Below are 144179 nucleotides of genomic sequence, written 5' to 3'. Positions count from 1 at the left end.
CATCTGCAGGTTAGAGACTAGAAGTCAATAACCACTACCCTGTGGAGACCTCACCTCAGTTTTTCCTTTGCTACATCCTGTTTCAAAATTAGGTGCCCCTGGGTGGACCCACCTACTTGTTAATACTGTAAATAAAATAAAAAGGTCCTAACTGGCTTCCTAACGTCTTCCTGTCTTCCTCTAATGTAATGGTCCTTAAACTTTAGCATACATCAGAATCACCTGGTGTGCTTCTTAAACCACAGATTGCTGGAGCCTCACCCTGACAGCTTCTTATTCATCAAGTCTTAAGGTGGAGCCCCAAAATGTATATTTCTAGCAAGTTCTCTAGTGTTGCTGATGCCACCTGCCTGAGGGCCACACTCTGGGAACTACTGCTCTAACCAGATACTTCAAGGCTGTCCTAAAAGACAAAGGCCTAACATGTAAGTCTTTAATCCATCTTGAATTAATTTTTGTGTCAGGTGTAAGGAAGGGATCCAGTTTCAGCTTTCTACATATGGCTAGCCAGTTTTCCCAGCACCATTTATTAAATAGGGAATCCTTTCCCCATTGCTTGTTTTTGTCAGGTTTGTCAAAGATCAGATAGTTGTAGATATGTGGAATTATTTCTGAGGGCTCTGTTCTGTTCCATTGGTCCATATCTCTATTTTGGTACCAGTATCATGCTGTTTTGGTTACTGTAGCCTTGTAGTATAGTTTGAAGTCAGGTAGCATGATGCCTCCAGCTTTGTTCTTTTGGCTTAGGATTGACTTGGCAATGCGGGCTCTTTTTTGGTTCCATATGAACTTTAAAGTAGTTTTTTGATATTCTGTGAAGAAAGTCATTGGTAGCTTGATGGGGATGGCATTGAATCTATAAATTACCTGAAACCATAAAAACCCTAGAAGAAAACCTAGGCAATACCATCCAGGACATAGGCATAGGCAAGGACTTCATGTCTAAAACACCAAAAGCAATGGCAACAAGAGCCAAAATTGACAAATGGGATCAAATTAAACTAAAGAGCTTCTGCACAACAAAAGAAACCACCATCAGAGTGAACAGGCAACCTACAGAATGGGAGAAAATTTTTGCAACCTACTCATCTGACAAAGGGCTAATATCCAGAATCTACAATGAACTCAAACAAATTTACAAGAAAAAAACAAACAACCCCATCAAAAAGTGGGCAAAGGATATGAACAGACACTTCTCAGAAGAAGACATTTATGCAGCCAAAAAACACATGAAAAAATGCTCATCCTCACTGGCCATCAGAGAAACGCAAATCAAAACCACAATGAGATACCATCTCACACCAGTTAGAATGGCCATCATTAAAAAGTCAGGAAACAACAGGTGCTGGAGAGGATGTGGAGAAATAGGAACACTTTTACTCTGTTGGTGGGACTGTAAACTAGTTCAACCATTGTGGAAGACAGTGTGGCAATTCCTCAGGGATCTAGAACTAGAAATACCATTTGACCTAGCCATCCCATTACTGGATATATACCCAAAGGATTATAAATCATGCTGCTATAAAGACACATGCACACGTATGTTTATTGCGGCACTATTCACAATAGCAAAGACTTGGAACCAACCCAAATATCCAACAACGATAGACTGGATTAAGAAAATGTGGCACATATACACCATGGAATACTATGCAGCCATAAAAAATGATGAGTTCATGTCCTTTGTAGGGACATGGATGAAACTGGAAACCATCATTCTCAGCAAACTATCACAAGGACAAAAAACCAAACACTGCATGTTCTCACTCATAGGTGGGAATTGAACAATGAGAACACATGGACACAGGAACAGGAACATCACACACCGGGGCCTGTTGTGGGGTGGGGGGAGGTGGGAGGGATAGCATTAGGACATATACGTAATGCTAAATGATGGGTTAATGGGTGCAGCACACCAACATGGCACATGTATACATGTGTAACAAACTTGCATGTTGTGCACATGTACCCTAAAACTTAAAGTATAATAATAATAAAAAAAAAGACAAAGGCATGGGCGGTCTTTAAAGACTTTGTGAAAGAAACACCAAGGAACAAGTAGATGCTCTGTCTTCCCCTTTGAAATAAATAGAGGTCAAGGGAAAGCTACAATGACTCTAATTTAGTGGATCTCAAAGAATGGTTCCCCAGCCAGAAGTATCTGCATCACCTGGGAACTTGCAAGAAAGGCAAATTCTCAGGTCCCACCCAGACCAGCTGAATAAGCAATTCTGGAGGTAAAGCCCAGCGATCTGTGGTTAACAAGCCCTCCAAGCACTAACGTGTGAAAACCACTGCCTTCGATCCCATCTCTACATGACAGTCAGAGTGACCTTTTTTTATTGAAAATTTTAGGGTGATAATTGTAGATTCACATGCAGTGTAAAAAGTAACACAAGAAGATTCCCTGTACACTTTCCCCAGTTCCCCCAATGGGAAGATTTTGCAAAGCTATAGTCTAATAATGTTATCAACATTGACATGGCACACTTATTTTCATCAGATTTTCCAGCTTTACTTATAGTTATTTGCATGTGTGTATGTGTGAGTGTGTATACTTGTGAATGTATGTGTGAGTGTATTAAGTGCTATACAGGCTTATCACCTGTGGTTTCACACACCCACCACCAGTCAACTTTCAATACTGCAAGAATCCTTCGGTTCGTCCACTTACAAGTATACCTACTTCCCTCCTGCACAGCCCCCACCTTCTTCATCCCTAACTCCTGGCAACAACTAATCTGTTTTTCATTTCAAGAACTTTGTCATTTCAAAAATGTCATATAAATGGAATCATACAGTATGCAACCTTTTGGGATTGGCTTTTTCAGTCAGCATTATTCCCTAGAGATTGATCCAAGCTGTGTACATCAATAGTTTGTTCCTTTTTATTGTGGAGAAGTATTCTGTGGTATGTACCACAGTTTGTTCAACCATTCCTGTTGAAGGGCATCTAGATTTATTTTGATTTTTGGCTTATAAATAATGTTGCTGTGAACATTCCTGTACAGTTTTTTTTTGGTGTGTGAATGTATGTTTTCATTTCTCTGGGGGTAAATATCCAAGAATGCAATTACTAAGTGTTATGTAGTTGCATATTTAGCTTTATGAGAAACTACCAGGCTGTTTTTCAGAGTAGCTCTACCATTTACATTCCACAGTAAAGTATGGATGATCTAGTTTCTCCATGTCCTTACCAGCATTTGTTGGTGTTACTCTTTTAGCCATTCTGATAGGTATGTAGTGATATCTCCTTGTGGGCTTAATTTACATTTCCTTGATGGATAATGATATTGAACATCTTTCATGTGCATATTTGCCATCTGTAATCCTCCTCGGTGAAATAGCTGTTCACATCTTTTGTCCATTTTCTAATTGAATTTTTTTTGTTGTTTTTACTGTTAAGTTTTGAGAGTTTATTATATATTCCGCATACTGATCCTTTGTTGGGTATGAGGTTTGCAAATATTTTCTCCCACTCCGTAGCTTGTCTTTTCATCCCCTGCACATGAACTTTCACAGAGCAAAATGTTTCCATTTTGATGAGATCCTATTTGTCAAGTTTTTTCTTTTATTTTTATTTAAATTATTCATAGTGACTTTTTAATGTAAATATAATATAAATAACACCATGACCTTTTAGAACACCTTTATAGAGTGGTCTTTTAAAACACAAATCTAATTATGTTACTTTCCTATCTCAAACCTTTCAATGGCTTTCCACTGCCCTTAGGATAAAGCTTAGGTAGAAATCTGTAACGTGGATAAGCCTTCCACTACGGCCGCTGCTCCTCCTTGTGCTCTCTGCACTTCAGCCAGATAAGAACATCTCTCTTCAATCCTGGGACCATTTTCTTCTATCCATTTCTCCCTGTACAGATTCTTTCAGATTTAGCTACTTTGCTATGGTTCTCCTGTGTGTTCCATAGCACTAACGTCTACACTCTGGAAGCATTTGCTGTATGGAATTGCAAGTGCACATTTTTCTGCCTCCCCCATTCTCTAAGCTTCTTGAAGTCAATAACTATTCATTTCCGTCATTCTGTTGCCGTCAAAATGCCCACCACACAGGAAGCCCAAACCTAAGTGACTAACTCTGGAGATGTGCAGCCCTCCTCACAGCACCACAAGAAAAGAAAACAAAATCTAAAGAGAATGTTAGCTCCCAAATTGACATCATCCACACCCTCTCTGATCAGCCTTCAAAACATTCTGTAACTATAAAGCAGCCTTTATTATTGAGCCCTTGTGTGGCATCGTATTTTGGCAAAGTTTTTTACAATTAGCTCGTGAATTGTTTCTCAAAACCCTTAGTGAGAAATGTTTACCCTCTCTTAGAGATGAGGGAATTGAGCCCAGATAGACCAGAAAACCATATCTAAAGTCCTATGGCAAATCATTAGCCCTCACCACACAGTGGCTTTGTCTCCTTGGCTTTGACTGGGATGTGCAATTGCTCACAGCATTGTAGAAATCCACAAAGCCTGGGGAACACACAGAGGGGGTTATTCAATTCAACATTCTCTTTTGGACCATTAACAAAAGTCAAATGTTGATCATTTTAAATGTCTGTTGAATGTATGAATTGAACAAATATATTTTTATTTTTCTTTCTGTGAAACTAATCATTCCTGTTTAAAAAGGTATGCTCTTTATGAGTCCTGCTTATCTCTAGCTTACTGGATAGTTTCTGGTTTATGGAATAGACTCTAAAAAATTAGTAGAATCATTTATACAGCTTCTATAATATTGTAAGCAGAAAAATATCTTCACAAATGTCACTAGTTATTTCCTTTAATTTTTGCACAAGTTGATCTGTATATCTTCATTAGCCGAGAGGTATTAAACACGACCATTGCAATCCACTCACATTGTCAGATCAACTTGAGCTCTCTGTACCAGGCCCTTACAAAAGGAAGAGGGGCCTACTCAAAGGGAACAGTGAACAATAAAGAAAACTTAGAAGACTAAACAGCTACCATCTCCCCCGCATAGCCTCCTTTTTAACTCTAAGGTAGTATATTCTCAGAATCCACAGTCGCCCTTGACATGGCTGTGGCTGGGACAACTGTAGGATTAGAGCATCTTCTTGCAACAAGGCTTGACTGATGCTGAATCTCCACTCCTGCCCTTTTGTCCAGAGAGGTGAACAGGGAATAAGGCAGCCTCAAAGCATAATCTGAAACAGTGAGCTAGATCCAACGGCAACCCCAACCTGTCCAGGGCTCAGGTCTCACTGCACATGCATTCATCAGAGTAGGACCTCCTCATTAGTGGTGTATCTGCCCCAGGACTATTGCATTAGGAACAGAAGTTTACTTCCCATAGGATTATTTTCTCTTAAACCCACCTAGAAATAGATTATAGACTCAATGGTTTTATCTTGCTTATGAAGATAACATTTAACTGATTAATACTGGGACTTAAAACATTTTTGTGGTCTGGTTTTACTCAAACAAGCACCACCTAAACAAGTAGAATATTCAGATGGTTTTTAAGAGTTTGCAGAGAAAAAAAGATGTATGGGGTAAGGAAATACAGGGAGCAAGGGGCTTGGCCTCACTGATAAAGCAACTTCTGAGCAGAGGCATAGAAGGAGGTAAAGAGAAAAGCCATGAGGATATTTGTAAGTGCAAAGACCTGAGGCATTGAATGGCTTGCAAGTTTGAGGAGAAGCAGAGACGAATGTGGCTGGAGATGAGTAAGGAGTGAGGGGAAATAAAATCAGACAGGTATTGTGTGTGTGTGTGTGTGTGTGTGTGTGAGGGAGAGAGAGAGAGAGAGCACACGACATCCTATGTAAGACTTTATAGACCTTCCTGACGGTTTTGTCTCTTACTCTGAATGAGATGGGAAGTCCGTGGACAGTTTTGAACAGACAAGTGACAGAAACAGGCATTAATATTCTTTAAAGACCATTGCAGTTGCTGCGGTGAAAATAGATTAGAGGAGGGCTGTGGTAGGCAGAATTCCCTCCCCCCAATATTTCTGTCCCTTGATTATTCAGTCAAACACGAATGTAGGTCCTCCTGGAATTAAAATTATCAATTAGCTGACTTTAAAATAGGGAACTATCCTGAATTATCTGGATGGGACCAATCTAATCACTTGGGCCCTTGAACATGGAGAAACTTCTCTGTCCGGAAAGAGAAAAAGAGAGGCGAAACAAGAGAAAGGCCGGGGAGAGATGAGGCAAAGGGAAGGTGAGAGAGATTTGAGAGATAAGAGGGCCAATGAGCTGAGGAGTACAGATGATCTTTAGAAGTTGAGAACAACCCCCAGCAAACAGTCAACAAGGAACTGGGGACTACAATCTTATATTCAGGTGGAGCTGAATTCTGCCAACAACTTGAATGAGCTTGGAAATAGATTCATCCCCCAAACCTCCAGAAAGAAACACAATCCTGTCTTGACACTTTTAACTTTGTGAGATCCAGAGCAGAAAGCCAGCCAAGCCTATTGGACTGGTATGGAATTGTGAGATAATAATTAGTGCTATTTTAAGTTGCTGAGTTTGTGATAATTTGTTACAGTGGCAACAGAAAACAAATACAGGAATAAGGGCATTAATTAATAAATTATTGCAAAATTCTAACAAAGATGGTGGCATGGACAAGATAATGGTATGGAAATAATAAGTGGTCATATTTCATATATATTTTGAAGGTAGAGCCTGAAAAATTTGCTAATGTGGTGTATGATTGGGAGGAAAGGGTGACTCCAAGACTTTTGGTCTTGGAGTTTTTCATTTATTGAGATAAAGTGAACTGGGGAAGAAATAGTTTGCAAAAATGAATTTAGAGAGGGAGGTAGGGATCAAATTATAGAGTATTTTGAGTCGTTAAAAATTTTGAACTTTATATTAAAATTAAAGGAAAATTACTGAATACTTTTAAGTAGTCAAAGGTTAGAATCAGATGGCCATTTTAAAAAGACCACTCAGGAGCCCTTACAGGGTGAAAATGATGTAGTGAAATATCTCCACCCAATGTAACAACATAACTGGAAATTTTTTTCCACGTTTAGGAAGACCAGGAAAGCCAAGATTCTCCAAAGTGGAACCAAGTAGAGTTTCCTAGCTCATAAGAACAGAATTTCTCATTTTCTTAATCCAGTCTATCGTTGTTGGACATTTGGGTTGGTTCCAACTCTTTGCTATTGTGAATAGTGCTGCAGTAAACATACGTGTGCATGTGTCTTTATAGCAGCATGATTTATAATCCTTTGGGTATATACCCAGTAATGGGATGGCTGGGTCAAATGGTATTTCTAGTTCTAGATCCCTGAGGAATCGCCACACTGACTTCCACAATGGTTGAACTAGTTTACAGTCCCACCAACAGTGTAAAAGTGTTCCTATTTCTCCATATCCTCTCCAGCACCTGTTGTTTCCTGACTTTTTAATGATGGCCATTGTAACTGGTGTGAGATGGTATCTCACTGTGGTTTTGATTTGCATTTCTCTGATGGCCAGTGATGATGAGCATTTTTTCATGTGTTTTTTGGCTGCATAAATGTCTTCTTTTGAGAAGTGTCTGTTCACATATACACCATGGAATACTATGCAGCCATAAAAAACGATGAGTTCATGTCCTTTGTAGGGACATGGATGAAACTGGAAAACATCATTCTCAGTAAACTATCACAAGGACAAAAACCAAACACCACATGTTCTCACTCATAGGCGGGAATTGAACAATGAGAACTCATGGACACAGGAAGGGCAACATCACACTCTGGGGACTGTTGTGGGGTGGGGGGAGGGGGGAGGGACAGCATTAGGAGATATACCTAATGCTAAATGACGAGTTAATGGGTGCAGCAAAACAACATGGCACATGGATACATATGTAACAAACCTGCACATTGTGCACATGTACCCTAAAACCTAAAGTATAATTAAAAAAAAGAACAGAATTTCTCAAATATAAGTAATAAAATAACAGACGATCTCAAAGGAAAACATCCCCATAGGTTTTCAGGATTTATTTAAACTATTTTAATTATAGTTACTTAAATGTGTAACAACACTAGGCATAAACAAAGTATAATTATTGTTCTTATACCACTATAAAACCAAATAAACTTACAAAGTAAGCACTAGGAAAAATATAACTAAAATTTAGAACATAAATAAACTATTATGGAAGATGTTTGTGAAAACTAAATTGTCAAAGCTTGATTTAGTAGTTAAAAGATGCAGTCTGTACAAATGCCTGTTCACAAATGATTTGTATAAAACGATGTTACTAACATCAAAGCTTTGCTTGCTAACTCAAGGTAATCAGATATGTTAGTCAAAATTTTGCCAATGGGCGATCTTTAAAGGGTATTTTTAATGAGGCACAATTTGATAATTCTGTAAAGTTTACTTACTGGTATCAAGATGATATAGCATTGCAACATCATGGATATCTTCATTAACATGGTATTTAATAGTTCTTTTGGACATTCTTCATCATATATTTACTTATCCACTTATTACCAATGAATTATCGCAAATTGACACATATAAAGGTGGAATTTGTTTAATACATCTACTTACAACACAGCCCACTTTATTTGATAATTAGCATGCCTATATGCAAAAAAGACAAAGAAGATAAAATTAAAAGGATTAGAAAGGAAGAAACAAAATTGAAATTACTTGCAAATATTATTTTTGCATAAAAACTAAAAAAGATTCTTTAGATAAATTAGAAGAATTAGCAAGAGAGTTGAAAACAAAATTAAATAAATATCAGTATGCATCTCACATGCCAGCAGTAGTTGAAAAATAAAAGAGATTATTTAAAGTAGCATTAAAACAAGTACCTAATAATAAACATAATAGGAGATATGCAATACCTTTCTGGAGAAACATAAAACTTTTCTGAACGGCAGTCTAATGACATGGAAAGCCAGACCAGGTTAGAAAATGCAATATTTTAAAAAGGTCAATTTCCCCTAAGTTGATTCAATAAAATAGTAATTGTACCCCCAACAGGTATTTTTCTTTGAAAATTGATGCTCTTTTTTATTTTATATATTCAAAGAACCAAAAATAACCAAGACATTTTTGAAGAAAAAATAGGTGAGAGTGACACCCCAATTGTAGATGCTTTATATAAGGCGTTATCAAGCTAAATTGATTAAGACTACAAGGTGTTGGTGCAGCCATCGAAAAATAGACCAATAGAACAAATTAGACTCCCAAAACACACTCATCAATATATGGGCTGTTGAAACAAGATGGGGTGGGGTCATACTGCAGGTCCATGGGGAAATAAAGATTTTTTTAAAAAAAATCATTCTCGGAAATTGGTTATCCTTTTAGACAAATGTAAAGTTGTATGTCTTTCTCATGCCATATAAAAATAATCATAGCTGGATTTAAAATCTAAATGAGAAAGCCAAAATTATTAAACTTTAAAAAGTTAATAAAAGAGTATATCTTTATGACCTCAGGGTAGGAAAGAATTTTGTAAATATGGTACAAAGAACATAAGCCATAAAAGATAGATTAATTGAATTACATCAAAGTTAAGAACTTCTGCTCATCAAAAGATACCACAAAGAGAGTAAAATGACAGTCTACAAACTGAGAGAGAATATTGATAACGCATCAATAAGTTGGGAGAAACTAGAGCTTCTTCTTAATGTGGGAAGGACCTAGATAAAAGGGAAGGTAAAGACAAGGGCCAGGGACAGGACATTGTGACAATTAGTAGACTGAGGTCTTTTGGGGAGAAGGAAAAGACATCTCAGCATTCAAGTAGGTACTTGCCTTTGATAACTATGGAAACATTTGTCCATTAGCAGGAAGGATGAAAAAGACGGGTACAGATACAAGAGTAGTTGTAGACTTGCTGGTGCTAAGATGGAGGAGCTCATGAGTAATAGTTTCTATTTTTTTTTAATTTTACTTTAAGTTCTGGGATACATGCACAGAATGTGCAGATTTGTTACATAGGTTTACATGTGCAATGGTGGCTTGTTGCACCTATTGACCCATCCTTTAAGTTCCCTCCCCTCGTCCCGCACTCCCCAACAGGCCCTGGTAGGTGTTGTTCCCCTCCGTGTGTCCGTGTGTTCTCACTGTTCAACTCCCACTTATGAGTGAGAACATGCGATGTTTGGTTTTCTGTTCCTGTGTTAGTTTGCTGAGGATGATGGCTTCCAGCTTCATCTATGTCCCTGCAAAGGACATGATCACATTCCTTTTTATGGCTTCAAAGTATTCCATGGTATATATGTACCACATTTTCTTTATCCAGTCTATCAGTGATGGGATTTGGCTTGGATCCATGACTTTGCTACTGTAAATAGTGCTGCAAAAACATATGTGTGCATGTTTCTCTATAGTAGAATGATTTATATTCCTTTGGGTATAGACCCAGTAATAGAATTGCTGAGTCAAATGGTATTTCTGGTTCTAGATCCTTGAGGAATTGCCATACTGTCTTCCATAATGGTTGAACCAATTTACATTCCCACAAACAGTGTAAAAGTGTTCCTATTTCTCCACAACCTCACCAGCATCTATTGTTTCTTGACTTTTTAATAATTGCCAGTCTGAGTGGTGTGAGATGGTATCTCATTGTGGTTTTGATTTGCATTTCTCTAATGATCAGTGATGTTGAGCTTTTTTTTTCATATGTTTGTTGGCCACACAAATGTCTTCTTTTGAGAAGTATCTGTTCATATCCTTTATCCACTTTTTGATAGGGTTGTTTGCTTTTTTCTTTTAAATTTGTTAAATTCCTGTAAATTCTGGATATTAGATCTTTGTCAGATGGGTAGATTGCAAAAATATTCTCCCATTCTGTAGGTTGCCTGTTCACTCTGATTATAGTTTCTTTCACTGTATAGAAGCTCCTTAGTTTAATGAGATCTCATTTGTCAATTTTGGCTTTTGTTGCAGTTGCTTTTGGCATTTTCGTTATGAAGTCTTTGCCCTTGCCTATGTCCTGAATGGTATTGCCTAGGTTTTCTTCTAGGGTTTTTATGGTTTTGGGTTTTACATTTAAGTCTTTAATCCATCTTGAGTTAGTTTTTGTATAAGATGTAAGGAAGGGGTCCAGTTTCAGTTTTCTGCATATGGCTAGCCAGATTTCCCAGCACCATTTATTGAATAGGAGATCCTTTCCCCTTTGCCTGCTTTTGTCAGGTTTGTCAAAGACCAGATGGTTGTAAATATGTGGTGTTATTTCTGAGGTCTCTGTTCTGTTTCTTTGGTCTATATGTCTGTTTTGGTACCAGTACCATGCTGTTTTGGTTACTGTAGCCTTCTAGTATAGTTTGAAGTCAGGTAGCCTGATGGCTCCAGCTTTGTTCTTTTTGCTTGATTGTCCTGGCTATATGGGGCCTTCTTTGATTCCATATGAAATTTAAAGTTTGTTTAAATTATGTGAAGAATGACAATGGTAGCTTGATGGGAATAGCATTGGATTTATAAATTTCTTTGGGCAGTATGGCCATTTTCACGATACTGATTCTTCCTATCAATGAGGATGGAATGTTTTTCCATTTATTTTGTGTCCTACCTTATTTCCTTGAGCAGTGGTTTGTAGTTCTCCTTGAAGAAGTCCTTCACATCCCTTGTTAGCTGTATTCCTAGGTATTTTATTCTCTTTGTAGCAATTGTGAATGGGATTTCATTCATGATTTGGCTCTCTGCTTGTCTATTGTTGATGTAAAGGAATGCTTGTGATTTTTGCACATTGATTTTGTATCCAGAGACTTTGCTGAAGTTGCTTATCAGTTTAAGGTGTTTTTGGGCTAAGATGATATGGTTTTCTAAATATAAAATCATGTCGTCTACAAGCAGAGACAATTTGACTATCTCTCTTGCTATTCGAATACCCTTTATTTCTTTCTCTTGCCTGATTGCCCTGGCCAGATCTTCCAATACTGTGTTGAATAGGAGTGGTGAGAGAGGGCATCCTTGTAACCAAAGGCTACAGTAACCAAAACAGCATGGTACTGGTACCAAAACAGACATATAGACCAAAGAAATATCCTTGTACCAGTTTTCAAAGGGAATGCTTCCTGCTTTTGCTCATCCAGTATGATATTGGCTGTGGGTTTGTCATAAATAGCTCTTATTATCTTGACATATGTTCCATCAATATCTAGTTTATTGACAGTTTTCGTCATGAAGGGATTTTGAATTTTATCAAAGGTCTTACTGCATCTATTGAGATAATCATTTGTTTTTTGTCATTGGTTCTGTTTATGTGATGGATTAAGTTTATTGATTTGCATATGTTGAACCAGCCTTGCATCCCAGGGATGAAGCTGACTTGATTGTGGTGGATATGTTTTTTGATATGCTGCTGGATTCAGTTTGCCAGTATTTCATTGAGGATTTTTGCATCAATGTTCATCAGGGATATTGGCCTGAAGTTTTCTTTTTTGTTCTGTCTCTGCCCGGTTTTGGTATCAGGATGATGCTGGCTTCATAAAATGAGTTACAGAGGAGTCCCTCCTTTTCAATTGTTTGGAATAGATTCAGAAGTAATGGTACTACTTTCTCTATGTACCTCTGATAGAATTTGGCTGTGAATCCCTCTGGTCCTGGGCTTTTTTTTTTTGGCTGGTAGGCTATTAATTACTGCCTCAATTTCAGAACTTGTTATTGGTCCATCCAGAGATTTGACTTCTTCCTGGTTTAGTCTTAGGAGGGTTTATGTGTCCAGGAATTTATCAATTTCTTCTAGATTCTCTAGTTTATTTGCATAGAGGTGTTTGTTTATAGTATTCCCTGATGGTAGTTTTTATTTCTGCAGGTTCAGTGATGATATCTGCTTTATCATTTTTTATTGTGTCTATTTGATTTTTCTGTTTTCTTTTTTATTATTCTAGCTCGCTGTCTATCTATTTTGTTAATTTTTTCAAAAAACCAGCTCGTGGATTCATTGATTTTTTTGGAGGGTTTTTCATGTCTCTATCTCCTTCAATTCTGCTCTGTTCTTAGAAATTTCTTGTCTTCTGCTAGCTTTTGGATTAGTTTGCCCTTGCCTCTCTAGCTCTTTTAATTGTGGTGTTAGAGTGTTGATTTGAAATCTCTCTACCTTTCTGATGTGGGCATTCATTCCTATAAATTTCCCTTTTAGTGCTGCTTTAGCTGTGTCCCAGAGACTCTGGTACATTGTCTCTTTGTTATCATTGGTTTCAAAGAACTTCATTATTTCTGCCTTAATTTCATTATTTACCCAGTAGTCATTCAGGAGCAGGTTATTCAGTTTCCATGTAATTGTGTGGTTTTGAGTGAGTTTCTTAATTCTGAGTTCTAATTTGATTGCCCTATGTTTTGAGAGATTGTTATGATTTCAGCTCTTTTGCATTTGCTGAGGACTGTTTTACTTCCAATTATGTGGTTGATTTTAGAATAAGTGCCATGTGGCACTGCAAAGAATGCATATTCTGTTGATTTTGGGTGGTGAAATTTGTAGCTGTGTCTTTGAAATAAGCCCAGTGATTACAGTGGGATCCTGGTGTGCCTTCACTAGTAGTGGCAGCTACAGTGGCCATGATGGTATTGGAGAAAATGCACAGTAAGCATGAGGATTGTAGTCTCTCAGTGGACAGGAGAGTAGCGTCCCAGGTGGTCCCGTTTAACTCTTCCCATGAATCATTTTTTTTACATGTACTTTAAATAGTTCCCCATAAACTAGCTGATAACTATTGTCCTTTCCTCCTTCCCCAAGGCAAAAGATACTTAACTTTTATTTTATTTTTAAAATTTCCTTAAAATACAAAAATCTTTTATAGATTTAGAGGGTAGAAGTGCAGATTTCTTACATAAATATATTGTGCTGTGGTGAAGTCTGGGGTTTTAGTGTAGCCATCACACAAATAGTGAAGAAACTTAACTTTTAAACTATCTCATTTAAATACTCGAAGTTGTGTCATTTAAAATTGCATATAAATGTTTAAAAGTATAAGTAAATGTATTATTTACCCTGACTGAATATTGGAACTTTGCTAGTTGTGTTATGTTTTGGGGCATCCACTGGGTGCCGTGATAATTCCAGATAATAAGGCAGTATCCATATAAAAGAATTATATGTTAAAAGGCACATAGCATAATGGAAAGGTTTATGGATATGGCTGGGCAGGGGTGGTAGCCTTATTATGTGTGTCAGCAAGGTTGTTAGTTGTAAGCAGTAAGGCAAATGTTAGCTGATTTTGGCAGAAAATATATTCAAGAAAAGAAGCATGGGCAGCTGAGGGGCCCACAAGAAGGACAGAGGCAGAGCCACCATGTGCTGACAGAGCCCTGCATCTGCCAGGGGCACCTTTTCCTTTTTCACATGAAGGCCCTTGACAGACAAGCTGTAGCTCTGAGTGGAGAATCCAGTATAGAATTTCAGAATGTAGAAACTGCCTCATCACACCAGAGGGCTTTTTTGGGGAAGCCATGCAGTGCTCACATCACTGGCATTCCCACTACTACTGCCAGAGAGTGCATCTTCCACTGTTGCCAGAGAGTGCATCCTCCATATCTCTGTGGCTGCAGGGTGGGGTGTGTTGGGCTTAACTGCAAAGAAGGTAGGGAAAGCAAGTTCCTGACATATTCAACTTTAATAATGAGCAGAGCCTGAGTCTCCCACTGAGACTCATAAGGTGAGGAATTCCCCAAACACTGAAAGGGGAGTCAGACGCTGAACAGCTAAGAATTGCCACACCATTTATTTGTTGTAGTTCTTTCCTGTCCTTTTTGTTATTGTTGTTGTTTTACCTTTATTTCACCTTTACGCTGGCATTCTGAAACATAGACAAATGAATTCGTGCCTAAATGCAATGGAAGACTACAGGAAATCAGCAGAAAGCTAAAAAAGAACCAACCCATGTATAAGTGAGGACCTTAACTGAAAAAGCAAATTATTTTTGCAATAATTGTATTGTCCTTCAGCCTACTGATGTTTGTTCCATTCACATGGATGACTGTGTGACATGAAGAGATGTGATTGTTGAAGGGTTAGTTTTCAATAAAAGCAGTATATATGATTAAGCTTAACTCGATTTTTTATTTATTAAAATTTGACCATACTACATTATTACTATTGTTATTATCTATATCTACAATGTATAATGAATAGATGTAGCACTCTTCATCCTTGAAAATGTTGTCGTTTGATTTCTCACTTTTTCTTGCCTTTTGTTTTCTTCTTTTCCATCATTTCTTCCTGCTACCATAGCAACATGTATCTCAACCGTAAGCCACCTGAACTTGATCCTGGTTAAATTTAATTTAATTCAATAAGTATTTATTATTTGCCTAATATGTACAACACATCACAGATGTTCTAAAAAATTCAGCAAAAAGTTCTCTCTTTATCTCACTTCTCACAGCTTATAACATATCAAACTGCACCAGGTAGATAGTTGATTGAAATGATGAGATGAATGGACGGATGTAGGCAAGATACACATAAAACAAATGAGTCAAAGTCATCCATCAAATCTCAGTACAACAATCCTCTTTGTCACAACTTCTTTGTTATTGTTGCTGTTACTCTTTTATGTCTAAAACAACCTTATTTTAGTATACAATTCAATATCAAACTTTAAATCCCTTTAGAAATTCACTATATAGAAGATAAAACCAATGATTTATAAATAAAAGAAAGCATATTTCATACAAGAAAAAATGTTAGAAATGCCTTTTATTTTTAATTATTTTTTCTAATATTCAGCAAATATGTTCTCATAAAATAGTGAATGATTTTAAGAAACATGCATTTGAGATTAAGAAAGTTCTGAAACACTTATAATTTATCAGAATTTAATTAAGATGTAATTGTTTAAATATGTTGTTTACAATTAGAGTCAACTTATTGGTAATATCATCTTTTCAATGCTTAACCAGGGCTGCAGTACCTCTGTCCTAGGAGGGCAATCATTCAGTGCTTGCCAAAGCCCAGCAGAATAGGGCTAAATGGCCCCTGTGAGGAGCATGTTAAAATCTGATTAAGACTCTAATAAGAATGCAATTATAGCTTTTAATCTAAATATTAACTTGTCACTTAACAGTTCTATAGGCATGAATTAGCTATTACTAGTAAATTTATGATGAGTTGAAGATACTTCTGCAAATGACAATTGGTGGTGGTGGTGTGATAAAGACAGAGCTAACCAACACATGCTGGAAGAAAAAGACTCTACTCTTTAAAAACAAATAGGTGACACATAGAATCAACCTAAAATATCAAGTTCTGGGATTTGAACTTGGAGACATTCAAGCAAAGTATGCACAGCTGTGCTTTGGTTACATATTCTTAGTCTGACTGGTGCCCCCTTTCCTATAGCTGCTTTTCCTAGCCTCATCATTTCTTTCAAGTCCCCTACTCAATTCCATTGCTTTTATGAAGAATGAACTTGCCTCCTATCTTTCAGTGAAAACAGAAGCTTTCAGGGTGGAACTCTTGCGAAGTCCCAACATTTGTACTGAGGTAAAAAGATGTGTATTATTTGCTTAATGTCTTTTCGTGTCTCCTGCTCCAGGAGATCAGGAATGGAACCTGGTCACCAGAGTCCCCAGGACCCAGTAAAAGGTCTACTAGGGGTTCACTAGGTATCTATTATCTAAATGAATGAACATCCTTCCTTCCTTTGTTTATGTTTTTTTGTTTTAAAAACAAGAGCTTTATTTTGAATATAATATATGATCATGGTAAAAAGCCAGAATAGTACCAGCTTATATGAAAGGAAATGTTAGTTCCCCTCCCTGGTAAATTCCACAGGCTCCCTTCCTTACTTCCTTATTTTCCAGCTTCAGAAGCTACCCTTCCCCTGCACCCCAGATTTCATCCTTTTGTTGTGATCTCGTCTAGGAAACACTTTTTCTTTGTGTGGACAGCCAGGGAGCAGGGCTTGGCAGGGCAGTTACACAGAGTGGCCAAAAGAGTTGCAACAGCTGAGGGTGAAGGCAGCAGTATGGCCAAGCAGAGCAGTGGCCGGGTGCCAAAGATGCTAAATCAATCATCAAGTCCTAAGGATGAAGAAAATAAGAGGCAAAGCAAAGGTCAGAGGAATGCAGGAGGAGGGCAAGAATGTAAATGCAAGGCACGACTAAGTGAGAAGGTCCAGGACCACATGGGTGAATGGGAAAAGGATACTAAAAAGGCATTTAAATTTTTTATTTTGGGGGATATCACTATGGGGGATATGCACCAGTGGGTTAATGAAGGCTGGGTTGACACTGACCCCTCCTCAGCTTCAAGCCTATTAATTATTCTCTCTCTCTCTCTCCAATATATTGAACACCTCCCTTTTCTCTAGTTGTCTTTCTCAGACCACAAATATGTTGTCTTTTAACCTAAAAACAAAAGAAGAAAAGAAACCAAAAACTTCTCTGTCAACCTGGTCTTCCCCTCCAACTACCTCACCCAATCTCTGTTCTGCCAATTCTAGACATATTTCAAAGAATAATGTAAACTCATGGCTGGGGCACAGTGGCTTATGCCTGTAATCACAGCACTTTGGGAGGCTGAGGTGGGAGGATAGCTTGAGGCCAGAGCTCGACACCAGCCTGGGCAACAGAGCAAGACTTCATCTCTACAAATAAAAAATAAAAGTAGCTGGGCGTTTTGTGTGCCTGTAGTCTCTGCTACTTGGGAGGCTGAGGTGGGAGGATCATTTGAGCCCAGGAGTTTAAGGTTGCTGTGAGCTATGATGATGCCAGTGTACTCCAGCCTGGGCAACAGAGTAAGACACTGTCAAAAAAAAAGAAAGAAAGAAAGAAGGAAAGAAAAAGAAAGAGAAGAAAGAAAAAGAAGGAAGGAAAGAAAGAAAGAGGAAAGAAAGAAAGAACAAAGAAAGAAAAGAAAGAAAGAAAGAAAGAGACGAAAGAAAGAAAGAAAAGAAAGAAAAAGAAAGAAAGAAAGAAAGAAAGAAAGAAAGAAAGAAAGAAAGAAAGAAAGAAAGAAAGGAGGGATGGAGGGAAAGAAGGAAGGAAAAGAAAAGAGAGAGAAGGAAGGACGGAAGGAAAGAAGGAAGAAAGGAAGGAAGGAAGGAAGGAAGGGAGGAAGAAATATAAGCTCACTGTCTGTATTTCTCATTTCCCCTTCACCATCCAGCTTAATTAACCTGCCTTCTATCCCACTTTACTGAAAACTGTTTTTGCCAAAGTTGCCAATGACCTTCTTATTTCTGTCATTAGATTTGGATGACATGCTTCATTTTTATCTGAACTGACTCTGTGAAGGTCTGATGCTGTTGCCTGCTTCCTCCTTGTTTTGCCTTTCTGACATGCCCCTCTGCTGGTTCTGCTCCTCTCTCTGGCTTACTCTTTCATTTTCTTTGTGAGGCTGTATTTCTTCACTTATTTATATATATATATATATATATATTTTTTTTTTTTTTTTTTTTTCTACGGATATCCAGGTAACATGGTATGGTGGGGAACTGGTTGTATGTGTCTTCCCATTTGTAAGCATTTGAGTAGTCAAACTGCCAAGGCTCCTGACCCTGAAACACCTTCTGTGGATGACTGCCTAGGATTTCTGCCCATCCCCACCCCAACACATACACTTTCAATTATTTCACTGCTTTCTTTTTCTTACAAGAAAGCATCTTTGTTAGCCATTTCATAATATTATTACTATGATTACAATTTATTGAGCACTTGCTATTTACCAAGGATTCCACTGGGTGCTTCACTTTCCTTCATCTATTTGTTTATTCAGTTATTTCTTTAGTCTGTAAATATTTACTGACATTTATGGCAGAGGCACTGTGGATATATAATCTCTAGTTGTTAGAAGTAACTTAGAAGTAGCATATTGTTATTTTACAGATGATGAAACCAAGGCTGGGGGTTGTCCAACTTGCCTTCAGCTCTAAGAACACTCAAGAGGAAGGCCCAGGATTTTAATTCATAGCTCTTTCCCTTTCATTAATATACCTCAAAAATATTCTATCTTTCATAAAGCACCTTATGCCAGGTGCGTTCCTACCCTTTATCTCATTATACCAGTGAGAACATTAGCCTATGGCCTGATGCCACCTTTGAAAACAGGAGGGGAGGATTTATAGCAATGAAAACTCAAAATTCCATAACTTTGTTAGTAATACCATCACACATTTCCACAAGATCCAGACAAGGCTGCTTATAAATTATGTAGCTTGAGAATCACTTATTTATTCATGTCTTCATGGTGTTTACAAGATAGTGGTAGGGGCTGGGGTATATTTTTACATCTGAGAAAAGGCCCAGGGAAGAAAAGAGTACAATTAAATCAAAGCTATTAACAAAGAACCGTGGCCAAGATTGATGGGGTGGGGGGGTGGTGGTGGTGAGCAGGGTTAGGGAAGCTTCCCTAAAGAAGTGATATGTGAGTTGAAATATGAGCGATGAATAGAAGTTACCTTATAAATGGCAGAAGAAGGACACTTCAAGATGAGGGAACAGCATGTGCGAGGGATCTGGAGGAAGAAGGCATGATGTTTTCAAAACCTACAAAGCTAGAGCACAGAGTGAGACATAATAAAAGAAGCCAAGAGACAAAGGGTGGGCCAGATCATGCACACTATGCATCATTCTGTTTATCTTAAGAATGATGATCCAGCAGGATGGAGGTCATATAATCAGATTGGTGTTTTGAAAAGTTCACTCTGGCTATGATGCAGAGAATCTGCTGGAGGGGCCCAGGAAAAATGCATGCAGAATAGTTAGGAAGCTATTGCTGAAGGTGGAATAAGAAATGATGATGGTTGGGACTAGTCGAGTGGTCACAGAGGAAGAGATAAGTAAATGAATTTGATACATACTGAGGAGGTACAATCAGGAGGACTTGCTGACAGATTAAATAAGAAGTTGATGGAGAAGAAGTTATCAAGGTTAAATCCCAGAAGTCTGAGATGCCTAATTTGATAGATGATGGTGACATTTGCTGAGAGAGAGAAAAGCAAAGGTTAGGAAAATCATGGTTTTGGTGGGTCATGTGGGTTAAATTGAAGACTTTGTGGCATGATAAGATAACTGCTGGATGTATAGGTCTGTAACTCCAAGCAGAGATCTGAGTTGAAGATAGGAGCTCGGGAGCTGTCATCAGTGGAGTAGTAATTAAGCCATGGACATGGATGAGATCAAGCAGGGAAGTAATATAGAGTGAGAAGAGAAGAGAAGAAGAGAAGAGAAGAGAAGAGAAGAGAAGAGAAGAGAAGAGAAGAGAAGAGAAGAGAAGAGGGCCTAGGATTCATCCATCCGGAATGCCTCATGTAAAGGATTCATTTCCTAGCCATTTAAAAGGAAAACACTTTCTGAAGAAATTTATGTGCTTCTTAATACTTCTCTTAACCAAGTATTAAAATCTTAATATCAACAAAAAAGTTAAAAAAATCTACACTTGTCTGGCTTCAAATGAATCAAATGTAAGATTTCACTTATAAAAAAATTCCAAAGCATGCATTTATTTAAGTTTAAGAGTGAACACATGGTGTTTGTTACAGGTCTCTGTACTTTTGTATGAATGAAATATTTCATAATTAAACAACAGCAATAACAAACATTTCCAGGGAATAAAGCCTAAGCCAATAAAAACTCGGCCCAGAAATTTAAATACCAAAAGCAATTTAGGGAAGAATAAAGGATTAGAGGCATTGCCAAGGAGCCCCTTGTCCCCAATAGAAAACAGCTTAGGTACAACCTAGAAAGATGTACCCTGAAAGATTCTGCTGATAACTTTTTAAGGTAGAAATGTCTAACATTATAGGGACCACAGTAAGTTAAAGTTTGGCTTTGTATATATTTCAGGACAATTAGAAGTAAGAAGCTGGCCAATATTATTTTCTTTAGTTGTGCAGAAAGGTGGTTGGTTTGGTTTAATGAATGAGTGTTACTCTTCTGAGCCTATATGCACAAGAATATTATTTAAAATGTGGAAGAAAACTATGTCTGAAACAAGAGTGGTGATCTCTAATGAGAAGTGGCTTTGATAGTATAACCAAATAATGAAACTACGCTTCTACTCCCCAATACTATCTACTACTACCATCACTAGCATCCCTTCCTCTCCACTACCCACAAGAGATGATTTTAGAAGGGATCTTTTCTCTAAGAGCTTACTCAGGCTCTTGCATCAAAGTATATATGGCTTAGTATTGGAGGTTTCTGTACCTAACAAAATGCAATCTATTGTTCTGAGAAACTATCCCTGAGAAATGTAAGACAATTAGAAAAAAGAAAGGTGCATAGCTATAACTCTCAATGGTGAGGTTATTTCAAAAGAAAATGAGCATGGAGGGCTATACATAGCCTAGATTATTCTGCCAGACTGGGGTTTCTCAAGCCCACCTTGGACCATCCTGTTGGAGTTACTTCCATGGTGTTACTCTAGTAGTAAATAACTCAGACCTAGGAAAATAGTTAATAATGATTGGGTCCCATGGACTAGCTGGTGGGGAAAGGGAAAGGTCCTTGGGGTGAAGCCAACCCCTGCAGTACTGAAGGGACAGCTACGCTGTCAAGGCTTGAAGAAGAAAGCCTCCCACAGGGCTCATGGACTTAAGGTAGAGTCTAAATTATTCATGAGATGATGGCTATGAATGGTTTAATTTCTTAAAGACTCTTATTTGGCACAGGAAAAGTATGTTTAGCATATAGCTGTTTCTTCCTTATGTGCTCTAGTTTCTTTTCATTTCTGCCAAACTTTCAGCAAAATGTGATTAAGCCATATAATTTTATGTAGTGATATATAGAGAAAAACAAGGAGGTGACAAAAATGGAAGTATTCATCCACCCTCTGAAGTGGGTTGAATAGTGTCCTCCAATAATCCACTTAATGATGTAATCTTATTTGGATGAAATGTCTTTGCAGATGTTAAGGTAACGATCTCTAGATGAGCTCATGCTGGACTAGGGTGAGCCCTAAATCCAATGACTAGTGTCCTTATAAGAGACAGAGGGGAAGACACAAAGAGGAAGAGGCCACATGAAGACAGAGGTAGAGATTGGACAGGTCCACAAGCTAAGGAACACCCCCTAGCAAAACATACACCTCTACAAAGGCCCTTGCAAAGGTGGCAGCATTTATTTGAGAGTGACAGGAATTCTTGTTTTAAGCTGTAAAGAGAAGCAAAGTAGGCAATGGTCTCTGGCCAAGAGCAGTGAAGCAGAGTTGAACATGCAATTTGAAGGATCAGTAGTCAAGCGGACCACTTAGAAGCAGACATAAGTCAACTCCTTTTCTCTTTTCTTAAGAATGCTAGAAGGAGGGGATCCAAAGGGAGAGAAAAACTGATGCTTGGGTTCTGTCGGAATCTCCCTTCAGATTTCAGGATAGTGTTCCTCATATTCTCTTTCCCTTCTGTTTTTCTTCTCATCACCTTCAGACTTCTCTGCTTGGCAGAGCCTTATGTCTCTCCTATGCCCACATTCATCTTGTTCTGAGGCTTATAAGCAATTTTGAATAAAATTAGCTTAAATTTTGGTTAATGTCATGTAGAATTTCTTGGGCAATTTCAAAGAATGAAGTGTCAGGTTAACAATTTTTTTTTTACTGTATAAAAAACAGCTTTACTGAGATATAATTCACATACCATATAATTTACATAATTTAAAGTACACAATTCAATGGTTTTTAATATATTCACAGAGTTTTGCCACAATTACCATAATCAATTTTAGGACATTTTCATCACTCCAAAAGGAAATCCTGTGCCCATTAACAGTCACTCACTATTTCTCCCCATATCATTTACTTTATCCCTCATCTACAGGTCTAGGAAACCACCAATCTGCTTTCTATTTATAAATTTGCCTACTCTGGACATTTGATACAAATGGAATCATAGAGTATGCATTTTTTCTGGCTGGCTTCTTTCACTTACCGTAATGTTTTAAATGTTCATTTATGTTGTAGCATGTATCAATTCATCATTTCTTTTATTGACAAATAATATTTCATAGTATAGACATACCTTATTTATTTATTCATCAGTTGATGAACATTAGGGTTGTTCCCACTTTTTAGCTATTATAAATAATGCTGCTATAAGTATTAGTGTACAAGTTTTGTGTAGATATATGTTTTTATAGGAATGGAATTGTTAGATGACACGATACTTCTAAGTTTAACTTTTTAAGGAGTTTCCAGACTGTTTTCCAAAGCAGCCACACCATTTTATATTTCCTCCAAATGTGTATGAATGTTCCAAATTCTCTACGTTCTTTCCAACACTTACTGATTATGGTCATCCTATGGAGTGAAGTGGTTTTCATTTTGTAACCCAAATAGCAGTGTCATGCAATATATCCATGTAATAAACCTGTACATGTACCCCTTGATTCTGAAATAAAAGCTGAAATTATAAAAATAAATTAATAAATAAGCAAAAAACAGGGCTATTTGCCTTTTATGATTGAATAGCAGGAGTTTTAAAATTATTCTAGTCACTTATCAGAATATGATTTGCAAGTTTTTTTTTCTATTTTATGGGTTATGGTTTCATTTTCTTGATGGTATTCTTTAATGCAAAAAAGTTTAAAATTTTGATGAAATATAATTTATCTAATTTTTTTTGTCACTTGTACTTCAGTTATCATAAAAAATAATCCCCTAATCCAAAGTATTAAAGTTTTACCTCTAAGTTTTTGAATAAGAGTTTTATAATTTTGCCCTACTCTTAGGTATTTTATTCATTTTGAATTAGGTGTTGTTTATCATGGGAATAGGGGACAAACTACATCCTTGTACATGTGGATGTTTATTTGTTTCAACATCATTTGTTGAAAAGAGCACTCTTTCCCAATGAAATCGTCTTGTCATCCTTGTTGAAAATCAGTTGCTCATATATTAATATTAATATGTATAAGTTTATTTACAGACTATCAACTATTCCATTGTTCATACTATCCAAAGCGATCTATGGATTCAATGCAATCACTATCAAAATTCAGACAACATTTTTTCATAGAAATAGGAAAAAATAACCTAAAACTTGTATGGAATCACAAAAGACCTCAAAGAGCCAAAGCAATCAATCACAGGCAAAAAGAATAAGTTGAGGTATCATACTTATTGATTTCAAAATGAATTATAAAGCTATGGTAATCAAAACATTATGGTACTGGTATGAAAACAGACATATAGACTAATGGAAGAGAATAGAAAGCCCAGAAATAAATTCATGAATTTACAGTCACTTGATTTGTGAAAGGAAAATATCCTGGACCCCCAAAATCACTAAGCTAAAGGGAAAAGACAAGCTGGGAACTGCTTAGGGCAAACCTGCCTCCCCATTCTATTCAAAGTCACCCCTCTGCTCACTGAGATGAATGCATCTCTAATTGCCTCATTTGGAGAGGCTAATAAGAAACTCAAAAGAATGCAACCATTTGTCTCTTATCTACCTATGACCTCGAAGCCCCCTTCCCACTTCAAATTGTCCCACCCTTCCAGACCAAACCAATGTTCATCATATATATAGGCTACATCATACATATAGACTAGAGTGAGATCTATTATGGTGGAAAAGGCCAAATGGAAGGCATTAGAACTGTCTCTACCTAGAAAAATAGTAAATCAAAAACAATATTACATCACTCAAGGGATTGCAGAGATTAGTGCCACCATGAAGGACTTGAAAGACTCAGGGGTGATGATTCCCACCACATCCCCATTCAGTTCTCCACTTGGCTTGTGCAAAAGACAGATAGATCTTGGAGAATGACAGTGGATTATTGTAAGCTTAACCAAGTGGTGACTCCAATTGCAGCTGCTATATCAGATGTGGTTTTATTGCTTGAGCAAATTAACATATCTCCTGGTATCTGGTATGCAGACATTTACTTGGCAAATACATTTTCTCTATTCCTGTCTATAAGGCCCAGCAGAAGCAATTTGCCTTCAGCTGGCAAGGTATTACTGTCCTACCTCAGGGCTATATCAACTCTCCAGCTTTGTGTCATAATCTAATTTGGAGAGATCTTGATTACTTTTTGCTTCCTCAAGATATCACACTGGTCCTTTGCATTGATGACATTATACTGATTGGATCCAGTGAGCAAAAAATAGCAAACATACTGGACTTATTGGTGAGCTATTTGCATGCCAGAGGATGGAAAATAAATCTAGCCAAAATTCAGGGACCTTCTACCTCAGTAAAATTTCTAGGGGTCCTGTGGTGTGGGGCCTGTCAAGATATTCCTTCTAAGATGAAGGATAAGTTGCTGCATTTAGCCCCTCCTACAACCAAGAAAGAGGCACAACACCTAGTGGGCCTATTTGGATTTTGGAGGCAACACATTCCTCATTTATGTATGTTACTTCATCCCATTTATCAAGTGACCTGAAAGACTGCCTGTTTTGAGTGGGGTCCAGAACAGAAGAAGGCTCTGCAACAGGTCCAGGCTGCTGTGCAAGCTGCTTTGCCACTTGAACCATATGACCCAGCAGATCCAATGGTGCTTGATGTGTCAATGACAGATAGAGACGCTGTTTGGAGCCTTTGGCAGGCTCCCATAGGTGAATCACAATAGAGGCCTCCAGGATTTTGGAGCAAGGCCCTGCCATCTTCTGCAGATAACTACTCTCCTTTTGAGAGACAGCTCTTGGCCTGTTACTGGGCTTAGGGGAAATTGAACATTTGACTATGGATTATCAAGTCGCCATGTGACCTGAACTGCCTATCATGAACTGAGTGCTTTCTGACCCATCTAGCCATAAAGTGAGTCATGCACAGCAGCATTCCGTCATCAGACACAAGTGATATATACATGATCAGGCTCGAGCAGGTCCTGAAGGCACAAGTAAGTTACATGAGAAGGTGGCTCAAATGCTCATGGTCTCCACTCCTGCCACCCTGCCTTCTCTCCCCCAGCCTGCACTAATATCCTCATGAGGAGGTCCCTATTCTCATTTGACAGAGGAAGAGAAGACTAGGGCCTGGTCACAGATGGTTCTGCACGATACACAGGCACTACCTGAAAGTGGACAGCTGCAGCACTACAGCCCCTTTCTAGGACATCACTGAAGGGCAGCAATGAAGGGAAATCTTCCCAGTGGGCACAACTTTGAGCAGTGCACCTGGTTGTGCACTTTGCATGAAAGGAGAAATGGCCAGATGTGGGTGCATATACTGATTCATCGGTTGTAGCCAATGGTTTGGCTGGATGGTAAGGGACTTGGAATAAGCATGATTGGAAAATTGGTGGTAGAGAAATTCAGGGAATAAGTATGTGGATGGACCTCTCTGAGTGGTCAAGAACCACGATAATATTTGTATCCCATGTGAGTGCTCACTGAAGGGTGACCTCAGCAGAGGAGGATTTTAATAATCAACTGGATAGGATGACCTGTTCTGTGGACACTACTCAGCCTCTTTCCCCAACCACCCCTGTCATTGCTCAATGGGCCCATGAACAAAGTGGCCATGGTGGCAGGGATGGAGCTTACACATGGGCTCAGCAACATAGACTTCCACTCACCAAGGCTGACCTGGCTATGGCCAGTGTTGAGTGCCCAATTTGTCAGCAGTAGAGACCAACACTGAGCCCTCGATATGGCACCATTCCTTGGGGTGATCAGCCAGCTACCTAGTAGCAGGTTGACTATATTAGACCTCTTCCATCATGGAAAGGGTAGAGGTTTGTCCTCACTGGAATAGACACTTACTCCTGATATGGGTTTTCTTATCCTGCAAGCAATGCTTCTGCCAAGACTACCATCTGTGGACTCATGGAATGCCTTATCCATCGTCATAGCATGCTGCACATCATTGCCTCCAACCAAGGCACTCACTTTACAACTAAAGAAGTGCAGCAGTGGGCTCATGCTCATGGAATTCACTGGTCTTACCATGTTCCCCATCATCCTGAAGCAGCTGGATTAATTGAATAGTGTAATGGCCTTTTGAAGTCACAATTACAATACCAACTAGGTGATAATACTTTGCAGGGCTGGGACAAAGTTCTCCAGAAGGCCATGTATGCTCTGAAGCAGTGTCAAATATATGGTACTATTTCTCCCATAGTCAGGATTTATGGGTCCAGGAATCAAGGGATAGACAAGGAATCACCCATAGTTATCCACTAGCAAAATTTTTGCTTCTTGTTTTCATGACATTAAGTTCTGGTGGCCTAGAGGTCTTAGTTCCAGAGGGAGGGATGCTGCCACCAAGAGACACAACAATGATTCCATTAAACTGGAAGTTAAAATTGCCACCTGGACATTTTGGGCTCCTCCTACCTTTAAGTCAACAGGCTAAGAAGGGAGTTACAGTGTTGGCTGGAGTGACTGACTGACCCGGACTATCAAGATGAAATCAGTTTACAACTCTACAGTGGAAGTAAGGAAGAGTATGCATGGAATATAGGAGATCCATTAGGGCATCTCTTAGTATTACCATGCCCTGTGATTAAGGTCAATGGGAAACTACAGCAGCCCAATTCAAGCAGGACTACAAACGACCCAGGCCCTTCAGGAATGAAAGTTTGGGTTACTCCCCCAGGAAAAAAACCATGACCTGCTGAGGTGCTTGCTGAAGGCAAAGGTAATACAGAATGGGTAGTAAAAGAAGGTAGTTATCAATACCAGCCACGACCACGTGACCAGTTGTATCAATGAGGACTATAATTCTCATGAGTGTTTCCTCCTTCTTTTGTTAAAAATATGTTTGTGCATGTATACACTTGTACTAAGAAAATATCTTCATTTTATTTCCTTTCTCTTTTATCATGTGCCATAAGATTTATTGACTTCACATCAGCATTTAAGTATTTTTAACGTTAAGTAATAGTATTTGGGTTGGGGATTGGTGTTTCTGGTTGTGTGAAGGATAGTTGTGTCATGTTAGGCATAATTATGACCTTCTTAATGTCTTTATTTGAAGATTATGTATGATCTCAGGAAATGTATATGGGTTGAAGTTGACAGTGGGTGGACTTGTGGTTAATACTGAGTGTCAACTTGATTGGATTGAAGGATGCAAAGTACTGATCCTGGGTGTGTCTGTGAGGGTGTTGCCAAAGGAGATTAACATTTGAGTCAGTGGGCTGGAAAAGGCAGACACACCCTTAATCTGAGTGGGCACAATCTAATCAGCGGCCAGTGAGGCTAGAATATAAGCAAGCAGAAAAATATAAAAAGAGAGTCTGGTCTAGCCTCCCAGCCTATATCTTTCTCCCATGCTGGATCCTTCCTGCCCTGGAACATTGGACTCCAAGTTCTTCAGTTTTGGAACTCAGACTGGCTCTTCTTGCTCTTCAGCCTGCAGACAGCCTATTGTTGGACCTTCTGATTGTGTGAGTTAATACTTAATAAACTCATATATATATAGTATATATATATGTGTATATATATGTGTATATATGTATATATGTATATATATGTGTATATATATATGTATATATATATAATTAGTTCTGTCCCTCTAGAGAACTCTAATACACTCCCTAAAATGTATAAAACCAAACTGTGCTCTGATCACCTTAGGCAAGTGTCATCAGGACCTCCCGAGGCTGTGTCAGGGGTGCGCAACCTCAACCTTGGCAAAATAAACTTTCTAAACTAACTGAAACCTTTCTCAGATATTTGGAGTTCACATTTTGGTAACCCAGTGGGATTCTGAATGTAGGTGCCCCTGACCTTTGACAAATCCTCTATTGGTGCTTGGTACCAGCTTGTACCATCTTTATGGCTCAAACCAATAGGATAATTTGTGGAGGCCTGGAAGTACCCCTTCCAAAGAATCCTTGACCTCCCAAAATTCGGTTGAGATCTAAAGTTTACTTTGCTATACAACTTTTTTTTGGAGTTTTACTTGCTTCCAATACAAGGAAGGCAAGTTTTCTGTGACAATGGAAGTCAGGTAACTCCTTTATGGAGTTTGAGCTTGCTTTCAACAGGTAAGATGAGGGGTTTTTTCCTGCTTCTAGGATGGTAAAAAGCCATCTTCAGCTGGAGACCCATCCCTAAGTAAGTAACTGAATTGGGGTTTGCCTTTTCTAAAGTTAAGATTGACAACCAGCTGGTCTTAATTTCTCCTTACCATTAGAGACCTCGGTAATCATATAGGTTGGGCAATCATTCGTTTTACTTAACTTTTTTTTGGTTGTTATTTCTATTTTTGTTTTTGTTTTGGTCTTTTTCCCATTGGGTTTGATCAACTCTACCTTACTTGATTAAATCCAAACTATCTGAATTGATCAAATCCAAAGAAGTTCCAAATTATCAGAAACAAGGCCTCTGAAGTTGCTAAATTCCTACACACATACACACACATGCGCACACACACACACACACACGAAGGTAGTGTGGTAGGGGGAGAATAAAGGCCAGCAAAAGGAAAAAAAAGATTTTTTATTTTGCCTACTAAGGGGCTTTATTTACATAACAAGGCTATGTTTTTGCTAGCCAGGCCAAACTGAAATAGCAATGGCTGTGCTTCTGAAATAGCAGCAATTTGTCCTAGCTGAAATATGGTAATGAGGTTTAAAAAAATATTTTAAAAGAACATCAATGGTTAAAAGTCAACTTAAATAAAAGCTAACATCCAAGATGTGTGTGTATATGTGCATATCTGATTGCCTCCTTTGGAAAGGCTAATCAGAAACTCAAAAGAATGCAACAATTTGTCTCTCACCTACCTGTGCCCTTAAGCCCCCTCCCTGTTTTGAGTTGTCAAGCTTTTGCTTCAAGTTGTCCCATCTTTCTGGAGAAAACCAATGTTCATTTTACATATGTTGATTGATGTTTCATGTCTCCCTGAAATGTATAAAACGAAGCTGTGCTCTTATCACCTTGGGCACATGTTGGCAGAACCTCCTGATGCTGTGTTACAGGCATGGGTCCTCAACCTTGGCAAAACAAACTTTCTAAATTAACTGCAACCTGTCTCAGATTTTCAGAGTTCACAAATATAAGGTGTCAAAATTTGGCACAGGGGTTACAAAACTATAAACCCAGCTGAAGACAGAATGATCTTTGCTTGTGTAATCTTTAATAAATAAGACATTAATATTGATTTGATAAAAATAGCTCCATCCTGAATTTAGTAAGATTACTATAACTTCTAATCTTGTGGCTTTAGGCAGTTTAGTCCACAGGCAGTGAGGTTTGTTTTGGGAAAGGACTGTTATCATCTTTGTTTCAAAGCTAAAATATGAACTATGTTCCTCCCACAGTTAGTTGGGCCCATTCCCAGGAATGAACAAGAACAGCTTGGAGGTTAGAAGGAAGATAGACTCAGGTCAAATCTTTTTCACTGTCTCAGTTATAATTTTGCAATGGCAGTTCCATAACTTTAAATAATGACAATCACAGTTTTTATAAATAATCCAGATAAATGATTAAAATAAAATAATTAGGTAAATGTAATAGGATAAATACTTGTAGAGAAACTCATAATTTAGAAACTAAATTTATATTAAATAAAATAGTAAATAATTTATTATTTGGATATTTTCCAATAAAAATATATTTTTAGGAAAACATTCTTTCCAAAGAAAAAGTGTGTCCTTTTAAAAAAGGTGAACATTTTTGTCTAATTAAAAGCTTATTTAAAGGTCATGATTAAACAAGGTAACAGGAACCAGGAAATAAAAAAGATGTGAAGAAAGTTATGAAAATAGAGGTTTTTTTTTTTTTTTTTTGGTAAGAAAGCTTAGAGAGAAATAATTTCATATGAGAAAGAATCTTGTATGGTAAATTTAGTTCTAGAGTGAAATGAATGGTTGCTTAAGTTCAGGACCAACCGGAAAGTCCAAGCATGCCACGAATGGTCTGTGTATGTCACAATAATAGGATTTATTTTAAAAAACCACAAAAACTTTTGTATGATCAAGTTATCCATGATTAAAGAGAAATTATAACGGTCTTTCTAGAGATTGGGTTTGATTAAAAAACACTTATACACTAAAGAATTGGTTAGAACAATAAAATTTTCATAAGGGGTTGGTTTACTCTTAATAAATTATAAAAGATTTTAATTTATTTTAACCCAAAGTTCAATTTTTATTCCATTTTGCTGGTTTTGGTTTTCTCTCCTCTTTCAAAACGTGTGAAATAGTAACATTCCCCTTCAAGTCATTTTCAGTTCATGTAAGTTTTTTTTTTTTTCTGCTTGGGTTCTGTTTTTTTGTGGCATGATACTAACAATGTTTTCTTAAAGGACTAAAGGAAACGTTTTCTTCCAACATAATATTCTGCGCACTTCAAAAGGTCTTTTCTTTTGCCTTGTGGTAACTGACCTTGAGGTGGGAAATTAGAGAAATAAAGAAAAATAAAATTAAAAATAGAAAGAAATAAGCTTTCCTGTATTAGGCTGACTTGTCCCAGAGGCAGCAATGGGCACAGCTCAGACCCAGGGAAAGTCTTGATAATACTTTCTGAGAAGCTAGGACACAAAGGAATGTGCTCTGGAGACTCTCCCAGCACTCCCTCAACATAGGGAGAAGAAAACAAATTTTCCTGTTTTATGATATGAGTTTATAAATTCTTGTTCTCTGTAACTAGTAACTTAAAGTATTCTGTTTTATCTAAGAAGTACAGTGAAGGTCATGAGAAGCCTGAGCGAGCCTGAACTACAGCTGTCTGGGCACCATAGTGAAGGTTGTGAGATAAACCAGTGAAAGTCTCTTTAGAGCAAAACATAGATAACAGGCATCTGGGGTGCTTGGCAATGGTCATGTGTAATCCTGAGTTATGAACCTGTTACAGTTTGATTAACTGTCTTTGTCCTGCATCTGTATCCCTGCTTTTGCACCACTGTAAGCCTGCTTCAAGCTAGTCCACCCCCTTTTTGAAGAGTGTATAAAAGTCAAGTGCTGTCTTTGTTCTGGGCCCAGTCTTTGGATGTTAAGTTCGCTGGGCCTAAGTGCACTCAATAAAAATAACCTCCTGTATACACCTGAAGGTCTCTCTCTGGTCCTCCTGATCCCACAAAAACCTAACAGATTTTATATTTCATCAAAATAATTCCTATGCCATTATTATTAAGTTTGGTTTGCTTGGGAAAAACTGAGATTAAATTTTTTTTAAATTAGGATTATTACATCCTTGTAACTTCCTATATGTGCTTTTAAAGTCCTTGTGACATTGAGTTACCGGGCTTTGACTCCTGGGTCTAAAACGAACACCAAGTCCTGCTAAATCTTAAACACTGACAGCAACTAAACCCTCATCTTCAGGCCTGGTAGATGTCAATCAAAGTAAACTGCCTTCTTGAAACACAGGGCCAGAAATTAAAGCTATTCAATTCATCAAGGTGCAGCAACTATTGCAGAAGACATAGGTGTGTGAGATTGTAAGGGCTGATTTTGAGTGATAAAATAAGTTCAGTTTCTCTATAAATTAATCATTAATGTCAAAGGCATACTGATGCAAGACCAGCATATGGGCCCTGATGTCAGATTAACAAGGTTTTCTTGAAGCATTAATGGACTCCTTAATAAAGGTTATAAAGGTCATAAAGGCTTATGGAAGTTATATCCTGTGATCAAGATGAAAATTTTATAGACTATTTATAAAATTTTGGAAACCAAATTTCATTGACTTCATGCTTTTTTTTAGGGCTTATTGTTTGGGAAATTAAGTCTCCTCTCTCAAAGAATAAAGGCTTTCACCATTTTTTGAAATCCTTGAGTTATCACTTTGGTTAAATGAATGACTAATTTTACCACGGCCTATGATCCTATTTTGTAACATCAACTGTTTTAAACAATTGATGTTTGACAAATTTTCCAAAATCAAATTATAAATTATGTCTTTTTCTGACTGAATTAATCCTTTAAGATATTATTGGCTGTGGGTTTGTCGTAGATAGCTCTTATTATTTTGAGATACGTCCCATCAATACCTAATTTATTGAGAGTTTTTAGCATGAAGGGTTGTTGAATTTTGTCAAAGGCCTTTTCTGCATCTATTGAGATAATCATGTGGTTTTTGTCTTTGGTTCTGTTTATATGTTGGATTACATTTATTGATTTGCGTATGTTGAACCAGCCTTGCATCCCAGGGATGAAGCCCACTTGATCATGGTGGATAAGCTTTTTGATGTGCTGCTGGATTCGGTTTGCCAGTATTTTATTGAGGATTTTTGCATCAATGTTCATCAAGGATATTGGTCTGAAATTCTCTTTTTTGGTTATGTCTCTGCCAGGTTTTGGTATCAGGACGATGCTGGCTTCATAAAATGTGTTAGGGAGGATTCCCTCTTTTTCTATCGATTGGAATAGTTTCAGAAGGAATGGTACCAGTTCCTCCTTGTACCTCTGGTAGAATTCGGCTGTGAATCCATCAGGTCCTGGACTCTTTTTGGTTGGTAAGCTATTGATTATTGCCACAATTTCAGAGCCTGTTATTGGTCTATTCAGAGATTCAACTTCTTCCTGGTTTAGTCTTGGGAGGGTGTATTTGTTGAGGAATTTATCCATTTCTTCTAGATTTTCTCGTTTATTTGCATAGAGGTGTTTGTAGTATTCTCTGATGGTAGATTGTATTTCTGTGGGATCGGTGGTGATATCCCCTTTTTCGTTTTTTATTGCATCTATTTGATTCTTCTCTCTTTTCTTCTTTATTAGTCTTGCTAGCGGTCCATCAATTTTGTTGATCTTTTCAAAAAACCAGCTCCTGGATTCATTAATTTTTTGAAGGGTTTTTTGTGTCTCTATTTCCTTCAGTTCTGCTCTGATTTTAGTTATTTCTAGCCTTCTGCTAGCTTTTGAATGTGTTTGCTCTTGCTTTTCTAGTTCTTTTAATTGTGATGTTAGGGAGTCAATTTTGGATCTTTCCTGCTTTCTCTTGTGGGCATTTAGTGCTATAAATTTCCCTCTACACACTGCTTTGAATGTGTCCCAGAGATTCTGGTATGTTGTGTCTTTGTTTTCGTTGGTTTCAAAGAACATCTTTATTTCTGCCTTCATTTCATTATGTACCCAATAGTCATTCAGGAGCAGGTTGTTCAGTTTCCATGTAGTAGAGCGGTTTTGAGTGAGTTTCTTAATCCTGAGTTCTAGTTTGATTGCACTGTGGTCTGAGAGACAGTTTGTTATAATTTCTGTTCTTTTACATTTGCTGAGGAGAGCTTTACTTCCAACTATGTGGTCAATTTTGGAATAGGTGTGGTGAGGTGCTGAAAAAAATGTATATTCTATTGACTTGGGGTGGAGAGTTCTGTAGATGTCTATTAGGTCCACTTTATGTAGAGCTGAGTTCAATTCCTGGATATCCTTGTTAACTTTCTGTCTCGTTGATCTGTCTAATGCTGACAGTGGGGTGTTAAAATCTCCCATTATTATTGTGTGGGAGTTTAAGTCCCTTTGTAGGTCACTCAGGACTTGCTTTATGAATCTGGGTGCTCCTGTGTTGGGTGCATATATATTTAGGATAGTTAGCTCTTCTTGATGAATTGATCCCTTTACAAGACAGGGATGCCCTCTCTCACCGCTCCTGTTCAACATAGTGCTGGAAGTTCTGGCCAGAGCAATCAGGCAGGAGAAGGAAATAAAAGGTATTCAATTAGGAAAAGAGGAAGTCAAATTGTCCCTGTTTGCAGATGACATGATTGTATATCTAGAAAACCCCATTGTCTCAGCCCAAAATCTCCTTAAGCTGATTAGCAACTTCAGCGAAGTCTCAGGATACAAAATTAATGTACAAAAATCACAAGCATTCTTGTACACCAATAACAGACAAACAGAGAGCCAAATCATGAGTGAACTCCCATTCACAATTGCTTCAAAGAGAATAAAATACCTAGGAATCCAACTTACAAGGGATGTGAAGGACCTCTTCAAGGAGAACTACAAACCACTGCTCAATGAAATAAAAGAGGATACAAACAAATGGAAGAACATTCCATGCTCATGGGTTGGAAGAATCAATATCGTGAAAATGGCCATACTGCCCAAGGTAATTTATAGATTCAATGCCATCCCCATCAAGCTACCAATGACTTTCTTCACAGAATTGGAAAAAACTACTTTAAAGTTCATATGGAACCAAAAAAGAGCCCGCATCGCCAAGTCAATCCTAAGCCAAAAGAACAAAGCTGGAGGCATCACGCTACCTGACTTTAAACTATACTACAAGGCTACAGTAACCAAAACAGCATGGTACTGGTACCACAACAGAGACATAGATCAATGGAACAGAACAGAGCCCTCAGAAATGATGCCGCATAGCTACAACTATCTGATCTTTGACAAACCTGACAAAAATAAGAAATGGGGAAAGGATTCCCTATTTAATAAATGGTGCTGGGAAAACTGGCTAGCCATATGTAGAAAGCTGCAACTGGATCCCTTCCTTACACCTTATACAAAAATTAATTCAAGATGGATTAAAGACTTATATGTTAGACCTAAAACCATTAAAATCCTACAAGAAAACCTAGGCAATACCATTCAGGACATAGGCGTGGGCAAGGACTTCATGTCTAAAACACCAAAAGCAATGGCAACAAAAGCCAAAATCGACAAATGGGATCTCATTAAACTAAAGAGCTTCTGCACAGCAAAAGAAACTATCATCAGAATGAACAGGCAACCTACAGAATGGGAGAAAATTTTTGCAACCTACTCATCTGACAAAGGGCTAATATCCAGAATCTATAACGAACTCAAACAAATTTTCAAGAAAAAAACAAACAACCCCATCAAAAAGTGGGCAGAGGACATGAACAGACACTTCTCAAAAGAAGACATTTATGCAGCCAGAAAACACATGAAGAAATGCTCATCATCACTGGCCATCAGAGAAATGCAAATCAAAACCACAGTGAGATACCATCTCACACCAGTTAGAATGGCCATCATTAAAAAATCAGGAAACAACAGGTGCTGGAGAGGATGTGGAGAAATAGGAACACTTTTACACTGTTGGTGGGATTGTAAACTAGTTCAACCATTGTGGAAGTCAGTGTGGCGATTCCTCAGGGATCTCGAACTAGAAATACCATTTGACCCAGCCATCCCATTACTGGGTATATACCCAAAGGACTATAAATCATGCTGCTATAAAGACACATGCACACGTATGTTTATTGCGGCACTATTCACAATAGCAAAGAGTTGGAACCAACCCAAATGTCCAACAACGATAGACTTGATTAAGAAAATGTGGCACATATACACCATGGAATACTATGCAGCCATAAAAAATGATGAGTTCGTGTCCTTTGTAGGGACATGGATGAAACTGGAAAACATCATTCTCAGTAAACTATCGCAAGGACAAAAAACCAAACACCGCATGTTCTCACTCATAGGTGGAATTGAACAATGAGAACTCATGGACACAGGAAGGGAACATCACACTCCGGGGACTGTTGTGGGTGGGGGAGGGGGAGGGACAGCATTAGGAGATACACCTAATGCTAAATGACGAGTTAATGGGTGCAGGAAATCAACATGGCACATGGATACATATGTAACAAACCTGCACATTGTGCACATGTACCCTAAAACCTAAATAATAAAAAAAAAAAAAAAAAAAAAAAAAAAAAAAAAAAAAAAAAAAAAGATATTATTAATAGGCTCCCTAAAGTCCAAAAATGACATATTTGGCTTATTTGGTATAAAAATTTTACAGGAAGCATTGTAAAACATAAAACGGTGGTTGGTTTTCTTTGTGCTGTATTTGTATAAATATGGTATTGGTATGTTTTCCAAAATTATGGGAAACTCCTATAATTCTGATAGGACTTAGTGTACACGATCAGTAATAATTGTAATTGTTATGTTAAATTATTGTGTGTCACAGAGGTAACAAACTTCCCTGTCAATTGTGTCTTTGGCTATGACTGCCCTAAAACTTCCTGTCATACATGAACAGTTGTCTTGTTTTGGCCCTCTTTAGAAGGTGGTTTTATAATCATCTATAAAACTGATTGAGGTTTCTAATAACTTTGGAGATTGTGACATCAGAATAGAGGAAAAACTTTTAGGACTCATGGAGAGCTGAAATGTTCATGAATATCACGTAGAACAGGAAATAACTGCATGGACTAAACTAATAGAAGTCTGAAGTAATTTTTTAACTTTTTGCTTAAAAAGTTGCTGATCCTTTGTTTTGTTTTTCAGAGTCAAGAAAACTTCTTTTTAAGCTATTTACAGCTTTTAACAATTGAGTAAATTATACTCCTATGAACAAAATTTGGAGCATATTTGTTTCTCTCTACCTGATTTCTACAGAATTTGGAAACTATTTGTGAGTATTCTTAACTTATAACAATACAGTTATTTACATAAGTGCGGTAAGAATCTGTTTTCATTTGTAACCGGGCACAACTGAAGAAACTGGTTATTTCACCAAGGCTTTGACGGGAATGGTGTGCTTTCCTTTAAGGAATTAAATTTGACTTATGAAGCCAATAAAAGCCACTTGGAAAAACTGGCTTCATACTCTGTTGACACAGTGCCTGTACAGGGTTGTGACATGTGATAAGTAAAGAATGTCACTTTCTGACAGGCCCAGGATCCCCAAGTTTATCTTGGAACCTCAAAAGGAGAGGAATTTACCCAACTTCTAGATATTTAATGGTGCAAATCCATGGCTGGGCTCAGCTTTAAAAAAGTCTTATCTGAGATTCCTTCTATGGAACAAAGTTCCCTCAAAGCCAATTTAAAAGCTTATGTAAAAAATAATTATTCTTGCTGCACTGTATAAAAATAATTAGGCCAAATATAATAAAGCACACCAGTCCTACCATGATTTGTCTTTAGTAAAAATGGGCAACTGGAGAGAGAAAAAATATGCTTCAAAAACTATAGTACACCTGTTTTTAGATTCTAGTCTTACCCAATGTTATTCAATTTTTATTATTTTCTACACTTTGGATCAAATGCTAATTTCTCTTGGCTACAAGTCTTCAAAATAATGTTTTCAATTTTTTTCCTTCTTTTTCCCCCCATTTTTCCTAATTTGGAGTCACTGAAAACTAAGCTGTGCTTTTGTAAAGCCCTGTGAATTGAAGCTAGACAACTTAAACTTCAGAAGAAAATAACAGCAACCTATTTACACACATAAGCTACTTTCTTTCATTTTTTATTTTTTCAAATGGAGTCTCCTTCTATTTCCCAGGCTGGAGTGCAGTGGTGCAATCTCAGCTCACTGCAACCTCCACCTCCTGGGTTCAAGTAATTCTGCTTGAGCCTCCCAAGTAGCTGGGACTACAGGTGCATGCCACCATGCCCAGCTAGTATTTTTTGTATTTTTAGTAGAGACAGGGTTTTACCATATTGGCCAGGCTGGTCTCAAACTCTTGACCTTGTGATCCACCCGCCTTGGCCTCCCAAAATGTTGTGATTACAGGTGTGAGCCATCATGCCTGACCATACGCCACTTTCTTTCTTTTTTTTTTATTATTTCAAATCTTTTTTTTTTTTACTTTAAGTTTTAGGGTACATGTGCACAACGTGCAGGTTAGTTACATATGTATACAAGTGCCATGTTGGTGTGCTGCACCCATTAACTCATCATTTAACATTAGGTATATCTCCTAATGCTATCCTCCCCTCTCCCCACCCCACAACAGGCCCCAGTATGTGATGTTCCCCTTCCTATGTCCATGTGTTCTCATTGTTCGATTCCCACCTATGAGTGAGAACGTGAGGTGTGGTTTTTTGTCCTTGTGATAGCTTGTTGAGAATGATGGTTTCCACTTTCATCCATGTCCCTATAAAGGACATGAACTCATCATTTTTTATGGCTGCATAGTATTCCATGGTGTATATGTGCCACGTTTTCTTAATCCAGTCTATCATTGTTGGACATATGGGTTGGTTCCAAGTCTTTGCTATTGTGAATAGTGCCACAATAAACATACGTGTGCATGTGTCTTTATAGCAGCATGATTTATAATCCTTTGGGTATATAACCAGTAATGGGATGGCTGGCTCAAATAGATCCCTGAGGAATTGCCACATTGACTTCCACAATGGTTGAACTAGTTTACAGTCCCATGAACAGTATAAAAGTGTTCCTATTTCTCCACATCTTCTCCAACACCTGTTGTTTCCTGACTTTTTAATGATCACCATTCTAACTGGTATGAGATGGTATCTCATTGTGGTTTTGATTTGCATTTCTCTGATGGCCAGCGATGATGAGCATTTTTTCATGTGTCTGTTGGCTGCATAAATATCTTCTTTTGAAAAGTGTCTGTTCATATCCTTTGCCCACTTTTTGATGGAGTTGTTTGTTTTTTTCTTGTAAATTTGTTTGAGTTCATTGTAGATTCTTTATATTAGCCCTTTGTCAGATGAGTAGATTGCAAAAATTTTCTCCCATTCTGTAGGATGTCTGTTCACTCTGATGGTAGTTTCTTTTGCTGTGCAGAAGCTCCTTAGTTTAATTAGATCCCATTTGTCAATTTTGGCTTTTGTTGCCATTGCTTTTGGTGTTTTAGACATGAAGTCCTTGCCCATGCCTATGTCCTGAATGGTATTGCCTAGGTTTTCTTCTAGGGTTTCTATGGTTTTAGGTCTAAGATTTAAGTCTTTAATCCATCTTGAATTAATTTTTGTATAAGGTGTAAGGAAAGGATCCAGTTTCAGCTTTCTACATATGGCTAGCCAGTTTTCCCAGCACCATTTATTAAATAGGGAATCCTTTCCCCATTTCTTGTTTTTCCCAGGTTTGTCAAAGATCAGATGGTTGTAGATATGTGGAATTATTTCTGAGGGCTCTATTCTGTTCCATTGATCTATATCTCTGTTTTCGTACCAGTAGCATGCTGCTTTGGTTACTGTAGCCTTGTAGTATAGTTTGAAGTCAGGTAGCACGATGCCTCTAGCTTTGTTCTTTTGGCTTAGGGTTGACTTGGCAATGCAGGCTCGTTTTTGATTCCATATGAACTTTAAAGTAGTTTTTTCCAATTCTGTGAAGAAAGTCATTGGTAGCTTGATGGGGATGGCATTGAATCTATAAATTACCTTGGGCAGTATGGCCATTTTCATGATATTGATTCTTACCCATGAGCATGGAATGTTCTTCCATTTGTTTGTATCCTCTTTTATTTCATTGAGCAGTGGTTTGTAGTTCTCCTTGAAGAGGTCCTTCACATCCCTTGTAAGTTGGATTCCTAGGTATTTTATTCTCTTTGAAGAATTGTAAATAGGAGTTCACTCACTATTTGGCTCTCTGTTTGTCTGTTATGGGTGTATAAGAATGCTTGTGATTTTTGCACACTGATTTTCTATCCTGAGACTGCTGAAGTTGCCTATCAGCTTAAGGAGATTTTGGGCTGAGACAGTGGGGTTTTCTAGATATACAATCATGTCATCTGCAAACAGGGACAATTTCACTTTCTGTTTTCCTAATTGAATACCCTTTATTTCCTTCTCCTGCCTGATTGCCCTGGCCAGAACTTCCAACACTATGTTGAATAGTAGTGGTGAGAGAGGGTATCCCTGTCTTGTGCCAGTTTTGAAAGAGAATGCTTCCAGTTTTTGCCAATTCAGTATGATATTGGCTGTGGGTTTGTCATAGATAGCTCTTATTATTTTGAGATACATCCCATCAATACCTAATTTATTGAGAGTTTTTAGCATGAAGCGTTGTTGAATTTTGTCAAAGGCCTTTTCTGCATCTATTGAGATAATCATATGGTTTTTGTCTTTGGTTCTGTTTATATGCTGGATTACATTTATTGATTTGGGTATGTTGAACCAGCCTTGCATCCCAGGGATGAAGCCCACTTGATCATGGTGGATAAGCTTTTTGATGTGCTGCTGGATTTGTTTTGCCAGTATTTTATGTAGGACTTTTACATTGATGTTCATCAGGGATATTGGTCTAAAATTCTCTTTTTTTGTTGTGTCTCTGCCAGGCTTTGGTGTCAGGATGATACTGGCCTCATAAAATGAGTTAGGGAGGATTCTCTCTTTTTCTATTGATTGGAATAGTTTCAGAAGGAATGGTACCAGCTCTTCCTTGTACTTCTGGTAGAATTCAGCTGTGAACCCATCTGGTCCTGGACTTCTTTTGTTGCTAAGCTATTAATTATTGCCACAATTTCTGAGCCTGTTATTGACCTATTCAGAGATTCAACTTCTTCCCGGTTTAGTCTTGGGACGGTGTGTGTGTCGAGGAATTTGTCCATTTCTTCTAGATTTTCTAGTTTATTTGCAAAGAGGTGTTCACAGTATTCTCTGATGGTAGTTATTTCTGTGGGATCAGTGGTGATATCCCCTTTATCATTTTTTATTGCATCTATTTGATTCTTCTCTCTTTTCTTCTTTATTAATCTTGCTAGTGGTCTATCAATTTTGTTGATCTTTTCAAAAAAACCAGCTCCTGGATTCATTGATTTTTTGAAGAGTTTTTTGTGTCTCTATTTCCTTCAGTTCTGCTCTGATCTTAGTTATTTCTTGCCTTCTGCTAGCTTTTGAATGTGTTTGCTCTTGCTTCTCTAGTTATTTTAATTGTGATCTTAGGGTGTCAATTTTAGATCTTTCCTGCTTTCTCTTGTGGGCATTTAGTGCTATAAATTTCCCTCTACACACTGCTTTGAATGTGTCCCAGAGATTCTGGTATGTTGTGTCTTTTCTCGTTGGTTTCAAAGAACATCTTTATTTCTGCCTTCGTTATGTACCCAGTAGTCATTCAGGAGCAGGTTGTTCAGTTTCCATGTAGTTGAGCGGTTTTGAGTGAGTTTCTTAATCCTGAGTTCTGGTTTGATTGCCCTGTGGTCTGAGAGACAGTTTGTTATAATTTCTGTTCTTTTACATTTGCTGAGGAGTGCTTTACTTCCAACTATGTGGTCAATTTTGGAATAAGTGTGGTGTGGTGCTGAGAAGAATGTCTATTCTGTTGATTGGGGTGGAGAGTTCTGTAGATGTCTATTAGGTCCACTTGGTGCAGAGCTGAGTTCAATTCTTGGGTATCCTTGTTAACTTTCTGTCTCGTTGATCTGTCTATGTTGACAGTGGGGTGTTAAAGTCTCCCATTATTATTCTGTGAGAGTCTAAGTCTCTTTCTAGTTCTCTAATGAGTTGCTTTATGAATCTTGGTGCTGCTGTATTGGGTTCATATATATTTAGGATAGTTAGCTCTTCTTGTTGAATTGATCCCTTTACCATCATGTAATGGCCTTCTTTGTCTCTTTTGATCTTTGTTAGCTTAAAGTCTGTTTTTTCAGAGACTACTATTGCAACTCCTGCCTTTTTTTGTTTTCCATTTGCTTGGTAGATCTTCCTCCATCCCTTTATTTTGAGCCTATATGTGTCTCTGCAGGTGAGATAGGTTTCCTGAATACAGCACACTGATGGATCTTGACTCTTTATCCAATTTGCCAGTCTGTGTCTTTTAATTGGAGTATTTAGCCCATTTACACTTAAGGTTAATATTGTTATGTATGAATTTGATCCTGTCATTATGATGTTAGCTGGTTATTTTGCTCGTTAGTTGATGCAGTTTCTTCCTAGCCTTGTTGGTCTTTACAATTTGGCATGTTTTTGCAGTGGCTGGTACTGGTTGTTCCTTTCCATGTTTAGTGCTTCCTTCAGGAGCTCTTTTAGGGCAGGTCTGGTGGTGACAAAATCTCTCAGCATTTGCTTGTCTGTAAAGGATATTATTTCTCCTTCACTTATGAAGCTTAGTTTGGCTGGATATGAAATTCTGGATTGAAAATTCTTTTCTTTAAGCCTGTTGAATATTGGCCCCCACTCTCTTCTGGCTTGTAGAGTTTCTCCGGAGAGATCCACTATTAGTCTGATGGGCTTCCCTTTGTGGGTAACCCTTCATTTCCACTTTGGTGAATCTGACAATTATGTGTCTTGGAGTTGCTCTTCTTGAGGAGTATCTTTGTGGCAGTCTGTGCTTTTCCTGAATTTGAATGTTGTCCTGCCTTGCTAGGTTGGGAAAATTCTCCTGGATAATATCCTACAGAGTGTTTTCCAACTTGGGTCCATTCTCCCCGTCACTTGCAGGTATACCAATCAGACATAGATTTGGTCTTTTCACATTGTCCCATATTTCTTGGAGGCTTTGTTCATTTCTTTTTATTATTTTTTCTCTAAACTTCTCTTTTCACTTCATTTCATTTATTTGACCTTCCATCCCTGATACCCTTTCTTCCAGTTGATTGAATCAGCTACTGAGGCTTGTGCATTCATCATGTAGTTCTCGTGCCTTAATTTTCAGCTCCATCACATCCTTTAAGGATTTCTCTGCATTGATTATTCTAGTTAGCCATTCAACTAATTTTTTTCAAGGTTTTTAGCTTCTTTACCATGGGTTTGAACTTCCTCCTTTAGCTCGGAGTAGTTTGATTGTCTGAAGCCTTCTTCTCTCAACTTGTCAAAGTCATTCTCCATCCAGCTTTGTTCCATTGCTGGTGAGGAGTTGCATTCCTTTGGAGGAGGAGAGGCACTCTGATTTTTACAGTTTCCAGTTTTGCTGCTCTGTTTTTTCCCCATCTTTGTGGTTTTATCTACCTTTGGTCTTTGATGATGGTGACATACAGATGGGGTTTTTGTGTGGATGTCCTTTCTGTTTGTTAGTTTTCTTTCTAACAGTCAGGACCCTCAGCTGCAGTTCTGTTGGAGTTTGCTGGAGGTCCACTCCAGATGCTGTTTGCCTGGATATCAGCAGCAGAGGCTGCAGAACAGTGGATATTGGTGAGCAGCAAATGTTGCTGCCTGATCATTCCTCTGGAATTTTGTCTCAGAGGAGTACCCAGACGTGTGAGGTGTCAGTCTGCCCCTACTGGGGGATGCCTCCCAGTTAGACTACTCAGGGGTCAGGGACCCACTTGAGGAGGCAGTCTATCAGTTCTCAGATCTCCAGCTGCATGCTGGGAGAACGACTACTCTCTTCAAAGCTGTCAGACAGGGACATTTAAGTCTGCAGAGGATTCTGCTGCCTTTTGTTTGGCTATTCCCTACCCCCAGAGGTGGAGTCTACAGAGCAGGCAGGCCTCCTTGAGCTGTGGTGGGCTCCACCCAGTTCCAGCTTCCTGGCCACTTTGTTTACCTACTCAAGCCTGGGCAATGGTGGGTGCCCCTCCCCCAGCCTGGCTGCTGCCTTGCAGTTTGATCTCAGACTGCTGTGCTAGGAAAGAGTGAGGTTCCGTGGGCATAGGACCCTCTGAGCCAGGGCATATGCCACTTTCCTACCTACCTACTGATGTATGGACTTTAGAGTAGTGTGGCCTATATTAATTTTCCAGGATTGTTCTTTTGTTTGTTGTTTTTCTCCCTTCTTCCCCTTATTTCGTCTTCATAGGACAGGAAAATTCACAACCTTCTAAAAATGAACTTTCCTAATAACTTAGGACCTACATGCCTAGGAATAAACCATCCTAGCCATGATAGATCAGATGAAACCTAAGACCAGAGACTCATTTTCTTCCAAAATGCTTTCTCCAAAAGATTTTTAAAAAGACAAGGCAGTAAATGTGAAAGGAAAATATCTTGGGCACCCCAAATCGCTAAGTTAGAAGGAAAATTCAAGCTGGGAACTGCTTAGGGCAAACCTGCCTCCCATTCTATTCAATGTCACCCCTCTACTCACTGAGATAAATGCACATGTGATTGCCTCCTTTGGAAAGGCTAATCAGAAACTCAAAAGAATGCAACCCTTTGTCTCATATCAACCTATGACCTGGAAGCTCCCTCCCTCCTTGAGTTGTCCTGCCTTTCCAGACTGAACCAATTTTCATCTTACATATGTTGATTGATGTCTCATGTCTCTCTAATATGTATAAAATCAAACTGCGCTCTAACCACCTTGGTCACATGTCATCAGGACATCCTGAGGCTGTGTCATGGGTGTGCATCCTTGACTTTGGCAAAACAAACTTTCTAAATCAACTGAGACCTGTCTCAGATTTTCAGGGTTCACAGATCTTTGACAAAGTTGCTAAGAACATACAACAGGGAAATAAATATGTTTCAATAAATAGTGTTGGGAAAACTGGATATCCACATGCAGAAGAATGGAATTAGACTCTTTTCTTATACCATATAAAAATTAACTCAAAATAGATCAAAGGCTTAAATGTAAGTCCTGAGACTGTAAAACTACTAGATGCAACATAGAGAAAAAGCTTCTTGACATTGGTCAGGGCAATTATTCTTAGATATGACCCCAAAAGCATAAACAGCAAAAGCAAAAATAGAAAAATTAGATTGCATCAAACTAAAGCTGCTGCACAGCAATCGTAACAATCAACAGAATAAAGAGATAATCTATTACAGAACATAAAAAATATTTGCAAAGCATATATCTGATATGAAATTTAGTATCAAAAGTATATAAGAACTCAAATAACTCAATAGCAAGAAAACAAATAATCTGATTTAAAAGTGGCCAAAGGACTTAAATAAACATGTATCAAGAGAAGACATACAAAAGGCCAAGAAGTATATGAAAAAAATGCTCAATATCCCTAATCATAAGTGCAGTACAAATTAAAACCACAATGAGATAGTGCCTCATATCTGTTAGAATGGCTATTATCAAAAAGACAATTAGATAGCAAATGTTAAGGTGAGGATATGAAGAAAAAGAAACCTTTTTACACTGTTGATGGGAATGTAAATTCATATAGCCATTATGATAAACAGTATGAAATTTCTTCAAAAAATTATGAAATAGACTACTATTTGATCCAGCAATCCCACATCTGGGCATATAGCTGAAGGAAATGAAGTCAGTATGTTGAAAAGATATCTGCACTCCCATGTTCATTGCAGCAGTACTCACGATAGTCAAGATATGCAATAAACTTAAGTGTTCATCAACAGGTGAGTGGATAAAGAAAACATGGAATATATACACAATGGAATAGTATTCAGCCTTGAAAAAGAAGAAAATCCTGCCATCTGCAACAACATGGATGAACCTGGAGGACATTATGCTAACTGGCATAAGCCAGGCACAGAAAGACAAATATTGCATGATCTCACCAATATATGGAATCCAAAAAGTTGAATCCATAGAAGCATGGAGCAGAATGGTGGTTGCCAAAGGTTTGGAGGTAAGAAGATTAAAAAAAAATAGAAAAGTTAGATTCTTTTCCTTCTATAAAAGTAGATGTATGCTATCAATGGAATCTATGCCATCAATCTGTTCCATTGATGGCATATATTTTCATTTATAACTGTACCACCACATTGTCTTGACTAATTGAAGGTGTGAGCTCTATAAGTTTATTCTTCAAGACTATTGTGACCTCTTGAATTTCCATATGAATTTTACAGTCAGCTTGTCAGTTTCAGCAAAGAAGACAGTAGGAATTTTGATAGGAATTGCATGGAATCTGTATATCAATTTAGGGAGTATTGCTGCCATCTTAACAATGTTGGGTCTTCTATTCCAGTAACCTGAGGTGTTTTTCCATCATTTTAACTATTTATTTTTATTTCAATAGTTGTTGGAGTACAGTTGGTTTTTGGTTACACGGATAAGTTCTTTAGTGGTGATTTCTGAGATTTTGGTGCACCTATCGCTCATTGTGGGATAAAAGACTATAATGTCTTTCCATTTTAAAAATTTTTCTAAATTCCTTTCAAAATGTATTGCAGTTTTCAGACTATAACTTTACACTTCTTTTACTAAATGTAATCCTAAGTATTTTATCCTTTTTGATGCTGCTATAAATACAATCATTTTCTTAATTTTATTTTCAGATTGTTCATTACAATTGTATAGAAATAAAATTGATTTTACATATTGATCTTTTATCCTGAATCCTCAATGAACCAATTTATTAGTTCTAATAGTTTGCTGTGCATCCTTTTGGATTTTCTTTATACTAGATTACATCATCTGCAAATAGAGATAGTTTTACTTTCTTTTCAATCTGGATGTTTTTTACTTCATTTTCTTGCCTAATTGCCCAGGATAGAACCTTTAGCACAATATTGAATAAAAATGACAAGAGCAGACAACCTTGTTACTGATTTTAGGTAACAGTATATATTGAGGATAAGATGTATAAATCATTTAAACAATTAGAATTATTAATGGGATAAATAATATTAAAGGAATAATATCAATGGCATAGTAGCCATGTTCTGAAAGAGGAAGTAAAGAGCTTTCCTGGTGGAAATTTCTGCGTGAGCCTTCAATTATCTGTAAAATGGAACAGCAGAGTTCACATCTCATGAGCAGTATCAGAACAAGGGGAACAGCATGTACTTTTTTTTTTTTTTTTTTTTGAGATAGAGTCTCGCTTTGTTGCCCAGGCTGGAGTGCAGTGGCATGATCTTGGCTCACTGCAACCTCCACCTCCTGGATTCAAGCGATTCTTCTCCCTCAGCCTCCCAAGTAGCTGAGATTATAAGTACACACCACTACACGTGGCTAATTTTTTATATTTTTGGTAGAGACGGGATTTCACCATGTTGGCCAGGCTGGTCTTGAACTGCTGACCTCAAGTGATCCACCCCCCTCGATCTCCCAAATTGTTGGGATTATAGGCATGAGCCACCGCACCTGACCAGCCGCATGTAACGTTCTTCATCAACCATCATCTATCAGCAAGATCATGCTGTCTTGGTCCCTTCTTTCATAATTCTTTAAGCGTCAGGTTAAGTGTTACCTCCTCAGGAAGTTCCTTCCTCACTCTCTTTTTCCCCAGGTGGAGCAGAGTGTCCTCTCTCTGAACACACACTTTTTACTTAGCTGACCTCTGTCACTGTACTAACCACCTTGAAAACCCACTTGAGCCTGTCATCCTCAAAGATTATTAGCTACCTTCTCATGCATGTATCATGTCATCTGGCATAGAGAATTCAGATATTCAAGAAATGTTCATTGAATAAATAGAAAAATTTAACTTTTCACTTTGCAAACAGGGAATGGAGCTCTTCAGATTCTTCCTCTTTCCCAAGCATATATTGTATGTTATTAATGTCTCCATGAAAGAAGTTATATAGGGATTTGTGATTGCAGCTTGGAAATTCCATCTCTGCATCTTTGAGGCATCTTTCACCACAAGGGCCAGGCACTTAGGCATATATTTTCAAATTTCTTTTTAGTGCCTACATGAATTGGGTGGAAAGGTGGGGGAGAGGGGAAATACTGAGAATTGTGTGATTCTTACGCACTTTCTTTATCAGGAGCCCCTGAAGAGCTCCCTGTTTTTTAAATGTAAGAGAAATGTTGTATATACATCTCCCATTTTTAGGGGCCATGGGTCTTTGTCTTTTCTGTTAACTTCAGGGCACGGCTGTGCCTAATCTTCAGGGCAGAAGGGCGGGGCTCCTGGGAGTGGAGAAAAGTAAATGTTCCTAGACCATGAAGATTTGTTCCTAATCATGGCAGAGAACCAAGAACTGGGGTCTCAGATGACCTAAAGCCACTGCGACCCCAAAGCCACCCAGTGTGAGGCCAAGGGAGCAAAGCAAGCTCCTCCCATCTTACCTCCTCTGCCCTACCCCTCCCAGTATCACCTCCACTGCTCTGAAATCTAAATAGATCCTTTAGCCTTCTGGCCCAGAAAAAGAAAGGGGAGAACAAATTTCTCTCTGAGAGGCCAGGTCTGGGGGCCTCAGCTTCCTAAAGTGGAAGCCTGAGGTCTGCCAGTGTCTTTCCCTCCAGCCTCTCCTGATGCTAAACAGATCACAGTCCCCACAAGTGCACTAATTGTTTTGTCAGAGTTAAGTCACTAGCTACTGTACTTATTGGTGAGGTGTTAATACATAGTAATGGGAAGCCACATTCCCAGTATCTTTTAAAGAAAACTTAATAGCCAACTTTTGCATGTGTTTCCCAAAGCAATGCAAACAGATAATTTACCAGAAGAGAAAAATTCAGTTAATATCTTCTGATGTCATATTCCTTCATTAAATATTGGCATTCTAAATACTTACAAATTACCTGCCTCTCTTCCTATTCCACATAGAGTTAAAATAATATTTGCCTAAAAGCAATATTTGCCTCCCAAACCATAGGAGTGAGAGTCAATACTCCTTGGTAGCTGTCCTAAAGAAGCATACAGAAAAAGATTGCTATCCTCAGTACTAAATCATAGCCCAGGCATGAGTCCAGCAGTTGAGAAACTCACATTGGAGTCTTTGGGCTTGGATACTGCTAACGCAGGAACTGCCAGGCCCCAACTCCTTTCTGTCTTCTGCGCTCAACTAATTTCTTGCCATTAACATGTAGGAGAGGCTTTTATGGCAGGAGGAGGAAGGGGCAGAGCAAAAAGGAGGAAGAGGAGAATGCAGGGGCTGGCATGACCTCTGGTTCCTGCCCTGGGTCCTAAGGAACTCAGGATTCCTTTCTCCCCACCACTGCCAAGCCCATCCAGGTGGGGGCCTCCTTGGGACAGAAGCTTGGGAATTCTTGGCAACCACACTTTGGGGGTGGGCAAGGGTGTCACTCTCTGAACTTTTCTAAGTGGCTCCATCAACAGCTGGAGTGAAATAGGTGCCAGAACATAGGAAGAGAATCAGGGGACAACTGCTGATGACAAGCTGGTCTACGGGCATGTGAGAGGTTCCCTCACTGGATACACTTAGAAATAATTAGGGGTGTTTTGAAACAGAGGAACCAGGTCCTAGTGTTGCTTTGATAGGAGATTATATATATTGCATGTAAGTAACAAAATTATATTATGTTAGGTTATGTTATACAATATCATACCATATCACATCATGCATATTATATTATCCTCTATTACATTTAAGCTTATGTAGGAATAGAACTTTGTATCTTAGAATGGATAGGCACTGAATATTGATGAATGAATAGTTAATGTTTGACGACATTTGGTATAGTCCCTTGCATATAGAAAGAGACAATGGATGAGTTTATCCTTTCGCATCATTTCACATTTTTAAAAATTGCTATTTATTACAATTCACATAAAAAGTTGCTGATAAAATGCCAGTTTTTATAAAGCATCTCCAGCATGGAACTGTTTTAACTAAAGTTTGTGTACATCTCTTGGTTACGTACTATCCTTTACATTCTTTTATTTCACTTTCTTTTGTTACCAAAATAAGCAAAAGTTACACAAATTAATTTTGCTGGCTACATAAAACAGCTGGTTTTCATAAATAAAAATAGAATTGAGTGCTTTTTTGCAGCTAATCAGCATTCTCTTTTCTTTATAATTATTTCCTCATTAAGACTGGGGTACTATGAGAACATCTTACTATAGAATGATTACACCCAAGTTCAGGTGTATGAATTTCTTCCTCCAGCAGGGAGGATGCCATGGCCATCCTCCTTTTTCCCAGGGCAATGTAGTGTGGTCAAGTGCTGTCCTATCTAGCCTTTAGCCTCCCTTTACTCATAGCTGCCATATTATTTTCTACCTGCAGAATCAGTTTCACCTTAGGCCAGAGGAATCTTATATTCAGGGACTCTTCCTTGAGTCACTTGGGTAGCCAGAATTGACAATAGGTTTCTGCATTGTTTCATCTAATCTAAATTCTCCCTCTGTAACCTGCCTTGGACTCTAGTTTCCTTGGAGGGACTGGTATCCTGTCCCCAGTTCCCAGGACCATGATAATAGAAGTCCATGACCAAAGTGCCCCTGAGTTTCCTATCCCAGGTCTCTTCTCCGCTCCCTCCACACCACTGCCTAGAATTTCCTAATTCTGCCTAGAGGTCAAGACCTTGATTCACTCCCTTTGCTTGGCCCTCCTCCTCCTCCACACTATGGCTGGTTGTTACCAGATCTGTGCGTTCTGTGTTTGACCTGCTGGACCTGCCACCCTCTCAATGCATTCCTCAAATCTGTCTCCTCAGTGGGTGAGCTTGGTCTAGATAGTCCCAGTTTAGCGGGAGCAGGAACCACTTGGGGAAACTGTTAAAAATGTAGATCCCTGGGTTCATCCCAGAAAGTATAATTCAGTAAGTCTGTAGTGGGACTAGATAATGTTTTGTATTCTCATTCAAGGTGCCATCCTGGGAGCCTACTTTACAAAACATTGACCTGGTGCAGGCTTCAGGCCAGTTGGCACCAGCTGCTGAAATTCATGGACCTGGTCTTAGGAGCAAGCAGGAGCCATACAGCAGGTATTGATGCTGAAGCACAAAGAACACAAGGCTCTTTGGGCCGAAGTCATTCCCTGACATTAAGATAGGGTCCTAGGAAGTGGTGAGAACTTACCTCCCAAATAGGCGTCCTTTTGACCTGGTTTAATTTTATGCATTTCAAGAGATAGAACAGCGGTTTACAAATCTGGCTACCCATTATAATGACCTGTGGTAGGCCATGAAAATATAGATTCAAGGGCCACAGCCCAACATTATTACTGAACCATCTTCTCCAGAATGGAGTCTGGGAGTTTCTATTTTACCCCAAGCTGCAGATAAATGTGATGCAAACCTGTGATTGCTCTGTCAGCCATTAGAGACTAAAAGGATATTCATATTCCTTTCTGGTACCTGAGATTCATCCCTTTGGCCTGAAGGTTATTTTATTATTCTGTTAATATGCAAATATTCTTGGGAAAGAGGAACCCTTCAAATAGCAAAGAATGGTTGCTTTTGGGAGGGTATTTAGGTATGTTCCAACAATGTCAGTTGGAACCATGAGGCTACTTAGTTCTACATTCCTTTGTACAGTCTTCTTAGCACTGTTCCCTGCCATCCCCACAATTACTTTCATGTAGAATTCTTCTTTTTACGCCCCTCCACCAGACTACACTGTTAAGAATAGAGAGCGTCTAATTTGTCTCTGTATCTTAATATTATCCAGCATGTAAGTGTTCAGAAAATTGTGGCTTAATAAGCAGAAGATAGTAGCTTTATTCTCACATCTTAATCCAGTGGGCTTATCAGGCCTTTTTCTCTGAACAGGTTTTAATAAAGAATTAAAGAAGAATGAGAACATAAGAACCCTGGGATGCCATCTGTCAATGGGGAAAGAGAAAGCTGAAGACATATTAGACAGATGTCAAATGGTTATATGTTTTCTAGGTCAGCTCTGGAAAGGGTGAGCCTGTCTCATATCAGGACATCTCCTAGGCTGCCCATAATGTAGGTCTTTACAGGGCCTGCTCTGGAGGCACGCAGAAGAGGTAACTCCCTGTGGATTTTGGTTTTGGTAGTGCCTAAAGGCTTGCTTCCCCTAGATATTCAGTCTGCTGATATCTAAGTAAGAACAAGCTGCTGATAAAATGAAAGGACACTAAATTTTGATGGAGTATCTAGAGATTGAGACACCACACCCAGAGGAAGAGTAGAGAATTTGCTTTCATACTTTGTAGAATTAACGTTTTTGCCCTGCAAGAAATAGGAAATAGAGCAGTGGACAGGCATCAAGGGACAATAGGAAAAGGAAAGACACTTAAAGGAGAAGGTTGGACAGTGTACCAAAGTCACCCTCCATCCAACTTACTCTTCTGTTTATCGCCAACCTAAAGAAGATTGTGCTTAGGTAAAGGGTAGGGACTCTCCATGGTGGGATAATTTTAAACTGACATCAAGGGTAACAGAATAATGGGTTGATGAGCAGAAGACTTTATTTGATGAGGATGTTTGGAATTTATATTTGGATATCAAATGCCATGATCATCTAGACAAACTCATATACTAACTCATACCTTTAAAAAGGGATGGTTGAGTTTATCTGGTGAGATTTACCCTTGATGATACAAATTATACTGGTAGCATGAAAACTGGTTGCATTAAAAAACGCAAAATCAGAACCTAGCATTAAAGTGTGACTTTGTCCTTTACACATTAAATATTGCAGGATCTTGCAACACGTCTTTCCTAACATACTACATGCTGCAATATGTCAACACAAACTGAAGAACAAATGTAGGACTGCGTGTAAATCTCAGTTTCATATTGACTTTCCCACTTTTCTGTTTGTTCATGTGTCTAAGGGTTAAAGGAACCTCTCTTGATATCAAGTACCAAATCCTCCTTAAAGTGGAGGTATTCTGGCCTTGTATCAGAGGCTCATTCCTTTCTGACTCACTCAGAAGGTTTTTCCAGTTCACAGTCTGGTTTATTATAAGAGTCAGACTTTTTTTTTTCTGAACTCTTTGTGGCAAGTTGAATTAACAAATTCCTTTACGCCCCATCTTGCTCAGCAGTGGAGGATCCGATATCAAAAAGATTCCACCGAGCTAGATCATTTCTCCCAGATAGCAAAGGGAGCAACCACTGACAAGTAGTGTACTCTGATGTTTAGAGCCATGTGGCTGACCTAGGGCAGGGCAAAGACAAAAGCACTGTATTGGGGGGTGGATGAGATTTTCAGCTATTAAGAAAGGGCCAGGATAATAAAAGTAACCCTGGCTATCTCTAGAAAAGTAATGCATTGTCTTTGAGAGGTGTATAGATTCACAGGAAACCTAGTCACATAGACCAGCCTATGGTGGGGAGATAGAACTGGAATTTTAGTCCCACATTTATCTCATTTTGGAGACTAGAGCTTATCTGGCTCTGGAGAAAATGAGTAGAGAACAGCTGAGGAAGTCAGGTGTCCCTTTTGCTACCTAAGGCAACTGCTCCACTGAGATGAATCCCCCTCCTCCCACCATCTCAGGAGCACCAGCTCATAACCTGCTTCAACTGCAGGACTGGGCATCCTACAGCATATAAATATGCTGAGTTGCAATCGTCTTTAAGAAACAAACATTTTCTCATATTCATCTTTGAGTCATTTCCTCAGTGAAGTCTCTCCCCAGACCCAGTGTATCTTTTCATCCCTGCAGTTTTGTCATCCTGTATTTATTCCTCTCACTTTTTTATTAAAATATTTGCTTCTACCAAATTATAAACTCCACAAAGATGGGGATTGTGCCTGGTTTTGCTCACTATTCTGTTCCTAGCGTCTAGCCTTTAGGAGGTACCCAATAAATAACTGTTGTATCAGAGGATGAGTAAATGTGGACAGCCCCTGGTTTTCCAAGGAAGGAGATGGGGTCACCAGACTTGAATAGGGGGCTATCTATGGGCAGGCCGAGCCCAGAGGGAGAGACATCTCAAGGGAGGTCAGTGTCACAACTTCCTTGAGAAGGTGTTTGTGCCGAGGCCTTCCTTTGTGCAGCCAAATTAGCCAGAATTTCAAGTTTACTCTTCTATTCTGGAATACCCCTGACATGTGTTTCACTCTTCAGAACTTGGCATTATGTAGAGTCCTGCATTTGTGGGCTGATCAGGCAGGACGGCAATGAGAGACAAGGGCCAGGTCCAGACCTTCCATCTTTCTGAGAGTCTCATCAGAGAAGGGGCTGGAAAGGCACTGGTCCCCCAAGGGGAGTAGGAGGCAGATTGGCTCCTGGTCAGTGGCTGTTGCATGAAGAGGCACAGAAGATGACTCCAGTCAGATTCAAATCCTCCAATGTATCACATAGGTTAGGAAGGTTTCTCCCTTCCAGACCAAAGTAAGGTAAGGGTCCTCATCAAATTAGGTTGTAATTTTAGAACCCCTACATTCCAAAGTCTTTTTCATAGTAGGATTTCAATCAAAAAGGTTTGTTTGATACAATTATATTCTCATCTTTAATAAAATTATTTACTCAGCAAAACTTCTGAAAAGTAGAAAAGCTTGAATTGATTTATCCATCCATCCATTTGCTGATTTATTCCGCAAAAATATTCCGATAAAGCATCTACAGGACTTGCAGGATCAAGAGGAAACATGCAAACAACTGATTATATGATGAGACAGAATAGAAACAACACTGCAGCACTGAACCACCAAACACTGGAGGGGAATGAAAATGAGCACCTAATTCTGACCCCTTTCATGACACCCATCTCCTGCATTTGAAGATGAAAAGTTGAATGTTTCTGTAGAACTTTGCAAGTTTTGTTTCATTTTAGAGTTAGCCTTGTGAAAATTAGAAAATAGATTAATATTCTCTATCTCTTCAGAAGGCAAATAATAGGAAACTTGAGTTTAATTCTGGCAACCAATGAATAAAGGAAGCAAATACCCAGAATTGGAGCAATTGTAGGATATAAAGACCACCCAAGTATACGGATCAATTAGTCACCTCTCTTGAACTAAGGTTTCAACATAAATCAAATCCAAATTCATATAAAATAAAAACATTTTACTATCATTAGAAGACTTACAGAGGTTCCCGCAGTTATGACAAAGCAAAAGAATTACTTTATAGAAATATATTTTTAAAATCATAATTGTATGGCTAAACATGCCATTTGGGGTTGGCTCCACTGTAGACAGAAAAGCAATAACGAGTATCAGTAAAGAAAATGCTCAGAAGAAAAGGGAAGTGAGCTATGGAAGGAGGGATGTTGAATTTAGAGCCAGAAAACCTAGTTCATACTTTAGTTTTGTCATTTATTGGCTCCATGTCTTTGGAAAAGTAACTTAACCTCTCTGAACCCAATTTCCTCTCCCATTGAAAGTGGAAAATAAAAATACCTACATCACAGGATTGTTTTGATATAAAGTAGCATAACACATGTGAAGATACTTTGAAACCTAAAGCCACTTTACTAATTATGATAATTATTCTTTGAAAAATAACTCATGTTAAAACTCTACTGTCAAATAAAACATTAATTATATAAAAGCCTACTAAAATCACTGCAATCAGACTTCACAACGATAATCCATAAACCAATGAACTTCATAGCACTGTCATATGGTGTTTAAATAATAATTATGTTCTATGTCCTTCCTAAGGTATATGTTTATATTAAAGTCTATTAATGGTTCTCTGGATCATTAAACCTGTGAGATATTCCTTCACAAATCATGATCATAGAGAAATACTGCATGCTCTATCCCACCTTAAGAGTGTCAACGAGCTTTTGACTAACTAAAAACCTCAAAGAACAAAACACCCCAAATAGCCAAAGCAATCCCGGTTGAAAAGAACAAAGCTAGAGGTATCACACTACCTGATTTCAAAATATACTGCAAAGCTATAGTAACCAAATCGCATAGTACTGGCATAAAAATAGACATATAGACCAATGGAACATAACAGAGAACCCAGAAATAAATCTACACATTTACAGCCAGCACGTTCTTGACAAAGGCACCAAGAGCATACACTGGGGAAGGGACAGTCTTCAAGAAATGGTGCTGGGAAAACTGGATATATACATGCAGAAGAAGGAAACTAGACCCTAATCTCTCATCATACACAAAAATCAAATCAAAATGGATTAAAGACTTAAATCTAAGGCCTGAAACTATGAAACTACTAGAAGAAAACATTGGGGAAAATTCTCCAAGACATGGATCTGGAAAAAGAGTTTTTGTGCAAGACCTAAAAAGCACAGGCAACAAAAGCCAAAATAGACAAATCTGCATGGCAAACAACAACGACAAATCAACAAAGGGAAGAGAAAACTCACAGAATGGGAGAATATTTGCAAACTATCCTTCTGACAAGTAATTAATAACCAGAATATACAAGAAGCTCAAATAACTCAATAGCAAAAAAAACCCCTAAAATTAAAAAAACGAGCAAAGGATGTGAAAAGGATGTGAATAGAAAATTTTCAAAAGAAGACATACAAATGGCCAACAGGCATATGAAAAAACGCTCAACATCACTAATCATCAGAGAAATACAAATCAAAATGACAATAAGCACTATGCAGCCATAAAAAAGAATGAGATCATGTCCTTTGCAGTGACATGGATGGAGCTGGTGGCCATTAGCCTTAGCAAACCAATGCAGGAACAGAAAACCAAATACCGCATGTTCTCACTTATAAGTGGGAGCTAAATGGTGAAAACACATGGTCATATAGAGGGGAACAACACACAGGGGACTATCAGAGGGTGAAGGGTGGAATGAGGGAGAGAATCAGGAAAAATAACTAATGGGTACTAGGCTTAATACCTGGGTGATGAAGTAATTTGTACAAGAAACCCCCATGACACACGTTTACCAATGTAACAAACCTGCACATCCTGCACATGTACCCCTGAACTTAAAATATAAGTTAGAAAAACATATATAATTACATTTAATCTTTTTTTAAAAAACGATGTCATCTCACCCTAGTTAAAATGGCTTTTATCAAAAAGATAGGAAGTAACAGATGCTGGCAAGGAAATGGAGAAAGGGGAAACCTCATGCACTGTTAGTGGAAATATAAACTAGTATAGCCATTATAGAAAACTGTATGGAGGTTCCTCAAAAAACTAACAATAGAACTACTATATAATCCAACAGCTCCACTTCTGGGTATATATCCAAAAGGAAGGAAATCAATATATTGAAGCTATATCTAAAATTCCACGTTTTTTGTGGTAATACTCAAAATTGCCAAAATGTGGAATCAATCTAGGTGTCCATTGATGGAAGAATGGATAAAGAAAATGTGGTATATATATACAAGGGAATATTATTCAGCTGAAAAAAGAATAACATCCTGTCATTTGCAGTAACATGGATAAAACTGGAGGTCATTATACTAACTAAAATAAGCCATACACAGAAAGACAAATATTGCATTTTCTCAGTGATATATGGGAGCTAAAAAAGTGGATCTCATCAAAATAAAGAGAAGATTGATGGGTACAAAAGTGCAATTAGATAGAAGGAATAAGCCCTAGCATATAATAGATTAGTAGGATGACTATAGTTAACAATAATAATTGATTGTATATTTCAAAATATCTAGAAGAGAATAATTTTAATGCTTCTAGTATAAAGAAAAGACAAATATTTAAGGTAATAGCTCAATTACACTGATTTGATCTTTACAAATTATATGAATGTATTAAATTATCACATGTGCTTCAGATAATATGTACATCTATTTAAAAAAAAAAACCTTTGAGGAATCATGATAATTGTAACAGTGTTTTTTAAACTTGTTGCAGCATAGAACTCTGTCTACAAGTATTAGCTTCAGTTCTGAAAAATATATTTCATAAATTTTTAAATATAGATTTTTCTTAAAACAAAAGCAACCACAACAAAACCAATGACCACTCCTAAAACCAGAGTGTTAAAATAATTTTAGAGAGTTCCAATCAATTCAGCTTTATCAAAATGATGAGTAAATTCTAACTGTTCTGTAAGCTTCTGTTTTTCTCCATCACTAAGTGTGTTTGTAGTACTGTCTGAACTTGACTTAAGCCAGGAAAGCAATGTATCAGGAAACATTCTGTATTTTTCAGATGAGAAACTGAGCCACTAAGAGCTAAAGAGACTTATCCAAGTTTCCATAGCTAGTAGGTGGCGACTCTGAGATTCTAAATCAAGCTACGTACTCTACAGCCAGTGAATGATCTGAGGAGAAACCAAAATGTGTTTCACAATGTGGCCTTCAGGAATACTCATGTCATTAGTTAGAATTGCTTCCCATTCTTTCAAACACTAGTTTAAAAGAAACCCTTGAGGATTGGTGAGCAGATTCAATGTGGCCATTAATGGTTCAAATTTTTTATTGTAACATAGAAAATAAAGAGTTGTCAGTTGTCTTATCCTACCCAGGCATTGCGTTAGATCTTCTCAGACTCTACTGATGTATAATAGCCATAATTTTATTATTTTATAGATGAATACAAGACTCATTCAACCGCAACCCACAACCTGATTAATATTACTAGCACATATAAATGCATAACTCATAGTTCTCTATTACATTAGACCATGAACCACTGCTTTTGATCTCTTCTGTACTAGCTAAGATATAGATGTCAAGAACTGATTAAATAAGCAGACCTTTTAAAAGTTGAGCAGTTGCGGTCGGGCGCGGTGGCTCACGCCTGTAATCCCAGCACTTTGGGAGGCCAAGGCGGGCGGATCACGAGGTCAGGAGATCGAGACCATCCTGGCTAACATGGTGAAACCCTGTCTCTACTAAAAATACAAAAAATTAGCCGGGTGTAGCTACTCCGGAGGCTGAGGCAGGAGAATGGCGTGAACCCGTGAGGCGGAGCTTGCAGTGAGCCGAGATTGTGCCACTGCACTCCAGCCTGGGCGACGAGTGAGGCTCCGTCTCAAAAAAAAAAAAAAAAAAAAAAAAAAAGAAAAAAAAAAGTTGAGCAGTTGCACAGTAAACCAGTTTGTGTCGTGGAATTACTTATCTTGAGAAGACTCAAATGATCTTATCTTCATTTGAGTCTTCCTTCTCTGGAATGGCTTTTTGTTTTATAAACCTGAGTTTTGCTTTTACTAAATTGCAGGTTAGGAAAAGAGAAATGTGTATCTACCTTGATCTCACTAATTCTCTCCAAATCCTACCAATTTTGACATTTTAGTAGCTTTATAAAAGATGTTTATATTTATAAAATAAGAATCAATGGAGAAGTGTGATAATGTGAAGAGAATCTAGTTTCAACAAGCTTATAAGGAATTCAAAACTATTCTGATATAGTCTAATTCCACAAAATGTAAACTTCTTGCTATGATAGAGAGGTTTGCCATATTTGCTTGGGGGCTTAGAAGAAAATCAGTTTTTATAAAACAAACATTTTTATATAATTTTTTCTAGGTTCTGAAATTGTAGCCCCAGTGAAAATGTGTTACATCATCCTTCTATTGAATCTGTATTGTCAGATTGTCCTAGTGCAGTTTGATGTGTATGCGTGTGTGCATTAATGCAGTGTTCTTAGTGTTTCTGATTATTATGCATTATCCAGGTGAGTTTCTGCTGTTATTTTTTTAAAGCACTAAGCTGTTGCTGATTTTAGTTATTGGGAGCTATAAAACGAGAAAGTTCTAGGTGGACAGTATGGACAGGCAGTGAAACTTGCCATTCTGAATAAAGTTAAACCGGATGTGTGAGAATACAGAAGGTAAATTGTGCTGCCTGGTGAGTTAGTTACACTGTGGGGTCAAGGTCTCCATAGCATAACTTTCTTTCCCTAAAGAATAACAACTCACTACTAAATAAATGGGGGATTGTGAACATATTTGTTACATAGGCCTTCTTTGAAACAAGAATTTTGTTTAATACTAGAGAATAGTTTTAACGTAAATAATTTTCTTTACAATGGTAGGTTGTAACTTTAACAAACAGAATTGAAGTTAGAGTGCTATTTATTATTATAGCCTAATTCCTTCTTCATATATACTGAGGATTGTGCTTAAACTGGAATTCTAGAAAAAAAATTATCAGCAAAGACCCACTCTTAAGTACTAGCAAGTTATCCCATTTCTTTCATGCATAAAGTGACGTTTACTGTGAATGACAGGTTTTTCATTTGTACTCCTTCCTCAAATGTTTCTTTTTCTTTATGTAAAGTTCACGTTTGTCACCTCCATACCAGGAGGAAATTTAGTGAGTCACCTACCCTGAACACTCTTTTACAGACTTTAAAATAAAGATCCACGTGTACTTCAGCTTATAGGACAGATCCAATAAATGCAACCTTGACTCATGGAAGAAATCTAACCATCGAAAAATAAACCCACACCAAGATCTTCTCGGTTATCCCGGACCCAGGAAAGAGGGAGCAGGGACGGGGCTTCCAGGCTTCACTCCCGAAGGACAGCTGGACATCTCAGCCCCACCTGGGAGGATGCTTTGGTCTACTTCTCAGGTTGCCGCCTGACGATTGGTGGCTGGCCTGGAAGGCAGGGTCCGCAGGAAACGCGACACTGGGGATGTTGCCCCTATCACATGATGGAAATTTCCACTCTTTAGAAAGGCGAAAAGAAAAGAAAGAAAGGTCTCTCCATCCATCCCTTTCTGATACTTTCCCTGAATCCCAGTCTGGAAAGGGTAGTAAAAGAGGCGGGTGAGTGAATTTTTTTTTGTATTTCCTGTTAGACTTAGAGACTTATCAATGTCCAAACTTGCAGGTGGATCCCAGCCTATCGGATGGGTGCCTGTGTGTATGCACGGGGGACATGCACACGTGTGCAGACCGGTCTCTCAGTCGTCTGGGGCTTATGTCTGGGGCTCTTCATGACATGCTTATAGTTTCTAATTCTTATTATTTTCCAAACATTCACGCTTTGGGTGGGTTATTGCAGCCTAATGACTCGGTTGACTAGAAATAACGTAAACTAGGGCACACGGAGGGAAGAGACTGATTGGGCGGGCTCATGTGTGACTTCTTTTCAAGGAGAAGCGGTTGTGCCAAGGTAGCCTATTCCAGGGGGGCTGGGGCATGGGGCACCTCTGCCCCCCGCACTGGGATTCCCTGGGCTCTTGGATTTCGAGTTGGTTGTATTGGGACTGCGTTCCGTGGCCGCGCCGCCTGCCTGGCTGAGAGGCCCGACTCCGCCGCGGGGAGCTGGCTCCGCGACCGCCCGGGATCCTGCTGGCAAGGTGTTACCCGAGTCCCTGGACCCGCGCCCGCGTCCTCAGGATGGGGACACTGGGTGGAAGGCTTAAAATAGACCTGTCGTCTCTGACAGCTGGGTCGCCCCAGAGACCAGCATGATTCCCCGGGCGGGGTACTCTGACCTGGGGAGCCCCCAAGGAGTCTCTTTCAAGGGAGAAGGCGAGAGCAGAGCTGGATGTGGGCACCGGGTCTCTGGGCAGTGGGCGAGTCTGAAAACTGCGCCAGCGGTTCGGAGGGCGGCTTACTGCACGGTCGGATTGCCCGGCCTGCTGCGCGCTGGAGTGAAGGGCAGGGCGGTGCAGAAATGTGAGCGGGGACGAATAGTGGGGTCGCGGGAACCGAGCTAAGAGAAGCCCAGGAAGGAGGGGCAGAAGGCGGGAATTGATTATAGGTTAGAGCTGATGGGGTGAGGACGGGAGGAAAAATTGAGAGCTGAGCGAATGAAGGAAGAAAGTGAGAGAGGGGAAAGGGAACCCGGATCCGGGAAGCCCCGAGAAGCGTGAGCCGGGAGCACCCTTGAGTCCAGGAGAGGTGGTGAGCGCCGCACACCAGCTGTGCGCCCAGGCAGCGCGCGGTGAGGGACTCTTCATCTAGCGATGGCACAGGTGGACCCTGTGCTCTGGGCCAGCGCAGGTGCCGGTTGTGGGGGAAAACAGCGAATCTCCCAGCTCCTCTTTGTGATCCAGCAGGGAAAGGTGGAAGATTGCCCTTACTCTGAACACCAGGACTGACCCTGGAATGCTCACTGGGCTGCTGACTTGGACAAAAAGGGGTGAACTAAGCTAGGAAACTCAGGGATACGTGGTCGCGGGTGTGCCAGGGCATTTGCAGAGGAGTGCAGGAGGCAGCGATGCGGGCACTTGTGAAACTTGTGAACGAGGGCACTTGTGAATCTCCCGGCTAGGGCCGGGACAGGTTGGCGCTTGTCTATTTCTCAGAGTAAAATCTGCATCTCTACCTGTCTCAGGGAGCTATTAAATGCCGAGGTCTTAAATGCACAGTGTGAAGGGAGTAGGAATGGCTCTAGAGCAATAAGCCCATTCTGGCAGGCACTTCCTGCAGACTCTTCCCTAGCCCAGAGCCCCATCCTCCAAAGCTAAAGGACCCACTGCTTGGTTATCCACTTAGTTGTGGGGACGGAGGCAGGCGGGCAGGCAGTTTCTCACCTTGGTAGGCAAGGAAGCGGGAAGAGGCGAGGGCTTCAAGAGTGGATGGCCTGTTCCCGATTTCTAGCTATCCTATCGCCATCCTTTTTTGCTTCTGGGTAGCTGTGACATAATCATTAGGGCTAAACTGTGTTGTGTTGTAAAGAGAGCATCCTACACATAGATGTCAATTTCCAGGGCCTAGCAGGGGGTGGGAGAAATCAGCCTATGCTGTATTTTGTTGTTGTTCCCACGGCAAACAAGTCACCTAAAAAGTCGCTGAAATTGGTGAACTCTTTCCTGTGCAACACGAGTGTGTGTGTGTGTGTGTGTGTGTGTGTGTGTGTGAGAGAGAGAGAGAGAGAGAGAGAGAGAGAATCTCTTAAATTCTAACAAATAAGTCTATAGAAAATCTAAGTTTTGGGTAGAAGTCTGTAAAAATAGAGACATTGAAAAGAATATCTGATCTTTCCGTATTTCTGAATACCAGTGTCTAGAGACAGGAAACTTTTTATCAAGTCTGATTTTATCACAAAGCAACAAAAGGCTGTAAGATTGGTGGTGTAAAGAGATAAATAACTTTCTCTGGAGGCTGCTGGGACAGGAGGCAAGCTGGAGGCTGGTCTCAACTAGATTAATGGCAATTCCGGCTCACACATATGTAGGAACTGCTACATTATATGTTTCTAAGTACTTCCTTTATGTTAACATTTGACCTTCATAACAATCTTATGAGATAGATTCTATTATTATACCCATTTTACAGGTCAGAAAATGGAGATACACGGTGTGAAGAACACAAAATATTTTGGAAGTTCTACTTGGGCATTAATTATTCATAAACGTAAATGAACAATTCTCTTTCACTTTGTTCTTTATCATGGGCAGAGCTGGACAGGTGACTTCTAAGGACCTGGGGCTGACTTCTTATTCAATTACAGACTAATCCTATTCCAAGCAAGCTAAAGACATGATCATGCAGCTGAACTCTCTGAATCTTTGCAGTCTTAGGACTGGATTTTTTCTACATAAGTGACATTTGAGAAAGGAATAGTGTACCTGTGTTCCATGTTAGTTTATCAGCACAAACATGTGGTGAGGACAATCACAGTACACATAACAGCTTGTGGACTTTGTGATTAATGTTTTTCTTCTCATAGGGCATTGTCTTTGTTCATTTCTGCAGTGTTTTCAGGCATCTATGTATTAGTTGTTTTTTTCTTTTTGCCTTATCCTATTTTTAGAACCTTAACCCTCCTTTTTTCACTTTTTCATATCCAAAGCAAATATTTCTATAAAAATCAAAGGCTTAGTTACATATTTTATATATGTCAAAACAATAGTGTATCAAAATAATTACACAGTTTTAAAAAATGTGCTTCCATGTATCAATTGAAATCATCTTGCAAGCCACTACTGCCCTGATGATGTTCTGTGGGAAGGATAAGAGGTAGAAGTAGGGGAGGGACAAGTGAAAGGAAAGGTGCTTTAAGAGCCAGTCTTTATATTAAGCCCTTTAATGTGAATCTCATTTAATCTTCACATGAGACTCTATTCTATAGGTATTTGTTATCTCTGTTTTACAGACAGGAAATTGAAGAGGTTAAGGAAAGAGCCAAGAGTCACAAAGCTAGTAAGTAACAATGCTGGTATTAGAATCAAATTCATCCTATGCAAAAGCTCCTGCTTGTTGCAGTAAAGACAGCAGTAAAATAAAGACAACCAGAGGGAGGAGAACGAAAACTTAAGGAAACAAGGGTGTTAGAAATGTGTTACACAACACAATATGGTGTGAGAGATAGGAGAAATGGAAAAACAGAATCACTTTCATGTCTCTCTTAGTTCTTCCTTCCACTATGTATGTAATGACCTAATTTCACTCATTCATTCCATAAATAATTATCAAGTGTTACTATCTTCAAAGAACTGTATTAGGGAGTTTCTTTTATTTCTATCTTCCTAGCACCTAGCACAGTGCTGGGCAAATACCAGGTGCTCAAGAAATATTTGTGGAACAATGAATGAGTCTACTGGAGAAAAGAATAGACAAGGAAACATTTGCAATACAGCATGATTAAAAACCAGGGAAAAGGCTGGGCACCGTGGCTCATGCCTGTAATCCCAGCACTTTGGGAGGCCGAGGAGAGTGGATCACCTGAGGTCAGGAGTTCCAGACCAGCCTGACCAATATGGTGAAACACCATCTCTACTAAAATTACAAAAATTAGCCAGGTGTGGTGACATGCACCCGTAGTCCCAGCTACTCGAGAGGCTGAGGCAGGAGAATTGCTTGAACCCAGGAGGCAGAGGTTGCAGTGAGCCGAGATCATGCTACTACACTCCAGCCTGGGCGACAGAGCGAGACTCCATCTCAAACAAACAAACAAACAACAAAACAAACAAACAAAAAAAAAAAAAAAAAAGGAAAAATCAGATTTGAATACTCTAGCAGAGAACCTGGCTTAGGAAAGGGGTCAGAGAACATTTCAAGACCAGGTGGTACCTGAGCGAGTTTTGAAGTAGAAATAAAAGTTAGCCAGGCAAAGAATTGGAGAATGTGAGGAAAGGACTCTCAGTGGAGAGACCAGACTGAGAAAGGATAAGGAGGCAGTCACTTCAGGAATTTAAGAGTTCAGTACTCTTAGTCAGTAGAGAATGCTTGGGAGGAGCCTGGGGAGGGAGGTGTGGTCAGGGAGGTCCTTGCACATTCTCTCTGCAAGTGTCCCTTAGCTCTGCCCCTCCCCTGAATTTTGAAAGTTACCTGTGCTAACAGAACAAAGTAACTGAACACAGGAATTAGCAATACATTTTATTATTTTATTATGGTCCCATAATAGAAAGCATATAGCTTTTCTGATTGCTTTTAATGTTAGGATTTAAAACCAGTGCTCAGATGAAAAGATAAGACAACAAAGTCTTGTCTTTCCATTTGAGGGAAAACCAAATTATTTTTCTGGTTCTCAAGGGCATATTCTATTTTAGCATAGATAAAATTTACACAAACATACAACAAAATCCAAACAAATGTTCTTCTATGCTTTTATGAGGGGAGAGGTGGAGGGGATTTCTCTTCTGATTTTAGTTTTTAATGGCTATATTTTTCATTTTAGTATATTATAACAGAGTCAGGAAGTACAAATGTATTTTAAAAAGGTTAGGTAGGGAATTGAATGACAGTAACAAATGCTATCCCTTTATCTTTTTAGTAGATGTTTATGCTAGTCAAGATCCTGGGTTTTCATAACAGACTTTGACAACTTTTGTTTTGTAAGGATCTATTATTCCAGGTTTTTATTCCAAGCTCAGAGGTCTGCATACCTCTTTACCATATCCATGCTTGTAAAATACTCTTGGTCATAATGTTATTAGGAAGGGAATTCAATTACTTCTACCACCCAAAACATTATTTGAAATGTTAACAAATGTCCATATGAAATGTTTTTTGATAGCGTGATTTCCTCTATCGTAACTAAAATAAAGGAAAAAGGAGAGGAGATGGAAAAAAGGACTAAATAATACTCATGCCAGAAGTCCAGCCCAGAGAATGTCATTCCCTGTATATGATTATTTCTTGTTGGCTATTTCCGCCTATTGTTCCCAATAAATCTAATGTGTATTCATCATTGAAATGACTATCATTTCAGTTCCCTTGTTTCCCCTCAATTTTGTCTCTTTTGTTCACTACTGTCACCCTGGTGCCTAACACAGTGCCTGGTATAAACAGACACTGGTACATGTTTGTTGAATGAATGAAGGAAGAAAGAAAACCTGTTTCTTTCTCTGTTTTTTGACAGAAAATATTCTTCAAATAAACACTTTTTTTCATGGACCTACTAAAGGCCTTTGCAAAATGATTTTGTGCATTGTTTATAGTCAATATAAATACTTTTAAATTGTTTACTTAATTTGCATGATTGCACATGATTAACAGTATAAGCTTGGTAGGCAAGGTAATGTGGATATGAATCCTAATGCCATCCTAAAGTTGGGCTTCCTGGGCTCAGATCTTGACTCTATCATCCAACTTCCTGGGTTCCAATTTTGGCTCTCCCACTTGTTACCTGAGTTACTTTGAGCAAGTCAGTCCACTTTATTGCTTCACTCATCTCTGAAATGGGGAAAATAATAGTTCCTACCTCACAGGGATTTTAGGAGGATCAAATTAGTGAATATTTGTAAAACATTTAGAATCATATCTGGCACTTTTTAAAACAGCAGCTGTGGTATAGAATTATTGTGATGATGATACTGCATGGCACATAAACACTCAATAAAATACGATTGCTACTGTAGATATTATTGCAATTCTTCATTTCTATAATCTGCTATGAGGATTTGGTGCCCTAACAGCCTTTCCACGTTTTGGTCCAGTGAAAGTCTTATTGATTCTTCCTTCCCTTTCACTCGTAACTCTTTCTACTCACCCTGTGTTTGTCCTGTCATTTTGCCTTGCGTCATTTGTTCATTTTACACTGCATACTCCTAAGGGCAGGGACTTTGCTCTTTGTTTTGGCATAATTTAATAGCACTGGGTACACTCGCGGTACTATAAAAATGTTAAAGAAGAAAAAGAAAAAAGATGCAATTTACCAACAAGCAACTGGCTTACAGTGGGATGGGTCGCTGTTCTGTCTGCAGTGTTGGTACTCCTGCAGGCCGCCCAGCAGCATCTAGGGGCGTGGCTGGGGGCTCTCCAGTGACCGCACGTCCTGGGCGGCCACTGGGGTGTGCGCAGCGCCTGGAGCATGAGCCGGGTGGTGGCGTGCACGGAGGACCGCGGGAGGCTGCCGCCTCGGGACACCCCACTCACACAGGTTTGCTTGCTGCTTTTGCGTGGCAACTTGGTTAGAGGGACCAGGAGAGTGGGTGAGACGAATGTGGAAGGGGAAAGAGAAAAAGACATACAGCAAAGCACTGAAAAACGAGGTGGGTGGGAGGGATTCATTAAGAAGAGAGGCTGTGGCAGTCCTTGCTTTTAAGAAGCGTTTCGTGCATGCTAGATGGTGCTATTCAGGATATAGTCTTGTTTCTGGAATTTTTCCAAATGGGAGGAATGTGTTTCATGGATGCAGAATATTCTTTAAAACCATATGACCAAACTGACCTCTATTGTTAAAGTGATCTAACTAAAAGGGTTCATGTTTCCAACTTTGCTTTGTGAATGCCTGAAAAGCAATCCAAAGGTTGAGAACACTGGGAAACAGAGCTATTTTATTGCAGTCCTGAGAATGCAGTCATGACTGTTTTATTCCTTCTTATCTTTTGAAGCAATACTTTAGTAATTCTTTAGTAACAGTATGCTTTAAAAAAGGTATCTGACACATTTTTGGCATGTGCCACTATGCTATATTTCATTATTCTTTCTGTACAGAGGCATCTGTAAAGAATATATATATGTATATTTAAACTTTGTATATTAAAGTAATTATAGATTTGCATCCAGTTGCACAGAGAGGCCACCTAAACCTTTCACCTGGTTTCCTCCAGTGGTTACATCTGACACACTTTAGTACAATATTAAACCCAGGAAGCTGACATTGGCATAATGTGTGTATAGTTTCTATGCCATTTTGCCACGTGTGTAGATTTGTGCAATCTGACCCACTATAGGCCTGTCAAGATGCAGAACTTCCACCTGTATCTTGCACAAGATCTCCCTTGTTCCACCTCTTTATCATTATCTCCACCTGCTCCTCGCTACTCCTGGCAACCACTTGTTTTCCATCTCCATATTTTCATCGTTCTGAAACTGTTATATAAATGGAATCATACTGCATGTGATCTTTTTGAGACTGAGTTTTTTTCTTTTTACACTCAACTTGATGCTCCTGAGATCCATGCAAGTTGCTGAGTAGATGGATAGTTTGGTCGTTTTTCATGCTAAGTAGTATTCAGTTGTTTGAGTCTATCTAGTGCTGCACATTTTCCTTTGCTTTTTAAATCAGTGAAACTTGGAACTTCAGTGGGATTAAGGAGGTACTTGAGGGCACTTGAAGAGGTGAAAAGTATGAGGACAAAATGTGAATATTTTTATTTTCAAAATGACATTTGTTTGTGTTAGGGCAAAAGGATGTATACACTCCATCTTCATTTAAAACACTGGAGGATTGGAAAGGAGAAAAGGAACAGGACAGAAAAAAAGTATGTACTTAGACAATAAGGTATAAAATTTAGTACCTTTTAAAATTTTTACAGTGGTACAGTAATCTGTTACTTTACCTTAGTTAAGACATTTCAGAGTTCTTGAAATGAATCAAAACAATGCCTCTGCAGTCGGAAGTTCCCTGCCAATCTATGCTCAGACACATACTGCCAACTGAGGGATAGTGGCATGGCTGGAAATGACAGTGAGCAGCTCTTGGGTTTGACAGGGGTCACCCAGAGCCAAAACAGCATCTTTAGCCCAAAGGCAACTATCAAGGGCAGATGTTCAGGTTCAGAGACTGTCAGTGTTACACTACTTTGACCTCCGCCTCATCTGCTGCTGGGAGGAGGTCTCCCAGAGGTTCCTTCAAGTCAGGTTTTAAAATGAAATGTTATTCTTTATCTGCATGCTCACAAGCATGAGAAACCTTGAAACTGGAGGCTGTAACTAGCCAAGGGAAATGCATCACTTCTGAATAGTACCTGGAAGACTTAGGCTAAATCCCTCCCGTCAGCCCGTACCCATTGGAGAACTCCTCCCACCTCCAAAGAGAGAAGAGAACAAAATATCCACTACTCTCTGAAAGCATTTGTAAATATCCCTTTGAGGTTTCAGAATGTCACATTCTGGAATTTCAGAGACATATTGTCAATTCACAGAATGAAACAGTCAGTCTGGAGCCGTGACTAGACTTGAGTTTAACTGAATGCACTGCCCTGAGTCTCCGTTTTAATGATTTCTGTTACCAGAAAAATATTCCTTGTCCTAAATCTTGGGAAAGGATGGACTGTAGCTGGCAATGGTGGTTCCAAAGTCTCAGCATGAAGAAACATCACAGCTAAAATAATTTATAACTCTTTTTATAGGCAGATCTGCCTTTTCTGAGTCTTTTGAAATGGAATAGAATCATTTGTGCTGTCTTTATAATGTAATTTATTTTAAGTAAACATTAGGTATCTCACATTACTTTGCAGGCTGTTCTTCTGGGTCATATCTCCTGTGTGTGTGGGCAGGGCAGATAATTTAATCCTATAATCTTGAGGGAATGAACACTTCTCTGTAAGTCACGAGACCAAACAAAAGACCCACTGAATTTTGCATACCGCTCTTATACTGCTTACTTATTTGACTAATGATGACAGTCATTAGGAAGGTGTGATAAGAAATGTAAATATATTGACTATGATTCTCAACATTGCAGGCATTGTTTTTTACAGGGTGATGGGAGGGTTGTTTTCTAATTTTTTAAAGCTTTTTCTTTGAAGAGAAGTAATACAGTTTTTGAAAGAAAAGTAAAATAGAAATGCCTTATGTGCATTGTATAATTACTTTTAAACTATATGTTAAACTGTATATGTTGCATAATTACTTTCAAGCTATTTCATAATATTATCATGGTATCCACACTGAAGAATTAAACCAAATATAATGCTTTCCACTATTCTTTATACCAAAATTCCTTAAAGTTTAAACTTCTTAACCTGGTAATCAAGATCAACCTCAGCCAAATTCTACACAAACATTCTATTTTAGCTGAAGTAGACACTTGTTTGTTGTTTCCAAGGTCAAACTTCTGATCCCATGTCCCCTGCCTGGAATCCACTCTTCTGTCTCTGAAGTCACACCATTCTTCCTACACAAAACCTACTCTATTTGCCCCAGCTCTCCAGTTCAGTTCCACATGTCTTGGAGACAGGGATCCTATCCTATGAATCATGTTCAACATAAAGTAGGTACCCAGTAGTGATGGACTGTCTTAGGAGCTGGGCTCAGAAGTTAGACAGTGGGTTGTGAGTTTTGGCTCATCCATCATGCCAGGACCTTATTAGCTTTGGTCTTTGAGTAAGTTGTCTCTCAACCCTAACTGCTGTCATAAGAAGGGGTAGGGTCCCTTTATGCCTATCAACTAGGAAGAGAGAATCTCCAGTTGCCCACCCACTGAGATAGAAACAAACAGAAGGAGTCTTCCCATCTTAGGTCTCATAAAAATATGTATGTTTGGCACAGATTTTATTTTTGGTAAAGTTGCAGGATATAAAATCAACATACAAAATCAGTTAGATTTCTATATGTTGACAATGAACTACTCTGAAAGGAAATTAACAAAACAATCATATTTATAGTAACATCAAAAAGAATAAAATACTTAGGAATGAACGTAATTAAAGAGGTAAAACTCCTATATACTGAAAACTATAAAAGGTCAATGAAAGAAATTAAAGCAGCAAATAAATGGAAACACATCTTGGGTTAATGGAATGGAAGACTTAACATTGTTAAAATGCCCATACTATCCACAGAGAGCTACAAATTCAATGCTGTCCTCATCAAAATCCCAATGGCATTTTTTACAGAAATAGGAAAAATAATCATAAAATTTATATGGAACCATGAAAGACTCAAAATAGCCAAAGTGATTTTATTAAAGAACAAAGCTGGAGCCATCATACTTCCTGATTTCAAAATATATTACAAAGCTATAGTAACTGAAAAAATACGGTACCAAAAAACAAACAAAACAACAAAAGCAGTATGGTATTGGCATAAAGAGAGTGATAGATCAATAGAATGGCATAGAGAGCCCAGAAGTAAGCCCGCACATATATGATCAACTGGTCTTCAACAAGGGTCCCAAGAACACACAATAGGGAAAAGATAGCCTCTTCAACAAATGGTGAGGGGAAAACTGTATATCCACATGCAAAAGAACGAAATTGGATTTTTATCTTATATCATAAACAAACAAAAAAAAACTAAAAATGGATTAAAAACTTGAATGTAAGACTTGAAACTGTAAAACTCCTAGGATAAAACATAGGGAAAAATTTTTTAACATTGGTCTTAGCAGTGATTTATTGGATATGACACCAAAAGCACAGGCAACAAAGCAAAAATAGACACAGTACTACATCAAACTAAAAGGCTTCTGCACAGCGAAGGAAATAATCAATAGAATGAAAAGGCAACCTATGAAATGGGAGAAAGTATTTGCAAACCATGTATCTGATGAAATTAATATCCAAAATATATAAGGAACACCTACATAACAAATAACATGATTTAAAAAAGGATCAAAGGACTTGAATAGACATTTATTCAAAAAGACATACGAATGGCCAACAGGTATATGAAAAGATGCTCAACATCAGCAATCATCAGGACATGCAAATTAAAATCACAATGAAATATCACCACACACACATTAGGATGGCTATTATCAAAAACACAAAAGATAACAAATGTTAGCAAGCATATGGAGAAAAGGGAACTCTTGTACACTGTTGATGCGGATATAAATTAGTACAGGCAATATGGAAAACAGTATGGAGGTTCCTAAAAAATTAAAAATAGAACTTCTATATGATCCTACAATCCTACTTTCTGGGTATATATCCAAAGAATTGAAATCAAAATCTCAGAGCGATACCTGCACTCCCATGTTCATTGCTGCGCTATTCACAATAGCCAAGTTATGGAAACAACCCAAATGTCCATTGACAGATGAATAGATAAAGAAAATGTGGTATATACATAAAATGAAATATTACTCAGCCTTGATAAAGAAGGAAATCCTGCTATTTGTGACAACATGGATGAACCTGGAGAACAATATGCTAAGTGAAATAAGCCAGTCACAGAAGGACAAATCCTGCATGACTCCACTTATATGAAGTAGCTAGAGTAGTCAAACTCAGAAGCAGAGAATAGAATGGTGGTTACCGGGGGCTGGAAGAAGTGGGGAATAGAGAGTTGCTGTTAAATTGGCATAAAGTTTTAGTTATGCAAGATGAGTTAGTTCTAGAGATCTGCTATATAGCATAATGCCTATCGTTAGGCACTAAAGTGTTGTTAATAGGGTAGATTTCATAAGTGTTCTTATCACAAACAAAACTAAACAAAATGACACAAAGAAACTTTTGAAAGTGAAGGATATATCTATTACATTGATCATGGTGACAGTTTCACAAGTGTATAGACATGTCCAGACTCATCGTTGTATACATTAAGTATGTATGATTTGTTGTATATCAGTCATACCTCAATAAAGCTGTTAAAACAACACAGTGAGGCCCACTTTAAAATCAAAATTTTGTTGCACACAATTTAACTCTTCAATGTTTCAGAGTGCCTCGGAGTCATCATTATAAATTTCATCTATAATGGCACAACTCAAGAGTGCTAGTTAATTAATACTTCTGGTTGACTGAAGGAATTTGTAGTATCTTCTTTCTTCTTTCAGACTTTTGAGGGAACTATCAAGAAAACTATGTGTAGTAGTTCCAAACTAGGAAATTTGAACAAATCTTTTCAATTGGGAAATTTTTCAACATTCCCAAGTACAGAGAATAGTGTAATGAATCTCCAGCTTCACTTGGTTTCAACAATAATCAATACTTGTCTGTTGTAGTTTATCTATACTCACATCTTTTCTCCTCTGCTACCCCACCACAATCATTACTAAATTATTTCCAAGCCGATCTTACTCATCATATAATCTGATTCATGAATGATCACTATGTATCTCAAAATGATAAGAACTCTTTAAGAATAACTAAAATATCATCACATCTTAAATATAACCAACATTTATTTTCTTATTTTAATTTTTAATTGGTATTTAATAATTGGTACAGAGTGATATATTGATATATATAATGTGTAATGATCAAATCTGGGTAATTAGCATATTCATCAAACCAACATTTTCTTTATATTATCAATTATTCATGCAGTGTTCATTTATTTCTCATATTCTCTCTCTCTCCCTCTCTCTCCCTCCCCTTAGTTAGTTTGAATCAGAATCCAGAGTTCTCACTCTCATTGGTTGATAAGTCTCTTAAGTCTCTTTCAGTTCTCAGAGTTAATAACTTCTCATGTCTTTTTTCCACATCTTACGATTTATTTGATGATGAAATCTAGTTATTTCTCTTACAGAATTACCCATATTCTGAATTGTGTTGATTTACATGACTTTTAAAATGTCATTCTCAAACTCCAAAATTCTGCCTTCTTCAATCCAACCTTCATAATATTGATTCCCTTTTTTTTTTAATTGCAACTTGTCATTTCTTCTTCTGTTGCCCTGATGATCCTCCAGGCTACATGTTGCCTAATTTTGATCAATTCCACTTTAATACCCATGATTTACCTAACATTTCTTCCTGAAAGAACTTAGCCTGTCTGAAGTGTCCTTTCAATCAGGTTTCAAAATGTGTACTGGTCTACTCACCCAGAGGCACTTGCTCAACTTTCTGTAAGATTGCAAGATATAACCAGTAAACACTAAGTGTTGTTTTGATTTTTAAAATTGTCCCACATGGCTACATTTTAAAAGAATTTTTCTATTACTGATATACATAGAAATATTTATTATGCAATTATGTATCCGGGATTTACCTTAAAATAATGGGAGAGGGGGCACAGTGGTTTAGATGCAATGATTGGCCACGGTTGAAATTGGATAATGCCAGCTGAGGGTTCCTTATATTATTCCATCTATTTATGTTTAATTTAAATTTTTTCATAATAAAGAAGTAAAAATGAATTGTACTATATTACCAAAACTAAATAATCAGATCTTTCATTCTGGGGTCTAGATTATAATACTTTTGCCAAGGATCATGAAAAATCATGTTTAAGGAACAATTTACTTGCTTTTCTCATTCTGCAAATCTGATTTAGCTAAAATAATCAGCATATAAATAATATTTAAATAAAATAGGGAACTGGTTTGGAATGAATGAAAATATGACTCGTATAGAGGTAGTTCATAGGTTTTGTCTAAGCTGCTTCTCTTAAGACTCTAGTGTGGCAGAACTCACTGACATGCCCCTGTAACCTACCAATAGTTTACAGAATACTCCCAGAAGATGAGTGACAGCAAGACACAAACCATTGGATTATCTCATAAGAAACAAATGCTAGCATGGATTATGAAGGTCACACTTACATGCTCTCCCTACTACAATGACAGATGAACACACAGGTCTTATTTTCCCAAGACAAAAGTCAAAAGCAAACTTTTACAAAAACCTATCATCTTCTCACTTTAGTATTATTTCTCTTTATTCTATTCAACTCTTGAAAAAATAAGCAAATTTAACATTTTATGTTTACACTATTCACCTATACTAGAAAATATTTTTAAAGAACATATAACCTTTATTAATAATAATTTTCTATTACTTTATTAGTATATCTAAGTAATTTTACCAATAGGAATTAATTTTAACTGCAGTCAGCTATGCAAAAATCATAGTATGAATTTGCTTCAATGTATCTTTTATGAAGTTGCATGAATTTATCATATATGCAAATCCCAGTCAGTCTGATTGAGAATAATTAAGAGAAAAAGAGTAAGACCCAGGGGCTCACTGATAGAAAGGGAATATAGATGGAAGCACAGTGAGAGGAGATCCTTTTGTCTAAAGGCTTAGAAGACATAAAAGGCTCCTAGGGCTTCAGATAAGGCCTTAGAACTGGGTTTTGGTTTGAGGGGAGGAGCAACAATAAGTGCAAGAAGGGTTGGCAATTTGTACCTTGTGATATCGTCTTCGTGCACCAGGTTAAAAACCTCTGCTTTGAGAGGCAGAGGAACAAGCTTGAGAAATATCTACTCATCTAGACCTAGTAGGTCAATTAAAGTTATCAGAAGTTTCTCCCTGTCAAGCATCTAAGTGAGTCCTGTTCCTGAACCATCACTGGGAGTTAGCAAGCAGGAGACAATTCCTCTAATCCATAAAATCAAAAAAGCATTGGATGTCTTCATAGAAAAAGGCCAAACATTTCCCCTGGTATGTGTTTATCTACAACAAAGTAGTATGAGTTTGCCGTTGTTGGAACTCTTGTACAGAACCACTCTAGAAACTTTTTTAGTGAGCAAAAGGTGGGAACTCAAAATTTAATTGTATTTATTATTGCCACTGAAAACTATGTAAAAATATCATTGGTGATTTTTTTTTTACTTTTATTTGTGTGAAAATGTTTTACAGATATACACAAGCCTGGCCCCAACTGTGTAAACCATATCTTCCCCTTAAGCTATTAAGCTACTCAACCTGAAATTTTCCGATCATGGAGTTTTCAGGAATTTGATTCCCTCAACTGGGTAAGAGGTTATTCTATGCCAAGATCTCCCAATACCTCTGAGCTGTTACTTCCTACATAGTTACTTTCTGAATTTTTTCATCAGAATTGAAATTAAAAGCCTATTTGGTGCCCCTTTGTAATTCTCTCAGTAAGACTAATATATATGCATGTATTTCTGAGTTTCTACCTTATAAATATTTTGTTTTGCAAAAAAATTTAGAAAACGGTTCAATAGCCATGTGAATACATTTTTATTACTACTTTATTCTCCACTAGAATTAACTGAGCAAAAATAAATGAGTGCAAACCTTCTAAATAGAGAAAGTGGGGAAATAGTCAAGTGTGGTAGGCTTCAAATTCCCCATAGGGTTTAGGCCACCAAATATGCTGATTGAGGCCGAAAGAAGGCCTAATCAGCTGCCCATATTTTTATTTCTATAAAAGTTGAAGCAACGTTTTATGCATATACTTTAGAAATAGGTATAGAATGCTTTTTGTCTGTTTTTTAAAGTTTTTTGAGGTTCACTTTCCACAAATTATACTTCAGACATACAGAAAGTGTCAGGCAAAAGAAAATAAAGACATTATATTTATGTATTATGCTTTTTCTAAAGTGACAGTCATGACCCCAAATTCTTACATGTATGGTTTTGTGTTTTTTTGCCAGAGTCAATATTATGCATCCAAATATTACCCTTTAAGATTCCTTTTGTAAAGTAATAATAATAAGTAACTTAGAAATTTTCTAAGGGTTTAGAAGTATTCTGTGGTCTGATATTAAAATATTGCTGCTATACATATTTCCATTTTGCGGAATATCTCATTGGTACCTATCACTAACATATTTTTGTATGTTTCTTTAAAAGTTTTCTTTATCTGAGAAACACATATATTCTTTGTGTTGCAGATGTTGCTATGGCAAGTCCATATATTTTATTAAATATCAGACTACAGTTAACAGATGTTGCAGCAGTGCTGGAGGAATTAAGACCATGTCAGCATTTCTCTTTAAATATATATTTTTTTCAGGGCTTTCTATGTGTGAAACGTTAACTCCTTAACAAGTTAACACAAGACAAGGAATGCTAATGCCCAAGTGGCTGGATATTTTAAGCGACCTACTAAAGAAAGCCATCTCTCCTGGGGACCTGTTAATATTATTAATAACAAAAGTTGGGAACCATTCTTGAAATGTTTGCCTGGAGGCCTACGAATTAAATTTGTCATCTGATTTTTAGCCAAGAAATACAGAATTAAATTTTTGAATTGGAGTTTAGTTATTTAATATTTGATCATTATTCTGAATTCAAAATAATCTGCTGCTTATGAATAGATTCCCTTAAAATATTGTGTGCCTAGGCTATTTTATGGAGTCTGCTGATTTAAAAATATACAGCCAACAACAACAACAACTAATATTTATTTAGCTCTTACTCTATCCCAGGCCATGTTCTAAGGTTGTAAATTATCTCATTGAAGGAAAGTAAATAAACTGGACACATGCCTTCTTTACTAAGTTACTGCTCTGTGCAAAAATAAAAAAGGAAGAAAGGGAAGGATGGAAGAGAGGAAGGGAGGAGTTGAATAACAAGCAAAAAGTGGTCATAATTTACCAGTCTACTCAAGAGATAAAAGGAAGGCCATCTCAATATGATTCATATTCTGTGTGTGTGTGTGTGTGTGTGTATCCTTTAGCCATTTATAATCCTTGAAAAGTCATTTTGCCCAAAAATCTAGTTAATACAGTATACTATCTCATATACATCTTCTATTCAATTATCCTCAAATAATTTTAGCAGCCATAACATAGAATAACTGTGATTACATGAGATAAAGCAAAGCTTTGGAAGAAAATTGTTTCTTAAGTATTTTAGGTGAAAACTTGTGCCACAAAGCCATGGTACATGATCTATTTCTGCACACTGAAATGAATAAAACTCCTCGTTTCTAAATCTCAAAGAATGAGTGAAACTGGACCTACTAAAGTATTTGACACCACAGCCTTTTAGTCTTCAACTCAAATTCTAAGCAATTTAGCCAGGTTAACCTCAAATTAATGAGAAGTAGCATGTATGCATGCTTGCAAGACTGCCTTGAATTTAAGAGATGTAAAGATGGGAGATTCCCATGTATCTTGTCCCAAGACAAGCATGTTGTCTTGTTTGATCAAGAAACTGCCTCAGAGTCATCCATTCTTGCTGCCAGCTAATCCATGCACTGATTCATAATGATTAAAAGCATCTTATATTTGATTCTACTGAATGTGATTAGACCAAAACTGTGTGGCTGTTTTGGCAATTAGTATTAAAATGCTCAGCAACATCAAACGATACAGTGTAAGTGAAATGTAGGTCACTTACTTTGGCATTTGGAAAGCGTGTCATGGTACATCTTTGGGTCTTCATGTTTTATCAATCTTACAAAAAAGATTAACCCAAAGCAAAGCCAACCAACCCCCCAAATCTGCCAGTACACTTGCATGTTTAAACACTGGTGCTGATGACAGGTTCAGAGGTAAATATGTACCATGGGGCTGTTCAGCTTCACAGGTTGGTTAATATTAAACAAACACATATTGCAAACTGTGCCTTCTTATGAGGTTGTTTTCTGAGATTCCAGGGGTCAGGGTCAAAACCTCACATTTTTCACCTTTTCTCCAGTGCTAACCAATAGTATAACAAGTGAAATAATAGTCTAATACACAGTAACAATACACTTTCAAAGCAAAAAGTGTTGAAGCTAATTTAATTCTATAATCTATTTTGCTAATGTCATTTCACTTTTATAAAAAAGAACAATAGAAATACCTTGTATGTTTATAATGCTGTATATCCAATACCTCATTTAACCCTCACAATAACCTTGTCTAAGTTTTCATTAGACCCAGTATTAAAGAGAAAACTGAGTTCCGGAATATTTGCATGACTTTGCTTATTCAAAAAAGACTTATTAAATAGGTATCATATTAGGTATTGAAGTCGGAGACAATTCTTTAAATATGCATATATAACAAATGCGCACAAATGTTCACTATGTGCCAGATGCTCTTCTCAATGTTCTACAAATATTAACTTACTTAATCCTCATAACAGCAGTGTGAGGTAGGCACTATTATTATCTCCTTCTTGTAGATGCAGAAACTGAGGCACAGAAATGGCAAATAACTTGCCCAAAGTCAGACAGGATAAAAGACAGAAGTCGGATTTAAGTCTAGGCAGTGGAGCTCCAGAATCTACTATTTGACTCTGTGCTGTGCTGAATAAGACAGTGTCTGTGTTTGAAGACTTCAGAGTCTAGAAGGGCAGACATGTAAACAAACATGTTACAGTGCAACCCTTAAGCTCAACAGTGAGGCTTGCAAGAGGCACAGACAGCACAAAGGAGGAATGGGTTAACTTGACTTATCTAAGGTCTCTCAGCTCCTAGGCAGCAGAGTGGGGATTAGATCCGAACCCTTGAGTTTGAACTCCAGAGTCAACGGGTTCTCCATTTCACTGGGCGGATCCATATTTGAGAAAAAGAGTTTGGAATTACAGTGAGAAAACAATAACGAACTTAGAGGAACATAGCATCTGAACACAGGATGAAAGCTGAGCTCATCTGAACAGAAAATAAAGGACTGTGGTTTGTAATAAATATAAATACAGACATAGATATAGGTATGCAGATCTCTTTGTTTATATAACATAATTAATAAATTCATGTACATATGTATATGTCAACAGAACTCTTGTGAATATCAGCTCAGCTGTAAAGCTCCCTGGTTATCTTAAGGCTTATGGTCAGTCAGAATAAAACAGGGGCAATGTGAGGAAGCAGAAGGAAAGCCAAAAGACACGGAGACACTGATGTCAACCATTCTGGGTGCATAATAGATATTCAAAGATTACTCACTGAAGGAATAATTGGTTAATTGACTAATTGATTAAAAACAAGAAAGGGAATTTAAAAAAATACTAAAGACAGCTCATTCCAATTTACATTTGGTGAAAATTTTTCTGAGGAGAATTAGTGAAATTGAAACATTCAGAATTGAGATTTCATATCAACATGTCAGAATTTTATGCCCAACATTTCTTTTGGAAGACCACTTTGATATTTCTCTGACCCCTTTTTAAGTGTAATTACTACTTATTGACATTGCTAAGGTTTTTAATCCAAACAATGGCAAAAAAGAGTTCCACAGGGAGAAAGAAATTTGGCTAGTTTGAACTCCAGTCATGTTTATAGTTTATTTTAGGTTTGTAAAATTCCTTGTTTTAATTTACTAAAATAAAAGAATGTGTACATTTTATCTGCTGCCACCAATAGTTCTGTTGCCACCCTAGGAACTATATACTATTTTATAAATGAGAAAAAAGCTTATAGAGTTTACCTAGTTGTTGATAGCACAGCTAGTAATTAATGGAGTCAGAATTAGAACCCAGATCTTCTGAATCAAAGTCCAGCACTGAGTGTTAGCATAACAGAAGAGAACATGTTCAGACATTCAGACCAATAGGGTGTCAGAAGACTTCTCATGTAGATATAAAGGGATAAACAGACAGTTTCAAGACAAAAACAGTGAAGCTCCTCTCAGGATTCCTCAGAAAAAGCTAATGCTAAAAGTCTTAAGCAAACATCAAAGGAAACGCCATCAGCCTTTAATTCAAAAAGAAAGAAAAGATGCAAGCAAAACTATTTAAGTCAATATGATTGTCTTATTCGCATGTAAAAATCAGATCACTCATCCAAATAAGCACATATCAGTCTTTCAACTGTTACTTATAACACTATACTAGACCCTATTAAGAAATAATTAAGGAATATAAATGCTCGCAAATTAAGATATTAATTAATATTACTGGAAAAGTGCTCATATATAATTAACTTAAGCATTGATCTTCACTTAGGTGGATTTTAAAATAATTAAGACAAGTTGAAATACGTTGAAATTTAGAGTCTAACTTAAAAAATCAACTTCAAATATCTAGGAAGGAAGAGTCAGGATTTCTATAGCTAAATATTCAATTCCTGTAAGACTTGGAATTAGCTTTTTTTTGACATAGTTTACATCAGTTGAAGCAAAATACTTCATGAACCTAAGCTTTTCTGTTCTTAGCCTAATGCAATAATCCTGATGGTCCAAACACAAAGCAGAGGACCAGGTCCACATAAACACTCTCTCTAGGGATGCAATGTAAGAAGGATTGCCTCGTGCTACCCAGGTGGTTTTTACTGTTTGCAGTAACCTTTATTACCACAATTTCTAACAAAACACATTTTCTTCACATATCTGAAATCTCAAGCTCTATGTGGAACTGCTGAGCTGGACTTTTTTAATGAACCCATATGAATTAAACATAATAAAGAAAAGACCTGGTATCCACAGCCCTCTGTGATCCCTGCACTGACCTTTCCAGTGGTGTTTTCCATTCTTTCAGAAACACCCAGCTGCCAGGAACTGCTTCTTGCCTCCTTGCCTTTGCTTGTGCTATCTGCTCTGCCTGCAGTCTGCTCCCCATCGCATTTCTCCTGCCAACTTCTATTTGTTCTTTTGGCTTTAGCCCAGCTGTTACTTCCTCCAGAAGCTTCTCTGCCACTTTCAAGCTGAGTTGGGTGCCACACTTCTCCTGCCCCTCAGATGTCATGGGCATTTTGTGCATCCTGTTACATCATCATGACCTACATATGCAATGAATTCACTTGAAAGACTAGGTCTTGAGAGGAGGGATTGGGTCTTTTATTTTTTAATTGTCTCTTTGCCTTAGCCCTAGCATAAAATCTGGCACATGTAGGTGTTCAGTAATATTTGCTGAATGGATGAGATGATTCTTTATTCTGCCATAATAGAAACTGATTATCTCACAGCATTGTAAAAAATATTATATGCCCATTTTTCTCAACAATATTTTGAGATCTATTTAGAATATCTCTTGCAGATGGGGAAAAAACAATCATTTTTTTCTCATTCTTTCAGAACAAACTGGAGATGTATAATTTTATCTAGATTCTAAATAGCTCATAAATGCCCATTCAGAATCAAAGATTTTTTTAAGGGAGTTGATTGTTTGCTGGTTAAGTATCCCAAACTAGAGATTTAGCTAGTGGCTAATGCCCAGGATTATTGTTGAAAAACCTAAGACAGGAACTCTTTGTTTTGTTGCTTTTGTTTCTAATTACGTTTATTCTTTTTTGATAATAAAAGTAATCTGTATTTTTTAAAGGTTAGCCGGCAAATATAAATAAAATAAACACTATCTACATTTCCACATTCTGGAAATAACCACGATTAACATTTTGACATACATGATTTCTCTTTGCATATATTTTTATATGTTTTGTATATAATTTTTATTTTATTTTATTTTATTTATTTGTTTATATTATACTTTAAGTTCTGGGGTACATGTGGAGAATGTGCAGTTTTGTTACATAGGTATACACATGCCATGGTGGTTTGCTACACTCATCAACCTGTCACCTACGTTAGGTATTTCTCCTAATGTAATTATCCCTCCCCTAACCCCCTACCTCCCGAAGGCCCCGGTGTGTGATGTTGCCCTCCCTATGCCCATGTCTTCTCATTGTTCAACTCCCACTTATGAGTGAGAACAACGTAATCTTTGAAACAACATAGGGACCTTATTATTATTAGATTTTCTATCTCACCATTTGTAACTTATTTTAATTATAATTGCCCTATGTCCTTATTTCCTTGAACACAGCATTTGTAATTACTGCTTTATATTGAAGTAAGGCAGCTGTCTCTAAAGCAACTAATGGGTCCTTGCATATAGCATGAATATTTACCGTTTCACAATTGGCTCTGAGGATAAGAAGGAACATTTTAATATATAGCAGGACCCATCAACTGAATAATTATTAGAATGTCTCTTGCTGCAACCTCATACATGAATAAGTTTTAAAGAAAGATTTTGAATGCACAAATTGAATCAGTGCCTTTAATAAAGATTTTCATTCATTCAGTGTTTATATGGTACCTATTATGCGTGAGGCATAGTCTAATATTAATCAAGGTAAACAGAAAAGGAGATTACTTATAATTAATGCAAATTGGCCATCTAAACATACTTGAATCCATCCCCAAACCTAAATATACCATCTGCCCAAAGTCTGCCCTTTGCTGCTGTCCCACCGAATGAAGTCAAAACATTTACTTTTCTGAAAAGAAATTGCATTCTATTCTGAATTTATTTTTCCTATATTTAAAGAAAGACTGGTGCTACCAATTTTATACCCAGCCTTCCAAGAATTATAATTCCTAACTAAAGCAACCATAAAGTACAAAAAGCTCAGTTAATGTCCCATGCTGGGCCCTGCAAACTCTTGTGGTGAAGAATGGGTGCATTAGGCAACAAGTGTCCCTGTGAAGGGCTCTGACTACACCATGGCCCTACCTGGGAGCTGCTTGGAGTCCAGCAGGAGAAATAAGCTTTTAAGGCAGAAGCCTGCCCTCTTCTCTACTGAGGAGACCTGACTCGGAAATCCTCCCGAGTTCATTAAAAAGTGAATTAGGAAATGTCAATGACACTATTATTTCTCTCTCTCTGCTCAGATTCCTTTGAAAGACATTTTCTAGTGAACATGCATTTCTTATTTCTAACATTCTGGATAGGATAGTAAAAAGGCCAGCCTGAACATATCTTTATGTTCTTTGAAGCATATGTTAGCATTATCACCTGATTCTTTGAAGCATATGTTAGCATTATCACCATTTAGGAGGGCCCCCTTGCTTTTAAAGTCTAGCCACACAGCATATTGGGTCACAGCTTAAACTACCGAAAGTCCAAATTTAAGCAAGATGATAACAGGTTTACAAAGTCCAATCACTAACGAAATTACAAAATCAAAATGCATCAAAATTGTTCTGGTAGGGACAGGCAGGAATACGAAAGAGAGTAATGGAAATTAATATGCTGTGATCTAAGAAGAATGTAATTTTTTAAACTATCAATTGCTATGAACTAGAGAGTCAACCCAGCCCAGCACTGCCATAATATGTATTCCATATGAAGAACTTACGTTAACAAGGTGAGTCAGTTTTCAGGAAGTATTGTTATACTTATAATTATACATCTCTTAGCAGTGCTGTTTTCTCAAGCAGGCATTTTAAAGGCTAGAAATTATTCTTTAAAGCAAGCTTCTAAAAGTTCTAATTTAACGTTTAGAATTTCAGTACATTATTTAAGTTGTAATCACCCATAAGTCCTATAGACTTTGTTACATTATATTTCTGCTTAGGTGGAAGCCTGAAATAAACTTGTGATGCTTTTCACTGCATCATTTCAGTGTGGGATCAATAAATGAAATGGATCAGAAGGATCTTTTTCTTTTTTTTTTTTTTTTGAGACGGAGTCTCACTCTGTCGCCCAGGCTGGAGTGCAGTGGCGCGATCTCGGCTCACTGCAAGCTCCGCCTCCCGGGTTCACGCCATTCTCCTGCCTCAGCCTCCCAAGTAGCTGGGACTACAGTTGCCCGCTTAGTCCGCCACCACACCCGGCTAATTTGTTTGTATTTTTAGTAGAGACGGGGTTTCACCGTGTTAGCCAGGATGGTCTCGATCTCCTGACCTCATGATCCACCCGCCTCGGCCTCCCAAAGTGCTGGGATCACAGGCGTGAGCCACCACGCCCGGCCCAGAAGGATCTTTTTCAAAGGTGAAAGGCAGAGGCAAAATATAGACATCATGGGCTGTTGTCTAACCAGATTTTTTTTTAATTTAATTTTCTTGTTTTGTCAGTGGAGGCTAAAAGCAATTTTCTATTTAGGTCTGTGGCAAAGTCAATAAATTTGTCAACCTGAACCAAACTTGTTTGCTAATTTTGCAACATAGTAGTTGACTATTCAAACATTTCCAAAATGCTCCATTATATAACTGTAAAGGTGGGTTAGGTTGAGTTGAAAAGAGGGGCATGCGATCAACTGAGCCATTTCCTCAAAACTCGTGGGTCATTGCATTTCACTTGGTGGGGTTTCTTAGAATGGAAAATCAGAGCCTCTCCCAGGGGCCTGGGCTGAAAGCTCTTTGGGGCTTCATATTTGGGAGGGTCTCAAATTTAGATTTTTTGAAGGTATCATCAAATGATCCTAATCATGTAGTCATTTGTATTGTATGTGTGTTAAGATATTGTTTTGTTAAATAGGAATATTGAAAATGCACTACATTTTAGTAATCCCATTTTGGATTAAAACAATGTAAAGATATATATGTAAATTTGGTGTCTTAAAAAAATAGAAGTGGCTCAAGCTTCCACGGAAGTCTGAGATGCTTTGCCAAAGCAAATTAGAAAATTATTAATCTTTACTTCTCTGTTTGCAATTAATTTGATATGTGGCCTTTGGGGGGGGTAACATTTAATTATCTCTTCTTTTATTTCCAATTTTTTATTTTGTAAGTTGAGGTTAATAATTACAGAACCATGTAAAGAGCTGCCTATAGTGTACCTAAGTTTTCATTACTTTACAAGGGATACAAATAATATGACAGCTCGGGTATAGAAGTGCTTGACTCCCCTTTATCATGGCAGAGAATTCTGCTATTTGGATACTTTAGAAAGATTTCTGTAACATTTTTCTATGGATTTTCTCTATTTTTCTTATTTTGCAAGTATCTATATTAAAAGAGAAATAAAATGAAGAACTTGAAGTGCCAAAACAATGGCATCAAAAAAGATCACAAATTCTCTTTAACACTGTAAGTCTGAAAACCAAAAGGCAGATGGCAAATCTATATTAAAAAGAAATAATCAAAATATTGTTTCTTTCTGCAGTCTTGCTAGTATTTCCACTTTTTAGGAAAGACCTGGGAGGTCAGATAGACATTTACGTATGATGTGATAAAAAAAATCAATTAGATTTTGAGTTTATGAATCTATAGTAAAAGGTAACTTCTTGGAGAATAAGGTATCATAAATACAATGTGGTATAGAAAAGTTAACAAGAAATGGAAGCAAGAAAAAAGGGAGATGACTTAAAGGGAAATTGAAGTGAGAGCAAAGAAAAGCAATGAATACAGAAACAAAGGCATTACAAAAGTATTAAAAAATACATAATTTGTTTCTTAGTCATTACTGTTTCTAAATGTCTCCTTCCAATTTGGCTACAACCAAATTTTATTTTCAAATATCATTTTGTCCTATGACTAAAATTAGAAATTTGGGTATAGTCATGGTGAGAACAACAGGTTATCTCTCCTAGTGTCATTGCAAAATACCATGATGGTCTAAGATTTTTTTTTTTAATTGTTGACTAATTTTAACTTGATCCTGCTGGAACTTTCTCTTTAAGGTCATTGTTGGAGGTAGAAATTTTAAACCATATAATCAATGATTTTAAATATGTATAAGAAAATTTCTTATTCAATGTACAGGTATAATCTGAATCACTGTATTTTGAGCCAACATTCTTGTATTTTCAATAGATAACATTACATTGGGATGTACATTCTAAGACCTTCTCTATACTATTTGAAGATGATAGTCATAGATTGATGAAACGGGTGCCGAAATGGATGAATTATCACCATACGTTCTCTTTCTCTATGTAAGGAAAATGAAGATTTTATTGCTAGTTCTTGTTTTTCATAAAATGATCACTTAAAATTCATAGCATTGTGAGCTAGTGAAAGTGATAACAAGAAATAGGAATACAAGAAAAAGAGTCAAATTACCATTGGTTCCAATTTAAATTTTGTCTGTCTACCTTTCCTTCTGCCATTATTCTCAGATAGGCAAACATCACCAAACCCAAACTATCAGTCAACCTTCCTACTGGCCTCCCTGTACCCACCTCCACCTCCACCACTACCTCCACCCCATCATCTCGCCTACATTTTTACTATGCTGATTTTCTTACTTTCTTCAGAAGCTTTCAAAAGATCTTCATCACTACAAATCTGAGTTCCCTAGACTTAACACCTTTTGCAGTCTGTACTATTCCATTCTGTTCTCCTATTTTGCTCCAGAAGGTCTCTACTGGAGCCAGAATGATTCTCACTGTTGCCAGAATATACTTCTGGCATTTTAATTTTTAGCTTTTAATTTTAATCCAACATGCTAATTTACTGTAACTATTTAGTATACTTGAAGATCAGAATTACAAGGGTATTTTTCATCTAGGATGTCTTTCCTTTTCCTCTCCACCTACTAGAATCTCACATGGACTTTTTTAATAGCCGCCTCAAGGTCTGTGGGCTCTCTGAAATCTTGAATGTCCTCAGTCCCTAGGGACTCCTTATTTCCTGGAGTCCTGGAGCACGCTGTGCAGTTCTGCTGACACTAATTAGGTTCTAGTCTGGGAAGCCAAGTCTCCCTTTATGTGGATGTGTCTTACCCCCAGCCCCTACCCCTATAGACACACAGACCAAATCTCATATATCTATTCATGGTGGCACATATTTTAATTTCTTATGTGAAGGTCAAGTTAAAGTGTTTGTCATCTCATTCCCAGACTTGATTCATTATTCACTACTTACATATTTTTCATTTTATTCATTTTTAAGTTCTGCCCATATTCTGATGATTAGCTCTTTCTACTATGATACATGAAACGAGCATGAGCCTAATTGAATCTGTTGCATATGCCATGCATTAAAATTCCAAACAGCACAAGTCTATTAGCAAATGCGCATGAGATTACATTGTGGTATGATTTTAACAAATATTCAGAACATTAAATTATAATGCTTAAGTCTGTGTTTTGCTTATGAAAGAAAAGTTATTGTGAGTTTTGTTGAGAGCAGACCATATATTTCTTCATTAATTTTGGCCGCATCTGAAAATGTCAAATGATCTAGGGAAAAAAATAGTCAAACAATGAACCAGATACTTCATTGTTTTAATTTATTAACTTTTGTCAAATTAGTTTTCATGTGTATATATTTGATTTTTAAGTCAGTATTAGAAAAGTTTTGTAATAACAATTTTGCTATGTAGAGTAGTTTTAAAAGAAACATGATTAAACTCTTCAATAGAAGTCTCTTATGTGTGCTTTTAATTTTTATCCAATGCTAATTTACTATAATTATTTACTATACTTGAAGATCAGAATTACAACAAAGCCAAAGCTTACAATTTTAGGAAGAGTAAAACTTTAATGATCTATACATTTATCTCCACCCTATTTTATATGATATTATAATTTAATATCAAATTAACATATTGGAGTGCATTCATTCTTGTTTGATTGACCCACTATTAAATGAAATTTTGCCACAATAGATTTGATTTTCTAATAATTATTGCAATTTTTTGCATGGTTAATCTTATATTTATCTGGTAACTTTGCAAACAGAAAGAAATCTTAAATTGGAAGCATCACTATTAAATGATGAAAATAGAAATTTTAAAAGGAATTTTTTTGAGATTTCCCTACCATTAAAATTAGTACATTTGTTATTATCATTGTTCTCCTAGACCGTAATACTTCTCATCGGATAAAAGATAAAACTATGGGGTAACTCTAAAAAATAGACAATGAGCTAAGAGACAAGTAAAAGTAAGTTTGCCATACTTACTTTTATGGTTAATAGACCAAACAGGCATATTTGGAAAGGAAAAAAAATAGTTAACTACACATTTTGTTTAATGTTTAATGTCTTGCATCGACTTAAGAATGTCTTACTCGAGGAGCAATGTTTAGTTTTCTTTTATAGAAATAGGAATTGACACATCTGTTGTAATCTAGCATTGCCTCTGATTGGTTATTAGATTGTTCATTCATGTCATAGATACTTAAAAGGCAAAGAACCCTCAATTCTTGATTCGTTTGTGATTCGTTTTTCTTGCCTACTTTCAGAGTAGTGTCTAGTTGATACATTTTAATAGCAGAGTAAATAAATGATTTGCCAACATATAAAATATGGTAGAGTTAAAAACTCTACCTTTGACATGTGGAAAACCAAGTAGATTTTTTTTTTTAATGGAGAAAATACCTACTTAAAAATTCTTTTAAAATGCCAAACAGCCTTTTGCCTACTCAGCACACTGCCTTTGGTGTAGGAGTGGTGGCTGATATTGGCCTGTGATTTCCAACTTCATGGCATCTTGAGTAACAGTACTGTTTGGAAGTATTTGTCATTCTGTAAAATTTTCTCTGAAAAGATCAACAACTCAAAAGAAAATAACTCTTTCAGTATGTAATCAATATTTTCTGGAGATTTTGATTATAATGTTTCATTAAACAATCTGACCTCATAACTATTGTTATTGCATTGTTTTACTTTGACTTCAACTCATAAGTCTTTTGAAAAAGGAATATTTCTGGATTCATCAGTCAACCAACCTAGTAAAATCTTAATAGAGAATGACACCAACCAACCTAAAACTTTCAGTGATTATTTTATTGTATGAAAGTCAAAATTCTAAAAGCAAATAGAAATTGGTGTAACTGATGTTTAATCCAAATGTACAACAGTAAACTGACTTAGCTTCTCTGTCTTTTTTTTTTTTTTCAAGAGCTGACGCAAGTTAGACAGAAGGAGGTGTTGGGGTGAGGTGGTGGTGTTGATTGGCTTGTCTTGTTCACTCCCACTGGTTTTTAAATCAATGTCTAGATCTCTAAAGTTTCATATAAATCAAAGCTGTTACAAGGGTCTGCCATTCCAAACAAGTCAGGAAAGCCTGCACAGGACTGGATAAATAATTAAGGTACAGCTGTTTTTACATGAATATTTGCAGTGTTAAAATAATGCTTACTTTCTTATTTTTATTGTGTTGATTGTTTATTCATTATAAATTAAAATGTTTGAAAATACTACTTGGATAACTTTTTTTCCTCATTTTAGAAATGATCAATTCAGTATAATGTCAAACATTGAAATTATTTACCCAGGTCCTGATTGCAGTTTTCTTTTACAGATAATTTTAGGTTTAATTTAACATAAAATTAGGACAGTGAGTAACAAGAAAGGGAAACATTGCAAATACAGCCGGTAAAATGTGTTTAGTTATTTATATCTCCAGGTTGATCATGGACTATAATGAAGAATTGACATAATCTGTCTTAGGAAAAAATATGAAAGTTTAGAAGTACATTCTCAATATTACACTATTAAAGATTTTTGTTTATCTTGAAAACAAATAAAAAACCCACAAAATTTTTGACTAATCAAAGAAGGAACATCACTTCAGTGCAGCAGATGTGAATGGCTAAGAGTTTGGGCTGCACCATTCTCAAATGAAAAAGAAAAAATCTTGTGTCTTACCTATTCTTCTTAATTTGACCATTTTAGTTAAGGAGTATTTTTAGAACAAAGTTACTAGAAGAAACTAGGGAATTGAATGGAATATAAGCATAGCTTTAGATTTTGAAGGAGTAGAGTCAATTATCTAAAAGTAGAGATGTTCTCCTCAAATTTATTAATCAGACAGAGGAGAATTCCCAGTGGATTTAAGTATCCCTGTACTTTGAGTATCTTAAAGAGCATATGTGGATGGTTTTAGTTAAATGCCCAGGGTATAGTAAAACTAAGAGTGTTTTGTAACTCAGTGGAAGAATATTTGAATTGATGATGTATATCACATTCATGAACACTGGGCTAAAAAGTTTTAGTTTTGATAAAGTAAAGAAATTTGGGAGTGTTTTAAATAAAAGATTGCCATTTAGTTTATAGTTGAAGATCCTCCAGTTCCGATTTATATTTAGATAGCATTCTGGGATTTTCTTGAAAGTATTTACATTCCTACTCCTAAGAAGTATATAGGCAACATTTAAGACCTGAAAAATGTAGCTTTAATGACTCAACTTTTGAGTTTTCTTTAAACATGTTAAACAGTGTGCTTTAAGGTTATTGAAGCTATTTTTTCAGTTATGTGAGTTAGTTTAAAGAAAGTGAAAATAATTATTCTAATGAGAAGAAAAAAGTACCTCTGGGAATGGTCCAGTATCTATTATAATGAATGGAACTTACTGCATCCAGAACTCATGACAGATTAAGTATCAGGCATTAAAATGTGGAGCATAAAGAGTTCACTATGTTAATATCATGTATGCTACATATCCCTGTGCATTCTGGAAACTACTCTTTGGGAAAATATGAACTAAAATTTATGTGGCAATTTATGTTTAAGATGACTATGTTTTCTCCTAAGAGCAGAGCTACAAAGTCTGTAAACAAAATCGCATATTCAAATCTTATGACCAGTCCTTTATACCTCATCAAATGACTGCTTTAATTCTTATATTAGCAAGCATGTAATCTTTTCAGAAATGGGAAAAGACCTTGGTATTTGGTTATTTATCTTAACTTTTCTAGTTCTTCCTAGATATTACCTGTAAGCTATATCTGAGTAGAGGAAAAAAAAGGAAATGCTAAAATATTAGCACTAGCAATAGGAAATAGTCAAGTACAGTTCTGCTGTTATTGTTGGTTTCTTCGTTAAGAGCTACCTCAGACTGAATACTTTTATGGAGGCTAATTTCTGTGAGAACTCATGCTATAGACCAACAAGCGCTCTCAATGAGAAAATATGACAAGAATGGCATTGTTGGGGAAATTAAGATAATTTAATATAAAGGCAATATTAGATTGACTGTAGTGTGAAAGCTACATTCATTTATCTGTGGTACAGGGTGGATGTAGATTTAAAGAAGTTCCTTGGATACAAGATGATTTGGCTTTTAGAAGTTGCATGACCCTTGCTCAACCAAAGGGTAAATGATAGGTGAGGCTATCTGCTACCTAAATCTAAATTTCAAAGTGAATTTGTCAATGCTGGGTAGGCATGAAAGATGAGACAGACAGCAATGCTGGGAAATCTGCTCTGGCAATATTAGCTCCCTTTTTCACTTTCACTTATCAGGTAAAATAAATGTTTACAGTAACCAGGGAAGGTCAGAACTTTTGCTTCTCGACTCAAGGACTGCTTTGCTTTCCAGACTTGATGTCTTTCTTTGAAGTTGAACCATATAGGTAAAATTTAAGAAATTTACTGTTTTGACACCCTTACAACCTGAACTTCCTAGGTACCCATCCAAAGAACAAGACATTACAATGTTTGATAATTAGAATTTGGATATAAAGAATTAGCTACTCAGAACACTTAGATATCTTTTAATTAATATGATAGAAATGAAATTATTCTAATATAATAATATTCTAAATACTTGGTTTCAAGTTTTGACTTTGTATTTTCACGAAGAGTGAATTAAATTAACCATGCAGTTGAGCACTGCTGTGCTAGAAAATCCAGTCTGCTTCTGCAAGGCCTCTTTGCAGAGAAACTTAACTTTAATGAGGAGAAAGGCTAGCCTATAGAAAATTCTATTGAACTACATTTGACTTTTCTTTTAGAAGCATTTTGAACATTCTCTGTGCAACAAAGCAATTTTTTCTCCTGACAATCAGAGGAGAGAATTTTCATTTCATTTTGAAGCATTATCCTATAAAACTATAATCAAAAAGCATACCTCTATCTATTAATATAACACAGATCATATCAAATTGTATTTATCTTAGTGGAATGTAACACTAGGCACTGTGCTAGATGCTGGGAATATGTAGAATCCACAACCCCACAAGCTTCTCATGAAGCTTCCTGCCTAAGACAGTTAATTATCAAATAGGCAACTAAAAGAGTAAGTAAAAAGTGTGATAAATGCTATGGAGGAGAGGAGAGCATACAGTGGCAGATCTAGTGTAATGTGGGAATATGGGGTCAGAGAAGGACACTCTGACCAATTGGCCTTTAAAGATTTTCAGGTTGTTTTACTTAATATTGGGAGGGACGTGGGCTAAGAATGTGGGGAATGGCAGTCCAAGCAGAGGGAACAGCGCCTTAAGAGGTCCTGCAGTGGCAGTGGGGAAATGAAAGAAGACCAATATATTCAGTGAGTGAGGGGTGGTGGGATTCAGTATGAGACTAAAGAACTATGTCTGGGTCAAAGTGTATAGACCTTCCAGTGTATTAGGAAATTTGAGTTTAGTCTAAAAGTGATGACAAAATCACAGTAGGGCCTTCAGTAGGGCAGTCATTTGGAATAACATAGTGGCCATGGAGATAGAAGTGGATGAATTTTAAATAAATGTTGAAAGAAGGACTGATAGGACTTGGTGATACGCTGGACATGAGTAGGAGGTGAAGGATAGAGAATGGGACAGCCAGGTCTGCCCAGTGAGTGGTTGGGTGAATGAAGGTAGCATGTTCTGAGATGGCAAACAGCAGAAGAATCTATGCCTATGAAAATTTTATGTTTCAATTACAGTGTTTGCCAGCAATACTCTTTTCTATCCTACCCATGCAATAATTCTTTGATTAATTCCATACATATTTATTCCAAGGAAAAGGTAAAAAATGTTATTTATATTATGGTCTAAGAGTTTGCTCAAAATCTGTTTGTTTTGGTAGGCTGAGTTCCTCAGGTGCAAGGAGTCTATTTTATTCATCTTCTGTGTCTTCCATAGTTTCTGATTAAATTTTAGCAATTATGATATAGTCTAAAGACTTCAAGGCATATACTTTGTGCTGTAGACAGATGATTCAGAATATTTAGTTTCTAATAATGTGCTAATTCTTTTTGAATTGTGCATTTAACCATTGTTCCCTTAAAATAGATCAGTAATATAATCTTCAGAGTTAAGATATAAGCTATGAAAACGTGTCCTAACTTTTGTGATAGCTCCCTTGGCCAAGGCAAAAATAGAATACATTTTTTTTTTTTTTTTGAAATGGAGTCTTCGTTGCCCAGGCTGGAATGAAGTGGTGCAATCTCGGCTCACTGCAACCTCTGACCCTGGGTTCAAGCCACTCTTCTGCCTCAGCCTCCTGATTAGCTGGGACTACAGGCATGCGCCACCATGCCCAGCTAATTTTTGTATTTTTAGGGGAGATGGAGTTTTGCCATGTTGGCCAGGCTGGTCTCAAACTCCTGACCTCAGGAGATAGACCCTCCTCAGCCTCCCAAAGCTCTGGGATTACAGGTGTGAGCCACCGTGACCATCCCAATAAATATTTTATATATGCTAAAACAGCATAAAATTAGGTCTTAATTTGTTCACTTGTGAAGGGGCATCTACCTCACTCATAATGTTTGTGAGAGTTTTGAGAACTGTAAAGCCCTCTTTTGTAAGTGTCTAATTATGTATATGAAATACTATGTATGTTTGCAGGTAGATAAAGACATCAATTCAATTCTGATTGCTGGAAGAGAGAAAACAGATTTAAATTTATTGAAGGTCTACTATAGGCCAAACTTTGACACTCATTATCTCATTTAAATTCTCACAACACTGCTTTGTGGTAAATAATATTACTTTTATTTTATAGAAGATAGAAAAGTCAGAAGTGAGTTAATGTAGCCAGGATTTATATCCAGTTTTGCTTACTGCCAAAGCCATAGTTCCTGTTCCCTGATTAGGCTTTAGTTCTCTGTAGTAGAGACAGCAATACAAAGGTGGCATAGCATGGAGGCCACTCAACTTGGTGCCTCCATTACCTCATCTGTACAATGGGAATAAGAAAACAAATTGTACTCACCTCAGAGGACCGCTCTGAAGAACTGATAGATGTAAGGCCTTAAAACAGTGGCTGGCATGTGGTAAGTGTTCGATATATCTTTTTTAAAAAAATCCTGGGATTAGCATGGCTTAATGCAAATGCAATGAATGAGGTTCCTATTAATATACAAAGTAGAACAGACTTTAACTGAAGCTTTTGGACTGCAGACATGTATACTCACAGCAGCAAAGATCTCAGCCCCACTGCTCCTTCCTCAGAGAAGCCTTCCCTGATCCCCCAGACTAAATTGGATACTATGAAAGACACTGCTATGGCCCCCTAGAGGGGCTGCATAAATTCAGGATGGAGTGGAGGAGGGAGGGGAGCATGCCAGTCACTGTGACCCACATGTGCAAATGACCTGAGATGTAGAGAACACAGTGGATTTCTGGAATGGAAAGACTAGTGTAGCTAGAACACTAAGGTGAGGAGAGTGTGGAAGGAGATGAGACCAGAGAGGTGGGTGGACCAGGCAGAATCTTACCAGGCATGTTGAGAATTTTGGACTTTATCCTCAGAGTAAAGGGAAGACATTAAAGGGTTTTAAGCAAATAAATGATATGATCTGTGTTGTTGCTGTTATGTTTCAAAGATCACTCTGGGTATTGGATAAAGAATGAATGGTGCAGGTGGTTAGGGGAGGCGAAAGAGAATTGAAGATCAATTAGGAGATTTTTACAGTAGACATGATGGTAGCTTGGACAAGAGTGAAGGTAAAAGAAATGAAGAGAAAAAGATTAACTTGAGAAATACTTCAGTTTTTTGTAAAAGTCAACCAGACTTTGTAAAGAACTGGATGTGGAGGGTAAGAAAGAAAAATTTATAATAGAAGGCTCTTATGCTTTTGACTTGAATAACTGGATAAATGGTGACAACATTCTTTGGAATGGAAACATTGGAAGAAGAGGGCCTATCACAAGTTAGACTTTGAACACATTGAATTTAAACTGCCTTTGAGATATATAGATGATATTTAGGCCCCTGGACATATGGAACTCGAGTTCCCAGGAGAAGCCTAGGCTGATGTAACTTGAGGAGTCTTTGGTATATGTATTTGTCAGAGTTCTCCAGAGAAACAGAACCAACTGGAGATAAATAGACAGGTATAGATGTATATAGATATAAGATGATATTTATAATGGGAATTGGCTTTCATGATCATGGAGCCAAGAGGTCTCAAAGTACAGCATCTGCAAGCTGGAAAGCTGGTGGCATAATTTAATCTGAGGCTGAAGGCTGAGAAATGCTGCTGGTATAAGTATCAGAATTGCGAGGTCTGGGAAGCAGGAGCTCCAATGTTCGAGGGCAGGAGAAGGCAAGAGAAGATGGATGTCCTAGCTCAAGCAGAGATGTAAATTTGCCCTTCCTCCGCCTTTTTGTTCTATCTGGAACCTGGAGTGTTTGGAAGATGCTCACCTTCAGTGGTGAGTGGACCTTTTTTACTCAGTCTATTGATTCAAATGGTAATCTTTTCCAGAAACACCCTCACAGACACACCCCAAAATAAAGTTTTACTTGCTATCTTCCCATCCTTTAATGCAGCCACAATGACATATAAAATTAACCATTACATTATATGAAGTCTTGGGAGTGGCCTGGAAGAATGGGGCTTAGGATCTAGCTTTAAGGAAGTCAAGCAATGAAATGTCACATATTTTTAAAAGGACAAACGACAAAAACTGTGAAAAGCAATAGTGTTGTCATCAGCAAATAGAAACTTTTGAGAATTCCTAGAAGGCAGAAAGAAGATAGGGTTGGAAAATCTAAGAGGAAAGGAACCAAGATAAGTGTGCTTTTCCCACAGGGAGCCCTGCAGTAGCTTCAAATTAAGTCAATGTAGACAAAGAGGAGGCATAGATCATGGGCAACCAGTGATCAGGTATCCACCAAGGAACCTCAGTTTAGACATGACGGTCTGTTTGGGATGCCATTTTTGACTATAAGATAAAGCTGTGATCCAATCTGTAAAGAAAGCTCAAGGGAGGATGCTAGGATAAGTATTAGGGCCTCTACTGCAGACAAAGAGGTATCACAAGCAGGAATGGAAGCTCTACCAAAAAGAAGATAATTAAAATGCTTCATCCCCAGAGTAACTGCTCCTAGAGTGGCAGCTGTGTCTGGGAGTGGGATGCTCCTCCCACAGACAAGCAGCAGAAGAACCACTTACACAGAACCTACAAGGGAGCAGCCCATCAGTGAAATGGGCCCACACAATTTCAGAGAAGCTCTGAGTACCAGCTGTCCAAGCTAATCAATGCGCTCCATCATTCACAAATATGAACAGATAACCTAGGAACACTTGAAACTAAGGAAAATGCGCAGCATGGAAGAGAAGGACCAAAGGGAACAAACAGAATAACTAACTTCAGAAGAAACATATAATTTAGGGAACAAAAGGAACTTCTGAAAACCTCACATCAATAGCCTTAGAAAAATCTGAGAAAATATTGTATACATAAAACAAAAAAAGTGATATGAAAAAAGAGAAAGAGGATAAGAGCAAATAATTAGAAATTAAGAGCATGATTGAGAAAAATAGCTCACAAGTTGAAAATGAAATGGATATAGCTGAAGGTGAAATTTGTTATTTTGGATGTGACATTGAGGAAATACTCCTAAACATCGAGTAGTAAGATGAACAGATTGAACATAAACAGAAAAGCTTAGCAATATGGATCAAGAGGTCGAATACCTGATTAATAAAAGTTTTAGGAGTAAACAAAGGGGAAGAAATAGTTTTTTTAAATAGTAGAACTTTTTTTTATTTTTAGAAGAAAATGTGTCTTCTGTAGAAGAAAGACACAAGCCTTTTGATTGAATAGGACGTCTGCATGCTGAGTACGATGAATTTTAAAAGCGACTCACATCTAGTCACGTCGTGATGAAAGGATAAGGATAAAAATTCTAAAATCCTCAGAAAAACATCGATACATTATAAAGAAATAAGAACCAGACTCATCAATAGAAGCTAGAAGAGAGATGTTTCTTCAATATTCTGAAGGAAAATGCTTCTGAATCTAGAATTCAAACAATTAACAAAGTTTGAAGGCAAAATAAAGACATTTCCAACATGAAGCCACTCAGAAATTCTATTTACAGACATAGGCTCATTGTGTGAAAAAAGTTATTCAAGGCATTATTTTAGCATAATGCAAAATAAACTGAAGAAAGAAGATAGAATGGCGTTCAAGAAACTAGCAGTTGAGCAAGACTCAGAGATTGGAGGAGGAAGCCATTCAGAATGAGAAAGAGCATAGAAAATTTGCTTTCAAAGTTTTGGTAATATAGAATTATATTTCATTTATTATGTAGTCAAATACACCACTTTGTCTTTAGGGCATACTATTTATACAGTGATAATACTGTAATTGCTGCTTACTGGTTTTCCATGTTTAGAAACAACGTACAGGTAAGTTATGACACTTTTGTTTCACAGAACAAGATGAAAATATTATGATTCTCAAATTGTTTTTATTAACTAAAATAATTAGGAGTGTAGGAAAAGGAAGGAAAGAGAAAGTATGCTAATGTCCTTATTTTTTATGGGTAACCAGTCTAAAATCAGTAAACCAAGTCGAAAAAGCTTTAGTGAATTATTTAGATCTAGAATGGCTAATTTTAAATAACAAGCTAAAAACAGAAACCGTCAATAGTGGTTGCTGCTGGGGAGTGAGACTGGTACTGTGTGAAGAGTGAGGAAAACCTTTGTACTCATTTAGTGAGTTTCTTTTTTTTTTCTCTTAACCATATGCATGTCTTAATTCTATTCTCTCTTAGCTTTTAACCTGTTTGTTTTGATCTTTTATGTATGTACACTTAGGCTGCCTTATATTAATAATAGATTCATTTTTGTTCTTCTTGCTTAAAATGCTGTGTGCTATTTTTTTAAATTCTGAGAACTGCTTTCTTTATTTCTGGACAATTCTCTGCCATTATCTCTTTCTGTTTTGTCGCACCCTAGTCTCACAATTCTCTATATTGGAATGACTATCAGTGTATATTTGAACTTGTAATTCTTACTTTTTCCCCATTCCTCTTAACTTCTTATTTGTATTTTTCTTTTTTTAATCTCTTTGTGCTATAATTTGAGTGATTTCCACAGATCTGTCTTTCAATTTTATAAGTCTTCCTTCAGCTGAGTTTTTTTTTTATTTCAATGATTCTATTTTTTCTTAAGAATTCCTTTTTTTGACTTTTTGCAACAGCCTGTTCTCCTTTTATATTCCTTTATAATGTTTTTATCCTGTGAAAGTTATTCTCTTATTTTGAATGTTTTCTTTCAAAATGTCTTTCTTTTTATTATAATAATGTAAAAGTCCCTTTTAAATTGCTTTGTTATTTGTAGTTCCTTAGATGTGAATTTTATCATTTCTTGTGCCTACTGGCACTCTTACTAGTGAGTTTCCATGTGTGTTTTATATGTTTTGTAATTTGAGGATGTGAACTTTTCTCAAGTGTGAGTTGCCTTTCAAAAAAGTACTGCCATGGCACTGGGTTGTGGAGGTATTCCCATGTGGTAGTTTTCATTGTCAGAGGAATAGCAGATTTCATGACTTCTGGAGCAATTTTTATGTTAGTTTCTCTGCTCAAGATTTCCTTATCAAATGGGTATTGCACATTTCAGGACCACACTTTTCAAGAATGATAGTGTTTCTCCTAATATAATGGTTCAACAATAATTGAATGAATCTAATGGTAAGAATTTCAGAAGAAATTATATCAGCAACATATAGTAGATTCAAGGCATTTTTCAGAAACACAATGCCAGTCCACCCCTTTTCACTATACAGTTGAGGAAAATGAGGTCCCCAAATGTTAAATGACTTATGCTGAGATCCAGTGAATTAAAGGCAGAGCAGAGGCTAAAATCTAGATCTCTTTGTTGTTAAAATACATTTTAATTTGACATAGATGATGAGTGATGCTGACCCAGAGGTAAATCTGAACTTTCTTTTGTTACTATTCTTAACTTTGGCTTCAGGATCCAAGTGCCTAGAAAGTTACTTCCTAAACTTGATCCTCACCTGTGTTGCATATTATCAAGCATTTGGTGGCGTTAATTCTTTCATGTGCAATTAAATTAAAGCAGTAATTTTCTTTCTAGTTATTGCTAGTAGAGACACTGGTAGATTCTACCTTGGTAGACCTTTGTTTGTCAACAATTTACTTTTGTCTTTCTTTTAAAACATGCATCCCACTCACAAACACCTAAATTTCCTTGAAGACTGCTGCCATGTCTTAAGATTTCTTTTTTTTCCATAGTGACTAGTAAAACCTTCCATTTTCATTATACATAGGCACTCTATAAATATCTGCTAATTTAGCAGTTATTAGTAATTTCCTTTCTTCTCTTCCATTTTTTTTCTTTCTTGTATTGGGTAAAGGAACCTTTCAGGATTTGCTTATGTAAAGTTTTCAGGAGTTTCCTTCCTCCCTCCCTTTTACAGAGAGCATACAAAATGTAGATGATTCATATTCACTTATTTCATTTAAATAAAATTATAATGATGTATGTTGTGTTCTGTTTGCAGAACAGAGTGTTCTGAACATCAACACAAAGTGGAAGAACCTTAAGCTGAAGGTACAGTATATTATTTACACTGAAGGGGCTTGTGTGTGGACAAGAAAGCGCTGACAGCTCAAATGGATCCCATGGAACTGAGAAATGTCAACATCGAACCAGATGATGAGAGCAGCAGCGGAGAAAGTGTTCCAGACAGCTACATCGGGATAGGAAATTCAGAAAAGGCAGCAATGAGCAGGTATGGGGTTAAAAATTACTAGGTTCCATGGAAAAATAAGACAGGATGTGGACATGGAAAACAGGGTCTTGATGGGAAGAACTGGATTTATTACAGGTAAATTTGAGAAAACAATGATATTGATGCTAGCACATCAATTCCCTGGTCCTGAAATACAGTGATAATGTCAATCTATTTTGTGACTAATTTAGAATTGAGGTTACAATGTTCTTGTCTCCATTAATAATGTGTAATAGTTTTAATTATTTTAGCCTATTGCTCCTCTTACCTTTCTCAGGTTCCTCTTTGAATGTTGCTACACTTCCTGGTTTCTGTAGGGATTCTTTTCTCTCTTAAAGTATCCTCTGGGCAAGCTCACTCACAACTATTACGGCCTTACCCACCAAATATATGCCATATACCCAGCCTGTTAAGTTTCTCTACTGAATTTCAGATCATTATATCTGAATGTCTACTGCACATCTCTACTGGACCACTACTGTGTCTGAATTGCCTCATTTATAAAGTTAAACCTGTAATGTCTAACACTGAACTCCTATCTTTCCCTTCAAAACCTGCTCCTCCTCTAGTAACCCCCATCCTAGTGAAAATCACTGCTATCATCTAGCAACTCACTCAAAAGCCCCTAGGTGTAAACTTTGACCCACATAGCCATTGGTCAGTCATATCCAGTTGGTTTGACCTTATTAATGCTTCAAATACACCTACTTTTCTGTACCCATTCTTCTGTGGTCTTACCTTAGGCCTACATTAAATGTGAGACAGGGAGTGAGCCCTGATTTGTCTCCCTGTCTTACATTTTGCTCTCCTCTGTCGAGCCCTCTACACTTCTGCAAGAGTAATCTCTTACAATTGCAAATTGAATCAATTTCCCTCCTTAGATAAAGCCCTTCTGCACCTCTCCAATAGCCATAAGAGAAAGTAGATTACACACTGCTGGGCACGTAAGGTCCTTTGTGAGCTGTTCTTGACCTGCCACTCCTGTCCTGTTTTTTGCCCTCTCCCTATTTGTTACTTGCCTTCACTCATTCTGCTCCAACTGCCTGGAATCAGTCACCTGCTCCCCCTTTCTCTGTGTTGACACCTCTCATCCTTCAAGAATCAGCTCAACATCAGGTCTCCTATGCAGCCTTTTCCAAATTACTCTACTCCCCCAGGTAGAAGTGACTGCCCCTCCTTCGTGTACCCTCTCCCTGTACAGATGTTAATTACGCCACTACTACAGGCTAATGGCCTCTGTGGTCCCACCACCTGCCACATTGCCTGGAGCATAGTAAGTGCACAATAGTTATTTGATAAGTCAATTGATTTCCCACAAAAGTTATATCAAATTGTACATGATTTAAGATGCTCAGAAGGGAATTTTTGACCAAATCTAGGCCTGAAATAGAGAATATTGTGCTCAAAGACTTCTCATTTTATTCACAACACCCAGGAAAATCCATCAGGAGAAAGCACTGTTCTTCCTTCAAGTATCTCAGTGCAATGAACTTTAGGGATGTCAGACTAGAGAGGCCACTGAGATGTAAATTATGGCATTTTCTAAATTAGGTGACCCTTGAGGAAACACTAGGGTGGTAGAAGACAGGGCTTTGGAGTCCGCAGAGTAGTTGCCTGACTTTAGAGAAGCTGTTTGTCCTCTTTGAGCTTCAGTGGAAAATGTAAAATGGCAAACCAACAGCTGCTTTTCAAGGATAGGATGGGTGCCCAGAATACAGATGACATTCAATACTTTTTTATTACTTCTCCTTCACTGCATTACCCTTAGTAAATTGATTCAAACATGAGGATGCTTGTTTCTGAAAGGGATGCACACAAATATGAGCTCTGCCGATGTTGACAGAGTTGAAGGGGACACCCTCCTAAGAATTGTCATAGTGTCATTCCACTTGATCCTCAAAAGCCAGAATGGAAAGAGCATGAATGCTTTTGTTAAGCTTCATGCAATGTGTTCCGAACCACTCACAGTGACTTACCTTTTTTCTCCTGGCTTAAACATAGGACATCATTTTGCAGTTTTTAAAATCAGTTTAAAGAGATGGGTTTAACTATGTGTGGTTCAGATTGAACCCTTAAATGTAAATTTTTGGGAAATTCAACATAATGTATTTATTTGTGATCATTATACTTGTGTTTTCAATACATGCTGGGTTTGGTATCAAAACATTTAACATACTGGGGACATTTCCCATCTATTTTATACAATCTTGGCATGTTAAATGACTACAACTCATCTCATGCCAAAATAAGAACATGCAAATGCCTCAAAGAAAGAAAATCTGTTTACTTTCAAATTCTCAATTTTAAAAACTACTATGGAATACAGATTTTAGTTTATTGATTAAAATAAAGAATAGAGTGTTGGACATTCCAGAGTTTAAATTCTAGGTGGCACTTTTGTTTTTATAGTCCTCAGGCCCATTTTAGGCTTCATTTTATCCTGTCATCTCAGTCTCCAACTGTGAACATTATGTACCAGTCTTCACAAAGCAGATACATTAATTACAGACCATTAATGTAAACCACAAAAGAGTGGTGGGTGGGGGGCCGGGGTGAATGGAAATGGAAGGAGACAACAACTGAGGGCATTGTGCTTTCTATGAGAAATATGGGGAGAAGTCCAGGAAATGTTCTTAACTTGTGTACTCAGAGCTATTTATGCCTTGAATTCTAGAAAAGGACATACAACTTTGTGGTTTTGTCTGCTGTTTCTATCTACATCTCATATTGTCTCCTATTCTCAAAAAGTAACCCTGCCATCCTCTTTCCTCTCCATGTTATTTTCAGGATTAGCTTCTGTTATAAAAACTAGCTTGTACAGATCTCCTACAATAATTATTTTCTATTTTATTTCTAAGGTTTATTTATTTATTTATTGAGACAGAGTTTCACTCTTGTGGCCCATGCTGGAGTGCAATGGTGCAATCTCGGCTCACTACAACCTCTGCCTCCCAGGTTCAAGCGAGCAGCTGGGATTACAGGCGCCTGCCACCACATTCGGCTAACTTTTTGTATTTCTAGTAGAGACGAAGTTTCACCATGTTGGCCAGGCTGGTCTCGAACTCCTGACCTCAGGTTATCCACCCACCTCGGCCTCCCAAAGTGTTGGGATTACAGCCGTGAGCCAGTGTGCCTGGCCTCTAGGATTATATTAATAGAACAATCTTTAATTATTTTATCTTTCTTTTCATGTAGGAAATGTCCTAAAATTTTCAACCCATCAATTTGAAAGCACTTTTAAAATCATACATAGTTGAGCATTTTATATAAAAACAACTAAAAAGTCTGTGACATTTTGCAGTATAAAAATGCAATGGCAGCAGCCGGCCTTATTAATGGAGCTTCTTGGAAATGTGGCTGGTCCTAGGTCCATAGCCTCAAAGGCCCTGGCGTGTAACTGCAGGAGCTGACCAGCACAGATCTATGACCAAGTTGTACATCTTCTAGCCTGTGTCCAAGAAAACCAGAATCACAATGCTCTGTGGATAGTGACATCTTAAAGTTTTCTTTCCCTCCCAACTGTTTTGCCAATTCATTGAATTACTTTAATAATTTCCTTAGTTTCATTCATTATCTGTTAATAATCCATGTACATTTTGAGAGTAATTAAAACACATATGCACACACAGAAACAACCAACACAACACAGAGCTGCCACTGAATTCCTTTCCAATAAGAGATATATGTATAAATGATTGTACCAAAAAAATACACTGGACAATTCTCTGCCATTATCTCTTTCTGTTTTGTCTATATTGGAATGACTATCAGTGTATATTTGAACTTGTAATTCTTATTTTTTCCCCATTGCTCTTAACTTCTTATTTGTATTTTTCTTTTTTTAATCTCTTCGTGCTATAATTTGAGTGATTTCCACAGATCTGTCTTTCAATTTTATAAGTCTTCCTTCAGCTGAGATTTTTATTTCAATGATTCTATTTTTTTCTTTTTTTTAAGAATTCCTTTTTTTGACTCTTTTTGCAACAGCCTGTTCTCCTTTTATATTCCTTTATAATGTTTTCATTCTGTCCCACTGCCTGGGACTGCTTGATGCCAGGGGGAGAATGGGGTCTCCCCCTGGGTATGGGTGGGTATGGGCCTGCTGCTTCACCTTTCTGAGCCACAGTTCCCTATAGGGATATTTTGAGCATCAGATGAAATAAGGATCACAGTGCCTAGGCTTTTAATAAATATTTGTTGAATTAATAAAATCATCTGATTATGGTACGGTAGTAGTTCAGAAAACTCTGTCATAACCCTGTACTCTTTCTTTGGAAGGGCTCTAAATGGGAACACAATTAGTTGTAGTCTCTTGCATAGCTAATGTGAGAAAGAGGAAATGTGGTATAAACAATTTTTTAACTAAAAATAATATTTCCCTCCTTCATATCATCCTTCTTCCATCCCAAAGTATAGCTGTAAATGGAGCTCAGTTGTTGGTCTGGAATGACCATTAGTGTGAAGGAGGAAAAGAAAATTGGGATGTCTTATTTCCCCTGCTCTGATTCAGTTACTTAGATCACCTGAAACATACATATGATTCAGAGCATATATTTAGATGTTTTCACTTTCTTATTTGTGTGTGTATGTGTTCAGTCAATTTGCTAACGAAGACGCTGAAAGTCAGAAATTCCTGACAAATGGATTTTTGGGGAAAAAGAAGCTGGCAGATTATGGTGATGAACATGTAAGTGAATCTATGCTTTCAGGCAATGAACGGGACTGAGGGTGTCTGATCTACCTAGGTCTCTGTGGGAAAACAATGTGACTGAAATTTTCCAAGCCTTGATCAGCACATTCTCTGTTTATTCAGGCTCTTACTGGAATAAGGGCTTGTTTTTTCCTGTTCGCCATATGGCTGCATAAATCATTTATGAAATTTATGTGTTTTGGGGGGAAATCATTCTAACCCAAAGGTAATCTGCAATCATACATGTTTTCTCTTCTTTATGTGACTCCCCTTGTAATTTGTATTTTTACTGAGGCCTCTGCTGAAACCAAGCACTGCATTCCGTTGAAAATTACATGCTTTTATTGATGTTGAGTAATGGCTTTACTCACTGTAATTTTATCTTAGTCTTCAATTTTGGACTGTAATCTGCAGATAATGTGAGAATAAGGATAACCCCTAAAGGTATGCCCTTTGGCAAATGTTTGCTTATAATACATCCCTTCTTCTTCAAGCATCCCGGAACCACTTCCTTTGGAATGTCTTCATTTAACCTGAGTAATGCCATCATGGGCAGTGGGATCCTGGGCTTGTCCTATGCCATGGCCAACACAGGGATCATACTTTTTATGTAAGTGAATGTGTATGTCTACATTTGATGATGAAGTCCATGCATACCTGGTGGCTTTTTCAATTAACAATCTCAAGTTTGATCTTTGTGAACGTGAAGGATCTGAGAAAGTATTAATGAATTCCTCTGGCTTTTAGATAGAACTGCAACCTGAGGAAAAACTCAGAGGAGGCTAATCATGGCACTTGGTCACCCAACCATCCCTAACCCAACGGCAGAAAGTGTATGTGCTCAATCAACCAAAGTGCTGGAGCAGCCTCACCAGAAGAATTTTGTTATTCAGTAAATACTTGAAATAATTTGGTGTTTAGCAACCAAAAAGATCTTTCCCAGAAGCAAATCTGATTTTATCTCATTCTTAGGAAAGAAGCAACCAAGCCTAAGAGCCCTGCATGCCCTTGCCTACCTTATGTCCCATTCCCTGTGCCCCTGTGCAACAGATACACTGGGCACAATAGCCTTCTCTCCATCCCATGAAGATGCCACATTCCCTCTCACCACTGGACTTTTGCACATGGTCTTGGAACCCTCTTCTCTACCTTCTTCATCTAGTTAACTCCTCATATGTCAGTTCAGTCTCACCTGAATACTGCCCGCCCTGACCTCCATGACTGGGGCAAATCACCTTATCATAACACTCACCACAGTTTTAATGTTTTAGTGCCATTTGTCTGATTCATTTGGTTAATATCTGTCTCCCTTGCTGGACTATAAGCTCTAGAAAGTTGAGCCCATGTCTGTTTTTACTCACCAATGTCTCTACCTCCAAACCTAGAGCAGTGCCCGGTACAGGCAATATTTGTTGAGTGATCAAACCTTATTCCTAAACCTATGCACTTTCACCAAACTTGTTCAAATGCTGCCTAGGGGTAGCAGCATCTGGTAGCTGACCTGTAGGGTGGATACTGCACTGTCTATGACAGACAACAACAGACGTTTATGTGCATCATGTACAGCCTGGTATTTTCCAAGATATAGTTGGCAGCAGTGGAATTCTTCACAAGAATAAAGTCTGATGTTAGGCACCACTGTGGACACAGATCCTAATCCCAAATGCAATGCTAGAGAGTTAAATAACTGTCTAAGAATGCAACATTTATATCACAAATATGTGCTGTTTATGTTCTGAATATCACGTATGATTAGTAATCACACAGCTATTTGTGGGCTAAGGATCAGGACTATAAATATTTATATTGTGTTAGTGCTTTGATTGAACTGTTTTATGTATAATATTCTTTAGCTGAACGGGTTTTTATATCAACTTTACTTTTATATAAGCCATGTTTTGAAATAAACTAGGATTTTAATAATCTGAATTTTAATAGCTATGTATGTAGTCATATATTTGTATGCTTTTGTAATGTGCATTACCTCTAAGACAAAAAAGCTGCCTTTCCTTATTAATTATACATACCATTAAAATGAATTAGGAAGTTACAGATCGCTGATGAATAGAAATAGGAAAAACTTCCCCTAATCCCACATTCATAGATCATCTTCATGAGAGAAGAATATTCCACTTTTTAAAATGAGGGCCTCATTTTAGGCTTATAAACACTTAGCAGATTAATTTGGTCAGAACAATTAAATCACTAAACATCATGGGGTGTGTTTTGTGTGTCTAAGTAGCACAGACTGGATTAGGCTTTCTCTCTTAATTTATAGCAAGTGACACAGTATTTTATTGGTTTTACTCTTAGTATTTTCTGCCAGAGAAAGTACATGCTTAGAATACAGGGAATGCTCATTATTTTTCCAGGGAACAAAATTATATAATCTGAATTACATTATTCCTTAAAAACAGTTAAGCTCATAAGGCATATGGAAAAATATAGGAATAAGTCATTGGTTAAACAGTTCTGGCAGACATACTTTATGGAAAATAAGAGTGCAATATAGCTCTACAGGGGTTATAGAATTTATAATTCATGGTCCAAATGTACATTTGTAGTATTGATTTCATTGGGAATTACCAAAGGATTAGATCAATCGTGGGGAAAGTGTATTTTTTAAAAATAAACAAAGATAAAGATTTTTTTCTGAATTCCAGGTAAAAGTTAGCATTGCTCCTCCATTTATTACGTAGATGCTTCTATCAACATTCTTATTTTTGTGCTCCAAATCTTGGATTTGGAAAAGTAACAATCGGTATAAACATACAGAAACCATACATGCATGTGGGGGTCCTAACACCAGAAATGACTCTGAATGCAAAAAAAAAAAAAAAGGGAATTTTCCTGCCCCATCCTTAGCTTTCTCTGCTTTCTCTATTATATATGCAACTGCCTGCCCCTCTAGCTTACAAAGTACTTTGTTTTCTAATGCACAGGATCAGCAGTAATGCAGCTCAGACTGCATGCTTTGGCCTTTGGATTCCTAGATTTCAGATTAAGGTTTAGTCAGGCTATTGAATAGACCTTCAATTCTAAGTGCTGATGTGAATATGATGTACATATTCCCATGTGCTGAGTAAGTAGATGTAGCATTTGCTAATGTTGCTATACACTTAGCATCTAAGTTATGAACCAGATTCTAGAACTGGGTAACATTAAAAAAAAAGTTAGGGACTTCAGGTATGTAAAATATAGCAAATTCTATTTCTACGACTTTAAAGGGTATGTGTAGAGTTCTGAAAAGAATTTCTCAGCCTCCCCCAAATCCACATACTTTTGGAAAGTTGATCATTGAAAAGATTAATGTGATCCTTTATTGTAACATCTAACATGACTACATTTTATTTATTGTAGAAACTTTATTACCTACTCTCTTTTCCCTTTGCAGAATCATGCTGCTTGCTGTGGCAATATTATCACTGTATTCAGTTCACCTTTTATTAAAAACAGCCAAGGAAGGAGGTATGCTACCACTTGAGTCCAACACATTCTATTTCAATTCTCATAAAACAGTATTTCAGTCTGTTGTTTCATAACCTTAGGATGATTATAGTCAGTTTCACATTTCATTTTCTTCTGAGCCCAGTGACACGATCTCTCAGTGTTTATAGTTGTTTGGGCAAGTGAGAGGCAGGAGTGAAAGTCAACTGGCTCAGGTTCAAGACAAATAGAAAAAAAGAAATTTCTGATATATGATAGAAATAACTGTTTTGACTTGCTACATGCAGCTAAAATAAATAAAGCCATTGATTCCTGTTTGGAGAACATTTTGATATATTGCTTATTGGTTTTCGAGGTTGCATCTTTTGGGCTTAAAATCTCTATATGATGTTTATTTACATGTTTGAGACTCCAGCGTGGAATTATATGACAAAAATATTTTAGTCATTAAAACAATCTCTTTAACAAGGCTATTTTATCTTTGATTGTAGGGTCTTTGATTTATGAAAAATTAGGAGAAAAGGCATTTGGATGGCCGGGAAAAATTGGAGCTTTTGTTTCCATTACAATGCAGAACATTGGAGGTAAGGGGATATACTTTTCAATGGATCGCGTACACTTTCTATAGCATGTTCAATAAATGAGAAAACTTACGGCAATGAACAGGCACTTTAGATACAGAAAAATTGCTACTTATAGTTCTTTAATTTTAAAACGTTAGTTTTAAATAGGTTTGTGTCCTGCTTTAATTAAAAACAGCAATATAGAAGAATGAAATAACATATAAAACCCTGCCAATTGAATTCTAGAATTAAAATATAAAATAAAAGCTTTCTTGATTTTTAATGTTGTTACAGCATGAATTATTACTCTTAAAAATTGAAGAATTTGTGCTTATATCTGTCACTGCCAAAACAGTTGACATTTTCTATGTGTGACTGAGTTTGTTTTACAAAACTGAAAAGTGGGTGTCTGGGGGAACATAGCCAAATGCTGTGGTCCTTGAAACGCAGCCTGCACTGAGCCAGCCCACTAGACAGTGTCTCTAGAAGTTTACTAAGGCAAAAGTCTGGCTAGGCATCAAATGCACTATAAACCCTGGCTTGTTGATTCTATGGATTCTTGTAATTCCCACTGAATTATAATTTCCAGTGTAGGACCTAGAAATATATATATATTTTTAACAATGTTCTCTCGTTGGTGTGTTTGCCCACCAGCTTCATACTGTTTCTGTTGTGTCTTTGGCCCTCAGAAGGCATCCAAACCTGTATTTCAGATGTCCTGCCGGCTGCTTCCTGGCACATGGTCCCAGCCGTCTCCCCACATAGTGACACTTACTCCCTCACCTCCTACCCAGTCCCTAAACCTGCTATTCTATTTCTCTTATCTTTCTTTTCTCAGTGAATACCACCAGCAGTCGTCCAGTTTCTGAGGGCAGAAATCTGGATGTCAGCGTAAACGTTTCCTTTTCCCCAACTCTGCATGTCCAATCAAATGGCAAATTCTGTTCATTTGATCTCTTCCTTATCTCTTGAACCTCTCCTCTCCGTCCGTCCTCATGACCACAGATGATCACCATTTATAGCTCAGACTATTGCAGTAGTCTTCTAACTGGTCTTCCTGGCTTGAGTTTCCCCTGCTCCCAGATAAACTCTGATTTGTTCTCCAGATAAACTTTCTCAGATTTAAGTCTGTTTCTACTTTTGTCATGCATAAAATTCTTCAGCATGCCCTCATTATTTTCAAGGTAAAACTTAAACTCATTGGACTGACACAGGATCTTCGTCTAGTTCTTCTGCTCAATCTTTCTAAACCTTTCCTAGCAATGCCCCTATCTATCTATCTATCTATCTATCTATCTATCTATCTATCTATCTATCTATCTATCCATCCATCATCTATACCCTACATGTCCTGTGTCAAACCATAACAAATTATATTTATTCCCCTATTTTAATATTTTTAAAAATAATCCATGCCTTCTTTTCACAGGCTGTTTTCTCCCCTTGCAAGTCTCTCAACGTCCTCCAACCCTAACACACACACACACACACACACACATTTTCTCTCTCATTCTGCTCACCTGGTCTATTGCTTCTCTAGACTGGTAAATACTAGTCCTTCTGGGGCTCTCATGGTCCTGTTTGTATCTGGTACGTGACTGTTTTCTAAAGGATATTTTAAAACACCTGAGTAGAGAGTAAGCTTTTGGAGTCGGATGGACCTGAATTTGAGTCTGTTTCTGTCACTATCTGTGAACTTGGGAAGATCGCTTTACTCCTTTGTCTAATTTTTTCATGTATAAAAATTACCTTACAAAGGCCATTGTGAGGATGAAATAAGGTAACGTATGGCACATAATAAGTGTTCTGTATATGCTTCTCTCCTCCCTGGTTCTCTGCTTCCATATCCATTACTCTGGAGTTGCCTGAATTATTTTTTAAATAGGCATTTTAAAAAATTATAAAACGAATATATTACGATTGTGAAAAACTAAAACACTACATAAATATATAAATTACCAAGAAAAGTTTATGTCAGTCATCCTCAGAAATAACGACTCATAGGTTTTCCTCTATGCCTAATTCAACAAATACATTGAATATTGTTAGTATTGGATCATCTTATGATACCGATTTTCAGCTTTCTTTTTAAATTTAACAATATGCCTTGAATATATTTGCATGTTATTCTTTTTAATGATTTTTGAGGTTTCCATTACACAAATGCCATAATTGGTTTACAGTATCCTTATTGATGAACAGTTGGATTGTTTCTAATTTTTCACTGTTATAAAAATGCTACAATAAATACACTTGCACAGAGATCTTGCAAACAGGCAACCCATTTTAATAAATAAATTCACTGGAGTTATCGAGGATTTCTGGAATGCAGAAATTTCTTTAGTAACCTATCTAACTATACTCACCATGATAATGGATAGTTGGTAAGCAGATAAATAAAATTCAGCCATATCTTAATGATTTGTGTTAAAAAAATTTTTTATATGTTAAGACTACAATCTTGGGTAGAATTTGACAGTAATATCAGAATTGTCTCATTCATTTTACTGGTTTGGAGCCATATGCATATTAGCCCCCCAAATCCCAACAAATAGACCACTTTACATTTGTTTCAAACTCTCAGCCTTATTAAGGTTTAAAGTATCGAGCATTTCATAGGATTGCCTTATAGTTGGTCTAATTTAACAACTGAAATAACCAGGCATAAGCATAATTAACCCTGAACTCAACAAGTTGAGTGGCAGCACCTCAGCTGTGGTTCAAAGTACAGCCACTGCTATGCTTCTAAATAATGGAATAAACTATAAAGCGGTCTCTCAGTCGAGCCTCACACATGTAAGAGGTGTGACTTTAAGGGAGTAAGATGAAATGTCATAACATCACCCCAGAAATAATGCTCTCGCTTTGGTTACTTTATTTGATTAGTTGATATTTGGCATAAGATAAATCACTTGTATTTCTGTATTTAACAACTCTACATTTAGAACATTTAATTTTCTCAATCCCCTAAAAAGTTAACATTTATTTATTAACAGATTAATGTCTGGATCATTCTGAATTTTTGAAGACCAAACATGTTGACATCACTGACATCACTGAAAATCAGCAATTAATAGCTCTAACACTGAATGGTACCTCACCAAACCAGCTAATCAGAAATACCTCCTGTGTTCACACTCTGTAAGATTTAGCTTTAGCCAAGGTCTTTGCAAAGATTAACCAAATAATGTGTACAGAAGATACATCTGCTATTGTAAAAATTATTTCACTTTGACAGTAGAGAAGAAGCACCAGCCCTTCTGTTTTAGATGTAGTCCGTCCTTTTCAAGCTGTGTGATTGTGGACATGTCAACTTAACATCTCGGAGTTTTTATATCTTCATCAGTGGAATGAGAATAACAACATATATCTTGTCATCTCACAGGGTTTTTCACATGATCAAATGAAGTAATGTGCAGAACTAAACAATGTGGGGAATTATTATCATCACTGTTACGTATGAAGTGAAGAAAATATTTTTAAACTCAGTAGTTTAATTTACAATTTAAGTATGTGTTTCAAAGCACCTGTTAGCAAAAGTTCACTAGAAGGATGTAGGACACACTTAAAGTTTTCATGTAAAATTTGTGAGTTCTATTTTTAACTGAATCTTTTGGCCATGTGTCAACAAATTAACGTTATCCTTCACCAAATGGGTGGGCTTGAAAAAGGCATGATGCATAAATATTTACAATTGTAGGCAAAATTGTAATGTTATGCATATGAATACATATTCATTTTTTCAGGGAGAGGGCTTGTAGATTTCATCAAGAAATCTTTCACAAGAGTAGATAATCACTCATATATCACTTACGTAGATGCTCATGAAATTTTGCCACTTTATATAATTCCTTAGTTGGCCAAAAGAAGAGTAAGATGAAGAGCGGCAAAAAAAAAAAAAAAACAAAGATGGAGAGAAGTTGTCATCTCTTGTATTCTTTTATCAATCCAGGAAGACTTTGGTTCTGACAATAAGTGGTCTGAGACTTTGTGTGCTCCTCAGACAGATCCCAGAGGACTAGATTGGTGCCCATCTGCAGAAAACCAGAGGGGATGTATTGACTCTGCAGATCTGCCCTTTGATTCTGCCATATCTCAGCTGGCCCATGCCTTTTATTGCCAGACTACTGCCCAAGTTATAGACACTAACACAGGCACACTGAGTATGGGCTATGTTGATTTATAACTAATGAGGGCAGAACCTTAGAACTGCAGCTTCACTGTAAACTTTGGAGCAGGATTTAACACACAATCAGCCCTGATACTGTTAACAAGAGCTGGAGGGTCAAATGTCTATCCTGGAAGAGAATTTGGAAGCATTGCCAAAAACACAATGACTTTTTTCCATTTGGGGGATTAGATGTTCGTCTTACTTATCCCAAATGTCATAACTTGCTTGCATGTGACTTCAGTGCTATCCACACCATTAAGCTGTCACATTTTCCATTTTAGCAATGTCAAGCTACCTCTTTATCATTAAATATGAACTACCCGAAGTAATCAGAGCATTCATGGGACTTGAAGAAAATTCTGGGTATGTCTTATGTTCCTTCTGTGACATCAAGTGACTCATTCTACTTGGTCTTTTCTGATTGTAATATCCTTGTCTCTCTCTTCTAGAGAATGGTACCTCAATGGCAACTACCTCATCATATTTGTGTCTGTTGGAATTATTCTTCCACTTTCGCTCCTTAAAAATTTAGGTAAAGATATTTTCTAACTGGAAATATATTTATTTTTATTTCACATTTAAATAGGTTAGCTAATTGTAGATGCCATATTCACCTTCCAAAATGCTTCTTCTAACTTCTAGGTTATCTTGGCTATACCAGTGGATTTTCTCTTACATGCATGGTGTTTTTTGTTAGTGTGGTAAGTGACGTGATGACATGATCCTTGTAGGTTGGTTAGCATGAATTTTTTTGTGCCTAAATTAGTGTCCACATTTTGTTCAAGCACTTCACTAATATGAAATAGTTCTTGTATCACAAGTGATTTTCTTGTAGACTAATTTAGAACAAAAAAAGAGCAGCTACGATTTAAAGATAGTTGAGGTAGAACATCAAAGCTACTACTAATGGTTTGGTCTAGGCACACTGGTTATATATGGGGAAAAAAGGAAAACTTCAAGCAGGAACATGACAATAATCTGGTATTTAGAACAGTAGAGGAGAGTCCCAGGAGAGAAACAAGAAGGCTATAGCCATATTCACATGAATCAGCCATTCTCTTTTACACATTCCACCCACTAAGAGAGGACAAGCACAGTGGAATTAAAGAAGAAATCCTCCTCTCTAGGCCCCTGACAAAAGAGGGAATTTCTTGCACTATCATGAATGCCAAAATTTATAAAGCATTTCCCCAAAGAGGTAAAGGAGAAGGAAAAAAAGTTTTGAAGACCCATGTCACCTTAGTTTGAAGAAATAAGGAAATGATCATCTTTCTCATTGAAGGGCATGAAAGAGGGTGGGAAGGCCTCATTCAAAATATTGTCCTGTTAACTCTAAGATGCAGGGCTGCCAATTACAGCTCCAACTCTTCCCTTAGAACAGAGGCTAGAGGAAGTTTACTTTGTCCATTAGTCTAAAAGGAATCCCTAACTGAGTTCCCTCACACCCTACCCCGTAAGCCACACATATGGATTCTTATTTCATTGTTTTTTCTCAAAAAGCTGATTTTTTTTTTCTTTTTTAATGACTGAGTCTAGGTGATTTACAAGAAATTCCAAATACCCTGCCCTCTACCTGTTTTGGATCACAGTGTTGGAAATCTGTCATTCAACAACACACTTCCAATGCATGTGGTAATGTTACCCAACAACTCTGAGAGTTCTGATGTGAACTTCATGATGGATTACACCCACCGCAATCCTGCAGGGCTGGATGAGAACCAGGCCAAGGGCTCCCTTCATGACAGTGGAGTAGAATATGAAGCTCATAGTGATGACAAGTGTCAACCCAAATACTTTGTATTCAACTCCCGGGTAAGTGAGAGGTCCAGGCTTCTAATGAGTATAGTTATGTGTTTTCTAAGTTTTTATTCAATAAACTGAGATGGCCTGAGATCACCTTCTATGTTGGAATGCTAAATACGTGGTGTTGTCTTTGTTTTTCAGACGGCCTATGCAATTCCTATCCTAGCATTTGCTTTTGTATGCCACCCTGAGGTCCTTCCCATCTACAGTGAACTTAAAGAGTAAGGCAGCCATCATTTTAGCATTCTAATTTGCTTTGAAAATCTGCTCATATGTTCAAAGATTCTTTAAGAGGAAACACAGTTTATAGCTTCCTCTTCAGAGAAAATATGTATTCCATCCACTCCTCAGTAACATGCTTTAATCAGAAAGGTGGGAATCAGCCCACTACAGCACTACCTTATCTTCTTCTTTCTCTCCTTTCTCTCCACCATAATGGTTCAGGGGAGGGGTTCATGGCAAGTGGACAAGGAGTCGATGGTTGTAATAATTTTGGCAGGTGTTGGGAATTTAAATTTGAATTTTGTTGGGAAGAAATGATGTCAGCTGGACTAGAAATGAAAACACCCATGACAACCAAAACTTAAGGTTAGGGGCAGCCTCAATAAGCCACTGATGTCATTTATAGTCAGCACCTAACCCTTGTCTAGAACACATTCATTACAAGAGATGTGTCAATATCTGTCCTTCGTTGTCTTATTTGTACAATAGAGTCACTGGCTAGAAAATCTTGTTTCTTCCAGCTGATGGTCTATGATTCATTTGTATTCTTTTCCCTTTGAAGTTGTTGATATTTGCTTGGGAACAAAGGGTATGAACTCATTATAGCTGTCTTCCTCTTTCCTTTAAGGGAGGGTATTATATAATAATTCTCAACTTCTTTAATCTAGATATCAGTAACCTCAGTCTTCATTCTCACTAAATAGCAAAACTTTCCCCATAAATTCTGATTTACCTCATAAAAAATTTCAGAACACTTTCAAGTATTTGGATGTCTTTGATTTACTTTGAAAATCACGTGTAGCAGTTACTCCAGAAGACTGACAATTGATCTTTGGCAGCCAGGTTCACTCTAGAATGGTTTCCAGAAGCTTTTCAGGTAACAATGTCAGGATTGCCGGTAGTCTGGACTCTTGGCAGTATTACTTTGCTGACTCTAGTAGGTTCTTTTCCTCATCTAAAGTCGTCTCATTATGAAATGCAAAAGCTTTCTACGTTAGGAGGCTGTTTGATCTTTATGTTAATTATATTCTTATTCAGTGGGCAGGCTTACTGACTGACATGAAATAGACTGTTCCTCTTCTAGGGAAATGGTTGTTTTTAAGACTGAAGGGGTAGTGTTTAAGAAAAATGGAAATGAATCCTCATGAGCTCTCTAAGACAAATTTAAATCAGCTATAAGTTTATGTACTAAATATGTCTTCACGATGAACAATATAGATATACTTTTTTATTATTATTTTCATTTTGAAAAGTGATTTTTTTGTAAGTTTAAAAAACAAAGCTTGGTGTTCTTTCTTTTTCCAGTCGGTCCCGGAGAAAAATGCAAACAGTGTCAAATATTTCCATCACGGGGATGCTTGTCATGTACCTGCTTGCTGCCCTCTTTGGTTACCTAACCTTCTATGGTAGGTCACTCTGTGAAAGTCATTCTCTATATGCAAATCCTTGTTAGGCTGATCCTTGACCTGGGTAGGTATGATTTTTAAAACTTGCCTTCTATAAGCATGATCTATAGATGACACATATTCAATTAATATACTATTTTAGCTTTGTCACTTGAACTGAGGAAATGGGGCCTGATTCAGCCTGGCTAACAAGTTACAACAATTTGTGAATTAACCTATATTTTATAAAAAAATATCCCTCAGACAAAATTGTTTTCCTTTAGGGATAGATGATATTTCTTTGGCTAGACTCCATAGTCCAACTCGGGCTACAAGTGATGAGAAAGAATCCACTTGCATGTGATAAAGCTCCTTTGATGGAATTATTAACTGCCACACAAATGGCAGGGAAACTGCCAGGTCCTCAAGTTTGAATTTGCCTCCTCTTTACCAGTCAAGTCAAATCTGGGAGCTTGGGACTTTAGGTAAAATTTCTGACATGTCCCATTCTATTTTGTTATACTAAACGATTTCCTAAGAAAGAGGACATGACGGAATTTCCTTCAATCTAAGAATGCACTACCAAAAAAAAGTGACTATGGCCACATTAGATTATGCCTGCAACATTTCGTCTCTGGCATCTTAACTGTTCACAAAGGGAGTAGGATTGTACTCCTTCCATGAAGTGTGGCCACATAAACAGATTTCATGGAATCACATATTGACCTGGTAGCATATGTTTACATGAATCAGTGTATCAATATAAATACATTTTTGTATAAACCTACTTTTAAAGTTTTAACTTAATTTTTTTTTCTTACTGACTTAGTAAATTGAATTGCAGGTATGACAAAGTGTGGAGGAAAAGATTCAGGAGTAGGCCACCATTTGCTTAGGTTTTCTTTCTGTTTGACTAATATTTGACTATTGACCAAACATGTGCTTTAGATTGGGCATTAACTTTTTGCTGGTTGTGAAATAATGAATGTCGAGGTCAATACTACTGAAGGTATTTTCACTTCTTTTTGTCTGATCTTGAGGTGAAAATCCAACTACGTTTGATTCCATAAATATTTTCTTGTTATTTGTGTTTGGAATCCTGAATGAATGTGTTTTCAAGTAGGGCAGCATCTTCGTTTTAGAGTAGTACCCACTGGGAGACCCTCTAAAAATTATGCTAATTTATCCCTGTATGTTACTTATACTTATTTTAATGAGTTTCATAAGACAAGCAAAAACTTGAAAAAGCCCAAAAATATCTGTTTTAGTGTGGCGATGGAGTCATAGTTGTTGAGCTTGAAAAAATGGTAGCAATCATTCATCCTAGAGTTTACACACTGGGTTTGTAACCTGCATCAGGAGTGGCTGCGCAGGTAGGGGCAGGGGAGGTGGTAGGCTGGGAGAGACAAGACGTGGGGCTTGGGCCTCTCATCCCCTTCAACAAGAGCACCTTGGTCTCTGTCTGATTTGTAATTGCTTCTGTACAGCGGAGATAGATTTATCACAATGTAAATGAGCTTGAGAGGCTCTTTATTTTGTATTATAGCTTCTGCAGCGTTATCAGCTTCAGGACCTCTTTTTTCCTTTGAATGAAGGTTGCATGGCTAATGAGCTCAGAGGCAAGACCAGAGGTGCCTGGATTCCCAACCTAGGTCTTTTCCTCTGTTCTGTGCTCTCTCTATAAAATGTTGCCACAAGTGACCTGTGCTGATTTGACAACACCAAGTGGGCTCATTCTCTTTTTCCTGTTGTAGGAGAAGTTGAAGATGAATTACTTCATGCCTACAGCAAAGTGTATACATTCGACATCCCTCTTCTCATGGTTCGCCTGGCAGTCCTTGTGGCAGTAACACTAACTGTACCCATTGTCCTCTTCCCAGTAAGTACATAAGACTTTGATGAAAGAAACCTACTTGACCCCATAAATTAGTATGTGTTCTACCTTCACTTTGATTCAATTATAGGGTGAGTTTGCAATTGCAATGCCTGAGGATATTATTATTTTCCTATAGCATTTTGAGCCACTTAAAATTGGCCATTTAATGTGTAGATAGAGCAAGTAGTTTCAGGTGGAATTTTTATTGTATAGGAAAAAAATCATAAAACTTATTTTTAAACTCAAATTTGAAAAGTGGAGCTGGAGCTTCTGTCTTGTGGATTAGTAAAACTGAGTAGGAGTTCATATAACTTTGGAACCTTGAAAGCCAAAACCATATTAACTTTCAAATCGTATTAAATTTCTTCACAGTTTTGAAGACATTTCATTTTTTTCCAGTTTGTCGTGCTGCAATAATATACAAAAGTTGCCTTATTTAACCTGATGCCTTGAAGGCTAATGAAAAGGGGATTCATGTTAAGTAAATTATATACCAGAACAAAATTTTTCAAAAAACAGTTATACTATCTATCACATATCTCTTTTACACATGGCCTCTGCCAGACTCACACCAAGTCACTCCTCCCTGGCATTTGTCATTGGCGTCAGTTTGTTCTGAGATCCCAGAGCTGGTAGTGAAGGTTTGGGCTGCGTGAGTTAAAACCACCACCTAAGGATAAACACAGGTCTTCACCCTCCTGCCAACTCCTCTTTCATAAACACTGAATTTACTCATTCATTTGAGGGGGAAAAAAATAAGTGACACAGTAACCAGCACTGTCCTGGACATAATGTTCCATACACGGCTGGCATATGAAGACTATTTCTATAATGACACTGTGGTCACTTTAAATGAAGCTTGTGTGCTGAAATATATTTTGGCACATTCCTTTTTCATGAGTGCATGAAATCAGATCCGTATTACTATGGTGGCTAATATTTTACTCTTAAGTCATGTCTTGCCTCTAATATATCTGAAAGTATTTCAGATGACATACACATACATAGCTTTAGCCTAAAATCAGCTCCGTCTTGGGTACAAGACAGAAGACAACTACAAACAGAAGGTATACGATACGGTAAAATTGCCAGGCAAACAACTTCACTGAGAAAAGAATATCTGGAGCCCTTCTTTTTATGTGTAAAAAAAACACTAACTAAATTTTGGCACAGTGTAAGCATTCACATCATTGTAGAATCAAAGCATAAGAAATCTGTGATGTGCTTCTTCTGTATTGCTTTATTCATATTCATATAGTGTTTTCAAGCCATGGTCTTAAGGGATTGCCAGAATTGGCCATCGTCACACAGACAGCTGGTAACAGTTCAACTAGTGCAGCTCATAGCCCAACACTGAGGGCTGCAATTATTGTCATGGGAAGTAAAAGTCATTTACTGATGAACATTTTACCTCAGCGCGGAAAATCCAAATCTCCCCTTAGAAATTCTTACCCTATGTGAGAAATAAAGCACTGGTATAAATCTGACCATCAGGAACAGCAATAGTGTGTAAACATTAGATGCCATTAGAACCAAAATTGACCATAAGAACCAGAGTTCAGAAAAATGACTAACTGCTATCCTTCATTATGTATTTCCACTCAACATTAGCATTTATGAAACATTTTGCACATTATCCTGTCCTCACCCTTGCAATGTTACGTTTATATAATCTGTGTAAGTGCTCCACTGCCCCACAGAGTCATAAGTCCCTGGGACTTGGGGATGTGCACAGTGACTGGCACAGAGGGTGAGCTCCATCGTGCTTGGGAAGAAAAATGGTCTTCAAATGAATCTTGCCTTGTCTTGAAATGTATAAACTGCCTTGTCTAGCAAAAGCATTGACACTCTTTCCCTTGGTGACATGTGCCACAAATTCAGCTGGGTTGAGGATCTGGGCTAAATGAACCAAACCTCCCTATAGATGACGGATACATAGAGATGGTGACAGAGAGTGGTCACTTCCGTGAGTGGATCTCAGTCAAGTCCTCTGAGGCTAAATTCAAATTTTTTTCTTTCCTAAAATGATAAAAGTTGTTATTGGTGCTTTTGCTTGTTTATTTCATATAACTTAGGGCTCAGATTTCCAGTGTGTCAAATGCTGACTCACAGCATGGCTCTTCTGACAGTTTATTTCATTTAAGGAACTCTTCACCAATAAGTTTATTACCTTGCCTTGATATCTCCACATATTAATAATAAAACTAATAAAACCTAATCTGAATTAAAATCTATCAGCTTTAGGCATTAATTTATGTTCTTCTTTCAGCATGGTAGCTGGGCTCTCTTTCTTAGGAGCCTGAGAAGATATGACTGGGGTTTGTTTTTCTCTACTTCATTTATTATCTTTCTTTTTTCCAATCAGGTTAGTTTTTTCCTTCTTAGTAAAACGTGCATAGTAACTGCTTGTAGTATTTGTTGAACAAGTGAATAAATGAAATGAATTAAGGTAGTGTTTTCACTAGCAGCCCAACATTTCTTTCTCTCTTAATAGTGGGTGGGGTATCAATTATGGAATGGCACCTCCTTCCAGAGGACTGATCATGTCATTTTCAGCTTATGCTTCCCTTTTAGCAGTAAAGTTCCCATATTTCCATAAAGAACAAGAAACCAAATAATCCTAACGGATATATCATGAACACACAGACACAAATTTCACCTGCCACGCCTTTGAAAAAAGATCCCTAGCTACTTGTATTTCATCTTATAGTTAAAATCAGTCTTTTCACTTATGTTGCCTTCAGATCTCCTGTTTTGAAGTGTATGTAGATATCGACATAGAAATGCAGCATATATCGCTATCAACTGCAGTGGAGCAGTGATTCGTAGGTATTTCCAACATCCTTGCCTTAAGCAAACCTGCAAAATCAAAGTGTGAGCTAAGTCTAAACAATGGGAGAGGCTTTTTTTTTTTTTTAAGAGTTAGAGCTAAGACTCTCACTTCCTGCTGTGCCTCCACATTTTTGACCTTCACATTGGGCCCCTGCATCAGAATACAGCACCCCCTAACAGGCTCCTGTTCAGGACTCTTTCTCTGGAAATAACAGATGTTGTCTCTAGAGCTGCATAGAACCTTAATGGAATCATTGTGGGTCAGAGGCCCTGGATGGTGCTGGGGACCTCCCTGACCCACAGCATCTGACCCACATTTCCAGGTTCCTAGCGACTTGTGTCAGTAAAGAAAAAGGCACATAGCTAAGTGGAAGAGCAGATGAGGCTTGGTGGGAGTCAGCCAGTGGCCTGCCCTAGCAAAGGTAAACAGAACTGCTGGGGGCTTTTGGTCCTAGGCTCACTCCTCAGGGAAGCACTTTAACGTGGAATGACCAGCAAGTTTCCTTCCTGATCTTTTCCACCACCACCACAAGCCTAGTACCTCCCTCCCTCTTTGCTCTGTTGCCCTCTTCAGGAATGCATTGGAAACCACCTTCAGTTCTGTTTGGAATTTTCCTATTCCTTATTCACAAAGAGGAAGAAGCTTTTGTGTTTACTCCAACCGTTCTACCTATTATTCCCATAAACTTTCTGTGATCTCATATCATTAGGCCAAATGTTAATCTTTCTGGGAGCCAGGAGACTGCTTTCACATTCAGAGGCCCTGGACATATAGGACTGCCTCTAACTCACTCTAACTCAGCTTATTGACTTCAATGCACCATTTTAACAAGCGACTAAAAATCAAACTGTGACTATTCTCTGAAAATGAACCTCTATTTCATACTTGTTTATTCTGTTTAACACTGTGAAACAAATTAAGTCCTCAAGCACTATGTATATACCATAAAAAGCTAATTTGTAAGCCTACTAATTGGACCAGTTTTGACAATATTGAATAAGCACTAATTGCAGATCATAATATAGAATTATAGGCTGCTGAGGAAAACAATATCACACCATTTGCTTTACTCAGTTTACTTTTCAGAATGAGTTTCATAATGTTCACTAATCCAATTTTTAAAATCCTTTACAAAGTTATTCTTAAACTATTTCCAGAGACTATCTGGTTTATCATTCTAGAAATGAAATTGTCTTTCAGCCTAAACAGATGGCCTTAATTTTTGGTGGAGTGGTATGAAAGGAATGTCACATGAGAAACTGCAAGCTATTTAGCTTGAATTTTTTGTCATTCATACATGTTTCAAAATATATTTTACATTTTCTCTCTTTTAAATGAGTTCCCATCTCTGCACCTTAAGTGACTTCAGAACTAAAATTTTAAAGTGAAAATCAATCACAGCATTTCCAAAAATGTGAACTCCTAGCTTAACCAAAGTATTCACTTATTGGAAAGTTGATAGAGTAATTCCACTAAGTCCAAAAAGTGTCCTCTAAAAGATTCCAAAGATAAGAGTGTTTTCAACTTTGTCAAGCTGTACAAACACAAATGTCACTCCCTCCCTCTGCCCACAGGGATCTTTATCCAGTTACAACAGTGTAACTTGAGCAGCTGCTGCAAACTGAGGCTCTCTTGACCCTTCGCCTACTTATTTCAACTGCTAAAATAGGGCTGAAATCTGTCAAGGATCCTGAAGGGAAGGATAAGATTACTACTATTCGATTTAATTTAAGCTTTTATTCAGTGCCTGCTGTGTGCACAACACTAAGCTAGAAAGTCTGAGGAATGTTTAGATTATTAGGTCCTGTTCCCTGCCTTTCATAGATTTACAATCTATTGATAGGGAGAGCTAGAAAGGAGAGAAAGAGGAAGAAGCAAACACAAAAACATCAAAATTTTAAAATACCATTTTAAAATTTTATTTTAAAATGTTAAATACAATGCAAAATTAAGGAAAACCTAGATTTGTAAAAATTCCTTTCACAATCTTGTGTAAATCTATTCAGTGCTTGCCCTTAATGTCTCATCCAGTCTGATGAGACATGTTTTGTGATCAACAAGGGTTTTACTGTGTTTCTTAATTATGTGTCTTACCTGTTATCTCTTTCTGACTGAGATTATTTTTAACAATAAATTCTGAAAACTAAGAAAGTGAACACATAAAATATTGTCTTATAAAATACACCAAGGAAAAAATGACACTCCATCTCAAATATCAAAAGTTAGCATCAAGACTGCACAAGATGAATGTACAGTCATGTGTTGCTTAAAAATGTGGACATATTCTGAGAAATGCATCTTTAGGCAATTTTGTCATTGTGCAAACACCATAGATTGTACTTGCAGCCTAATTGGTGGAGCCTACTATACACTAAGGCTATATGGCATAGCCTAGTACTCCTAGGTTACAAACCTGTACAGCATGTTACTGTACTGAATAGTGGAGGTAACTGTAATACAATGGTAAGTATTTGTGTCCCCAAACATAGAAAAGGTACCGTAAAAATACAGTATTACAACCTTAGGGTATCACTGTCTTATATGTGGTCTGTTGTTGACTGAAATGACTGTACTTAATACCACTGAACTCTACACTTAAAAATGGTTAATATGGTAAATTCTATGTTATGTATGTTTTATAATAATAAAAAAATTGAAGAAAGCATCAAGATCTTTTCTGGGAAAAAAGAAAAAGAAAGAAAATGCATTAGAGTGATGAGAATATTTGAAGTAATAGATAAAGTCAAAAACAAAGAAATGATCTTGCCTTTGAACTTTCTTGTTTAAGATTCGTACATCAGTGACCACACTGTTATTTCCCAAAAGACCCTTCAGCTGGATACGACATTTCCTGATTGCAGCTGTGCTTATTGCACTTAATAATGTTCTGGTCATCCTTGTGCCAACTATAAAATACATCTTCGGATTCATAGGTGAGTTTCAGAAAGGCTTCAATTTGGTCAACCCAAACTCGTGCCTCATTAAATGGTGGACAGGGAACCAGTGCTGGGTCATCCAGATCCCAGTCTTTCTCAGGCTCATGGATTCCCTTTATCCCTGCGAGGCTCTGGTGATTGAGCTGGTCACTTTCTGTTCCTCCTGACTGACATTGGGAGCCACCTTATAGGTCATTTAGTCAAGCTGCTTTTTCTGACAGATGAGGAAACTGACCCCATAAAAGTCAAGTCATATACCTTGGTGTGGACCCAGGATTTGGACTTAGGTATTAGCTCTGTCATCAGGAAAAGAGGAAGATAGATTTTACCTACCAGAAGCTCTCTGATACTATGAGTATCAGCTGAACATTGAAAGGTATCTTCAGAGGAGTAGGAAGTTGATTATATAAAGTATATTGTTAGTTATTTCCCACAACTGTGTGGTCTATTAATTTTCATTCTACTCATTGAGGGGTTAAACTTTAAACACAATCTAAAACTTTAAAAAAGCCATGTGTAGGTCACTTGCAAAGTAAGAGGTGGATAGGTTGTGTCCCAAGTTCAGTCACCTTAGTATGTATTTATATTACTAATCCCCTGTAAATTTGTGTTAAATTCAGCCTTTTGTTGCTTATTATATGTTGCATATACTTATGCAGCTTTGATGTTAGGTACATTTTAATTATCTCTATAAACATATCTTCTATGAATAAATAACCAAGATGAGCTTATGTGACTTAAGTGTGTGTTTTTAGTGCTAAGTATAGGATAGCTTTATATTTGGTTTTCTTAAAGTGTGTGCTGGCATCTCCTTTGCTAAGACCTGCTGGGTAAGACATTGACCTTGCCCTGTGTTTGTCTTTTCAGGGGCTTCTTCTGCCACTATGCTGATTTTTATTCTTCCAGCAGTTTTTTATCTTAAACTTGTCAAGAAAGAACCTTTCAGGTCACCCCAAAAGGTCGGGGTAAGTAAACCTTGCAATTTCCCCCATTATTGGTTGTTCTTCCAACTACTTAGAATAAACTGGAAAATACACATAGTTTAGAAAAATGAATCAATGTACAAGAACGAAAAATCCAAAATGGGCTAGAACTTTCTGGTAGCAGAGAAAGGGGACATATTTCTGAAACTCAAATGATTCTACTTCAAATATCAAATACCCTGTGTTGAGTCTGTCATACATTCAAATAGTAGTAGCCTTTCCCACAGGCACATATGCTTCAGGCACATAGCAGTGTCCAATACCAAGCTGTGTTGCACTATCCATGGAAAATCATGCAAGAAGGAATTAGGCGCCCTAGCGGTGTTATGGAATAATTTAAATATTTTGGTCATGGTTATTAGGTTTGTAAAGCCAAAGGAAAGATGTTGCTTTTGTTTTCCCCTCCGTAGTACCTGTTGTCCCTGGTGTGGACTAAGATCCAGAACAGAACCATTCATCATTCTGTTAACCTCTTTAGATACAAAATACAGTCTTATTAAATTAGGGAGTACATATTTCTTTTCCATAGACTACTATAGAAACAAGTGTTAGAAATAATTGTTTTTCCAATAAGGAAATATTATCTTTCACTCCTTAACAAAGTCATGTTAAGGCTTGAAAAGAGTATTTCTTACTGAATTACTCTGAATTTTTACCTTGAAGTCATTTACCTTTGGGATGTTTTGGGGACTTCAGGATAATTTGGTATCAAAAGGTCCACCCAGCAGCTTTCCCCCATATTTTAACTCTATGTAGTCCATCTTGCTTGGATTTTAACAGCAGTATGAACTTGGCAAATTACTTGTCCTGTTTGTGACCTATTTTCAGTTTGACCAATTGTGAAATGAGTACAATTATCTCCTAGACCCATTCTAGTGAAAAATTTTTAGTTGCTGCTTTCTTATATGTAGAATTAGGAGGTTTAAGTATGTGATAAAATGTAAGGCATCTTCTAGTGTTGAAATGCTGAAGTATTTTATATGTAGATATGTACATATATCCTTATATATGTGTGTGTATATTATATGTATGCACACACACACATATATACACTTTTTTGTTGCCACATCTATTAAGCTTTTGGTTTTGTTTGCTTTATAAAATTAGAATCATATCATATATGCTATTCTTTTATAACCTGCTCTTTTTCACCTAAAAGATTGTAAGCATTCTCTAGATTATTGAATCTTTTTCTGTCCCTTGATTTTTAATAATCACAGTGTATTCCATCATCTTGATGTACTAAATCAGTTACCTATTACTCCATTGTTGAACCTGTAGGTTGTATCTCCCCACTGTATTCCTCTTCTTTCTTCAACTAGGATTCTAAATTGACTGATAGGTTAGGACTGGGCATCTGAGATATTAAGAATAATATGGCTCAATATCTAGATCAGATTGCCACATTATGTAAACAACTAAAAAACAAATTGTTCTAAGTATGGTTTCTGAGTTCCTAACAAAGTCTCTCTGAATTACAGGCTTTAATTTTCCTTGTGGTTGGAATCATCTTCATGATTGGAAGCATGGCACTCATTATAATTGACTGGATTTATGATCCTCCAAATTCCAAGCATCACTAACACAAGGAAAAATACTTTCTTTTTCTATTGGAAATGGTTGCAAGTTATACTCCAAAAGACATGTGAATTATCTTGATTGGAATGTTATTCATAGGAAATAACAGGAAGATTCCAAAGATGTTTACCAGTAATATCACCAGGCACCTGCAGAAGAGGAAAATCACTGTTTTTGTCAAGGATGGTTGTGTATGTGTTTAAAATAAAACCTGTGGTGCACATTTCTGCCCAGGTTTTACTAGAGCAGTGTGAGATGATGAAGGTGTATTTTTGCTGCTTTACAAGCAGAATAAGGGTAACTGCATGTAACAATCATCAGATAGTACTCTTTCCCCTGCCGTCTCCTCACCCTGCACCCCCTAAAAAAGTACCAAACATTTGCATTCTCAGAACATCAAACAAAAATGCCCTGGTGGCAAAGCTATCACCATTTAATGCCTTCTGTCAGTCTTGCACCAAAGTCTCTGGTCTGTTTACTAACAGAGGCAAAAGGCATGTCTTAGGAACTGTTTCTGTAAGGTACATGAATGGCCAAACACCAGTCTAGAGCATCTCAGTGTCAACAGCAAAATAATATTTTGCCCACCCTGTTTGTGACATTGAGTTGTGACTTCTATATTCAATAGATTTTTTGTAGATGTTAAAACATCTATATTTAAATGTTAAAACACTAGAGAGGGGCTTTATTTCAATCGTAGAGCAACAACAAAAATAATGCTTATAGCTAAACTGCCTGTTCTAGAAAGCACCTGCTTTTTCATGTTATTCCTAAATCCTCTTGTCATACTTTTGTCATTGAACAATGCTCTCCCTCTCGTCTTCCATCCTCATTCAGAATTTTTAGAAGACCACAATCGTGGAGATACACTACCCAGTATTGTTTGATACATTTTTATTTGATAAACATTCAGTGCAGGAAACTGTGATTTGCTATATGTTTATGTATATAATCTTATTCTGTAGTCATCAGAATGTTAATGTATGGTACATTTGATTTTTATTTTTTACATGTGTAGTTTTCTTTCTTCACAGTCAAAGCATTTATATTATTGGGGGTGGGGGCAGGAAATTAAGTTGGTGGGCTCGAAAATCCATTCATATGTATCTGTCTACAAATGTCTGGGGATAATTTAAATTTGAAACCTAAGTTATATATAGTTCGGCAATGCTCTTCTTCAATATTTACAATAATAGGATGATCTACAAGAAAATAAGTTTCTTTTTGCAAATTATTATCAATACTAAAGTTGTTCTTTTAATTTAGCATATCTAAAATAGGATTTAGTTCAGTTTAGCTCACACAGGTGTTTGCTGACATTCATTGGCCATTTAATACAGTGTTGAGTGGTTCTCCGTAAAAGTATAAGTGCTAACACTACAAAGAAATGCACACGATCATTCTTGCTCACTTCCATAACAAACTTACATAAAATGGATTTAAAAATTCCTACTCACAGCCTATAACTTCTGGAGTTCACTACCTTTTTTTCAAATCATGGTAAGAACACTTGTGTATTTTATATTTTAGTAAAGCCAATTATGAAATACAAGTATCATACACGTATGATAATACTAAATCATATTTCAATAAATTTTGTGGACTGTGCCTAAGAAAATATATTGGTCTTATGCATTATTTTCTAGAGGCATAATACTGTAAAAATAGTGCACTTTGTTATGGAAATTGAGCATTACTAGAAAGTATCATAACTTTTGAGCTACTACTATTTGAAAAAAATCTGCCAAATAGCATCTTTAAGATATATTTACATTTTCACTCATCTAAAGAGTATACAAAAATAAAAAGTGGAAAAAGGTATCTTCTGAATGTTCAAGAGCATCCTATAGTGCCAAATAATAAAGCACCATTTTTTTCTTCATAACCAGGATTAAAATTCATATATACTGCAGGGCAGACATACATATGATAGCTTGTGCTGATTAATTTAACCCCATTTGTAAACAGATGAAAATTTTATTTTCTTATTTCATTTATAAGATGGCTCAATGTATTGGGAGGCTTCTTTTTTATTACAGAAAGTGTATATTGGTATATAATAAATGAACTTTTCAAATGACTATGATGTGATTTTTGATCTATTGTTAAAGAATGTTGTGTTATTTGTCCATGAAACAAAATTTAAAATCCAAATACTGTCTGTCTTATATTGGTATATGTTCCATTTTCATTGTTACCTTTGACACATAGCTAACATCTATAGCCATCATCATGAAAATAATTGCCATCTTATTTTGGCAAAATAGATATTTAATCCTAAATTATTATGATGATTATAATTTTGGCATCACATATATACCACCTAGAATGAATGTGGAAGAAATGAGTCTTTTATGGTGAGTTTGAAAGAATCCATTGAAGATGGAAAATGAGAGAATAGAAGAAACATGAGAATAGTAAAATAAAAAGCAGAGAAAATATGGGGGCAAGGAAAACATGTGAGTGCTAAGGATTGATTATGAATGAACGATTAGGGGGATTGATGGGTCATAGGGTAAGTATATGCTTAACTTTATAAGAAAGTTCTACATAGTTTTCCACAGTGTTTCTACCATTTTCATTTCCACTCGTACTACCTACAACTTCTACTGATTCCATAGCCCTGCCAACATTTGGTGTTGTCTTTTGTACTTTAGCCTTTCTAGAGGGTCTGAAATGGTAACTCATTATGATTTTTATTTCTGCTTCTCTGACAACTAATGTTGAAAGCTTTTCATGTGTTTAATGGTCACTCATGTATCTTCTTTTGTGAAGTGTGTATTCAAATGTTTTGCCCATTTTTAAAATTTAGGTTTTGTCTTTTTATTGTGTATTTGTAGAAGCTCTTTAAATATGGATCCATGTCCAGATTGCCAATATATTTTCCCAGTCTATGGTATGGTTGCTTATTTTCCTAAACGTGTCTTAATTACATCTTTCTGGGACCAGGTCAGTATAGCTCAAAGTTTTGCAATTTATGTCTTAATGAAATAAGATTAATCAGAGTGGTATAGTCATAATTAAATGTTTTGATGTTCTGGGCCCATACAGGTAGGACTGGATCATCTAACCAAGATGCAAAAAAAAAAAATAGTACTTAGAAAAACTTATTTTAAACTAAACATTTTTATAAAAGCAAACTAGATCAGCATACATTAAAGCTAGCCACAAGGCAAAAACTATACCAAGAAAAAAATAACAGAAATTTTAAAAAGAAGCCTCAGAAGCCTCTTGATATGGTATGGATCTGTGTCCCCACCAAATCTCATGTAGAATTGTAATCTCTAATGTTGGAGGTGGGGCCTGGTGGGAGGTGATTGAATCATGGGGATGGTTTTGGTTTAACACCATACCTTTTGGTACTGTCATAGTGAAACTGAGTGAGTGATCTCAAAATCTAGTTGTTTAAAAGTGTGTGGCATTTCCTCCTTCTCTCTTTGCCTCCTGCTCTGGCCTTGTGAAGTGCCAGCTCCCTCTCCACCTTCCACTACTATTGTAAGTTTCCTGAGGCCTCCCCAGAAGCCAAGCAGATGCCAGCATCATACTTCCCGTACAGCCTGCAGAACCATGAACCAATTAAACTTATTTTCTTTATAAATTATCCAGTCTCTGATATTTCTTTATAGCAGTATAAGAATAAATGAATACAGCTCCTATCCTCCAAACTTAAATGCTAAACCTTTAATTTGTTGCACACCTACTCTTAAAGATTGACTAAAGGAAGTTCTTCAAACACAAAGTAAATGATAAAAGGACAAATGTTGGAGTATCAGGAAAGAAGAAGAAACAAAGGAAAGTAAGAAATATGGGCACATATATAAGACTTTTCTGTTCTTAATGAGTTTTATAAATACATTTTTGATTGAAAAAAAATACTGATACTCAAGATAAAGATATTTTTTTAATGTGGAAGGTAAGGGACCTAAATAGAAGTAATGTGTCTACACTTCATTCAAGGTGGTTAAATGCTGATACCAATAGACTGCAATAAGTCACATATGTCTAATGTAATATACAAAACAACCACTATAAAAACTATACACAGACATACATTCAACAACACTATAAATCAATTAAGATGAATTTATTTAAGTATTTAAATATTTAAGTAACCCACCGGAACCCAAGAAAAGCAAAGCAGGAACAAGAACCAAAGAAAACAAATAATAAAATGGTAGGCCTAAGCACTAATATATCAATATTACCTTATAAGTTAGTGGTCTGAATATACCAATCAACAGAGATTGGAGAATGAATAAAAACCATGACCCAACTATATGCCATTTATAAGAGATTCACTTCTAGTTCAATGACATAGTTTGTTGAAAATAAAAGGAAGGAAATAGATATACATACAAAAATTAGTAATAATATAAAGAAGGAGTATCTACATTAATATATGGTAAAACAGACTCTAGAGAAAATAAAATTACTATAGACAAGAGGTGTCCATTTTTCCTATCATGAACATAAGAATAAAGGATCGATTAATCAGGAAGAGATAAGCCTAAGCATGCACATACCAAGCAATAGGCTTCAAAACACAAGAAGCAAAAACTGATAAGAGTAGAAAGGAGAAGCAGATATATCTGCATTGTAGTTGAGGACTTCAACACCCACCTTTCAGAAACTGATAGAACTACTAGATAGAAAATTAGCAAAGATATAGAAGATATAAACAACACAATCAACCGACAGGTTCTAATTGATATATATATAGAACAGTTTGCCAGCAACAGTGAAAAACACAGTTTTTTCATATTCCCATGATAGATCATATTCTGGGACATAAAACAAACCTTACAAATTTAAAAAATTGAAATAATATAGAGTGCATTTTCTGACCATAATGGAATCAATTAAAAATCAATAACAGGCAATAGCAAAATCTCTAAATAAATGATAATTAAACAACACGCTTCTATGTTACCCATGAGTCAAAGAAGAAGCATAAAATGACATTTTAAAATACATAGAGCTGAATGAAAATTTTAAACTCACATATTAAAATATGGAGGATGCATTCAACGCAGTGCTAGGAGGAAAATTTACAGCACTAAATGCTTGTATTAGAAATGAGGAAAAGTTGACCAGGCATGGTGGCTCATGCCTGTAATCCCAGCACTTTGGGAGGCCAAGGTGGGTGGATCATGAGGTCAGGAGATCAAGACCATCCTGGCTAATATGGTGAAACTCCATCTCAACTAAAAATACAAAAAATTAGCCAAGCGTGGTGGTGGGCGCCTGTAGTCCCAGCTACTCGGGAGGCTGAGGCAGGAGAATGGCATGAGCCTGGGAGGCGGAGCTTGCAGTGAGCTGAGATGATGCCACTGCACTCATCTCAGACTGGGCAGCAGAGTGAGACTCTGTCTCAAAAAAAAAAAAAAAAAGAAATGAGGAAAAGTCTCAAGCCAATAATCTAAGTTCCTATAGCAAGAAACTATGCTGATGGGTTGATGAAAGGGTAAAGCTGCTGCTAAGATAATAGAATTCCTCATCTTGCTGTGCAGAAAAAGGAAAAAATGAAATTGGATTATTTTACCAAATAATTATTTGCCTATGAAAAGTACTCATCACATGGACCATTTTCTATTTTAAAATGTGATAAAACAAAATATTGTTTAGTAGAGCTTTGTCATTATTTTGGCTAGTTGTTTAGAATCAAGGGTTGACTAAATTATATGATGTTACTACTGACTCCAGCTCTACTAATGGGAGAGTAGAAAAGTCATGGACTGGCTGGGCATGGTGGCTCATGCCTGTAATCCCAGCACTTTGGGAGGCCAAGGCACACAGATAATGAGGTCAGGAGATGGTTAACACAGTGAAACCCTGTCTCTACTAAAAATACAAAAAATTAGCCAGGCATGGTGGCACACATCTGTAGTCCCAGCTACTCGGAGGCTTAGGCAGGAGAATTGCTTGAATAGGGAGGCGGAGGTTGCAGTGAGCCGAGATTGCACCACTGCACTCCAGCCTGGGCGACAGAGCGAGACTCTGTCTCAATAAAAAAAAGAAAGAAAGAAAGAAAAGAAAAAGAAAAACCAGGGATTGAGGTTCTGGAAGTCTGAGTGCTAGTCACCACCTCCTACCAGGTGATCCTGGGAAAGCCCTTCCTTCCATCCAATCTCTACCATCAGAAAACACCAAGGAACTGAACTGGATCACCCCAAGAGACTCTCTGGGTCAAAAAAGGAGGCTGCAGCTAGTGGGAAATTTATCAAGAGTTGTAAAACAGCTGGATTCCTATGATATTTTAAAATATCACCTGGCTCAGGTGCAGTGGCTCTAGCCTGTAATCCCAGCACTTTGGGAGGCCAAGATGGGCAGATCGTCTGAGGTCCGGAGTTTGAGACCAGCCTGGCCAACATGGCGAAACCCCGCCTCTACTAAAAATTCAAAAATTAGCCAGGGGTGGTGGTGCACCTTTAATTCCAGCTACTCAGGAAGCTGAGGCACGAGAATCACTTGAATCTGGGAGGTGAAGTTGCAGTGAGCCAAGATTGCGCCACTGCACTCCACCCTGGGTGACAGAGCAAGACTGTCTCAAGAGAAAAAAAAAAAAAACTCCCTGAAAGACAGATTGCCCCAAAGATTGGGCAGAATCTTGTGTTAAAGCAGAGGGTCCAGATGTGACCTACTGGTTTACACAACTCTTGACATCCCAGCCCTGTGTTTGTCTTACCAGTGATACACACACTACTATGGATTGAATATTTGTGTTTCCCCCAAATTCATATGTGGAAGCACTAACCGCTGATGTGATTGTATTAGTCTTTTTTCACACTACTAATAAAGACTTACCAGAGATTGGGCAATTTACAAAAGGAAGAGGTTTAGTGGACTCACAGTTTCACGTGGCTTGGGAGGTCTCACAATCATGGCGGAAGGTGAAAGTCACCTCTCGCATGGTGGCAGACAAGAGAAGAATGAAAACCAAGTGAAATTGGTTTCCCCTTATAAAACCATCAGATGTCATGAGACTTATTCACTATCATGAGAACAGTATGGAGGAAAACTCCCCCATGATTCAATTATCTCCATGGGGTCCCTTCCACAACATGAGGAAATTATGGGAGCTAAAATTCAAAATGAGATTTGGGTAGGGACACAGCCAAACCATACCATTCCACCCCAACCCCTTCCAAATCTGATATCCTCACATTTAAAAACCAATCATGCCTTCCCAACAGTCCCACAAAGTCCTAACTCATTTCAGCATTAACTCAAAAGTGTGCAGTCCCAAGATAGGGCAGTTTTCTTCCACCTATGAGCCTGTAAAATCAAAAGCAAGTTAGTTGTTTCCTGGATACAATGGGGGCACAGGTATTGGGTAAAGACAGCCATTCCAACTGGGAGAAATTGGCCAAAACAAGGGGGCTACACCCATGCAAGTCTGAAATCCAGGGGGGCAGTCAAATCTTAAGGTTCCAAAAGGATTTCCTTTGGCTCCATGTCTTATATCTGGGTCATGCTGATGCAAGAGGTGGGTTCCCATGGTCTTGGACTGCTCCACCCCTGTGGCTTTACAGGGTACAGCCTCTCTCCCAGCTGCTTTCATGGGCTGGTGTTAAGTGTCTGTGGCTTTTCCAGGTGAATGATGCAAGTTGTTGGTGCATCTACCATTCTCGGTTCTGGAGGATGGTGGCCCTCTTCTCACAGCTCCACTTGGCAGTGCCCCAGTGGGGACTCTGTGTGGGGGCACCCATCCAACATTCCCCTTCTAGACTGCCCTAGCAGAGGTTCTCCATGAGTGCCCTGCCCCTGCAGCAAACTTCTGCCTGGACATCCAGGCATTTCCATATATCCTCTGAAATCTAGGCAGAGGTTCCCAAACCTCGGTTCTTGACTTCTATACACCTGTAGACTCAACACCACATGGAAGCTGCCAAAGCTTGGAGCTTGCACCCTCTGAAACCATGGCCTGAGCTGTACCTTGGCCTCTTTTAGTCATGCCTGGAGCAGCTGTGACACAGGGCACCAAGACCCTAGACTGCACACAGCAGAGGGACACTGGACCTGGCCCACGAAACCATTTTTACCTCCTAGGCCTCCGGGCCTGTGATGGGAGCGGCTGCTGCAAAAGTCTCTGACATGCCCTGGAGACATTTTCCCCATTGTCTTGGGGATTAACATTCGGCTCCTCATTACTTATGCAAATTTCTGCAGCTGGCTTGAATTTCTTCTCAGAAAATGGGATTTTCTTTTCTATTGCATTCCCAGGCTGCAAATTTCCCAAATTTTTATACTGTTTCCCTTTTAAAACTGAATGCCTTTAACAGCACCCAAGTCACCTCTTGAATGCTTTGCTGCTTAAAAATTTTTTTCTGCCAGAAGCCCTAAATCATCTCTCTCAAGTTCAAAGTTCCACTAATCTCTAGGGCAGGAACAAAATGCCACCAGTCTCTTTGCTAAAACATAACAAGAGTCACCTTTGCTTCAGTTCCTAAATTCCTCACCCCCATCTGAGACCACCTCGGCCTGGATTTCCTTGTTCATATTGTTATCAGTATTTTGGTCAAAGCGATTCAACAAATCTCTAGGAAGTTCCAAACTTTTTCACATTTTCTTGTCTTCTTCTGAGCCCTCCAAACAGTTTCAACCTCTGTTACCCAGTTCCAAAGTTGCTTCAATATTTTTTGGTATCTTTTCAGCAGTGCCCCACTCTACTGGTACCAATTTATTATATTAGTTTATTTTCATGCTGCTGTTAAAGACATAACAAGATTGAGCAATCTACAAAAGAAAGAGGTTTAATTGATTCACAGTTCCACATGGCTGGGGAGGCCTCACAATCATGGCAGAAGGTGAAAGGCATGTCTCACATGGTGGCCCACAAGAGAAGAATGAAAACCAAATGAAAAGGGTTTTTCCTCATAAAACCATAAGATCTCATGAGACTTATTCACTACCATGAGAAAAGTATGGAGGAACCCCCCCCCCCACCATGATTCAATTATCTCCCACTGGGTCCCTCCCACAACATGAGGGAATTATGGGAGCTACAATTCAAGATGAGATTTGGGTGGGGGCACAGCCAAACCATAACAGTGATGGTATTTGCAAGCAGGGCTTTTGGGAGATAATTAGGTTTAGAGGAGTTCATGAGAGTAGGGCTCCTGTAATGAGAATAGTGTACTTATAAGAAGTGAAAGAGACCATAGCTCTCTCTCTGCCATGTGAAGACAGTGAGAAGGTAGTCAACTGCATGCCAGGAAGAGGCTCTCACCAAACACCAAATCCACTGCCCCCTTGATCTCAGACTTCCTATCCTCTAGAACTGTGAGAAATAAATATCTGCTGTTCAATCCACCCAGTGTATGGTATTTTGTTATGGCAGCTGGAGTTGAATAAGACACCAGCATGCATGTACACATACACACACTCTCATTGTACTAAATGCACATGTGCATAAGCACAGATAACATATACAGATAACATACTATACACACTTACACACAATTTCATGCATATATACACACCACACTACATACAAAGCCCATGTACACACACCCCTCCCCATCTACCTTCACACACACATATCACTCAGCACCATGCCCTTGATCCACATTGATTAGTCATTCTCCAGGTGTGCAAGGTCCTTTCTTGCCTTTCAGGCCTTGACACATGCATTGTCTACACATGGAATATTTCTCTGTGACCGTCTTCATCTAACTCATTCTTCCTCATCCTTCAGTTCTCATCTTAGATGGCTCTTCCTCCAGAAAGCCTTCCTGACATCCCCATTCTCCTACCCTAACTGGCTTAGATCTGATAGGGCCCTGTTGTTGGCCTGTACAATAGTTCCTGCTGATCTATGGCTCCACTTCCCATAGTTTCAGTTACCCACGGTCAACCACAGTCTGAAAATATTACATGCAATAATGTATTTTGAGAGAGAGAAAGTCCACATTTATATAACTTTATTACAGTATATTGTTATAATTGTTCTATTTTATTATAAGATGTTAACCACTTACTACGCCTAATTTATAAATTAAACTTTACCATAGGTATGTATGTATAGAAAAAAACATAGTGTTCATGGGGTTTAGTACTAGCCATGGTTTCAGGCATCCATCGGGGGTCTTGGAATACAGCCCATGTGGATAAGAAAAAAGTACCGTTCATTTTTTTGTAACTCCATTCAGTGATATCATGTTGCTGCTTGAAATTGGTGGGAATCTTTGCACCATGGAAATTGACAAATACTATAAATCAGGAGCTTTTTCCTTTTTATCTTTCCTTTTTTGAATTTTTTTTGGTAGAGCCAGTAATTAGACTAAGCATACCACTAATTAGACTCCGCATAGTCTTCCTGTAGCACCTCATAATTTCTTTTTATTTATACCTAACACATATTACCCATATTTTCTCCTTGTCTGTATAGCCCACCAGACCATAAGCTCTGTGAGGACAGATGCTGCCTATCTTGTTTTCTACTGGTACACCCAGTATTTTGCATAGCTCTCAGCTACATGGATCTCAACAAATATATTTGGATAGATTACTAAATGAATTCTTATTGTCTCTCTCCTTCTATTTGGTAATCTGACATAGTCAATCTCCTAATTGTGGATCATAAAGCTATGGGAATGTGGTTACAGGACGGTTCTGTTCCAGATAACAATGAACAAGTCATCAGAAGCTGAGACCCAAGCTGTGGAGCAACATCTGTGAATTAAGAGCTCAGTCCTTCCAGGGTGACATTACCCTTTTATCTCCAGCCAGCTTTTAAGAAGGTGGAGGAGGTAAAGCACTTAGAAATGGTGAGATGAGACTTAATAGCAAGACTCCAAGAAGCTCTTCCCCCACTTGCTGATGCCTGAACTTGCCTTAAAGAGAGGTAGAGCATTTATTTCCATGATCAGAGAGAGATATCAAATGTAAATGTCCTGTTAGGAGTGACATGACTTGTTTTAAATCCACAATTTAAACATTTAAAACATTCCTACAAAATCTTTCTGTAAAGCAAAATTTGATGGGAGATATAGAGGGAAGCAAAGGAGCCAAGAGCTGGAGGGTGCCAATTGCCTAAAATGGGGGAAGGAAAATACAGTAGACAATTTCCAAAAATGGTTGCCATCAATTCCACCACCCCACAGCAGGTGCATGCCACTCCTTCTGCTCCTCCCATGAAGAGGGGAAGTCACCTTGGAGCTGGACTGACCTTAACTTGCTTTGACCAATAGAATGTATTCAAAGTGGCCCTGGGTCAGTTCTGGGCATTTAAGAGGATGCTTCCCTTTCACAGTTTCTGGGAAAGCCACTACTAAGAGTTTGCTGTGCATCCTTCCAGACTTCTTTTTATATGTTCGTATCATAGATTAAAAATACAATTGTTTTATGTCATGTTTACATTAAAAATTTTCATTTGTACATATTTAGGAGGTCCAAGAGCAGATTTCTGACATGCATATATTGCATCATGATGAACTCTGGACTTTTAGTGTAACCATCATCTGAAGAGGGAACATTGTACCCAATAGGTAATTTATCAGTCCTCACTCTCCTCCCACGTTTTGTAGTCTTCAACGTCTGTTATCCCACTCTGTATGTCCATGTGTACCTATTGTTTATCTCCCACTTATAAGTGAGACCACATGGTATTTGACTTTGTTTCTGGGTTATTTCACTGAGGATAATGACCTCCAGTTCCATTTACATTGCTGTAAAAGACTGGTTTCTGTTTTATAATATTTTATAACATACATTTATATACTGTATCTATTTTAAAACTTTCTTTTTCTTATTCAGTAGTAATTTTTGGAGATTTAATTCCGTTGATAGTATACAGGTGTAATTTATTGCTTTAACTACTGTAATTCTAGTGTATAAATATATCACATTTTATTTAACTATTCCTCAAGTAATGATCATTCATTATTCATAAATTTTTCATTATTACAAAAATACCACATGGAATTATGCAGATCATGACACATCTCCACATATGCTTATGCAAGTGTTTCTCCAGTTGGATCACATAGCATGCACATCTTTAACTTAATAGAAACTGCCAAATTATTCTAAAAAAATAAATGCATCAATTTATTCTTTTACCAGCAGTATATGAGAGTTGTTATTTTCATGCAATTTTATAACTGCTCAATATTATTATTATTTAATATTTGCCTTTATGATGGCCAGATACAGTATCTCATTGTTTTAATTTTGCATAAAGCTGATTACATATTTAGCAATATATTTACAGCCACTGTTTAATCATTGAAAGTGCTTGTTTATATTCTTTGACCATTTTTTCTGTTAGAATGCTTCTTTTCCTCTTTTTTAAAATAAATCTGCATTACCAATTTGTTATAGACACTGTGCTAATATAAATTTTAAATTACCTAAAATAAGTCTTCTGATTTCAAGTAGAGAGAGCAGTTTAGTCACAGGGAGTAACTGAGATATATATATCAATAAAGCAAATATTCATAATAATGAGAAAATGGTAGAATAGAAAACCACTTAAGCAAGACTATTCTGACATAAATTTTTATTTGAAAAAATAGTTTGTCCTAAGGTGTTTAAAAATGATAGCTTTATTTAAGGAAAATTCTCTTGCCCAAATAAAGTTACAGTTTAAGAAAAATTGATTTGAGTGTCCTGTTTTTGTTTCCATGTTCTTCCATCAAAAGATGACATTAGTATTCCATAATTTTCATACTCTCTTTGTTCATTTAAAATTTTGATATTTTATAACCTTCTTAATACTAAGTATGGTGATACTGCTCTGCAATGGGAAACACACTTAGCACAGTATTAAGTATTATCCTGCAACGCGGAGTTTTTTTAAATTTAGCTTTCAGCAAATTAAGTAACTAGAGATATTTAAAAATAAGAAAAAAAGCATGTCAAGGCCAGGCATGGTGGCTTATGCCTGTAATCCCAGCACTTTGGAAGGCCTAGGTGGGCAGATCACTTGAGCTCAGGGGTTTGAGATCAGCTTGGGTAACACAGCAAGACCTCGTCTCTACTAAAAGTAAAGAAAAATTAGCCAGGCATTGTGGTGCATGCCAATAGTCCCAGCTACTCAGGAGGCTGAAAGAGGCTGGAGTATTGCTTGAGCCCTGGAATTGGAGGCTGCAGTGAGCGTAGTGCACTGCACTCCAGCCTGGGTGACAGAGAAAGACCCTGACTCAAAAAAAAAAAAAATCATTTTCCAAACATTCCTTGACTCCTTGGAAAATTTTGTATAGGAACACGATCTACCAATCAAACATATTGGTGAATGCCTAAATGTGCCCTCCTCACCATTACAGACATCGCTGACCTACTGCACCGGCAACAGCATTTGCTTACCCATTTGGATCACTGTTGCACCCACTTGCCCCTTCAGAAGCCCCAAAGTTTCAAGCTCCCAGCCATTCTTCCTGCTATGAAAACCTGCTATTAGAATAAGGTCTTATATCACGCACTTATATCTACGACTGAATATAAGCCAAATGTTATCTTCTTCCTGGAGTATTTACATAGAAAGCTTCTCTCAAACTGAGATTTAAAGCTCTGATTATTAACTGTGGGAAAAAACCACATAGTATAAAGATTACCATCTTAACCATTTTTTATGTGTACAGTAGTGTTAACCATAAGCACCTTATTGTGCAACAGATCTCCAGAACTTTTTCATCTTGCAAAGCTGAAACTCTATACCCATTGAATAATTCTCCCCTTCGTTCTTCTATCTCCAGACCCAGCAACCACCATTCTACTTTTTGCTTCTATGAATTTGATTACTTTTCATACCTTATATAAATAGAATCATGCAGTGTTTGTCTTTTTGTGACTGGCCTATTTCACTTTGCATAATGTCCTTAAGGTTTATCATTTTTGTGACTGGCCTATTGCACTTTGCATAATGTCCTCAAGGTTTATCCATATTGTAGCATATGACAAGATGTTCTTTTATAAGGCTGAATAACATTCCATTATATGTGTGTATATACCACATTTTCCTTATCCATTAACTCATCTGTGCACATTTAGGTTACTTCTACCTCTTGGCTATTGTGAATAATATTACAATGGCCATGGGTGTGCAAATATGTCTTTGAGATCCTATTTTCAATACTTTTGGATGTATATGCAGAAGTGGGATTGCTGAGCCTTATGGTAATTCTATTTTTAATTTTTTGAGGAAACTTCACACTGCTTTTCATAGTGCCTGCACAATTTTACATTCTTACCAACTAGAATGTTTCTTACCTATTCATACTTTTTTATATCCTGGATAATAATTGCCTGTCATATATGACAAATACTTTCTTAAAGCCTGTCCCTGGATTTTTAGCATCTTTTAAAATGTCTTTTTTTCATACAGTAGCTTTTTATTTTGGTGTGGTCTAATTTATTATTTTTTTACTTTAATTTTTCTTCCAAGCCCAAGGAAACAAATAAGTTGTTTTAAACTTTAAAAAAAATATTTAGGACTTTATCTATAATTTATTTTTGAATATGGTATCAAGATTGAACATACTTTTTTTCCTCATAGGTAATCAGTTGTTTTTTCTCTGACTTGAAAATGCCAATTCTGCCATACAAAACTCTTACATGTAGCAAATTCTTCTTCTGCCATATTACCTTGGCTTTTACCTCCCAAATCTATGTGGAAATAACCACAAGATTTTCCCCTATTATTCAGCAAGCATATAATTGAATGTTTTGAGTGAACAAAGTTAATCATGGTCACAATTGAGTTGGAGAAGGAATTGTGGAATGAATGGAGAGCACAGAGCTTTACTTTGAAGAGATTGCCATCTACTCAGGGAATACAAAGCACACACAGATCATTACTTAATAGCACTAAAGAGTAACAAGATCAGCAAAGCAAGGTGTAGATAAGCACAGACGTGCTATGGGGCCCACTCTCAACCAGAGGTTACTTCCTGGGAAAGTGAACAAATCCCCTCCCTTCCCTCCTTCCTTCCTTCCTTCCTTCCTTCCTTCCTTCCTTCCTTCCTTTTCTTTCCTTCCTTCTTCCCTCCTTCCTGGGAAAGTGAACCAATCCCTTCCTTTTCTTCCGTCTTTCCTTCTTCCTCCCTTCCTTCCTTCCTTCTTCCCTCCTTCCCGGGAAAGTGAACCAATCCCTTCCTTTCCTTTCCTTTTCCTTCCTTCCTTCCTTCCTTCCTTCCTTCCTTCCTTCCTTCCTTCCTTCCTTCTTTTCATTTGGTTTTAGAACTGTAACTGTTTTTATTGTGAGTAACGGGAATTGAATATACCATTTTCCCTCTGGCTTGTCAGCACTACATTTTATATATATATATATATATATATATATGCACATAATATACATATACACACACAAACATACATAGATGTACACTATATACATTATATATACATATATATAAATAATATACACATATGTTTACTTATATATACACAATTTTTATATATTTTTGTATATATATTTATATACATTTTTATAAATATATATAAATATATTTGTTTTTATATATTTATTGTTTTTATTTTAATAAGTAGCAAATAGTAACTTAAGATCATCTGGATTCTTATTTCTTAAACCACTAGAGAGGCTAAACATTTTAAAGCTATATTTGTTTGCTGTTTGTGTTTTCTTTCTGTAAATTATATTATGAGTGCTGCTTCTTTGTTTATTGAGACTCAGATTTCAATCCTTCACCAGATAAAGTTTTGCACAGTTCCAAAACTGATTTCATTATCTCCCCAATTCCCAATTTATTCCCGTGAGATTATTATTATTTAATTTTACCATATCAGCTCTATGTTGTTCTCCACCCAAATCACTCCCTACCACATGGATTTTGCCAGAATTGTTATTGACAGTTTCAGGCCATTTTGACACTTGTCGTTCACACTTACCTGTATATATTCTTTTAAAAATTTGTTTCAATTTTTATTTTAGATTCAGAGCATACATGTACAGGTTTGTCACATGGGTATTTTGTGTGAGATGGTTTGTGGTACAAATGATCCCATCACCCAGGTAGTCAGCATATACCTGATAGGTAGTTTTTCAGCCTTTGCCCCTTGTTCTTTCTCCTCCTTCTAGTTGTCCCCAGTGTCTATTGTTCCCATCTTTATGTTCATGAATGACCAATATTTAGCTCCCACTTGTAAGTGAGAACACAACGTATTTGGTTTTCTGCTCCCGGGTTAATTTGCTTAGGATAATAGCCTTCAGCTGCATCTATATTGCTGGAAAGGACATGATTTTGTTCCTTTTTATGGCTCTGTAGTATTCCACACTGCATATGTACCACATTTTTAAAGGCCATTTGACTTTTATTTTTAGTTTTTAGAAGAATGGAAACAAAATGGTCTATTATTATGGATTATCTTAAGAGTATTCTCATAGGTAGATGAAAGAATTGACCTACCAGATAGGGTTAATTATATTCATCCATTAAATGTTGGACAAACTCTACCAAATACAATTTTAGTTGCAGTATAATTTTTGCCAAACTGTTCTTTTTTAAAACTTTTATTTTAGGTTCAGGGGTACATGTGCATGTTTGTTATATAGATAAACTCATGTGACGGGCAGGAGGGGTTGTTGTACAGATTATTTCATCACCAGTTACTAAGTTTAGTACTCAATAGTTATCTTTTCTGCTCCTCTCCCTCCTCCCACCCTTCACCCTCAAGGAGACCCTAGTGTCTGTTGTTTCCTTCTTTGTATTCATGAATTCTTATCATTTAGCTCCCACTTTTAAGTAAGAACATGTGGTATTTAGTTTTCTGTTCCTTCATTAGTTTGTTAATGATAATAGGCTCCAGATCCATCCATGATCCCAGAAAAGACATGATCTCATTCTTTTTTATGACTGCGTAGTATTCCATGTTGTATATGTACCACATTTTCATTATCCAAGCTATCATTGATTAGCATTTAGGTTGATTTAATGTCTTTGCTATTGCGAATAGTGCTATAGTGAATATTTGCATCTATGTGTTTTTACGGTATTTATATTCCTTTGGGTATATATCCAGTAATGGAATTGCTGGGTCAAATGGTGGTTCTGCTTTTAGCTCTTTGAAGAATTGCACACTGCTTTCCACAATGGTTGAACTAATTTACACTCCCAACAACAGTGTATAACTGTTGCCTTTTCTCCACAACCTCACCAGTATCTGCTATTTTTTGACTTTTTAATAGTAGCCATTCTGACTGGTGTGAGAGGGTTTTGATGTGCATTTCTCCAATGATCAATGATATTGAGCTTTTTTTCATATACTTGGCCACATGTATGTCTTCTTTTGAGAAATGTCTGTTCATTTCCTTTGCCCACTTTTGAATGTGGTTGTTCTCTTGTACATTTGTTTAAGTTCCTTACAGATGCTGTATATTAGACTTTTGTCAGATGCATAGTTTGTAAATATCTCCTCCCATCTATACGTTGTCTATTTACTCTGTTGACAGTTTCTTTTGCTGTGCTGATGTTCTTAAGTTTAATTAGAGCCCACTTGTCCATTTTTGCTCTTGTTGCTATATCTTTTGGCATCTCTGTCATGAAATCATTGCCCATTCCTATGTCCAGGATGGTGTTGCCTAGGTTATCTTCAAGGGTTTTTATAGTTTTGGGCTTTACGTTTAAGTCTTTAATCCATTCTGAGTTATTTTTTCTATGTGATGTAAGGGAAAGGTCTGGTTTCAATCTTCTGCACATGGCTAGCCAGTGATCCCAGGACCATTTATTGAATAGGGAATCTTTTCCCCATTTCTTGTTTTTGTCAGTGTTGTTGAAGATCAGATGGTTGTAGGCATGCAGCCTTATTTATGGGTTCTCTATTCTATTCCAGTGGTCTATGTGCCTGTTTTTGTACCAGTACCATGCATTTTGGTTACTATAGCCCTATAGTATAGTTTGAAGTTGGATAACATGATGCCTCCAGCTTTGTTCTTTTTGCTTAGGATTGCCTTGGGTATTCAGACTCGTTTTTGGTTCTATATGAATTTTAAAATAGCTTT

General features: G+C 37.4%; 1 protein-coding gene across 2 annotated transcripts; it reads left to right on the top strand.

Moving 5' to 3' along the window:
• Positions 1-66959: 66959 nt before the first annotated feature.
• On the top strand, positions 66960-126895 carry SLC38A4 (solute carrier family 38 member 4). 2 transcript variants are annotated; one of them, XM_030822681.1, is made up of 16 exons: positions 66960-67054; positions 99503-99733; positions 104330-104420; positions 104918-105033; positions 107818-107891; positions 108362-108454; positions 112886-112967; positions 113054-113136; positions 113247-113305; positions 114141-114416; positions 114549-114628; positions 115935-116035; positions 117769-117893; positions 123512-123656; positions 124527-124624; positions 126124-126895. In XM_030822681.1, exons 2-16 carry the CDS (start codon positions 99615-99617, stop codon positions 126223-126225), a joined length of 1644 nt encoding a protein of 547 aa, XP_030678541.1. In that variant the 5' UTR covers positions 66960-67054; positions 99503-99614; the 3' UTR covers positions 126226-126895. The 2 variants fall into 2 exon arrangements, with proteins under 2 accessions (XP_030678541.1, XP_030678542.1); XM_030822682.1 differs by lacking the exon at positions 66960-67054 and adding an exon at positions 88976-89123 and having other exon boundaries at positions 126124-126368.
• Positions 126896-144179: the final 17284 nt, after the last annotated feature.

Source organism: Nomascus leucogenys, chromosome 11, assembly GCF_006542625.1.
Source record: "Nomascus leucogenys isolate Asia chromosome 11, Asia_NLE_v1, whole genome shotgun sequence".
Lineage (NCBI taxonomy): Eukaryota > Metazoa > Chordata > Mammalia > Primates > Hylobatidae > Nomascus > Nomascus leucogenys.
This window is presented reverse-complemented; position numbering and strand designations above follow the sequence as displayed.

Excerpts from the sequence above, each read along its gene's own strand:
- SLC38A4 (XM_030822681.1), top strand. The coding sequence starts at position 99,615 with ATGGATCCCATGGAACTGAGAAATGTCAACATCGAACCAGATGATGAG. Across the intron at positions 99,734-104,329 it reads GAAAAGGCAGCAATGAGCAG|TCAATTTGCTAACGAAGACG; the intron begins GTATGGGGTTAA and ends GTATGTGTTCAG. Across the intron at positions 114,629-115,934 it reads ATCTACAGTGAACTTAAAGA|TCGGTCCCGGAGAAAAATGC; the intron begins GTAAGGCAGCCA and ends TTCTTTTTCCAG.